The sequence below is a fragment of the Chiloscyllium punctatum genome, chromosome 38, assembly GCF_047496795.1.
Source record: "Chiloscyllium punctatum isolate Juve2018m chromosome 38, sChiPun1.3, whole genome shotgun sequence".
Classification (NCBI taxonomy): domain Eukaryota; kingdom Metazoa; phylum Chordata; class Chondrichthyes; order Orectolobiformes; family Hemiscylliidae; genus Chiloscyllium; species Chiloscyllium punctatum.
In genome coordinates, this window is record NC_092776.1 from 5,544,577 (window position 1) to 5,653,058 (window position 108,482).

Sequence of the window (108,482 nt, forward strand, 5' to 3'; positions counted from 1 at the left end):
AGTAATAAATACTTTCAGCACAACTTGGTGAAGTTTGACAGGGTGAGGTTCCAATTCATTACTGCAGTAATAAATACTTTCAGCACAACTTGGTGAAGTTTGACAGGGTGAGGTTCCAATTCATTACTGCAGTAATAAATACTTTCAGCACAACTTGGTGAAGTTTGACAGGGTGAGGTTCCAATTCATTACTGCAGTAATAAATACTTTCAGCACAACTTGGTGAAGAGTGACAGGGTGAGGGTCCCATTCATTACTGCAGTAATAAATATTTACATCACAACTTGGTGAAGTTTGACAGGGTGAGGTTCCAATTCATTACTGCAATAATCAATACTTTCAGCACAACTTGTGGAAGTGTGACAGTGTGAGGGTCCGATTCATTACTGCAGTAATAAATACTTTCAGCACAACTTGGTGAAGAGTGACAGGGTGAGGGTCCCATTCATTACTGCAGTAATAAATATTTACATCACAACTTGGTGAAGTTTGACAAGGTGAGGGTCCTATTCATTACTGCAGTCAAAAATACTTACACCGCAACTTGGTGAAGTTTGACAGGGTGATGGTCCCATTCATTACTGCAGTAATAAATACTTACAGAACAATTTGGTGAAGTGTGACAGGGTGAGGGTCCAATTCATTACTGCAATAATAAATACTTTCAGCACAACTTAATGTGGTTTGACAGGGTGGGCGTCCTATTCATTACTGCAGTAATAAATACTTACAGAACAACTTGTGGAAGTTTGACAGGGTGGGCGTCCTATTCATTACTGCAGTAATAAATACTTACAGAACAACTTGTGGAAGTTTGACAGGGTGGGCGTCCTATTCATTACTGCAGTAATAAATACTTACAGAACAACTTGGTGAAGTTTGACAGGGTGGGCGTCCTATTCAATACTGCAGTAATAAATGCTTACAGAACAACTTGGTGAAGTTTAACAGGGTGAGGGTCCAATTCATTACTGCAATAATAAATACTTGCAGCACAATTTGGTGAAGTGTGACAGGGTGAGGGTCCAATTCATTACTGCAATAATACATACTTTCAGCACAACTTGGTGAAGTTTCACAGCGTGTAGGTCCCATACATTACTGCTGTAATAAATAGTTACACCACAACTTGGTGACGTTTGACAGGATGGGGGTCCCATTCATTACTGCAGTAATAAATACTTACAGAACAACTTGGGGAAGTTTGACAGGGTGAGTGTCCCATTCATTACTGCAGTAATAAATACTTACATCACAACTTGGTGAAGTTTGACAAGGTGAGGGTCCAATTCATTACTGCAATAATACATACTTTCAGCACAACTTGGTGAAGTTTCACAGCGTGTAGGTCCCATACATTACTGCAGTAATAAATAATTACACCACAACTTGGTGAAAAGTTTGACAGGGTGTGTTTCCCATTCATTACAGCAGTAATAAATATTTACACCACAACTTGGTGAGGTTTCACAGGGTGTAAGTCCCATTCATTACTGCAGTAATAAATACTTGCAGCACAACTTGGTGAAGTTTGACAGGGTGAGGTTCCAATTCATTACTGCAATAATACATACTTTCAGCACAACTTGGTGAAGTTTCACAGCGTATAGGTCCCATACATTACTGCAGTAATAAATACTTACAGAACCACTTGGTGAAGTATGACAGGGTGAGGGTCCCATTCATTACTGCAGTAATAAATACTTACAGCACAACTTGTTGAAGTTGGACAGGGTGGGGGTCCCATTCATTACTGCAGTAATAAATACTTACAGCACAACTTGTTGAAGTTGGACAGGGTGGGGGTCCCATTCAATACTGCCGTAATAAATACTTACACCACAACTTGGTGATGTTTGACAGAGTGGGGGGTCCCATTCATTACTGCAGTAATAAATACTTACAGAACAACTTGGTGAAGTTTGACAGGGTGAGGGTCCCATTCATTACTGCAGTAATAAATACTGACAGCACAACTTGGTGATGTTTGACAGGGTGACTGTCCGAATCATTACTGCAGTAATATATATGTACAGATCATCTTGGTGAAGTTTGACAGGGTGGGGGTCCGATTCATTACTGCAGTTATAAATACTTTCAGCACAACTTGGTGAAGTTTGACAGGGTGGGGGTCCCAATTCATTACTGTTGTAATAAATACTTACACCACAACTTGGTGAAGTTTGACAGGGTGGGGTCTCCCATTCAATACTGCAGTAATAAATACTTACACCACAATTTGGTGAAGTTTGACAGGGTGGGGGTCCCATTCATTACTGCAGTAATAAATACTTACAGAACAACTTGGTGAAGTTTGACAGGGTGAGGGTCCCATTCATTACTGCAGTAATAAATACTTTCAGCATTACTTGGTGATGTTTGACAGGTGATGGCCCTATTCATTGCTGCAGTGATAAATACTTACAAAACAACTTGGGCAAGTTTGACAGGGTGGGCATCCCATTCATTACTGCAGTAATAAATACTTGCAGCACAACTTGGTGAAGTGTGACAGGGTGAGGGTCCAATTCATTACTGCAATAATAAATACTTTCAGCACAACTTGGTAAAGTTTCACAGCGTGTAGGTCCTATTCATTACTGCAGTAATAAATACTTACAGAACAACTTGTGGAAGTTTGACAGGGTGGGCGACCTATTCATTACTGCAGTAATAAATACTTACAGAACAACTTGGTGAAGTTTAACAAGGTGAGGGTCCAATTCATTACTGCAATAATAAATACTTTCAGCACAACTTGGTGAAGCTTGACAGGGTGAGGGTCCCATTCAATATTGCATTAATAAGTACTTACAGAACAACTTGATGAAGTTTGACAGGGTGAGGGTCCGATTCATTACTGCAATAATAAATATTTTCAGCAAAACTTAGTGAAGTTGGACAGGGTGGGGGTCCCATTCATTACTGCAGTAATAAATACTTACAGCACAACTTGTTGAAGTTGGACAGGGTGGGGGTCCCATTCATTACTGCAGTAATAAATACTTTCAGCACAACTTGTTGAAGTTGGACAGGGTGGGGGTCCCATTCATTACTGCAGTAATAAATACTTTCAGCACAACTTGGTGAAGTTGAACAAGGTGGGGCTCTCATTCATTACTGCAATAATAAATACTTACACCACAACTTGGTGAAGTTTGACAGGGTGGGGGTCTCATTCATTACTGCAGTAATGAATACTTACAGAACAACTTGGTGAAGTATGACAGGGTGAGGGTCCCATTCATTACTGCAGTAATAAATACTGACAGCACAACTTGGTGATGTTTGACAGGGTGACTGTCCGAATCATTACTGCAGTAATATATATGTACAGATCATCTTGGTGAGGTTTGACAGGGTGACTGTCCGAATCATTACTGCAGTTATAAATACTTTCAGCACAACTTGGTGATGTTTGACAGGGTGACTGTCCGAATCATTACTGCAGTAATATATACGTACAGATCATCTTGGTGAAGTTTGACAGGGTGGGGGTCCCAATTCATTACTGTTGTAATAAATACTTACACCACAACTTGGTGAAGTTTGACAGGGTGGGGTCTCCCATTCAATACTGCAGTAATAAATACTTACACCACAATTTGGTGAAGTTTGACAGGGTGGGGGTCCCATTCATTACTGCAGTAATAAATACTTACAGAACAACTTGGTGAAGTTTGACAGGGTGAGGGTCCCATTCATTACTGCAGCAATAAATACTGACAGCATTACTTGGTGATGTTTGACAGGTGATGGCCCTATTCATTGCTGCAGTGATAAATACTTACAAAACAACTTGGGCAAGTTTGACAGGGTGGGCATCCCATTCATTACTGCAGTAATAAATACTTGCAGCACAACTTGGTCAAGTGTGACAGGGTGATGGCCCTATTCATTACTGCAGTAATAAATACTTACACCACAACTTGGTGAAATTTGACAGGGTGGGGCTCGCATTCATTAATGCAGTAATAAATACTTACACCACAACTTGGTGAAGTTTGACAGGGTGGGGGTCCCATTCATTACTGCAGTAATAAATACTTACAGAACAACTTGGTGAAGTTTGACAGGGTGAGGGTCCCATTCATTACTGCAGCAATAAATACTGACAGCATTACTTGGTGATGTTTGACAGGTGATGGCCCTATTCATTGCTGCAGTGATAAATACTTACAAAACAACTTGGGCAAGTTTGACAGGGTGGGCATCCCATTCATTACTGCAGTAATAAATACTTGCAGCACAACTTGGTCAAGTGTGACAGGGTGATGGCCCTATTCATTACTGCAGTAATAAATATTTACACCACAACTTGGTGAAATTTGACAGGGTGGGGCTCGCATTCATTAATGCAGTAATAACTACTTACAGCACCACTTGGGGAGGTTTGGCAGGCTGAGGGTCCGATTCATTACTACAATAATAAATACTTACATCACAACTTGGTGGACGGCACGGTGGCACAGCAGTTAGCACTGCTGCCTCACAGCGCCCGAGACCTGGGTTCAATTCCCGCCTCAGGCGGCTGACTGTGTGGAGTTTGCACATTCTCCCCGTGTCTGCGTGGGTTTCCTCTGGGGGCTCTGGTTTCCTCCCACAGTCCAAAGATGTGCAGGTCAGGTGAATTGGCCATGCTAAATTGCCCGTAGTGTTAGGTAGGGATAAATGTATGGGTGGGTTACGCTTCGGCGGGTCGGTGTGGACTTGTTGGGCCGAAGGGCCTGTTTCCATACTGTAAAGTAATCTAATCTAATCTTAACTTGATGTTTGACAGGGTGATTGTCCCATACATTATTGCAGTAATAACTACTTTCAGCAAAACTTGGTGATGGTTGACAGGCTGAGTGTCCCATTCATTATTGCAGTAATAAATACTTACAGCACAACTTGGTGGTGTTTGCCAGGGGAGTGTCCCATTCATTACTGCAGTAATAAATACTTACACCACAACTTGGTGAATTTTTACAGGATGAGTGTCCCATTCATTACTGCAGAAATAAATACTTACAGAAACACTTGGTGAAATGTTTGACAGGGTGAGGGTGCCATTCATTACTGCAGTAATAAATACTTACAGCCCAACTTGGTGAAGTTTGACAGGGTGAGGGTCCCTTTCATTACTGCAGTAATAAATACTTTCAGCACAACTTGGTAAAGTGTGACAGGGTGATTGTCCCATTCATTACTGCAGTAATAAATACTTACAGAATAACTTGTTGAAGTTTGACAGGGTGAGGGTCCCATTCATTACTGCAGTAATAAATACTTACAGAACAACTTGGTAAAGTTTGACAGGGTGAGGGTCCCATTTATTACTGAAGTAATAAATATTTACAGCACAACTTGGTGATGTTTGACAGGGTGAGGGTCCTATTCATTATTGCAGTAATAAATACTTACACCGTTACTTGGTGAAAAGTTGGACGGTGAGTGTCCAATTCATTACTGCTGTAATAAATACTTACAGCACAAGTTGGTGTAGTGTGACAGGGTGAGGGTCCCATTCATTACTGCAATAATGAATACTTTCAGCGCAATGTAATGAAGTTTGACAGGGTGGGGGTCCCATTCATTACTGCAAAAATAAATACTTTCAGCACAACTTAGTGAAGTTTCACAGGGTGAGGGTCCCATTCATTACTGCAGTAATAAATACTTTCAGCACAACTTTGTGAAGTTTGACAGGGTGAGAGTCCCATTCATTACTGCAGTAATAAATACTTACAGCACAACTTAGTGAAGTTTGACAGGGTGAGTGTCCCATTCATTACTGCAGTAATAACTACTTTCAGCAAAACTAGGTAATGTTTGACAGGGTGAGTGTCCCATTCATTATTGCAGTAATAAATACTTACAGCAGAACGTGATGAAGTGTGGCAGGGTGAGGGACCCATTCATTACAGCAGTAATAAATACTTACACCACAACTTGGTGAATTTTTACTGGGTGAGTGTCCCATTAATTACTGCAGTAATAAATACTTACACCACTACTTGGTGAAGTGTGACAGGGTGAGGGTCCCATTCATTACTGCAGTAATGAATACTTTCTGCGCAACTTAATGAAGTTTAACTGGGTGAGGGTCCCATTCATTACTGCAGTAATAAATACTTACACCACAACTTAGTGAAGTTTGACAGGGTGGGGCTCCCATTCATTACTGCAGTAATAAATACTCACACCACAACTTGGTGAAGGTTGAAATGTGAGGATCCCATTCATTACTGCAGTAATAAATACTTTCAGCACAACTTGGTGAAGTTTGATAGGATGAGGACCCCTTTCATTACATCAGTAATAAATACTTTCAGCACAACTTCATGGAATTATACAGACCCTACAGTGTGGAAACAGGCCATTTGGCCCAAGAATTCCACACTGAAGAGCAACACATCCAAACCCATTCCCCTACTCTATTACTCTACATTTCACCTGACTAATGCACCTTGGTGATGTTTGATAGGGTGAAGGTCTCACTCATTATGCAGACTCAGTGGCACCTAATTCAGTAGGAAGCCAGAGGCACAGCATGGCAAGGTCAACACTTGACTGTTGAAGGTTTAAAAACATGTTTTGGGATGTCTACATATGGAAAGTAGTCACCTCATTGGATCTTCCTGCTCCCACCTGATGCTAGTTTTAGCTACAGGTGACAGAATCTTCAAGAAGAGTGCAACAAGGGGGATTAAAGGGACAACCTGGAGCCTTAGCTCACTCTGCATTTGCACCTTCTTCGACAACATCTCCAGAGAGCATCTTCAACTGGCAGCTGAGCCACACAGTATCTCCACCTCCTCATAGCGAGTATTATTAAACTGTCCAGATCCAGAAAATCATCTCAGTGCGACAACCCCAAGCACAGAACCAACCCTCGATGAGAGGGGAAACCCAAATCCATGAAGGCAGATCCTGAAACATCGCCAACCCTCAAAGACTGAGGAACAGGCTGGCCCAGCCTTAATGAGTAGGTATCCCAGTCCTTTCAGACAAGCAATTCAAATATAGCAGTAGGGAATTGTGGATAGGCGATAGCAAATCCTTGGAACTGCATGTCAGAAATAGATAGCTCATATAGATTTGATACTGTTTACTAAAGAGATTTATGATTATTTACTAATGAGTCCTGTGAAGCGATTCATAGAGTTGGTAGAATTTAATTAAAGCGCAATAGTAGGGTCTAATTATTATTGTTTCTCTGTGATAGGCTGTTCAATAAACTTGTGTCAGACATTCCCCTGACTCTTGTCCTCTTTGTCTATCTCACCACATAAAGCACTGGAGTTCAAAACTGGTCAAGGTTAATCAGTGTGCAATTATTCATTCTCTTACGTCCCAACAGGAGAAGATCCCATTCAGGATTAGAGTAATAAATACATTAAGCACAAATTAGAAAATAATATCAAAACTAAATAAATCTGCCCATCCATCTGCCCTTAAAAGCATAAGAGTTAAGAGCAAGTGAAGGCCATTCAGCCCCTTGAGCCAGCTCCACCATTTAATATCATCATGGCTGATTTCACCTTGGCCCCAACACCACTTTCTTGCCCACTTCCAATTTCCCTTCAACCCATTACTAATTAAAAATCTGACTATCTCTTTCTTAAGTTTTACTCAATGTCCCAGCATCCACCACACTCTGGGGGGGAGTGAATTCTGCTGATTCATGATGCTTTGAGAGAAGTAATTCCTCCTCATTTGTTTTAAATCTGCCACCCCTTGTTCTAAAACTATAGCCTCTCATTCCAGATTGCCTCACATGAGGAAATATCCTCTCTGCATCTACTTTGTCAATCCCCTTTAGCATCTTATATATCTCAATTAGATCTCCTCTCTCTTCTAAACTCCAGAGAGCATTGGCCTAAACTACTCAATCTCTTTTCATAAGACAAACCCCTCATTTTGGCATCAATCTAGTGAACCCTCTCTGAACAGCCACCGATCCAATTACATCCCTCTTTAAGTAAATGGAACAAAATTGTACACAAAATTGCAGTGAAGATTTACTTTGTACAACAACACTTTCCTAATGTTATATTCCAATGCTTTAGCAATAAATGCCAACAATCAATTTGCCTTCTTTTGTACTATCTACAATCTTTCCATTTTTTATTATAAAACAATGGCTGTCAATTCTCATTGAGCTTCACATGACTGACCATCTGAACACCAGAACTCCCAACAATGCTAATTGCCACCTTCACATATACTGCCCCTTCAGAGAAGAGTTGGAGAGTAAAAGGCTGCTTACCAATCTGTTTGAATTCCTTCCTGGAGGAATTCCTGGTGTAAGGACTTTTTTTTTCACATTATGTGTTGGCTTGGCCACCATTTATTATCCATCCCCATTACAGTCCTGTAACCGAATGTCTTGCTAGGCCATTTAAGGGGTAATTAAGAATCAATCGTATTGCTGTGGGTATGAAGTCACCTTTAGGCCAATCCAGGTAAGGATGGCAGCATTAAAAACCAAAGCAGGAGTGACCATTCAGCCCTTCGAGCCTGCTCCACCATTCAATATTATTATGGTTGACCATCCAACTCAGTCCCCTGTTCTTGTTCTCTCCACATTGTCTTTGTTCCCTTTAGCCTGAAGAACCATATCTCACTCCCATTTCCTTCCCTAAAAGATATCAGTGAAGCAGAGATGTGGTTTTACAACAATTCATGGTGGTAATAAGGTCACCATTATGCTAGCTTTTAGTTCCATTTTTTTTTAAAAATCACAATTCTGCAGAATTGGGGTTCAAACATTAGAATACTAATGCCTGGGTTTTGGATTACAAGGCCAGTAACATTATCGTTACACCACCATCAGATGCTTTTGTAGTCCAGAGACTAGGGCGTTACCACTAAGAATTCCATAAAATTCAATCTTTGTAAACACTACTCCCATGGGCCAAGTCCCAGAGCGGGATTTTTAGAACAGCAGCTGCTTCTGACCAGTCCACAAGGCAAAACAATACAATCTTTCTTCTTCAATGACTGGTTTACAATCTCAGCAATCAAAGGCATACAGGTTTATACACACACTTTATGTGAAAGGATATGTCACTGGTTACCCAATCATCTCAGGCACTGCTGTTTGTGGGACCTTACTATACACAAGTTGACTACCTTATTTTCTACGTTGCAATAGTGACCACACTCCAAAATTGCATCATGATCTGTAAAGTGACCTAAGGCTGTGAAAAGCCCTATATACAGTACATGCATTTTCTTTGAAAGACAGAACATTTGCCTCCCAGATAATGATTACAATATATTCATTTGCACTGAATTGAATACTGTCTATTTGCACTGTCCTCATCTAATATGCACAGTTAGCAGACAACAAAAATAGCCACAACTATTGACATTGATTTTTTTCTTAGAAATGACTATGAAAAAAAATCCTTGTTTCCTTTTTCTGAGCTGGGAGGAAGCATGTGGACTCACTTGACTAGCAATATGTTCTTCCACATCACTGAGGGGTGTTAACATCAATGGTTAACAATAATTATGCATGAAAGACACTAACAGGACTGTTGCTAAGTCATGCAACAATTTAACGGTCACTCCCACTCTACTCAACTAAAGCACTTTAGGGCATCTTAAGGATATGATTGATACTTGAGGAAATGAATGTCTTCCTTATTATTGATAATGCAACCTGTTTCAAGGGTTATGATCCCAGACCATATCACTGACAACTCTTATAATCCAACATCAAATCACCAAATTATATTCCAATTTTTCAGAAACTAGTGACAATTTATTTTACAATGTAGACAAAAGATGAGATCCTGGTGACTTAATGAGAGAACAAAGCTCCAAGATTCCATAGTCTTGAACAAACCACGAAGCTTTATTATACTAGTCCGAATAGTAATACAATCAATGTACGGTTTTCCAAACCCAGAACTATGACATGATAAACTTGAATAACATACTGTAATTGAACACTCTACAACACACATCAAATGGAATCATGACAAGTCCCACGGATTTCACAGCAACGAATACCAGCCCTGCCCCACCCCCATAACATCAATCACACGATGGTCATCAACCAACATTAAACTTCACAAGGGATTACAATTTTTCACTTTTAGCTGGTCTAGCCTTAAACCTCACTCTCTGATTGACTCCCGAAAGGATTGCTTCTTGATCATACTCCTCTCCCATCTGTGCTCATCTTGACTCTAAGCCTGTTGTAGAAACTGCCTTTCAATACCTATTTCAATGCACAACTCCAGCTTTTAGCAGACAGCTAGCTTTGCTAAGCTAGAATGTATTTGGGCTTTCCTTGAAGTCCAGTCTTACCGAGTTGTATGAAGAAAATACTGATTGTAGGCTTTTCAACTCCTAGTCTTACCTATACTGACCTACTAGTAGCACCAAGTATCCTGATTAAAATACCTAACTGCCTAATAACTCTCAAGATTTGGCCTGGGTTCTACCAGCACAAAGACTTCCTATTGCCCTTGAGACTTAACTGGATCCCCAACTATGCAGACTCTGTGTAGATGGGTTAACTTTTCAGCAAAGCAGCACAATATCTAATTATTCCAGAAAGATTATTTCCTTTTCTCATCTGATCTCCCTGCATCCTAACCACACATAGCTACTCAGTATCTGATCATGCCAAAGACACAGAATTCATGTAACTCTAGTTGCCTTCCCTGCAGAACAGTTAAAAATCAGCACTTACAGCATAGGAACATAGGGACATGGGGAGGCCATTCAGCCCCTCAAACCTTTTCCACTATTGCTGATCTGTAGCCTAGCTCCAAATACCTGCTTTTGGTTCCATTTTCCTCAATGCATTTGCATAACAAAAAAATTGTCAACCTCAGATTTAAAATACACAACTGATCCAGCATCCACTGCTGATGGTGAAAGAGAATTCCAAACCTCTACTATCCTTTGCGTGTAGAAAAGCTTCTTAACATCTCTCCACTTTGGTGACAAAAACAGGAAAGCAGATTATGATCTGAATGGTGGCAGTTTAGGAAAAGGTGAGGTGCAACAAGACCTGGGTGTCATGGTGGAATAGTCGCTGAAGGTTGGCATGCAGGTGCAGCAGGCAGTGAGGAACGCTAATGGCGTACTGGCCTTCATAGTGAGAGGATTGGAGTATAGGAGTAGAATTAGAGTTGTGCAGTGAAATAGGTATTGGAAGGCAGTTATACAGAGCCTTATTGAGGCCACATCTTGGGTGTTGTGCGCAGTTTTGGTCGAAGGAAGGACATTCTTTCTATTATGGGAGTCCAGCAAAGGTTCACCAGACTGATTCCTGGGATGGCAGGACAGACATATGAGGAAAGACTGCATCAACTAGGTTTGTACTCACTGGAATTCAGAAGAATGAAGGGGGGGGTGGGGAGGGGGGATCACATGAAAACAGTCTAAGAATAAGAGTAAGCTATTTAGGACTGAGATGAGCAAGAATTTCTTCACTCAGAGAGTTGTGAACCTGTGGAATTATCTACCACAGAAAGTTACAGGGGCCAGTTTGTTAGATATATTCCAGAGGGAGCTGGATGTGGCACTTGCAGCTAATAGGATCAAGGAGTATGTAGAGAAAGTGGGAATGGGATACTGAGATTGCATGCTCAGCCATGATCATATTGAATGGTGGGGCAGGCTCAAAGGGCTGAGTGACCTATTCCTGCACTTATTTCCTATGTTTCTATGTTTCACTTAAATGGTCCAATCCTAATTCTCAGGCTATTCCCCCAAATTCTAGAATTGAATTGAATTTATTGTCACGTGTACTGAGGCACAGTGAAAAGCTTTGTCTTGCCAGCAATACAGGTAGATCACAGTTAAATAGCATAGATAATAAATAATAGGTAAACAGCAGCAAAAGTCAAAACACAGGTACAGGCGAATGCTAAGAGTTTGTGAGTCCATTCAGTATTCTAACAACAGTAAAGTAGAAACTATTTTGAAACCGGCTGGTGCATGTGTTCAGGCTTCTGTACCTTCTCACCGATGGTAGACATTGTAGAAAAATATTGCCAGGGAGGAATGGATCTTTGAAAATGCTGGTGGCCTTTCCTTGGCAGCGGGCCTGGTAGATGGATTCTGTAGATGGGAGGTTGGCCTTTGTGATTGTCCGGACCGAGTTCACCATTCTCTGTAACCGTCTCTGATCTTGAATGGTACAGTTGCCATGCCAGGTAGTGATACATCCAGACAGAATGCTCTCGATGGCATACCTATAAAAGTTGGCAAGGGTATTCGCCGTGATGCCAAATTTCCTCAGCTGCCTGAGGAAGAAGCGACGTTGTTGGGCCTTTGTAACCAGTGCATCCACATGAAGAGTCCAAGAAAGCTTGTTGTGGATGACTAGGAACTTGACACTGTCCACTCGTTCCACCTTTGTGCTGTTAATGTGTAGGGGGGCATGAGTAACATCCCACCGAAAGTCAATAATGAGTTGCTTGGTTTTGCCGGCATTGAGAGCTAGGTTGTTCTCAGTGCATCATTTTTCCAGGTCTTCCACCTCCCATCTTCAACCAGTGGAATCTTCAACCAATGGAAATAGTTTATGAATCCTGTCTTTTCTTGTTAAAATCTTGAAACATTAAATCAGATCACCCCTTAACCTTCTAAATTCTGGACAGAACAATCCTATTTTATATAATCTCTCCTCATAAACCTTAAAGTCCAGATGTCATTCTTGTAAACCTGCATTGTACTCCCTCCAAGGCCAATATACAGACATATAATCTACTCTCTTTCTCCTTCTCATAAATAATGACATTAAGTTCCTGCCTGTAATCTAGTGAATGTCCAACTTCTAATTATCTAGGAGCTACAATGATCCCCATTTTATATTCTGGGGCAGTTGGGATCAACGCAAATATGTTTGAATGGAACATGCTGTACTGGGACAATTTAGTTTATTTTGCAAATTCTGTAATATTCACCGTCAAATATTTTGCAATTTTCTTTGACTAATTCTATCAACTAGGTATATTTTTAACTATAAAATGTCTACTCTAGATGTTGAAAAATAAAATTATAGTACAATGTGTATAAAAAAATTAAATGATGGGTCTCCTCTTGGTCCTCAGCTGTCAATCATTGTAATTCCTCCTAATGCACCAGAGTTTCCAACAAACTTAATTTTCTGTTGCAACAGACCAGAGTAATTTCATATCTGCTACATTGACTGGTATGCAAAGTCAATCAAAGAGCTCAGTCCCAAATCTTCACATTTTAAAACACATCCAGTGCACATTGCTTACTGTGAAAGTTGATTTTCTGCTTGTTTGGAAACTGATAGAATACTTGCCATGTGTTGCTGTTAGCTTAGCATTTTATTTAATGGATATTCCAGTATTGATTTGTTCTACTTTCAAGTAATTGGTCTTTTAAAACTTAATTCAGATGATCTGGGCATCACTAACGAGGCCAGCATTTATTGCCCATCCCTTGTTGCCCTTCAGACGGTGGTAGTCAGTGTCCTTCTTGAACTGCTGCAGTCTACATGCTGTTGGTAGAGCCTCAATAATGTTAAATTCTAGGACTTTGACCCAGCGACACTGAAGGAATGGCAATATATTTCCAAGTCAGGATGGTGAGTGGCTTGGAGGGAAACTTGCAGGGGGTGATGTTCTCATGTATCTGTTGCCGTTGTCCTTCCAGATGGAAGCGGCAATGGATTGGGTGATTCTTTTCAGAGAAAAAAAGAGGCTAAAGATTCACCTAACCCTAGTAGAGGTCTTTGAGAGCATGAATGGATTTCTTACACTAACATAAAATGTATTAGTATTGATCGAAATAAAAACCAAGAGAGATGTTAAAACACAGCTCCACCTCACCTATCACCTCTTTCACACCATAGTGGAAAATTAAAGTAACCCCCAATAAGTTTATGTAAGTGGTGCTTTAGAGTCATAGAGATGTCTAGCATGGAAACAGACCCTTTGGTCCAACCCATCCATGCCAACCAGATATCCCAACCCAATCTAATTCCACCTGCCAGCACCCGGCCCATATCCCTTCAAACTCTTCATATTCATATACCCATCTAGATGCCTTTTAAATGTTGCAATTGTACCAGCCTCCACCACTTCCTCTGGCAGCTCATTCCATACACATAGGTTACCCCGAAAGTCTCTTTTATATCTTTCCCTAAACCTATGCCCTCTAGTTCTGCACTCCTCCATTCCAGGGAAGAGACTTTGTCTATTTATCCTATCCATACCCCTCATGATTTTATAATCTCAGCCTTCAACGCTCCAGGGAAAACAGCCCCAGTCTATTTAACCTTTCCCTAGAACACAAATCCTCCAATCCTGGAAACATCCTTTCTGAACCCTTTCAAATTCACAACATCCTTCCAATCCAAGATGGAGGACAGGAAAAATTTCTGGCTGTAAAATCTGCTCCTTTATTGAGATGTTTTAGGTGTTGGAGGTGATTTCCTTGAATTCCAGGAACAGTAATTACTGTTTTATATACTGTTGCATTGTTTGTGAAGTTTGAAGAAAGTAAAGTCATAACAACATCACCTTTAAAAGGAAGAAGAACATACAAAGGCAGCACGTGGTGAGGTCCGTGCACGGGGAGAGAGAGAGAGATACCCACAATGCTAACTGACAGAGCTGTGAACCTGTACAGTTACTGCCTTTGCTGTTTGAATTCATGTATCGCTGGACATCGGAGTGCGTCTAGGAAAATTAACAAATAGTGAAATTCACAACTGATCTTGGAGGAACCTGTTTGCGAGAGGTCACAGCACAGAAACATATTTTTAAGTGTGGCCTTACAGTAAGTCTGCAGTAGTGAATAGAGTCGGTTCTTTCTTTATTATATGTTTTATTGAGATACCTCTCTTGATTAATCTTAAAAATATAAGACATAAGTAGTCAGTTAGCTTGGAGCAGTGTTTTGTAGAGGAATAAGACAGTGCTATTTTCTGGGACTGTACAGTGAAAGAAGTAAAAATGGCCTTTAGTAGAGTGATATGCTCTTCTTGTCGAATGTGGGAGTTTAGGGAGAGCTGATGTGTTACTGAGGATTATATCAGCAATAAACGCTGTTGGTTGTGAATCCTATCAGATTGAATGAATCTGTTGGAGAGATAATTAGAGGCAATGAGAAACTTACAAGAGCAAGGGGATGTGATGGATGGCAGTTATAGATAGGGGGAGAAGTTGCACATATAGTCACATAGATGGGTTAACATAGATAGAGAGGAGGGGGAGCGGCATCTTTGATAAGGGATAGCATTACAGCTACATTTTGGGAAAGTAAATCTTAGCAGGACTTATACACTTAATGGAAAGATCCGAGGGAGTGTTGCTGAACAAAGAGATATTTCAGGGCAGGTTCATAGCTCCTTGAAAGTGGAGTCGCAGGTAGATAGGATAGTGATGAAGGCATTTGGTATGCTTACCTTTATTGGTCAGAGCATGGAGTACAAGAGCTGGGAGGTCATGTTGTGGCTTTACAGGACATTGGTTGGGCCACTTTTGGAAAATTGAGTGTAATGGGTGATAGAATGAGGGATGCTGAACAATAAAGAAGGAGGCTGTGGGTTGGAACACAGTCTGCCGTCCCACGATCATGGTAATTTGCCAGCAGCAACAGGAAAGTCCTCCGGGCTGGAAACCAATTGCATCACTGAAGGTCCCCTTTCCATTGTTCCTGACATTTTATCAATAGTGCATAGAGATCTGGTCAACCCTAGTGACCTCCCTGCAGGCTGGATGGGGAATAGCGTAGCCCACTACAGACATCCCGTCATCCAGGGAAAGCCCCTACCCCCGCAGAATCCCCTGCATACTCACCAACAATCCAATCCAATTGCCCCCCTCCCCCACTTACTTGGCCTGTGCACAACTACCAATGTCCAACGTTGAGTCTTGCAGATAGGTAGAGTCCCAGAAATGGCCACCATTCCCAACAGGACAGCCAATGCTGATGAGTCATTGGTCTTCGGATTAATCGAGGAAGTGCAGTCCCTCCCACCTGATTTCTGTTCCTTATCTGACCCTATTACCTTCAATGAAGTCATGGTTAATCTATATCCTAACTCCATTAGTTCTATATCGCTTAATTGTCACGGTGAGCAAAAAATCTAAATATTTCAGATTTTTAAAATTCATTCACAGAATGAGGATGTTGCTGGCTAGACCAGCATTTATTACCCAGCCCTAATTGCTCAGATGGCCATCAAGAGTCAGCCACATTGCTGTGGGTCTGGAGTCACATGCAGGCCAAATCAAGTAAGGATTTCCTTCCCTAAAGGACATTAGTGAACCAGATGGGCTTTCCCCATCAATTAATTGAGAATAAGAGTTAGGATGTCATGTTAAAGTTGAATAGGAAATTGGTGAGGCCACTTTAGGAGTATTGTGTACAGTTCTAGTCACCCTGCTATAGGAAGGATATTATTAAATTGGAGAGGGTTCAGAAAAGATTGACCAGGATGTTGCCAGGTTTGGAGGGCTTAAGATACAAAAGTAGACTAGAGAGACCTGGACTTTTTCCATTGGAGTGTAGGAGATTGAGGGGTTAATCTTATTGAGGTTTATAAAATTGGGGTGGGTGCATGCATAGATAAAGTGAATAGCAATGGTATTTTCCTAAGATGGGGGGAGTTCAAAATTAGGAGGCATATTCTTAAGATGAGATGAGAAAGATTTACAAAGGACTTGAGGGGCAATGCTTTAAAACAGAGGGTGGTTTGTATGTGTAATGAACTGCCAGAGGAAGTGGTAGATGCAGGTGCAGTTACAACATTTAAAACCCATTTGGACAGGTATGTGAAGAGAAAAGGTTTAGCAAGATTTGGGCCACACACAGACAAATGGGACTAGTTTACTTTGGTCGTTTATGACTCTAATAATGGATTCATGGTCATCATTAAACTCTTAATTCCAAATTTTATTTGAATTCAAATTCAACCATCTGTCGTAAGCAAAATTCAAACCTGTGTCCCCAGTACATTGTCTCATCCTCTATATTTACAATTCAGTGATAAAACACCACAAGGCTGTTGCCTCCCTTGGCAAAATTTATCTAGCTAATAATTTGTTCATAAATTTGCCAATAAAAAGTGTTTCCCAAATTCTCTCCCGAATGGTTCAGCTCTATGTTAAGGTTGTGTTCTCTTGACCTTGGTACCCTGTGGAACATGCTTCCCTGTGTGTACCTTACCAATTCCATCCCGGATCCTAATATTTTACATGAGGCAAACCTTAACCTTCTACATTCTAAGAACTAGAAGCTTAATATATGTACTGTGCCCAGTAGTGGCATGTGCTAACTGAAGGACTTTGGATTTGGTTTTCGTGTGTGTATGGGCAGAGAAATAAAATTGGCAGTTCCAGCAAGGAAGCATCTTTTTGTCTTCCTACCGCAACATCATTCTGGTCTTGACTCTTTTGTTTTTTTTTGATAACTGTTTGAGAAGGGAACAGCTAATATGGTTACCATATACTGATTTATACCATTTTTCATCTATACACTATTAGTAATTTACATTGGGTGAAAGCATAAAGAGAAACTTGTAAATTTGTCTTTAAAAAAGTGTAAGATATTTAAAAAACTTGTGGACTTTAGAAATCCGGGGCAAAACTCAGTAAAGTGTTGCAGACCACAGCATACCACAGGCGAAACAGTTTGCATGATGTGTGGAGGCATTCATAATTACATCTGTTTCCTGTAGCAGCAGAACTCTCTCTATTCTATCCCCGCACAATACTCCCATCCTATTTTTACAGTAGATGAAGACAGCAATTCACAACACTGAGTTAGTCAGAGGGGATTTTTTCCCTGTAAATAGCCTATGGCCTTGCACAGAAAGCAAAAGCGACAGCCCTTGCCCATTTGAGAACTTAAGGATTGTAAAAGCCAGTCATCATGAAAGAAACAAGCCTTTTGATATTCTCATCACTGTTATTTCTCACTGGACCTGGTGAGTAGACCTAATGACATTTCATGAAATGTTACCTTGGTTTGACTCTCTTATTTTGCTTAAGAAAAAGTCTGACAAGAAAGTAGAGGTTTACAGTTCTGATTGTTGCATACCTGTGCCAGAATGAAAATAACTTTTATCACCTGGGTCATTTTTGAAGTGGAATTAATTTTGGGGTGCTATTACAAAGATGTGATGGGTTAAATGGCAATCCTTGACAATGTAAATCCCACAATTTCAGCTGGTGTAAATTATGGAGACTTATAATATGTGAAAGAGAATTGAGAATGGGAGTGTTTCCTTAACAGTTATATTAAAGCTAGTTTCCTTGCATGATTAGAAGAACCTTTTGTTGCAACTGGATGGAAACTCTGAGGAATATCAGATTCCAATAAACTGTTTTCCTGCAAAGTCTGTACAGATTTGTTTGGAACTTTGTATGTACTTGAAGACCACTTATAAGTAAAGTATATTTTTGAACAAAAAAATTAGATTAATCAGTATTCTCTGGACACATTAACAAAGTAAAATTTGCTGTCACCTAACCTGTCTGCAATGATTTTGCTCATTGTGGAAATGCTTAAACTCCCTCATGACTGTTGTCTCAAAAGGCATGATAATGTGACAGTTATGTTGCAAGCCTAGACAGCCTTGCAACATTCCTGGTGAGAGAGGATATCACAGCTGTGCTGAAGGAGGGCACTATAGAGGACTCGAACAATGAGGCAACATGGGCAGAGCTCGGAAATAGGAAGGGTGCAGTAACAAGGTTGGGGCTGTACCACTGACCTCCTGACAGCGAGCGTGAGAAAGACGTACAAATATGTAAACAGATTATGGAAAGATGTAGGAGCATCAAGCTGGTGGTAATAGGAGATTTTAATTTTCCCAACATTAACTGAGGTTCACATAGTGTTAGAGGTCTGGATAGATCAGAATTTGTAAGGAGCATCCAAGAGGGTTTTCTAAAGCGTATGTAATTAGTCCAAGTCATGAAGGAGCCATATTGGACCTGGTGTTGGGAAATGATACCGGCTAGGTGGTTGAAGCTTCAGTAGGGGATTACTTTGGGAATAGTGATCACAATTTCATAAATTTTAGAATACTCATGGACAAAGAGAAGAGTGGTCCTAAAGGAAGGGTGCTAAACTGGGGGGAGGCCTACTATACTAACATTGGGCAGGAGCTGGGGAATGTAGATTGGGAGCAGCTATTTGAAGGTAAATCCACATTTGATATGTCTGAGGATTTTAAAGATAGTGTGATTAGAGTACAGGAGAGACATATTCCTGTGAAAATGAGGGATAGAAATGGCAAGATTAAGGAACCATGGATGACAGGTGAAATTGTGAGACTAGCTGAGAGGAAAAAGGAAGTATACATAAGGTCTAGACAGCTGACGATGGACAAAGCTTTGGAAGAATATTGGGAATGTAGGACAAATCTGAAATGAGGAATTAAGAGGGCTAAGTGGAGTCATGAAATATTTTTAACAAACAGGATTAAGAAGAATCCCAAAGCCTTTTATTCATATATAAGGAACAAGAAGGTAACTAGAGAAAGACAGACGAGGAAAGATAAGCGGGGAGTCAGAGAAAATGGGTGAGACTGTTATTAGGTACTTTGCATCGGTATTCACCAAGGAGAGGGACATGATGGATATTGAGGTTAGGGATAGATGTTTGATTACTCTAGGTCAAGTCGGCTAAGGGGGGAGGAGGTGTTGGGTATTCTAAAAGGCATTAAAATAGACAAGTCCCCAGGTCTGGATGGGATCTACAGCCGAAAAATGTGTTGCTGGAAAAGCGCAGCAGGTCAGGCAGTATCAAAGGAGCAGGAGAATCGACGTTTCAGGCATAAGCCCTTCATGCTGGAGATCAGAGTTGAAAAATGTGTTGCTGGAAAAGTGCAGCAGGTCAGGCAGCATCAAAGGAACAGGAGAATCGACATTTCGGGCATAAGCCCTTGAAGGGGAAAATTGTTGTCCAGAGGGATCTGGTTGTTCAGGTCTACTGTACCCTGAAGGTGGCAATACAGGTCAATAGAGTGGTCAAGAAGGCATACGGCATGCTTTCCTTCATCAGACGGGGGAGTAGAATAGATTCCGTACAGTTCAGAAACAGGCCCTTCGGCCAACAAGTCTACACTACCCTCCGAAGAGTAACCCTCCCAGACCCATTCGCCTACTTTGTATTTATTTCTAACTAATGCACCTAACACTATGGGCAATTTAGCATGGCCAGTTCACCTGACCTGCACATCTTTAGGATTATGGGAGGAAACTGGAGCAAACCCAAGAATGTACAAACTCTACAGAGACAGTCACCTGAAGTGGGAATTGAATCCGGATCCCTGTGAGGCAGCAATGCTAACCACTGAGCCACCATGCCGCCCATCTTGATGGGTATTGAGTACAAGAGTTGACAGGTCATGTTACAGTTGTTTCAGACTTTGCTTTGGCCATATGTGGAATACTGTGTGCCATTCTGGTCACTACATTACCAAAAGGATGTGGATGCTTTGGAGACGGTACAGAGGAGGCTCATGAGGACGTTGCCTGGTATGGAGGGTGCTAGCTATGAAGAAAGGTTGAGTAGATTAAGATTAGTTTCATTAGAAAAATGAAGTTTGATGAGAGACCTGATTGAGGTCATGAGAGGTATAGACAGGTGGATAGCAAGAAGCTTTTTCCCAGAGTGGGGGATCTCAATTACGAGGAGTCACGAGTTCAAAGTGAGAGGGGAATAGTTTAAAAGAGATATGCGTGGAAAGTTCTTTATGCAGAGGATGGTGGGGGCCTGGAATTCGTTGCCAGTGGAGGTGGTAGAATCATGCATTATAGCATCATTTAAAATGTATCTAGACATATACACAAATGGGCAGGGAGCAGAAGGATACAGATATTTGGGAAATAGGTGACAGTTTTAGATAGAGGATCTGCATTGGTGCAGGCTCGGAGGGCTGAAGGACCCGTTCCTGTACTGTAAGGTTCTTTGTTATCAAACAAAGAATATTACAGTTCAGTACAGGCCCTTCAGCCCTTGATGTTGCACCGACCTGTGAAACCAGTCTGAAGCCTATCTATCCTACACTATTTCATGTAGGTCCATTTGTCTTTCCAATGACCATTTAAATGCCCTTAAAGCTGGTAAATCTCCTACTGTTGCAGGCAGTGTGTTCCACACCACTACTACACTCTCAGTAAAGTAACTATCTCTGACATCTGTCCTATATCTATCACCCCTCAATTTAAAGCTATGTCCCCTTGTGCTGGTCATCACCATCCAAGGAAAATGACTCTCACTGTCCACCCTTTCTAACCCTCTGATTATCTTACATGTCACAATTAAGTCACCTCTCAACCTTCTTCTCTCCAATGAAAACAGCCTCAAGTCCATCAGCCTTTCCTCATAAGAACTTCCTTCCATACAAGGCAACATTCTAGTAAGTCTCCTCTGAACCCTTTTCAAAGCTTTCACATCCTTCCTATGATGCAGTGCTTAGAACTGTGTGCAATATGCCCAGAGTTTTGTACAGCTGCAGCATGATCTCCTGGTTCTGAAACTTGATCCCTCTATTAAGAAAAGCTAATACACTGTATGACTTCTTAACAACTCTATCAACCTGGTTGGCAACTTTCAGGGAGCTTTCTACATGGACACCGAGATCTCTCTGCTCAACTACACGAACAAGAATCTTACCATTAGTCCAGTACTCTGCATTCATGTTACTCCTTCCAAGTGAATCACCTCACACTTTTCCACATTAAACTCCATTTGCCACCTCTTAGCCCAGCTCTGCAGCTTATCTATGTCCCTCTGTAACCTACAACATCCTTCGGTACTCTCCACAACTCTACCGACGTTAGTGTCATCTGCAAATTTTCTAAGCCATTCTTCCATGCCCTCATCCAGGTCATTTATAAAAATGACAAACAGCAATGGACCCAAAACAAATCCTTGCAATACCCCACTAGTAACAGAACTCCAGAATGAATACATCCCAACAACCACCACCCTTTCAGCTAGCCAATTTCTGATCCAAACTATTAAATCACCCTCAATTCCATGTCTTCGTATTTTGTACATTAGCCTACCGTGGTGAACCTTATCAATCACCTTACTGAAATCCATAAACACCACACCAACCACTTGACCCTCATCCACCTATTTAAGTCACCTTCTCAAAGAACTTAAAAAGGTTTGTGAGGCATGAACTACCATTCATGAAACCATGTTGATTATCCCTAACCAACTTATTCCTTTCAAGATGATGATTAATCCTATCTTTTATAACCTTTTCCAACACTTTACCCACAACTGAAGTAAGGCTCACTGGTCTATAATTACCAGGGTTGTCTCTACTCCCCTTCTTGGACAAGGGGACAACACTTGCTATCCTCCAGTCTTTTGGCACTATTCCTGTAGACAATGACAACATAAAGATCAAAGCCAAAGACTCAGCAATCTCTTCCCTGGCTTCCCAGAGAATCCTAGGATAAATCCCACCTGGCCCAGGGGACTTTTCTATTTTCATCCTTGCCAGAATTTCTAACACCTCCTCCTTGTGAACCTCAACTCCATTTCATCTGGTAGCCTGTATCTCAGTGTTCTTCTTGACAACATTGTCTTTTTCTAGTGAATACTGACAAAAAATATTGACTTAGCGCTTCACCCATTTTCTCTGACTCCACGCACAACTTCCCATTACTGTCCTTTATTGGCCTTAATCTTACTCAAGTCATTTTTCTATTCCTTATATACCTATAGAAATCCTGAGAGTTTTCCTTGATCCTATCCGCCAACAACTTCTCATGCCCCCTCCTGGCTCAATTTAGCTCTCTCTTTCAGTCTTTCCTGACTACCTTGTAAGTCTCAATTGGCCTAACTGAGCCTTCACATCTCATCCTAACATAAGCCTTGTTCTTTCTTTTGACAAGAGATTCAACTTCCTTAGTAAACCACGGTTTACAACTTCTTCCCTGCCTAACAGGTACATACTTATCAAGGACACACAGTAGCAGTTCCTTGAATAAGCTCCACATTTCAATTGTGCCCATGCCCTGCAGTTTCCTTCCCCATCCTGTGCATCCTAAATCTTGCCTAATCGCATTGTAATTGTGTTTCCCCCAGCTATAACTCTTGTCCTCCAGTGTATACCTATCCCTTTCCATTGCTAAAGTAAACAAAACTGAATTGTGGTCACTATCACCAAAGCGCTTACCTACCTCCAAATCTAACACCTGGCTGGGTTAATTACCCAGTACCAAACCTACTGTGGCTCACCCCTTGCTGACCTGTCTCTATACTGTGTTAGGAAACCATCCTGCAAACATTAGACAAAGTCTCTGTTCTTTTGTTCATTGTTCCCTCATAATCTTATGAGTGTGAATTCAAACCATACATTTGAATTCATTTAAAGGGAAAAATCTGTAAATAAAAATTTGGCTCAAATAACAGTCACCATAAAGATTTTCTAAAGATATAATGCCATCTACAAAAGGAAATCTTCTTTAGTGACACCCAAATTTTTCGACTAGACTCAAAATCGTTGTTGAGTCTTGCCTTCCAATGAAAATATCATTCTGATGACACATTCCTTTCAACAAAACAGTAAACAAGATGTATTTTATAACTAGTCAATCTCCTGTTGATGTAACTTGGGGAATTAAGATTGAGAAACATATTGGTGAACTGTCAAACTAGTTACAAATCTGCCTCACAAGATTCATCCATCAAGTTCAACCGAGATTTTTCAATAACAAGCAGCTCACTCTCAGACAAAAGATAATGCTGCAGATGCTGGAAGTCTGAAATAGAAACAAGAAGTGATGGAAAAACTCAGCAGGTCTGACAGCATCTATGGCGAGAGAAACAGAATTAACATTTTGAGTTTAATAAGGCTCTTCTTTGAAACACTTAATGTCAATGGCAGTTTTATGCCAAGGGAGCATGTTCAAAATCTAAACAAAAGCCTTCAATTGGGGTTAAATGTGAAAGATTAATCAGGCTAGTGTGTGCTGGTATAATTTAGTCCTTGTTTCAATGTAATGCATTGAACATAAATGTAATGTTTTGAAAAGAAAGTTTTTAATAAATAGTAGTTTTTAAATTGATTGCTCAATAACTGAGCTTTTACTGCAGTTTCAAAAGCACAGAGGCAGACTTGTTTGGACAAAATGAGCTTCTCTGTTTTACAGGTTATAGAGACCTGTTTTCTCTAGAATTCAGAAGGTTAAGAGATGATCTGAATGAACTCTTAAAGATATTATCAGTAAAATACAGGAAAGATAAAGATAAACAATTTCTGCTGCTTAGGGATTCTTGATCTAGGGACATAGTCTGAGAATTAGGGCCAGACTGTTCAGGAGAGATGTTGGGAAGCACTTCTGCACACAAGAGGTGGGAGAGGTTTGTAACTCTCTTTCCCAAATAGCAGCGGATGCTGGATCAGTTGTGTATGTTAACTCCAAAACAGATAATTTTGTGTTAAGCAGAGGCATTAAGGGATATGGACCAAAGACAGGTACTTGAAGTTAGGCCATAAATGAGCCATGATCTCATTGAATGGTGGACCAGGCTGGAGGGACTGAATGGCCTGATGTGTTTCTATGTTCCTAAAGATGCTGGGGAGGGGGGATGGCAGCAGTTTCACAAAACAGAGGTGCCTCAGTAACATCACTAACAGAGGGCCATCATTGCTGAGTGACAAATATGTATATTTAATATCCCACTTTAGGAAATCTTATCATACAGTGTCTCTATCCCTGACCCAGAAACTCCCAGTTCAGGTTTGATACCAGGTCTTTTTGCGATTGTCACGGCCTGATAGCAGGCAGTAAGACTGGGAGACTCTCCTGAACAGCCACTCTGCAGAAGTGTGAAGATTATGACCTAAACTAGTTGCATGATCAGACCAGCTTAGTTACAGAATAAATCCTATTCTCCACTTTGTTTAAAGAAGAGAGTCTTTAACTTGGCATTCTTATTTGAAGCCAGTACTCAATAATGGATTCCAGGCCAGTCAAAAGCTCTAGCAGTCAGTAAGTTGGGTTTGCTTCCCTAAGTGTAGATCAATCCATTGGAAGTCCATAGCACAACCTTTGGAAATGGAGACAGGAGAAGAGGCATTATAACTGTGAATAGAGGAATTTTTAAGGCTTTATATAAGACTTTTTAAGGCTTTATAATAATTTGCTGACAAAAATTAGAAAAGGTATAGCTGGGTTTTATTGGCAGGTACTATGCATATTTTTAATAGATACTTGCTATCAGAACTTTGTGGAAAATGTTCTGAGGAGAAATGATTGCCTAGAATCAAGTCAGGTAGAACTAAGAATCAACAATGATGCACTACAATGTTCAACGCATTCGTAACAAACTTCACTCTCTGCTTTTTTATTGGAGGTGTTAACCTGGCTATTATAATTGGGTTATTGTTTCTGAGTGAAATTTGATGTGCATGTATAAAGCCGCTGTGCTTCAGTAATTCATTCCAATCATTCTGCCCCTGTTGTTTGTAGAAAAGCAATTTTTAAAATACGGACTAATAAAATAAAAGGCATGCTAATAAAGTAAACAAATGGCCCTTCTGCCATTTTACAAGTCTCGTTTGACCCTACTGTTTAGGACTCTTTGCAATGCCACACTGATTTCAGATCAGTGGGGGAGGCATTTAAACACAAGGTCTGTGATTGTCAGTCAGTTGCTAGGATATATGCAAGAGTGGGTGAGGATAGTTTATGCTTTCAATCTTCCTTCCTTTGCAGCATTGTATCCGTTGGCCCCTCATCCAGATGGCTTTAGGTCTAGTGACAACTTACCATGCATGCAGTTAGACAATATTCATTTTTACAGTGAAATATGAGGGGATTCGTGTGTACCTTTTTGAATTAAATCCTGGATGGTTTTCAACGTAGAGGAACATACCCTATGTTTCAAAATTAGCTATTTCAATATGCTGTTAAATGATGTGAGAAATTATCTTTGAACATGTATTAATAACGTCCTGTGTCTGAAGATTTGTGTGTGTGTGTGGGGGGGTGCGGTGGGGGGGGGGTTGTAGGAAGGAACTGATTCACCCGATAATGTACTGGATTGTTAAATTCATGCTAGTTTTCAGTGCAGTTTAGAGAAATAGGACTCTTCCTAATAGAGTAGTTTCCGGTTTAGAAAATGAAGCAAATAAAAATTAATAGGTAATTTAGTGAGGTGGCACTGTGACTCAGTGGTTAGCACTGCTGCCTCACAACACCAGGGACCCTTGGGTGACAGTCTGTGTGGAGTTTGCACATACTTCCTGTGTCTGCATGGATTTCCTCCAGGTGCTCTGGTTTCCTCCCACAGTCCAAAGATGTGCAGGTTACGGTGGATTGGCCATGCTAAAATGCCCATAGTGTCCAGGGATATGCAGGCTAAGTGGGTTAGCCATGGGAAATACAGGGATAGGGTAGAGGAGTGGTTCTGAGTAAGATACTGTTCATAGGATCAGTGTGGACTTGATGGGCTGAATGTTTGTTTCCACATTGTAGGGGCTCTATGAAGTAAGGGGAAACCTAATTTCACTGATGTCAAATCAGTAAGCGAGGTGTTTAGGTTTAAGACAATGATCAGAGGAATCTTTTTTAGTAGCATTTTATTAGCCAATGAAAGCCCTATCAAAAAGCAGTGATGGAAGCAAAATCAATAATAGCCTCTAAAGGGGAAGTTTAAAAAGTAATTGAAAAATAAATTCAGAAACAGATGTATGAAAATAGTTTAAGGAGTTGGATCTTACATCTTCAATGGGCCAGTCTTCATGAAAACAATTACTCTCTCTCACACCTTGGTTGTTACTCCAATGCAGGTCTCATGTTAACCCCATGGGATGTAGGTTTGTACAGAAATGACAGCCAGCTAGTTTGGGCATTCACTGCTCGATCCATTGGATCACAGAAAAGCACATTCAGTCCTGCTGTCATGATGACAAAATACTTCATTATTCCAGCATTCCAGTTTCTCAGCTGCATTCCCTTTTATAAAAGCCTCTCTCCTGTTTTGTCCAGACTCATTTCCAATCAAAAACATGAGGATTTCTGAGAATTTCTTTGTGACTAAAATTAGGACAATCCGTGAAGCCCTTCGACTGTTTCCCTTACCTCCACTCATGGACAAAACTAAACTTTCTATAAAGGTCCCTACTGCTAAACTTGTAATTTTCTTTAGTTTCCTCTCTATCTTTCCTCATGCTATCTCTGAGCTCATTGTCCATGAGTCCCACGTTCAATTCCTTTGACTCTGTTCCCACTAAGCTGTTGACCATCCCAACGTCCCTTCCTGGTTCCCATGCTAGCCAATGTTGTTAATGGTTACCTTTCCTTAGGTTCTGTTCCCCTCTCCTTTCAATATTGCATCATTACCTCCTCCTAAAAAACCCAGCCCTCCATCCTCCATTCCATTTCCAACCTTCCATTCCTGCCCGAAACTAATGGAATGCTAGCCTTCATACCTAAAGGGCTGGAATATAGGGATGCAGACATTACGCTGCAGTAACACAAAACCCTGGTTCGACCCCACAGTGAGCAGATCTGAGCACAACACCTTAGGAAAGATATATTGGTCTTGAAGTGAATGCAACACAGGTTTACAAGGCTGATACCTGCACTTCAGGGGTTATGAGGAGAGATTAGACAAGTTAAGCATTTATTCTCCAGCATTTAGAAGGTTATGGGGTGACCTACTCGTGATCTTCAGGATATTAACAGAGATCAAAACTATTTCCTCTGATTGAAGATTCTAGAACTAGGCAACATAGTCTAAGAATTGAGGTGAGGCCATTCAGGAGAGATGGTAGAAAGCACTTCCTCACACAGGAATAGTAGAGGTTTGGAACTCTCTTCCTCAAATGGCCGTCGATGCTAATTAAATTGTCAAATTTAAATTTAAGATAGGCAGTTTTTAATGAAGTAAGGATATCAAGGGATATGGGCCCAAGGCATGAGAACTTCAGCCACAGATCATGAGAACTTCATTCTTATTGAATGGCAGAACAGGTTGGAGGAGCTGTCCAGACATTTCCTGTTCCTACGTTCCTAAATCTATTCCCCTTGTCCCTGAGCTCCATATTTGAATCCCCTTAAGGATACTTCTGTCCCCGCTGTTGCATTGAAACAGCTCTAATCAAAGTCACAAAGATGGGTAAATGGATATGACAAAGGTAAGCTATTCCTCATTGTCTTTTGACATGATGGATCACACCCTATTCCTCCAACAACTCCATTATTTCACAGCTTGATGACACTGCACTTACTGGCTCCATTTTATTCATCTATTTATAGCCATAGAGTCACTTGCTTTGGCTTCTCTTCCTGTTCCAGCACCAATGGCCTCATTCCATTTTCAATTCCCACTCAGCAGCACTACTTTCTGCAGATACACTGATGACACCTGTCTCTCTAAAATGATCCAATATCTCTAAATTGTCAGAACATCCAGAACAGGGTGAACCAGTGTTTGCTCCAATTAATTTTTGGGAAGACCAAAGCATTTGTTTCTATCACTCCATCACAAACAGTCTGTGCTTGTACAAGACTCATATTCAAGTTTGAGATGATCTCCTGAACACGTACCCACATGATCACTCAGCCTGCCTGTTTCCATCCAACTTCACCCCGTTTCACTCATCTCCTACTCCTCATCCACGTCCATGTTATTTTTGGACGTGACTCCTGGACAGCTTCCCACATTCTATGCTTCAAAGTTTAGCCACCCATGCCCTAATCTTCATTGGATCCTGCTGTGCTCGTGGTCCAAATTGGCTTCTGAATGTGCAGCTTCTCAATTTTAAAATTCCCACACTTGCTTCTGAATATCTTCATGGCCTCACCAGTCTCTATCTCTGTAATCTCCTCCAGACCAACCATCCTCTAAAACCATCTGCACTCCCCTACATCTGGCCCCATGAGCTACTGTGATCACCTGCCTATGGCTGTCATGCCTTCAGCAGCCTCGGCCCTAAGTTCAGCGACACACTCTATTTCTGCACCTCTCTTTCCTCTTTGAAGGTTAGTTTTGAAACAAACCTCTTTGAACAAACTTTTGACCGACCATTTTGGAGTCATGCAGTCATACAGCACAGAAACAGAGCCTTCTGTACAACTCGTCCATGCCAACTAGACATCCCAATTTGACTTCGTCCTATTTGCCAGCACTTGGCCCATCTCCCTCTAAATCCTTCCTATTCATATAACTATCCAGATGCCTTTTAAAAGTTGTAATTGTACCAGCCTCAACCACTTCCACTGACAGCTCATTCCATACATACACCATCCTCTGTGTGAAAAAGTTGCACCTAAGGTCCCTTTTAAATCTTTCCCCTCTCAGCTTAAACCTCTGCCATCTAGTTTTGGATTGCTCTACCCTGGGGAAAAGACCATATCCGTGACTCTTATGCTTTTATAAACCTCTATAAGGGTACCCCTCTGATGCTGCAAGGAAAACAGCCCCAGCCTATTCCGCCTCTCCCTATAACTCAAACCCTCCAACCCTGGTAACTACCTTGTAACTCATTTCCAAACCCTTTCAGGTTTATCCATGTCTTCCCTATAAGGAAGTCACAATATTTCCTTGCGGACTTGATTCTGTAAAATGTCTGAGGGTATTATCATGATTTTAAGGATACAATGTAAATGCCAGCTGGTGTTGGCGTGCAGTTGGCACATTTTCCATAATATCATGGAAATCACAAACCAATAAGGCAAACTTGTAAGTTAGTGTTCGGGATTTGAATCCCACCAAGACAGATGGCAAAACTAAATTAAAGCTGGAATTGAAAGCTATCCTTAGTAATCATGAAGTAGATTATCACAAATATCCCATCTGGGTTCACTTACATCGTTTATGGAAGTAAAACTGCCAACCTTACCCGATCTGGCCCTACGTGTGACACCAGACCCACAGCAATATGGTTAACCCTTAACTCCAGATGATGTATCAAGCTACTCAGCCCAACGGCAATTAGGGATCGGCAACAAATTCTGAGGATTCCCATAAAGAGCTGAATGGCCTTTTAATGAACTCTTCAACCATGTGACCCTGTGAGCTCCATACTTGTAACACATTTTAATTTCTCAATTGTTTTTAACTTTATTAATTGTCTATCTGCAGAGATAGTCATCATAGGCTTTCCATTGTGCAATAATTTGTTGGGTGTAAATCCCATCATCAGAGAAGAGGAAAAAAGAGAAATTGCTAGAGAAGCTCATCAGGTCTGACAGTATCTGTGGAGAGTCAACATTTTGGTTCCAATCTTCTTCAGAACATTGTCAGTTTTGTTCCTTACACTCATATCTGAGAATAGGTCAGTAGGAGGAATTAGATGATGGGAATTTTGTGTTGAGTGAGTCACACTTCATTCTCTGTTCAACAGCAAGACCACAACAAGACAAGATGATGGCAAGCAGAATTTGCTCATTTACTAATTGAGTTATTTTTAAAATGTGTTCTCAGCACTTCTGAAGGAATTGCTGAGAAATGTAATTAGCCTCTCAAGGATATTTCTCACTGTCATTGGACTACTTTGTGGTTTGAACATTACTGAATTAGTTTACAGTTCACTTTTCTACCTGATCATAGAGTCATAGAATCATGGAGTCATAGAGATGCATAGCACAGACACAGACCTTCCGGTCCAAGTCGTCCTTACCGACCAGATAGCCTAACTTAATCTAGTCCCATTTGACAGCACTTGGCCCGTATCCCTCCAAACCCTTCCTATTCATATACCCATCCAGATGCCTTTTAAATGCTATAATTGTACCAGCCTCCACCACCTCCTCTGGCAGCACATTCCATACATGCACCACCCTCTGTATAAAGAAGTTGCCCCTTTAGGTCCTTTTATAACTTTCCCCTCTCACCCTAAACCTATGCCCTCTAGTTCTGGAGTCCCCCACCCCAGGGAAAAGACTTTGTCTATTTATCCTATCTATACCCCTCATGATTTTATAAACTGCTGTAAGGTCACCCCTCAGCCCCCAACGCTCCAGGGAAAACAGCCCCAGCCTATTCAGCCTCTCTCTATATCTCATACCCTCCAACCCAGGCGACATTCTTGTAAATCTTTTTCTGAACCCTTTCAAGTTTCACAACATCTTTCTGATAGGAAGCAGACCAGAATTGCACGCAATATTCCAAAAGTGGCCTAACCAATGTCCTGTACAGCTGCAACATGACCTCCCAACTCCTGTACTCAATGTTCACAGGAAGATAGCTAAGAGATTTTACCTGCGTTTTTGTATCTTCAAAATAGATTGTTTATTTCCCCTTGTAGGAGAATCTAGGACCAGAGGGCATCATCTCAGAATAATCGTTTAACCACTGTTATGGGTATGTTCGCCAAGCCAGGAAGTTGATTTGCAGATGTTTTGACCCCTGTCTCGGTGACATCCTCAGGGCTTTGGCATCTCCTGTGAAGTGCTGCTGTATTGCATCTTCTACAATTTATTTGGTTCCATTCCTGCTGCTTCTGCTTGCCGCTTCTATACCGACCACTACAATAAACAACCGAAAGCAGGATCCAGTTGTTGTGGTCCACATTGGGATAAACAACATAGGCAAGGCTAGGAAGCAGGATCTGTTTGGGGATTATCAAGCACTAGGAATGATATTAAGGATCAGATCCTCAAAGGTTATAACCTGCCTGTGCCACGTGCAAATTGGCTTAGGGACAAGAAAATTAGGGAAGTAAACACGTGGCTCAGGGAGTGGTGTGGGAAAGAGGAGTTCAACTTCGTGGGGCATTGGCATCAGTTTTGGAAGAGGAGGATCTGTTCCAATGAAGCAGTCTTCAACTGAACCAATCTGGAACCAGTGTTCTCACAAAAAGGATAAACAGGACTTTAAACGAGTGAGGTAAAAACAATGACTGCAGATGCTGGAAACCAGATTCTGGATTAGTGGTGCTGGAAGAGCACAGCAATTCAGGCAGCATCCAAGTAGCTTCGAAATCGACGTTTCGGGCAAAAGCCCTTCATCCTGATGAAGGGCTTTTGCCCGAAACGTCGATTTCGAAGCTACTTGGATGCTGCCTTAACTCCTTTAAACTAGTGAGTTGAGGAGAAGGGCAGAAGAATTCCTGAAGAAGGGCTCATGCCCAAAACATCGATTCTCCTGTTCCTTGGATGCTGCCTGACCTGCTGCGCTTTTCCAGCAACACATTTAGCATCTCTGATCTCCAGCATCTGCAGTCCTCACTTTCTCCTAGTTGAGGGGAAGGGAAAGGGAAAATGACAGGAAGTATGATGGTAAATGAAAAGGTAAGCAGCAAGTTGGCATGTGTGCAGGAGGGTTTAAGTACAAGGCAGACTATGAAAGAATGAAAAAGGAAGGATAACATTAGAGATGTTGGAAATCATGAGAGTATGAAAACTAGCATAAAGGCACTTTACCTGAATGCTCGTAGCATTCGTAACAAAGTTGATGAGTTAACAGCACAAATCATTGAATGAAAATGATTTAGTAGCCATTACAGAGACATGGTTACAGGGTGGTCACTTTTGGGAGTTAAATACCCGGGGTATCAGACTACTTGGAAGGACAGACAGGAAGGTACGGGAGGTGGTGTAGCTGTGATATTCTTCAAGGATGACATCAGGGTGGTGCTGAGAGATGAAATAGGTTTGATTGAGAATAAGGTTGAATCCATTTGGGTGGAAGTTAGAAATTCAAAGAAGAAAAAGTCACTGATAGGCACAGTCCATAGGACACCAAATAATAACATCGCATTGGAGTGGGCAATAAACAAACAAATAACTAATGCCTGTGAAAATGGTATGGCAATTATCATGGGGGATTTTAATCTACATGTTGATTGGTCGAACCAGCTTCATCAGGGTAGCCTTGAGGAGGAGTTCGTTGAGTGAATCCATGATAGTTTTCTTGCACAGTGTGCAATCTCATAACTAATTCCTCAAGAACCAACGTTCCAGGTTATATATAATATGTGGATGTTGAAAATCTGAAACAAAAGCAGAAATTTCTTGAGAAACTCAACAAGTCTGGCAGTATCTGTGGAGAGAAAGAAGAGTTGGCGTTTTGAGTCCAGTGACCCTTCTCCAGGGCTTCAGAACCAGCTTTGAAGAAGTGTCACTGGACCCAAAACATTAACTCTGTTTCTCTCTCCACAGATACTGCCAGACCTGCTGAGTTTCTCCAGCAATTTCTGTTTGTGAACATTGCAAGTCTCGTGATTGAGGTTTCTGTGTGCTAAGACTGCTACACTTAAATAAAACGATTCTGCTAAAATATTCTGTATTCTATCAACATCAGCTGACAATCATTTTGCCAATGTTGCACAGCACTGGATTTAAAGTTGTTAAAACTACTTGGGACTGCAAAGGCTCAACAGATGTGTGTTTACTGAAGATGTTTTTATCCATGTTTCACACAGGGAGTTGTCGTTTGAAGTTAGATAGCATCACGGAGGCGAAAGGTGTGAGAGGACGGTCGGCCCTACTGCCCTGTGAACTGAGTGGCCTCAATGAAAACTTAATCCAGATTATCAACATTAGCTGGCATAGGTACCTGCCAAGGGAGCTGCTAGCTTATACTGATGGTGTTCAACTTAACTTGACAGCAACACAATATGTCAGACGGATCAGAATGAGCCCATTGTTCCAGGCCAACATGTCCTTGCTGATCAGCGATTTACAAAATGACGATAGTGCTTATTATCGATGTGAAATCATTTGGAGCTATAAAGGGATGGCAAAGAAGAGGAGCCTTCAGAAAGATATTTTTCTGGATATCGAGGAAGGTAAATAACAGAACGATATTGAACCAAAACAAGACAAAGCAGCTTCTGGTCAAGTGAGTAAGTGGACCCATATCCTGGGCGTGCACCTTCACAGAAAGGGACTGAGCCCCAAAACATGACTGTGCGTTTCCGTTGTTTGGTACGCTGATGGGCCAAATGTTTCAGCATTTTTTGTACTGCCCTTCACATTGTCAGAATGCTTGCTTTTTAATACAGCATCGTAATGCTGCTCCTGCTGTAGTTTTGTTACAGTTTTGACCGTTTGGAATGCTACTGTATTGTTCCCAGTTAGACAGCCACTGGTCTGCAAGAAGAGATAAGTGAACAAACACAGAGAACCAGAAATATTAGGAAATAAAACCCATAGAAACTGTGGATGATGTAAATCAGAAACAAAAACAGAAATTTTAGTTAAATCTCAGCGGGTCTGGCAGCATCTGTGGAGAGAAATCATTTCAGGTCCAGTGACCCTTCCTCAGAACTGTTGGTGGCTTGGAAACTCCTAGCTGAAACTAAAATCTCCTAGCTACCACAAGTTTTGAGGAAGGCTCACTGGACCCGAAAGGTTAACTCTGATTTCTCTCCACAGATGCTGCCAGACCTGGTAACATTTGGAAATATCTTTTTGTTCAATAGTTCAGGTCATGTTTCACTGAGTGAAAATAAATAGTGAAGGTGAAATTGCTCCAATTAATAATTATACAAAAACATACATGTACAAATAAAGAAATCCCATTCTTTTACTTATTAAAACTAATGGTAGGGTGAATGTTTTACCTCGAGACTGTGTCTCACACTCTGTAATGCAGCATTTCAACACTTCCATTACCCACCTAAACCATTCTTGTAACTTTCCTGATTAAGATGGTGAATTTTAGTATCAATGTGCACCAAATACCAGAGTGCCTTGTGACTTCACACTCCCGAGGTAATAGATTCGGACAAAACAAACTCATTTCACACTTAGAACCTTCACAAGCAGCATTTAGAGAAAACAGTTGCTGAATGCAAGGTTCAGAACTTTTCCGTCACAAATGAAAAAGAAAGCAATTTTGAGGAGTACCGAGTGAAACATGCATATAAATACCTCTTGATCTCAAAGGCTCACATGACTGCAAAATTTTGATTCCATTGTTACGTTCTCACTGTTCACCTCTGGCCATCCTGGTCCACATTCATTTCCAAGATGATATGTCACATTCCCAAGCAGATGGTCATTCAACTCCCTTACATGTTTCTTAACCATTGAACCACAATAGCTCTTTTTGGACTCTACGCATTCCATTCATAAATCTATGGGTAAGTTTGGAGAAAAAGCTATTGGTTCCAGCCGCAATATTTTTGTGCATGGTTGCGTCACTATTCAGTGGTGCTCACAGATTCAAAGGAGCCTTCAAAAGGGAGTTGGATAAATACTTGAGTGAGCGAGAAGGGTAAGGGGATAGGAAAGGAGAGGAGCAGTGGCTCTTAGGGCGGCACGGGGGCACGGTGGTTAGCACTGCTGCCTCACAGCGCCAGAGACCTGGGTTCAATTCCCACCTCAGGTGACTGACTGTGTGGAGTTTGCACATTCTCCCCGTGTCTGCGTGGGTTTCCTCCGGGTGCTCCGGTTTCCTCCCACAGTCCAAAGATGTGCAGGTTAGGTGAATTGGCCATGCTAAATTGCCCGTAGTGTAGGTAAGGGGTAGATATAAGGGTATGGGTGGGTTGCGCTTCGGCGGGGCGGTGTGGACTTGTTGGACCGAAGGGCCTGTTTCCACACTGTAAGTAATCTAATCTAATCTTACTGCATCAGCTGTCTGAGAAACATGGGAAGTCAGGGCAGAAGTAGGCCATTCAGCCCTTCAAGTCTATTCTGCGCTTCCAGATGATCATATCTGATTATCCAACTCAATATCCTCTTCCCACTTTCTCCCAATACTTTTGATGTTTTTAGACTGAAGAACCATATCTATCTCCTTCTTGAAATTGCTTTCATCAAAAGAATTGGCACTGTCTCTTGAGCTATCACACGTTGGAGCAGAAAATCATAAGTCTATGTCATGGATCATTGCAAGAGGAATTCACCTCAACTTTCAGTGAATGTCAAAAATTTACTGGCTCAACAATTAGCCCTTCCACTGTCTGCAATATAAAAAGGAACATCAGGCATGGTGTACAATGAGAGAATAAGTCAGTCTCCCACTGAAAATGTGACCAGAGTTAAAATAGTCTCAATGACCTGTGGACAGTACTTGATGAAGTTTAGATGGATGAGGGGGGATCTGATTGAAACTGAAAGGCCTGGTTAGAGTAGAGTAGAGTACATGTTTCCACTATTAGGAGAAATAGGACACCAGGCACAGCCTCAGAGTGAAGGGGCAACCCTTCAGAACTGAGATGATGAGGAATTTCTTCAGCCAGAGTGTGGTTAAACTGTCGAACTCATTGAGGCTAAGCCATTGAGTGTCTTTAAGACAGAGATAGATAGGTCCTTGATTGGTAAGGGGATCAAGGGTTCCAGGGAGAAGGCAGGAGAATGAGGTTGAGAAACATATCAGCTGTAATCAGACAGCAGGGCAAACTCAATGGGCAGAATGGTCTAATTCTGCTCCTACATCCTGTGGTCTCATGGGCCTCAGGTTGGTCATTCAAGAAGATAAGACCCATTGGCAGAGAAAGAGAGGAAGAATTAGAGGGGTTAGAGCAACCTATAGTGCCTTTCATGACCACAATACACCATCAATTATTTTACAGCTAACAAAGTACTTTTGAAATACAGTCACATTTGTAATGTGATATATGCCCCAGCTAATTTACGCACATCAAGGTCCCACAAACAAAAATACATTTATGACCGTAAATTCAGTGCTTCTTGATGAAAAATGTTTGAGTGATAAATATTGGCCAAGACAACCATGGGAAACTCAACTGACAGGATAGATGGGCTTGTAGCTTCATCTGAAAGATTGTACCACTAAATCACGGACCCCCCATCTCAGCACAAGACTGGATTGAGGTGCTCAGCTCTTTAACAGCTGTGAGTTGCCAGTTACAGATGCCAGGAACTGTAAAAGGTTACCTCACAGTAATAGGCCATTTGGTCTGCCATAATCTAATCCCACTGCCCCGTCCTTCTCTCATATCTTTGTAATTTTATCTCTTCAAATAACTGTCCAATTAACTTGGAAGGCCACAGTTGACCATCATCCTACACATTCTCTGGTTGGGTGTTTCCTCATGTCATCGTTGTTTATCTCACCAATCACTTTAATATAAAAATCCTCATGTTGAGTTTCCAGCAGCCGAATTTTTAAATTCATTCACGGGCTGTGGGGATTGCTAGCATTTATTGTCCATCCCGAGTTGCCGCTGAGAAGGTGGTGGTGAACGATTGCAAACATTTAGTGTTGGTTCACCCACAATGCCCTTAGAGAAGGAACTCCAGGATTATAACCCAGCGACAGTGAAATAACGGCGATATTTTTCCAAGTCAGGATGGTGAGTGGCTTGGAGAGGAACTTACAGGGACTAGTGTTCCCATGTATCTGCTGCTCTTGTCCTTCTAGATGGAAGTGGCTGTGGGTTTTGAAGATGCTGTCTCAGGATCTTTGGTGAATTTCTGCAGGGCATCTTGTAGATAGTACACACTGCTGCTACTGAGCATCGGTGGTGGAGGGAGGGGATGTTTGCAAGTCTGATGCCAATCTAACAGGTTGTTTGATTGCAGCTGAATGGTACCAAGCTTCTTGAGTGTTGTTGGAGCTGCACCCATTCAGGCAAGTGGGGAGTATTCCCTCACACTCCGGACTTGTGCCATGTCGATGGTGGACAGGCTTTGAGGAGTCAGGAGGTGAATTACTCACTGTAGTATTCCTAACTTCTGACCTGCTCTCGGAGCTACAATATTTACATAGCAAGTCCAGTTCAGTTTTTGGTCAAGGATCTTGATAGTGGTGGATTCAGCAATGCTATTGAGTGACAAGGAGCAATGGTTAGTTTCTCTCTTACTGGTGATTGTCATTACCAAAGTGGACCATTTCTCCCTTTCTTGTCCATTCCGACTGCTCTTAATCCTGAATATCTCCTGCTATTGCTGCATCTTAATGTCTTCTCCAAGGATTATGTCCCCTACTTCTCCAATCCATTCAGATCCCTGAGTCCACAATCCAGTTTCTCACTTCTTACAGAATATATAACCAGGATTATTGGTGTGTGTGTGTGTGTGCGCGCGTGCGCGTGTGTGTGCATTTGCATGTGCGTGTGTGCGTGTGTGTGTGCATGTGTGTGTGTGTGTGTGCGTGTGTTTGAGTTTCCAGCAGCCACAACACTGACAGAGTAGACAGACAGGAGGCCGGAAGAACACAGCAAGCCAGGCAGCATCAGGAGGTGGGGAAGTCGGCGTTTCAGGTGTAACCCTTCTTCAGGACTGGGGATGGGTGTAGGGTAGTTGCAGCTAAAGGGTGTGGCGAGGGCGGGGTGGCAAGGGCAGGGTGGTGAAGTGGGGACTGGTGAAGACAGGAAGAGGGTACGACCTGATTAGTCAATAGGAGGAATGACTCCAGTTGGTGGCTGGGAGGAGTGGAAGGGAGAGGCTGGGAAGGGTGTTGGTGGATGGAAAGGGAGATTATTTGAAATTGGAGAACTCAATGTTGAATCCTCTGGGCTGTGGCTGCCCAAGCGGAAGGTGAAGTGTTGCTCCTCCAATTTGCAGTTTGGTTTGTTGTGGCAATGAAAGAGGGCAAGGATGGTCATGTCAGAGAGGGAGTGGGAAGGGGAACTAAAATGGGTGGTGACTGGGAGGTCTGGTCGGCCCAGCTGTGATGCTCATTGAACCATTCCTGAAGTTTGCGTTCGATTTCCCTGATGTAGAGAAGACCACATTGGGATCACCTGATGCAGTAAACGAGGTTGGAAGAGAGGCAGGTGAATCTGTCTCACCTGGAAGGAGTGTTGAGGCCCTGGATGGATGTGAGGGGGTTGGTATACCAGCAGGTTTAGCATCTTTTCTGGTTGCAGGGGGAGGTACCTGGGGGCTTGGGGGTTGAGTGGGGGGAGAGTGGCACAAACCAAGGATTGCCAAAGGGAACGGTCCTTGCAGAAGGCAGAGAGGGGTGAGGAGGGTAAGATGTTCTTGGTGGTGGGATCCAGTTGGAGTTGGTGGAAGTGTTCAAGGATGATGCGTTGAATGTGGAGACTGGTGGGGTGGTAGGTGAGGACAAGGGGACTCTGTCTTTATTGCATTTGCCAGGGGTTTAGAGCAGTGGAATGGGGAATGGAGGTGGTGTGGTGGAGGGCTGTCTACATGACAGAGGGGGAAAAGAACATTATTCGAAAGAGGTGGACATCTGGGATGCTCACAAGTGGAATGTTTCCTCGTCTGAGCAAATGCTGCAGAGGCGGAGGAATTGGGAGAATGGGTTGGAGTTCTTGCAGGATGCTGGGTGGGAGGAGGTGTGGCCCAGATAGTTATGGGAGTCTGTAGATTTGTAGTAAATGCCTGTCTGGAGACTGTCGCCGGAGATGGAAACGGAGAGGTCAAGAAAGGGGAGGGAGGTGTCCGAGATGGACTAAGTGAATTTGAGGGCGGGGCGGTAGTTGTGGCTGTAGTCAATGAACTGCTCCAGTTCAACGTGGATGCAGGACACTGCATCAATGCATTCAACGATGTAATGGTGGAAGAGTTGGGCCACAGTGCCTATGTAGGTATTGAAAAGGGCTTAGCCAACAAAAAGGCAGGTGTAGCTGGGGCCCATCCAGTTGCCTGTGGCCACCCACCCCCCACCCCCCGGATCTGGAGGAAATTGGAAGAGTTAAAGGAAAAGTTGTTGAGGGTGAGGACCAGTTTGGTGAGGCAGAGGAGGGTATTGGAGGAGGAGGACTGGCTGGGTCTGTTGGAGAGGAAAAAGCGGAGGGCCTGGAGGCCATCTTTGTGGGGTATGGACGTGTATAAGGACTGCATGTCCATAGTGAAGGTAAAGCGCTGGGAGCTGGGGAACTGGAAGTTGCTGAAGAGGTGGACGGTGTGTTTGGTGTTGCAGATGTAGGTGGAAAGTGGCTGAACCTGGGGGGGAGGATGGAGTTGAGGTAGGATGGGTTGAGTTTGGTGAGCAGGAGCATGTCGAGACGATGGGTCGGCCGGAGTGGTTGGGCTTGTGGATCTTGGAGAGTAGATCGAACCGTGCAGTGTGGGGCTGGGGAACGATGAGTTTGGAGGCGGTGGCGGGGAGATCACCGGAGTCAATGAGGGCATAGACAGTGCGGGTGACTTTGACCTGATGGGTCACAATGGGGTCCTAGGAAAGGGGGAGGTAGGATATGGTCTCTAACCAAGTTTGTTCCACTGCAAAGTCTCTTCAAAGGATGCCCACTTTGAAGAAGTTCTCTGTTTCCCTCCTGGTGCTGCCTGGCTTGCTGTGTTCTTCCAGCCTCCTGCTTGTCTACTTTGGACTCCAGCATCTGCAGGTTTTATTTGTCAACAGCACTGACACAAGTTTGCTCCTAACTGACACTGATTCTCTGATTGTGTGCTGACAAAATGTTGAATGGAAGAAGCAATTTAAAATGCCATGTCAGAACTGCATTGTGTGCGTACTAAAGCTTCCCATTCAGAGTGTGAAATCTAAAGGACTCATTTGCAATGTGTGAATATATTCTACATGTCAAACCAAATTATTATGGCCCAATTTATATTGAAACCAATTTGTTATGAATCCAAGTGAACGTATATACTGTGGAAATGCTCGGTGCGTGCATAAGAAATAGGCATAATTTTCTACCACAAAATAATTGACAATATCTTTTACTAATTAGCTAATATCAGAGATTCCCACTTCAAAAGTACCTCATTGATATTTGCTTTGGAATATCTTGAGATCATGAAAGTTCTCTTTCAAGTCTGATAAGACTGTATTGACTGCGTAACTTGTTTGATGTCCTGTCTTTGGAAGTGGTTGTCGACTGTCGATAAATTACAGAAGCAAAGGTAGATACTAAACTTTTTCTCTTTAAGGAAGCAAGTAAATGATGTAGGTTACAGTCACGCAGCATGTTTCAGTCACTGAACTTCTCAAAGTGCTTCACAGGCAAAGACGTACTTTTGACATGGTGGTCTCTGTTAGAATGTAGGAACATACAACCAGCTCCCACAGACAGCAATATTTCCAGATAATCTGCTTTTGTTGTTGCGGACACTTGGTCAGGACACTTCAGGATCACTGTCTTCCTCCTCTTTGAAATAAAGCCATGGCATTTCTTGAATCAAATTGTGAGGATTGACATAGACTCAGTACATTAAAGAAAAGTCATGATTTGTACCTCATCCAAAATATGGTACACCTGACACTGCAGTATTCCATCAGTGCTGCATTCAACAGTTACCCCTGAGGTCTGTGGAATTTAAACCGACAACATTTCAACTCAGTGGCAAGGGAGCTACCCCCTGAGTAAAACATGCTCACGTCTCTCAGTCTGTAAGTTGGAACTTGACTGCAAAATGTGAGGTGTGTTTTTCAAAGGTCAGGGTTAACTAGCTGAAAATGGTTGGTCCAGAATTCACCAGCTCTGCTCCAGCTGTGTATAGAGTTCTGGGAACAACCTTATAGGAACGTTGTGAATGATATCGGAGAGAGGGTGCAGAAGTGATTCACTGGAATGATTCCAAGGATGAGAAACTTCGGTTGTGAGGGTAGATTGGAGAAGTTAGGACTGTTCTTCTCGGAGAGAAGAAGGTTGAGATGAGATTTGATTGTGGTTTTCTTGCACAGACTAAATAGGGTGAAGCTGTTCGCACTTGTAAAAGAGACAAGCATGAGGGGGTGTAGATTTAAAACGAAATGTAACAGATGCAAGGGTGATGTAAGAAAAGACATTTTCACTGGGTGAGTAGTCAAAGTCTGGAATACATTGCCTGGAAATGTGGTTGGGGTAGGTTCAACTGAGTTGTACAAGAGGGGTGTTGGGTTTTTTTTCACTCGTAATGTTGCGCAGGGATATTGGGAACAGGAAGAAGATTGGCACTAGAATAATAGCATTGGATTAGATAATAGAGCTGGTATGGGCACAATGGGCCAAATAGCCTCCTAACACACCATAACAATTCTGTGATATACCAGCAGGTTGCTGCTGGGTTCATTGCTCAGAAATCTAATGGTCCTTCAAAATTTCAGAACTATTCATTCTCAAGCTTTCACTGTGCATAGCGCTAAAACACACATTCCACTCCACACTTACACATGGCTTAGACAAAACAACTGGGAGAAAGTGAGGACTGCAGACGCTGGAGATCAGAGTCGAAAAATGTGGTGCTGGAAAAGCACAGCAGGTCAGGCAGCATCTAAGGAGCAGGAGAGTCGACGTTTCGGGCATAAGTCCTTCATCAGGATAAAACAAGTTAATCAAATTACCACTCTCTCAGAATCACAGAATTAGTATAATGCAGAAGGAGGCCATTTGGCCCATCAGGTTTCCATGAGCTCTCCAACTGAGCAACTCATGTGGGAAGAGAAAAATAAAATTGCACTTCATTATTAATAGAGCTTATTCTTTGCTGAACCAGAGTGATACTGGTAATTGATTTAGGCGCTAAAACAGCTGAAAAGATCTTCTTAATTAAAAGTGGTGGCTCCAGGTCATGAAAAACACATTAAATTAGAGTGACGTGACTGGGGACAGCCGATAGTCAAAGTAAGGCTCCACACAAACACAAGATTTTACTGACTCTCTAAACCTATGTGGTTAGTTCTGGTCTAATTAAATATCTCATGAATATAGAAGTGTTTGGATAATTCAGTCTCAGGCAATGGGTAACACAAGCATTTATTGCCCATCTTTAGATATTCAGATTCAGTAAAGTTATATTAGTAGGGTTAGGTTTAGGGTTAGGGTTAGGGTTAAGGTGAAGTGGTATGGCTAGGGTTAGGGTTAAGATTAGGGTTAGGATTAAGGTTAGGGTTAAGGTGAATTTGAAGAGTTAGCGTTAGAGTTAGAGTTAAGGTTAAAGTGAATTGGTAGGGTTAGGGTAAGCATTAGGGTAAGAGTTAGCGTTCGGGTTAGTGTTAGGGTCAAGCTTAGCATTAAGATTAGGGTGAAGGTGAATTAGTAGGCTATTCTCCAGGCTAGTTCAGAGTGTATGATTGGCATTGCTACAGGCTGGACTGGGTAAAGCTCTCAGTTTCACTGCTGAAAGGACATGGCACAGATTTATATGAATTATCCACCCTTAGTCATTATCATTATCAGTGTTGTCTTCTTTTATTTGCAGTTATTTTAAAACCAGATCTGAGTTCTCAGATTACCATAGTAGCTTCAAACTCAGTTTCGCTGAATTCCTCATAACCATGGCCACTACTATGTTCATTGTAACCAGTATCTCTGAGCATAAACATTTGGGAAAGGAGCTAGTTGTAAATTTATCTCTCCTACAGTATTGGACAAATCAGTGCAGTCTTTCAGTGAATATCCTGAAAATATTAAACCATACAATGGTCAGAAAGGTCCTAGTTAATTAACTATTATGATGTATTTTCATTCTGAGCTAAACAATTTTAGTGAGTTGAATTTTACAAGAACCTATCTTCAAGGCTCTTTAAATAAGCACCAAGTGCATCCTTTCTTACCTTGTTCATCCTTGGGATGTCAATGTCTCTCTGACCCATCCTCAATTGACAGTTAAGGGTCAACCACGTTACTGTGGGTGTGGAGTCACATGTAGGCCAGACCAGGTAAGGATGGCAGATTCCTTCCCTGAAGGACATTAGCGAACCAGATGGGTTTGTTTTTAATGACAATTGACGATGGTTACTGGTCAATTAGCTCTTAACCCCAGATTTGTATTCTTGCCCAGTCTGATGCCTTGCTCATCTGGACTTTGTGTTAGAACATTGCCGGCGTGTTGCCCATGAAGTTTGTATCATTTTAGACCTTACCCTGATGGGTGAGGCTGCAGTTTCCCAGAATTTTATTACTTGTTGATTAGGTATCACTTGCCAGGCTGATATTTATTTTTGCCCCTAATTGCACAGTGGAACCTAAGAGTCAATCAGGAGGTCGATAAAGGAATCCAGGGACATGGGAGGACAGTGGGTATTGAGCTTGATGATTAGCCATTATCAGATTGAATAGTGGAGCAGGTTCAAGGGTCAAATGGCCCACTTTGGTCCTATCTTTGATGTTACTATGTAACCACTTTGCTGTGGGTCTGAAGTCACGTGTAGGCAGCAGATCTCCTTCTTACTTCATCAGCTCTAGCTATGGTTCCACCTTTATCCTATCCAATTTCAGACTTGGTAGTCTCCCGCAGAAGAGTAATAATGCATCCAGGGCTATGCCAATCTGAAGACTTAAGGAAACAATCAAAAAATAGAGAAGAAATAGTAGCCAGCTATCAGACCCACTTCTCAACCGACAGTTCCATCAAAACCAACATACAAGAAAGCAAACAAAACATCCCAATAAACATTATATTTGCAGCTTTCATTTTCCAGATGTCAAATTTTATATCAAACAAATCGTAACAAAAGATTGTTCCAAAAAGGTTTCCAGAAAGGGAATTACTTCTGAATATTTCTACAACTTTGTATTCAGACAGTAAGGTTGGTAAAAGAAAATTATATCACACCTTTCACAACCCAGGACTCAAAAGTACTTTATGCAATATTTCTGAAGTGGCAGTTGCTGTTACACAGTGGGAAAAGCAGCAACCAATTTGTGTGCAGGAAGATCTCCAAAGCAATTATTAGTAATATAGATTGAGAGATAACAGTTTGCCAAGATACCAGGGAAAAACCCCTGCTCTTCTTTAGAGAACTGGGACCTTCTTAGCTCCACTGGAAAGGGCAGATGAGGTCTTGGTTTAACATCTCATCCAAAGGTCATCACGTTTGTAGTCGCAGCACCCTCTCAGTACTGCACTACAGCATCAGCCTGCAATTCATATTCATGTCTCTGCAGTAGAACTTAGATCCTCAAGCATTCTAACTCAGAGAGGGGAATGTTACCAACTGAACTAAGGCTGAATAATGAATTATTTCTGTGATGGTTTGTAATATATTGATGTTGTTGATGAACTCCAGTTCTATAGCAAAAATAAACAGTTCTTTGGTTTTCTCTTGCGTGAAGGTGGCTTTTTTAAAGGGTCAGAAACTCCTATTTTTTAAAAGTGTATCAAAACAGCATTTCTGAAACGTCACTGACAAGGTTAATGACAAGGTAAGCTAACTGGTGTGATACCCGCTGATGTGTTTACTAAGTTGAAATTTTATCACCTGCAGAAAGAGAGGCCAGAGACAGATAGCAACTTCAGGTCAGGAGACAGGATCTAAGCCAGCAGAAGGACTGTTTAATTTTGGCCATTTCCAAGGTGACAAGATCTGGGAAGAAGTCTTAAATTGTTTTAGCAGTATAAGAGGGCAGGGCTGGAAAAAGTTTTTCTTACATTTAGTGATGAAATTTCAGTGGGTCAGCCAGTGTCTGCACATTCTCAGGGAGAGACAATGAAAGAGAGATGGTTCATGTACAGAAATTTGCTGGAAAAAAACACATTTGCAACTTTGTCACTTGAGCAAAAAATCGAAGAATGGAGTTTGGAGTGGTGTGTCACTGGGGATGAGTATCTGTAAAGAATATTGCTGGGGAAAACAATTGAACTTTTCTTTTTGCTGCTTAAGATATGATTTTTCCAAATTGCTACACACTCAGTTCTGATATAACGCAATTGTTCTGTTCTCTTGCGATCTCGCATTATAGGAAAATAGCACAATAGCTGCACCATTTAAACTAATGAGGCAGGAATTGCATTATAGCCAATACAGGTAAGGAAAGTTCGCATTCTACAGATAACAGTCAAAATTCTTCAATCACGTTAAAGCCAATTTACAATAAAGAAACATGCATTATAGCAGTGCTGACTATATATAGTTTTGGTTTTATTGTTTCTTTTGTGTAACTAATTTGTATTGTTTTCTTAAAAGTACATTGACAACCTTTGATGAATATGTTTTGTGATTGACCACCACTATAGATAAATAAAGATTCTGATCTGTCAAGCCAGGTTTTACACTAGAATTTGACTTGTCCTGTATTGCCATCAGCTGGGAACACAACATCTCTACAAATAAATAATCCAATGTTAATAAATAGTGAACCTCAGAATCTATTCAGGTATCCTATATAGGGAAATCGTTTGATGTGTGCGTCTTTAGAGGAAGAGGTGAGATTAGCAACTGAACAAGACATCACGATCCATCCAAGATCCGTAAGCATTACCAGTGAGACTTGAAATCCATTTCCCAGTAACACTTTATAAGCTTTATCACGTTATTCTCAATCTTTTAATAGCAGCTGCAATGGTAAAATGAAACTTGATCAATTTTAGAAACCTTGAAATGATATTGAATTAAAATCTGTGAAGTGTGAAAGTGCCAGAGGAAATTTCCAATAGCACCTGAGGTGATTAATCAAATTTAAATTGCCGGCAGAATAAACTTCAGTCTTCGCAGTCCAAATCTTTATAAATATAGGTTAAGTAGTGTTAGGAAACTCAAAAGTGCTTTTCTAGGTCACAGGTTGTCTTCAAGCAAAGATTTGTTGAATTCGATTTGCCACAATGATCGTTTATTCTGGCTGGATACTGGCCTGAATGGGATAGAATCCCAAACCTCCGAATGGTTGAACTCATCACACCAAGGAGTGCCAGCTAATGGTTCACAGCAAAATAATCCATTGACCAGGTACCATGTTCTCACTCAGACATCAACCTACCTGACCACTCAGCTTTGGTCTCCCATGGCAACAGTTTGCCATTTTAAACTCAATGGGTCGGGGTCTTTGTGCAAACCAGCCATCATCAGTGGGACTCTGCAGGCAATACAAAGAGAATGCAGGGTTGGTGCAGACCAAATAATGGCCCTCATTATTCATCAAGGATGATGGGAAAGTGGGCTTCGAGAACACTGCTGGAGTATTGTGTGCAGTTCTGGAATCCACGTTCTTGCAGGGATGTGATGGCAGTGGAGAGGGCACAAAGGAGATTTCCCGGAATGTTGCCTGGGCTAGAGAGCTTTAGTTCTGAAGAGAGATTGGACAGACTGGAGTTGGTTTCCATGGAGCAGGGGAGACTGAAGGGGGAGGGGGACAAGACTGAGATGGATAAACTCATGAGAAGCACAGGGAGGAAGGAACATTTCCCCTTGCTGGAGCAACCAATGACCAGGTAGGGGGTGGAATAGATTTAAGAAACGGGGCAGGAGGTTTATAGGACATGTGTGGGAAAATCTTTTTCAGCCAGAGGGCAGTGAGTATCTGGAACTCCCTGCCTGTACGGGTGGGAGAGGCAGAAACCCTCATCACAGTTAAGAAGTATCTAGATGTGCACTCGTGATGCCAAGGTAAAAGGCAATGGGCCAAGTACTGGGAAATGGGATTTGTTTAGTTAGGTGGTCATTTTTGACTGGTGTAATAAGCTTCTCGAACTATATTACTATAACTTCACCTAGCTACAGAGAAGGATGTTTCTTGACTCTGTTGACAATGCACACACACACACTGAATAAGTAAGTGTCAAACTGGTGTATCATTGTTAATTTTGTGCTTAAGACCTAGAGTCAGACTTGACTGTACAATCTTCTGATTTACAGATAAGTGTGCTAGCAATTGTACCATAGCTGAGATTGGGATAGCACCACCCTAGCTCTCTGGTAGGTCTAAAAGATCCCACAATGCTGTTTCATCGAAAACCAAAGGGATACTCCACAGTAACCTGGTCAATATTCATCCCTCATTCTGTATAACCAAAAACAAAATCTGGTGATTATTAGATTGGTGTTTGTGGAATAAACAAAAATAGAAATTGCTGGAGAAATTCAGCAGGTCTGGCAGCATCTGTGGAGAGAGAAACAAAGTTAATGTTTCGAGCCCAGTGACCCTTCTTCAGAACTTCAAAACTTTAATTCTATTTTTCTCTCCATGGATGCTGAGTTTCTCCAGCAATTTCTGTTTTTTGTTTGTTTCGGATCTCCAGCATCTGCTGTTCCATGTTTTGTTGAATTAAGATATTGTTTGTGGGATCTTGCTGTGCACAGATTGGATGCCACATTTCCAGAGGTGACTTACTTGGCCTGCAGTGTGCTTTCAGATGTCTGAAGCATGCCAGAGATGCAAATATTTATTTTTCAACAATAGTCCCCTGGAGATTGGAAACTCAATGTGACCCATTGTCAGTCACAGGACCTGATTAATCATCCTGTGGCTCTTCTGTGTGTAAATTCTTGGCATCCTGTGTCCAATGTTCTCTCATTCTCTGTGTCTCCAGTTCCAGTTTCCAAGCCTGTGGTGATGAAAATACCCGAGCACCTTGTGGTTCTGTCTGGTGATCCTTTCCATCTGAGATGCAAGTCTGCCATCGGATCTCTCCCTATCGAATACTACTGGTACAAGCACAAACCGACAGACATCCGAATTGTTAGGAAGATACAAGAAGGGATGAATTATTCCATAGAGTCCAGTAAAATCAGGGACACTGGATTTTATCACTGTGCTGCCCTCAATACAGCCAATGGGAAAAAGCTGAAGGAAAGAAGTGACTTGATTGAGGTGGCTGTAGCAGGTAAGAGTCTGTGTATGTAACTATCACTATTCCTTCATGCATTCATGCAATGGTTACCAGTGTGATAATCTACATTCCAAATGGTGCATGCTATTCATTATTACTGAAGACCAATACAAGCTGGAGGAACAGCACCTCATTTTATGCTTAAGCACTCTACAGCTTTCAGATCTCAACATTGAGTTCAACAGCTTCACACCATGGACTCTGACCTCCATTCTGATTACATCCTTTCCCCAGTGTTCTGTTTACATGGGTTTGCTCAGTAGAGCTGACCTTTTTCCTCCTGAGCATATCTACCATTAACACCTAGTTTTCACCTGTATCTTTTCTTTATCACTAATAGTACTTCCTTTGTCATGTCCTCTGAGGCACCTTCTCCATTGTTTCCTGCTTCTTCTTTATACCATTGCAAAAATACCCATCACTTTTCCATTTTCTTTTTATTCTGAAAAAGAGTCATACTGAGCTCAAAACAGTAACACTCTCTCTCTCTCTTTCTTTCGACAGATGTTGCCACACTTGATGAGTTTCTCTCACATTCTTTATTTTTATGACAAGAAACAGACCAACTGCTCACCTCAAGAAAGCCAACCCTCACTTAGTCTGCAGGGACTCTCTCCCAGAATTGGAGAGTTGAGGATTTGGAGTCAGCGTCACACAGCATAGAAAAGGCCACTCAGCCCATTGAGTCTGTGCTGACCCACCTACACTAATTCATCTTTACTGCATTAGGCCTATTGTCTTGAATGTTATGATAGTTCAAGTGCTCATCTAAGTACTTTTTGAAGATTGTGAGGTTCCCCTTCTCAATTACACTCCCAGGCAGTGCCACCTCTGTCACTCTTTGATTGAAAATGCTTTTTCTTTAATACCTTCTAAACCTCCTGCTTTTCACCTTAATATTATGCTCCCCTGTTGTTGACCCTCCACTAAGGGAAACAGCTGCTTTCGGTCCACACTGTCTATGTCCCTCATAATCTTAAACACCGAAATTATATCCCCCTTCCGCCTTCACTGGTCCAAGGAAAACAGCCTGAGCCTATTCAACAAATGTAACCAAACACCTAACTCCCACTGAGCAACCTCCAGAGGCTTGCAGTCAGCATAGAGCTGCACTCATCTGCCAAGTTCCGCAGAAAAATTCAACACGTTTGGTGTTTACACTGGGCACAGGGAAGGAGGAAGATGGAAAACTGAAGTCACTGACATTAAGTCACAGCTCACATGTGAATAACGGAGAGTTTTAATAAACACCCAATGGGCATCACCAGTTCATTTTCCCACCAAGAGTTGTCAAACAGAGATGTCGTTATTCGTTGTGGGAATGGGAAATGATAAGAAAGTCCAGGAGAAAACTGGTTTTCTCCATCCAATGTGCTTCATCCATGTCATTTTATCTATCATTTTGGGATAGAATCCCTGAGGTACAGAAAGACACCATTCAGCCCATCAAGTCTGCACTTACCCTCCAAACAGCATCCCACCCAACCCCTCTAACCCTGCATTTCCCATGCCTAACCTGTCTAGCCTGCTTATACCCAGACTCTATGGGCCATCTAGCATGGCCAATCCACCCAACCTGCACACCTTTGGACTGTGGGAGGAAGCCAAAGCAAAACCTCACAGACACGGGGAAAACACGCAAACTGCACATAGTCACCCGAGGTTGGAATCGAATACAGGTCCCTGGCACTGTGAGGCAGCAATGCTAACCACTGAGCCATGACTTTCACTTTAGTTTCAAGATTGAAAACAAACCTATTTTACATTGTGTGTTTCAGACATGCTGACCATATGAGTGAATGAGCACTGATGGCAGATTCAGCACTTCTACCAGAATCTGAGGGTCTTTAGGTCTTTGCTGTCAGTTGATCAAATAGTCATTTTTTCCTTTTCTCAACAGAACGTCCTCCCAAGCCTGTCGTTATTGTGGAACCTCCAGCAAACACCATTGAAGATGGGCAGCCCGTCCACCTTTTTTGCAAAGTGCCTGGTGTTCTGAAGACCACTCAGTATCGCTGGAGGAAGGACAAGGTGCTCGTCCAACCCAGCAGGCAAAATGAAAGCTTTCAAAACCTTACACTCCACAGCTTAGCTCAGAACCAAAGTGTTACCTATGAATGTGGTGTCACCAACAATGTGAGAGGACGTTTATTTGAAACGTGGAGTGATGAGGTTAAGCTGACTCCTTCGGGTAAGCCTTCAAGGTTTTTTTTAAATCTTACTCTAAACATGAAGGTTTCTAGCCCTGTAGGTACCATTTCCTGACAGCTATACTGCCTGTCAATTGATGACAACTGGGTATATTATTTTAACCTGCAGAAGTCATAAGCTAAATACTTCCCACAAAGGAAGGAAAAAGAGAGTGTGGGTTATGTTACTTGGAAAATGCTGTTCCATTTGCCACAGGTCTGTAGACATTTATAAACAGGATAGATAGGTTCGCTTTCAAAACAAAGACAGAAGATTCAAACACAAACCTACCCCTCCAACTCTTCTGAAGCTCCAAGTTTCACCCGTGAGGGGTCACTTTGACCTTGACAAGTTTAAGCTGATGTCAAATGAGTGATGTCAGATCAGTCAATCAATTCACATCTTCCCATGATCAACATGGAAATGAAAGAGGCACAGCTGAATCAATATTGTCTCTTTTACACTGTCCACAAAGTTAAAATGACTTTATATTCACTTCATCTGAAATGAAAATTGATTGGTTTTATATTCCAGTGCAGTTTAGACTGCCTCTTTCACCAAGAGAGTGCTGCACTGTCGGAGGTTCAGTCTTTCAAATACAACATTGATCGTGGACCCTGTCTGTCCTTTTAGATGATCCCACATCACTGTTTCCAAAGGCAAGAGAATCCACCCAATGTCTCACACCAAGATTTCTGCCACGGCCAATGTCACTAAACGAAATATTTTGAGCTTTGGCCCATTGTTAGCTGCTGGAACCTACTGTGCACAAATTGGTCACCATAATTCCTGTATTACAAAGGTGACTTCACTTACAATAAGCTATGTTGAATGTCCTGCAGTGGTGAAAGGTCTCCAGACATACAGTGTGCTTACTTTCCAGATTTCTCTCTCTCCTTTCAACTTCAGCATCCAAGTTCACTTTATATTTCTGACCTAAAACAATAGGGTTAAATAAAATTAAATCTTCTGGAATATTTTAAGCATAGATTATTTTCAATGGTGATTATACCACATGAGTGCAATTTTAATCACAATTTCAGGGGAGCAGCTACCAAGGCAACAGGGCAACTGGTGAGATTATTACCCTGCCTAACACTGGAGATCTGTTGCTTGTAATGTCCATTCCTGTGGTCAAGGAGGTCCAAGTTCAGGTCCCACCTCAGATACTCGACAATGTGCCAAAATGAGGTCAAGCAGATTGCTAATCAATCAGTAAATCCCTCCACCACACTGAGGGAATATGATAAAAGTATGAGGAGCTTGGGTCCCGAGGATATCTCATATTGCAGAGAGGGGTTAGGATCAGATCACAGATCATCTCAATCTGCTGGACCATTCTGCCAAAGCCCTCAGTTTCTTGGACATTGGAGGGATGGTTCTCCATTTCACTGACAAGGTCATGAATAAATCAGTGAATTGTTGATGGAACACTGTCAGTTCTTTCCTTCCAATTTCCATTATCCCAATTCAAGTTCTTCAACTTTTAATTTGGTCAGATCAATAACTTACCTTCAAATCCACAGACCTTATCTTTAGCTAGCCATCTGTTCTGTAAAATATTTTCACACATCTTCTGGAGGCCCATCTCAACCACATTTATTGTAATTCCCCGGTCTCATACTTTAGTTACTGCCTCAAAGAAATATAATCAGTACCTCCAGACACAATCTGTTCTTCACAATGCCATGTTAGCTTTCTTTAGGAACATAGGGACAGGAACAGGCTATTCAACCTCTGAAGCCTATCCCAACAATCAATAAGAATTCCATTCTAATCATCTTACTCTGTGCTCAGTCACTCTGCCCATAATATATTCTGCTAATTGCCCCATAACAGATGTTAAACTGATGGCTCTATAATTTAATGGGTTTCACTCAATCCCCTTTAATGATAGAGATATTTTTGCTGTAAACTAAATCATCACAGCACTCAATGACTCCTAATACATTAACTGCTTTACAATGAGTATGTTTTAAACATTGACAGGGTTTTTTGACAAGGAATTCATTTCCCTTAGTGGATGTTTTCTTCACTCAATAACACTTCGTCATACTTCACAGACATTTAAAGGGCAAAAAGACCTAATGGTGTTACCATGCCAACTCATGCAAGTTAAATTTCTTTGTCTACTATTTTAATGGCGGTGTTATAAACTCTGGTAAAATGTGGTAGAAAAGATGAATGGATTGACAAACCTGTGAGTTAACATTCTGCATGAAATATTCATTTTGTTTGAGCAAACAGTCAAATTGGTTTAGTTAACTATTACCGTCTTGTCCCATTGCAGCAAAATGGATAAGAACAGGAGCCATTCTGTGGCTAAGAGGGTGAGATAGAGTTCGCACATCAGGTGGAAAACTCCAACCAATCTTTTGCTAAGAAGAGGCACATTCAAAACATTATGAACTTGATCAAAGGATCTTGCATTTAAATAGCACTCTCCTTATTCCCTGGGTACTTTGAAGTGCTTCCTAATCAATGGGTTGTTTTACAATGACTTGAAGTCATTGTTACTTTGTAAGTAAATGCAGTAGTCCATTTGTATGCAGGAAGACCCCAGTGACAGCAACCAAGCAATGCTTTTGTTGGTCATGAGAATGCCAATTCTTCTGAATATTGTCAAAGGACCTTTTACATCCACACAAACAGGCAGAGGGGTCTGCTCTCTCAGGTGGATGTTAAATGGTGGAGCAGCAATCTGGAGAAGAACAGGATGTCAAAGTCCAGGAAGCCAAGTGGTGAAGGAAACGATCTTGGAATCTGATGTTGAATCATTTACAAGTTTATATTCAGAGAGGCAGCTTGGTTACCAGGCACTCAACAGCTCCCCACCAACACACAAATTCTTCCAGTATTTTATGATCCTGGGTGCCAATTAATAACCACCTTCTGAATGCAATTAACACTTAATTAATACGGAATCCAAGCTCCTTTCCTTCTCTTTAAACAAGCTTAGAATTAGAATATCCTTCACTGCCACATGTACTCAAGTACAGAAGTACAGGTACATGGCGAAATGTTTACAATGTCACTTCCGATGGCGCCATCTTACAAAGTACCTCAGTACAAATCTTAGATGCAACAAAAGGAATAAAGAACAAACGTAGTTACATTACTTTATAGTGATTCATAGTTTAAGTTAGAAATATGACATAGTTAAAGGGATAGACATTACAGGCAGATAAACAAATCACAACAAACATTACATTGCAGTAGCTCAGCACAGGGGCTTCCATATGTGATCTGATCATTTGGGCCCAACCTCAGTCCAACAACCATCCCCGCTCCGCTCCAAGCCTCCAATCCACTCCACACTGGCCCTCAGCTACTCAAAGGTAATCTCCAGGACTCGCTTCCCCCGCGCTGGCCTCTGCTCCAGACTTTTAGACTCTACATGTTCCAATGAAACTTTGGCAGCAGCACTAAAGACTTCAATCTCTGTGTAATATTGAGTCCAGGAGTTGGGAGGTCATGTTGCAGCTGTACAGGACATTGGTTAGGCCACTGTTAGAATATTGTGTGCAATTCTGGTCTCCTTCCTATCGGAAAGATGTTGTGAAGCTTGAAAGGGTTCAGAAAAGATTTACAAGGATGTTGCCAGGGTTGGAGGACTTGAGCTACAGGGAGAGGCTGAACAGGCTGGGGCTGTTTTCCCTGGAGCGTTGGAGGCTGAGGGGTGACCTTATAGAGCTTACAAAATTATGAGGGGCACGGATAGGATAAATAGACAAAGTCTTTTCCCTGGGGTGGGGGAGTCCAGAACGAGGGGGCATAGGTTTAGGGTGAGAGGGGAAAGATATAAAAAAGACCTAAGGGGCAACTTTTTCACACAGAGGGTGGTACGTGTATGGAATGAGCTGCCAGAGAATGTGGTGGAGGCTGGTACAATTGCAACATTTAAGAGGCATTTGGATGGGTATATGAATAGGAAGGGTTTGGAGGGATATGGGCCGGGTGCTGGCAGGTGAGACTAGATTGGGTTGGGATATCTGGTCGACATGGACGGGTTGGAGTTGCTGTACAACTCTACGTACATCTCTATGACTCTCCTGGACCCGCGTGTGTACCTTTATAGACATGTTCCTTTTAATAAATTATTCAGATGGTTGATACTTTGAAGCTACACATTTAGTATTAGACATTACCTTTCTTTTCTGGATTTGTTTCAGATAGTAATGTCAATCTGTAAGTTTTACTTACTCATATTTTTTGTAGTGCACACATTATCCCAAAATGAACAATTATTGAGACTACATTCAATGGATATACTATCGTCAGTATTCCCATTGTATGGGATGTCACTAATCTACAAGGTAGAGTCTTATAAGCATTGCCTTCACAAGAGAAAATGTATCACAGCCAGGATACTTTATGAAACAATTTTAATGTTCTTAGCTTCCCAAGTTAAAGGACAGCAATTTCTATTCTTCACCATAAGAAATATTGTGAAACCATCTTGATTAAAATGTGCACCAGGAGCATTAGCATGTGAAGTGTTATTAAAGATTCTGGATTAGTGGTGCTGGAAGAGCACAGCAGTTCAGGCAGCATCCAAGTAGCTTCGAAATCAACGTTTCGGGCAAAAGCCCTTCATTCCTAATGAAGGGCTTTTGCCCTTCAACCATGTTATTAAAGATAACTACCTCTGTGCTCTTTGGATCAACTAAGGCTGGGAACTTAGTCAGATTTAATTCTCATCTTGTTTTCTTTGTCCTTAAAAGATTCCCTACTTTGAAGTGTTAGATCAAAATCTATAACTCTGACCCATCTCAACTATTGCCTGGCTGAGTCTGAGTGTACACCCATTTAGCTGACTGGTTAAGTTGAACAATTGCTCTGAATCTTCCTTAGATGGAAGGGCAGCTTTCTGAGATGACCCAGCACGGTTAACCAGGCTGTGAGTGATGGGTTGGTTAGTTCAGTTGACTGGTTTGCAATGTGATGTGCTGTTGACAGTATGTGTTCAATTCCCATGCCAGCTCCTTCTCAACCTTTAAAAAATACTTGAATGAGCCGAAGTGTCATAACGTTCAAGGTGCGGGAAAGAGGTCGGATGATCTTTGGCAGGATGGACCAAAATGTCTCTTCCGTATTCTATGATTCTCACCTCTCCACTTACCTGAGTTGTTGTAATCCTCAGGTTAAACCATCACCAATTTTCTCTGTCTGATAAGGGAGTAGACCTATGACCCAATACCCATATGTGGAGGTGCCAGTGTTCGACTTGGGTGGAATAAGTCAGAACTCACACGGCACCAGGTTATAGTCCAATAGGTTTGTTTGAAAAGTGGACTTCACCTGATCAAGGAGCAGCACTCTGAAAGCGTGTGCTTTCAAATAGACCTGTTGGACTATAACCTGGTATCGTGTGACTTCTAATTATGATCTGGTAAGACTATGGCGAATTATCTTACCAACATGCTCTGAGTAGAATTGCTGATTTAAAATTATTCCAGGCCAACTTTTCTTTATATCTAAATAAATACATTCAAAAGCTACACAAGTATGATTCCCAATTTTAAATGGTTTTCTAATGTATGTTAATAACACAATTCTCAAATTCCATGAAAAATCAGTGGGTATCTTGAGGATGCCAAAAGGCTTTCCACTATGATCCCAAATATACATTGCAATGTCTGATCTTAGTTGAACTCAGTCTATTTTCATCAAAGCAGATCTCACTGAAAAATACCATAAACTTGGTGGCCTTATTCGGTCCATAGATACCATCAGACATCGTGTGTAAGACTCAGGATGTGGGAGGAGAACCAGGCCACTCGGCCCATTGAACCTGCTCATTTACTCAGTTTCTATAGTTTTCCTTCTTCTTTGAGTGGATCCCAAAGCAATTCTCTCACAAAAGAATTGTCTGGCAGAAATGTGACTGTTACACCAACTGACCCACTCTCCCAGGAATACATGGTCACGAAAATTAATTCAGATTATCATCCAGCTCTTGCGGAAGTGGGAGAGTTCAGCTTAAAATCTGTATCACCCAGTGAGCTCCTCATAAGCCTGAATTGTCAACCACATTCGATCTACAAGAATATGTCCAACATTTGTCCATCTTTGCAGCAAAGCTAAACTTAAATGTTACATCAATATAATTTCTAACGATCTGACTTACATTTTGTCTTACTTAGTCGATTATCCTCAAGTGTGCTTGTAGCCACCAGAATTTCATAAAAATATCCAGACTAGTTCTGATTTGTCTGAATTTATTTCCACATCAAAGCTACAAACCTCTGCTTTGCCTTTGCTGTCTGTAAGAGACTCCTACTGTGAGCTTGTCCTTTGAACAGTTGTAAAGTCTTCTTCCAGTTTGTGAACACTTTGAGACTCAAGAGTCACTTCTGCACTGACTGTTACTACTTCACTGGATCCTCTTCTTTTCCACTCTTCTTTTCCCCATTGTGCTCTTTGGCCATCATCCCAAATATTTAACCAATTATTAATTCATCAACAGCTTTTGCTGCACATCATGACACCTATCTATCTGTTGGTCCTTTCTGCAACATATATTACCCATGTACTCAATCTGGTTGTTTAGATTTTGATATGTGGGTCATGATCACTCACATTATCGCTGGATCTACTGCAGAGTGTTTCCCATTCCACTTTTCATTAAGAGCATTCGAGGTACATGTTATGGCAACTGCTCTGCCCAAGACTGCAAGAAATTACAGAGGGTTGTGAACACAGCCCAGTCCATCACACAAACCAGCCTTCCATCCACTGACTCCATCTATATTTCCCACTGCCTCAGGAAAGCAACCAACATCACCAAAGACCCCTTCCACCCCAATTATATGTCCTTCCACCCTCTTCCATCTGGTAGAAGATACAAAACATGTACCAACAGACTCAAGAGCAGTTTCTTTCCCACTGTTATCAGACTGATGAACGGAGCACTCATATATTAAAGTTGATCTTTCTCTGTAGCTGTAACATTATACTCTGCATTCTGTTCTATTACCCTGATGTACTTAAGTAAGGTATGATTTGTCTGGTTGGCAGACAAAACAATACTTTTTCACTGTATCTTGGTACTTGTGACAATAATAAATCAGATCAAATCAAATCTATCAACTGCTCAGACACTGTGATTTTGTGATTAAATCCAATTAAGCACGAGAAATGAATGTTAACAGTTTGATTGCTATATTTGTTAAGATTTGGAGATGCCGGTGTTGGACTGGGGTGTACAAAGTTAAAAATCACACAACACCAGGTAATAGTCCTTGAAGGAATGGCACTCTGAAAGCTAGTGCTTCCAATTAAACCTGTTGGACTATAACCTGGTGCTGTATGATTTGATATTTGTTAAGTACAGTGTTACCATTTTTGTTTAGGGTTACCAACTGGGATTAAGTGTATCCCTGGAGGCTTCATCATTTGGTGAGATGCTATGCTTCAGCCATTAATTGGGACATACCCATCTTTCTGTCTAATCCTGTGCCGATGGGAATCAAACATTATTCTTCACTGCCTATCAAACAGCATCTTCTCGTCCAACTGCAATATCTGTACAACTTGGCAAAGAGAAATACAAAGTAAGATCTTCCCTTCCTGCAGACTCTCAATGAAACTTGGACAGTTAGCAATCTTATGATTCCCAAACTGTTTCCAATGAGACCTCTGTGTTCCATAAGCTTTGTCACATAATACAGTCTTGACTAAAAAACAAAAGCATACTACGTCAATGCTGAAAATCTGAAATGAAAACAGAAACTACAGGAAATCCGTGGCAGGTCAGGCAGCACCAGTGAAGAGGAATACAGACTTAACATCCCTGGTCAATTTATCAAAAATCTAAGACATAGGTATGGAATTAGGCCATTCGGCCCATTGAATCTGCTCCTCCATATGATTATGGTTGATATGTTTTGCAACCTCATACTCCTGCCTTCTCCCCATAACCCCGACCCTCTTACCAGTCAAGAACTTATCTATGTCTTAAATATATTCAATGACGGGGCCTCACAACTCTCTGCAGCAATGACTTCCGCAGATTCCCCACCCTCTATCTGAAAAAATTCCTCCTCATCTCAGTTCTAAAGCGTGGTCCGTTCATTCTGAGGCTGTGTCCTCGGCTCCTATTCTCTCTTACTAATGTCAACATTTCTCCAAGTTCACTGAATCCAGGTCTCTCGATATTCTATAAGTTTCAATCAGATTCCCCCTCTCATCCTTCTAAACTCCATCGCATACACACCCAGAGTCCTCGCCGATCCACAATGACAAGCTCTTTGTACCCAGGATCATCCTTGTCAATTTTGTCTGGATCCCCCTCCAACACCAACATTTCCTTCCTTAGATGTGACGCTCACAATATTCCAAATACAGTCTAACCAGAGCCTTATACAGCCTCAGCAGTACATCCCACCTCTTGTTTTCTAGCTGTCTTGAAATAAATATAACATTGCATTTTCCTTCTTAACTGCCAACTGAACCAACATGTTAGTCTTAAGAGAATCCTGAACTTGGACTCCCAAGTCCCTTTGTGCTTCACATTTCCAAAGCCTTTCCCAATTTAGAAAATAGTCTATGCCTCTAATCTTCCTGCAAAATTACTAAAACCTATTACCTTCCCACTTTGTATTCCATCTGCCACTTCTGTGCCCACTCTTCCAGCCTGTCCAAGTCCTTCTGTAGTATCCCTGCTTCCTCAACGCTACCTGTCCCTCCTTCTATCTTGGTGTCATCCATAAACATAGCGACAATGCCCTCTGTTCCTTCATCAAGGCCTTCTTCCCCACATGCAAAGCATTTAAATGTTCAAAATAATTGAACAATCAGCATATAAAATTGCCATAGTCCTGTCAGACGAGGTGGCTGATCGCTTCATTTGAGAGAGAGAGAGAGAGAAAAAGAAATCACAGGTATAGGTTTATACTGAGGGTCATCGTACCTCAAGCGAGAAGAGAAGTTTAGAAGGATATTCCTTCATGGTACCCCAGCCGGTGTGGGGACTGAACCCATACCATACCATACATATCATGCTGCATCACAAACCAGCCATCCACACTACCAATCCCCCCCTACTAATCACAAACTGGTCATCCACACTAACCAATCCCCCCACTAATCACAAACCGGTCATCCACACTAACCAAATCCCCCCCCTACTAATCACAAACCAGCCATCCACACTAACCAATCCCCCCCCCCTACTAATCACAAACCGGTCATCCACACTAACCAATTTCCCCTACTAATCACAAACCAGCCATCCACACTAACCAATCTCCCCACTAATCACAAACCAGCCATCCACACAAACCAAATCCCCCCCTACTAATCACAAACCAGCCATCCACACTAACCAATCTCCCCCCTAATAATCACAAACCAGCCATCCACTCTCACCAATCTCCCCTACTAATCACAAACCGGTCATCCACACTAACCAAATCCCCCCCTACTAATCACAAACCAGCCATCCACACTAACCAATCCCCCCCCTACTAATCACAAACCGGTCATCCACACTAACCAATTTCCCCTACTAATCACAAACCAGCCATCCACACTAACCAATCTCCCCACTAATCACAAACCAGCCATCCACACAAACCAATTCCCCCCCCTACTAATCACAAACCAGCCATCCACACTAACCAATTCCCCCCCCACTAATCACAAACCAGCCATTAACACTAACCAATCTCCCCTACTAATCACAAACCGGTCATCCACACTAACCAATCCCCCCCTACTAATCACAAACCAGCCATCCAGACTAACCAATCCCCCCCCACTAATCACAAACCAGCCATCCCCACTAACCAATCCCCCCCCCACTAATCACAAACCAGCCATCCACACTAACCAATCTTCCCTACTAATCACAAACCAGCCATCCACACTAACCAATCCCCCACCTACTAATCACAATCTGTATATCTGATAATGCAGCAGTTCATTAATATGTTCATGTAGAATATGTTCAGGTCTCACTGTGGCAAGGGAAACAGAATCTACAACCCCTGTGGCATTAGAGTGTGTTACCAACGGGCCAGTGTAACAGGATCAGGCCTCACACTTTGAGGATACTGGGTTGGCCATTTCGGACTGGGATGAGGAGAGGTTTCTTCACCCAGGGAGTGAAGAGCCTGGGGAATTCTCTGCCAGAGGACAAAATATTAGATGTTTTCAAGAAGGAGTTAGATCTAATTCTTATAGAGATCATAGGGTACAGAGAGAAAGCAGGAATAGGGGGTGGAGTTGGATGATCAGCTACAATCATATTGAGTGGTAGAGTAGGCCCGAAGGGCTGAATGGCCTACTCCAGCTTCTATTTTCTCCATTTCTATATAACACTTAAAAGATCCTCCACTTTAGAAATGGGACCAACTCTATATTTCTCATAGCCTCTGTTTTTAAATTTCAGTTCCTCCGATATCTGGACATTATTATTTTCACAAAGTCAGGCAGCACTCACACTTGACAGTTCTTACGGGCAAGTGATTGGCACTTTTATCTGATTTGTTTGTTTTATTTTCTGTACCCCCAGCAGGCAACACAAGTTTGGATCTACAGGCGTTAATCAGTAGCACAAGTGTTGTTGGCATCAGCCTCTTCATTTTGTTATTGACTGGGATTACAGTTCTACTCTTCAAAGGTAGGGTAACAGCACCACCTGTTGGTTCTGATGGCTCCTTGGTGTTTCTTTGCCATTCGAATGATAAATCAGAGAATGACTTTTTCGCTCTCTATAATTAATGACCTACGAACAAAAATGCTGAAATTTGCAGCTTCTGAGAATCTGATTTCTGAGCAGGTGCTTGCAGATAGTTGGTTGTGGTAACGAAAGCAAGTATTGGCCCATCGTTCCATATCCCAATCGCATAAGGGTTAGGAGTAACCAGAGACAGTTCTTAACAGTGATGGATGGATTGGATATTCTTGCTCACTTGTAGAAACTGGACTCCTCACTAAGAGATAGACAGCACAATGAGCCTTTGCAAATGTTGGAGCAAGATTGCTGTTCTGTGGCAACATTCCCATTGGTCAGTCAGAAAGCATGGGTTTGAATCATTTTTTAATTACAATTTTAGTTTAAAACTTGAGTTTTTTAAAAAAAGCTGATCTATGCCACAATATATGTGAATGTTTAATGTTGAAAAGGTATGCTAAGATTACCAGGTAGTGGGTCTCCACTACAAATGAGTTACAGAGAGACAGTGAGGTCTGCAGATGTGGGAGATCAGAGTTGAGAGCGTGTTGCTGGAAAAGCACAGCAGGTCAAGCAGCATCCGAGGAGCAGGAAAATCGACGTTTCAGGCAAAAGCCCTTCAATCCGACCTGAGACGTCACTTCTTCTGCTTCTTGGATGCTGCCTGATCTGCTGTGCTTTTCCAGCAACACACTCTCAACTGCCAATGAGCCACAATCTTATGTCGGTCGAGGGGTGACCTTAAAGAGGTGTATAAAATCATGAGGCACATAGATAAGGTGAACAGCCAGGGTCTTTTCCCTAGGATGGGCGAGTTCAAAACTAGGAGGCATATTTTTAAGGTGATAAATGAAAGATTTTAGGAAGGACCCGAGAGGTAACTTTTTTCACACGGGGGTGGCCCTGATGTGGAATGAGCTGCCAGAGGAAGTGGTAGATACACGCAGTTACAACATTAAGAAGGCTTTGGATAAGTGTGTGAATAGGAAAGGTTTGAAAGGATATAGGTTGAACACAGGCAGGTGTTTAGTTTGGGTAAATTGGTCGGCATGGACAAGTTGGGCTGATGGATCTGTTTCCATGCTGTATGACTCCCTGAGTTTAGATTAGAGTGGTGCTGGAAAAGCACAGCAGGTCAGGCAGCATCCGAGGAGCAGGAAAATCAATGTTTCGGGCAAAAGCCCTTCATCTGACTCAATGAATGCTGCCTCAGAGAATCCCAGAGAGTGAAGGCCAGAACTTTAACCATTTTTGAATTATTCATGTAATATGGCCATTGACTTAAGTCAGCATTTACTGACCATTCCTAACTGCCCTTGAGAAGGAGGTGGTGAGCTACCTTCTTGAACCGCTGCAATCCACGTGAAGAAAATGTGCTGTTGGGTGGGGAGGTTTTGACCCAATGACTTTGAAGGAACAGTGATATATTTCCAAGTCAGGATGGTGAGTAGCGTGGAGGGGAACCTGCAGGGGGCGGTGTTCCCTTGTATCTGCTGCCCTTGGCTTTCTAGATGGAAGTGGAAGTGGGTTCAGAAGGTGCTGCCTGAGGATCTTTGTGAATTTCTGTGTAATGCCGTCACGGGTCAGAGTTGGTGTGGGTTTGGGGGTGGGTATGGGGGTAGGTGTGGAGGTGGGTGAGGGGTGGGGAGTGCAGATGGGAGTGGAGGTGGTTGTGGGGATAGGGTGGGGTTGGGTGTGAGCTGGGTGTAGGGGTGGGAGTGTGGGTAGGGGTCTTGCTCAGTTGCCACAGCTGACTCCCTGGCTGATCAGGGATCCGGAGCTCCCTCTGGACAGGGGGTGCTGCTGAGACCTCCTCTCCCCTCCCCCCCCCCCCCCCCCCCCCCCCCCCCAAGGTGAGCAGGGGAAGCCAGGGTTCCAAATCATGCCAGGCTGGTCAGAGAATGCCTGAGCATCAGTGCAGTCTCAGTCACCTTCAGGAATATCTAATAACCTTCTCCACCCCACCAGGGTAGGTGACACCACCTTCTCTCTCTATCTCTGCTATTGTCCCCAGCCTCCATTAAAGACTCACACTCTCTCACTCTCACTATCGCCTACATCTTCTCTCACTGTCCGTCACCTGCCCTAACCCCTGACACCACTATAACCCTGCCTGCCCTCAGTGTTGCCCATTTACTCACTGGGGACACCTCCCCACCTGCACCAACAGTACCAGCTGTATCACACACTCCCACCTGCTTTAATACCCTCCTCTCTCTCTCAGCCCAGGAAGAAACAGTCCACAAAAGAGCAGTATGAGTTAAGACAGGGGAATGAGCTGCCAAATAAGTGCATTTATAATGCAACCACACAGATTGAGAATTAAAGCATTAATCCCTCTTGTGTTGGTCTTGTCAACATCCATGACCTGGGATATAGGTTATTTACTGAACTGCTGCTGATGTGTGTGTGAATTGCAATTTATTGTCCATTCATGATGTTTTTTCTTTGATACAGTGCAGAGAAGCAAGAAAGCAAACTCCAGAAACAAAAGCAGCAAGCTGTTGAGAAGCAACTCAAAGTAAGGAACTGGAATCAGAAATGTTAAACTTTTTTTTATTCACCTCTGGGATGTGGGTGTTGCTGGCTGGGCCCAGCATTTATCACCAGTCCCTAGTTGCCCCTTGAGAAGGTTGGGGAGAGCTGCCTTCTTGAACTCCTACAGTCCATGTGCTGTGGGTTGACCCACAATGCCTTTAGGGAGGGAATTCCAGGATTTTGTCTCCGTGACAGTGGAGGAACGGCGATACATTTCCAAGTCAGGGTGGTGAGTGACTGGGAGGGGAACCTTCAGGGGCTGGTGTTCCCATGTATCTGCTGCCCTTGTCCTTCCAGAAGGAAGTGGTCGTGGGTTTGTAAGGTGCTGACTGAGGATCTTTGGTGACTTTCTGCAGTGCAGCTTGTAGATAGTACACACTGCTGCGACTGAGTGTCGGTGGTGGAGGGAGTAGATGTTTGTGGATGTGGTGCCAGTTAAGGGGGCTGCTTTGTCCTGGATGGTGTCAAGCTTCTTGAGTGTTGTTGAAGCTGCACTTATCCAGGGATGTGGGGAACATTCCATCACACTCTTGTAGATGGTGGACAGGCTTTAGGGAGTCAGGAGGTGAGTTCCTCACCCTAATATTCTCTGACCTGCTCTTGTATCCACTGTATACATGTGGCAAGTCCAGTTGAGTTTCTGGTTAATCGTAACTCCTATTGTGCTGTAACCATTCTATGACTCTGTTCTTTGATGTGTTGCTTCTCATCATCCCACCTTCAATCCATATCATTTGAAATCATTAAAAATCTATGGGTCTCAATCATAGAGTCAATTATAGAACCCCAACAGTGTGGAAACAGGCCCTTCGGCTCAACAAGTCCACACCGACCCTCTGACAAGTTTCCCACCCACACCCATTTCCCCTGTATTTACCCCTACCTCATGCACCTAGCCTACGCCTATGGGTATTTAGCATGGCCAATCCACCCTGACCTGCACATCTATGGACTGTGGGAGGGAGGCCACGCAGACACAGAGACAATGTGCAAACTCCAAACAGTCACAGAGATGTACAGCACGGAAACAGACCCTTCGGCCCAACCAGTCCACACCAACCCTCCAAAGAGTAACCTACCCAGATGCACCTAACACTACGGGCAATTTAGCATGGCAAATTCACCTGACCTGCACATCTTTGTGACTGTGGGAGGAAACCAGAGCACCCAGAGGAAACCCACACAGACACGGGGAGAATGTGCAAACTCCACACAGACAGTTGCCCGAGGCTGGAATCAAACCTGGGCCATGGTGCTGTGAGTCTAACCACTGAGCCACTGTGCCAATTCCACCTGCCAGCACCCAGACCATATCCCTCCAAACCCATCCAGGTGCCTTTTAAATGTTGCAATTGTACCAGCCTCCACCACATCCTCTGGCAGCTCATTCCATACACGTACCACCCTCTATGTGAAAAGGTTGCCCCTTAGGTCTCTTTTATATCTTTCCCCTCTCACCCTAAACCTATGCTCTTTAGTTCTAGACTCCCCCACCCCAGGGAAAAGACTTTGTCTATTTATCCTATCCATGCCCCTCATGATTTTATAAACCTCTATAAGGTCTCTTTTCAGCCTCCGACGCTCCAGGGAAAACAGCCCCAGACTATTCAACCTCTCCCTATAGCTCGAACCCTCCAACCCTGGCACCATTCTTGTAAATCTTTTCTGAACCCTTTCAAGTTTCACAACATCTTTCCGATAGGAAGAGACCAGAATTGCACACAATATTCCAACAGTGGCCTAACCAATGTCCTGTACAGCCGCAACATGACCTCCCAACTCCTGTACTCAATACACTGACCAATAAAGGAAAGCATACCAAACGCCTTCTTCACGATCCTATCTACCTGCGACTCCACCAGTCACCTGAGGCTAGGATCAAACCCCGGCGCTGTGAGGTAGCAACGCTGACCACTCAGCCACCGTGCCACAGTCATGAATGTTCCAACTGATGTGTGGGCATTGGGCACTGCCTTTTGGGAAGATGGTTCTAAATTTGACAAGCTTTGTGTGAGAAAGTGATCACTGTAGCTTTAATAGTATAGTTGTTATAGTCAAAGTTATAAAAGATATCAGTAGTAGGGTATAGTTTATTACAGTTGTAGGTATTGCCTTGCCCTATTTGAATTCTATGAACTTTGCCTCTTAAGAAGATATGGTTGCTGTTGAATCCTCATCCTGAAACCAAGATCTGTTCGTATCATCGATTTGATGTCGCAGCTAGTAAATGGGTACAAGAGATTCAGATCAGGAACAACTGAGCAAGCCATGAATATTAAAGTCATTGGACATTCTTCCTTTAAGCCTGCAACATATGTTTCAAAAGGATGACATTGGGTTTATATTGAAGTGGTTAATTGGATATGGTGTGAAGATCCATCTTCATTCATGGGCCCTGGGGGTCAATATATTCCACAGCTCTCCCTGAATTTAAAGTCTAATTACATTCCCTCCTCTTATACATTATTATAGTGGGAGAACTTATCATTTTTATTAATGCTTTAATATTTTCTTATGAGATAAAGTCCTTGGACATTTTCATCTTGTCCCGATTGTATGTAATTTACATTTCAGATATTGCATTAAATCGAATAAGTGGTTGTTACCTTACATGGAATATTCAGCTGACACATAGTGCTGTTGTACTTTGATGTAATATTTCTACACTACATCAAACTCTCTGAGAGCATCAATGTTCAATGTTTAATTAAAACCTTGCCATTTCCATCTTTGCTTTCTCTTCCTTTTCTACATCAATAAACTTTTTATTCCAATAATTAAGGAACCAACATAAAATACCGAGAAGCAATGAAGACAACAAGAGCCTGAAGTCTGAAAATAAGAGTGTGCAACCGTACATTAAAAAAGCTGAGGACCTCAAAAGGGCAGCAGGTAATGAGGAATGAAGTGGGGCAGAATACTGATTGTAGGAGACAAGACTGCAATGCAGTGCGAGGATTCGGTGCTTCGATGTATGAGTAGGGGTGTGCTTGTGTGTGTGTGTGTGTGTGTGTGTGTGTGTTTGTGTGTATCTTCAATTGTGTGTCCGTGTGTGCTGTTGTGTGTGCGTTTGTGTGTGGCTTTATGTGTGTGTCTGTGTGTGTTGATGTGTATGTGTTGCTGTGTGTCTATGTGTGTGCCTATGTGTGTGTGTGTCTGTGTTTGTGGTTTGCAATATGAGTGTATATGAATATTGTGAGGGTGGGCGTGTGCATAGTGTATGTACAAATGTTCATGTGCAAGTGTGGGTGCGTAAGTGTGTTCAAGTGTGTGTACAAGTTTGTGTATGCACCTGTGGGTGTGTAAACATGTATGCGCATTTGCATGAGTGCATCTGTGTAGTGATGTGCATGTGAGAGTGCGTACCAGCCCGAGAGCTAGTGTAAGGGTGAGTGTGTGCTGTCTGTGTTTGGGTGCAATTACAATTGTAAAGTTGCATGTGATGCTCCCTCTAGTGGTGATAGATAGAGAATTTCAAAACTTTGACCCAGTGATATCTGTATCAGGATGATGAGCAACATTACAAGTAGATTTTGACAGTCTTATTTCTGCTTGAGTCTCTGGGTACCCATTGACTCCCAGCTCGGTTTATCTCCAGGTTGAGACATGATTCAGGTTTGGAGGCCCATTTTATTTTATTTTATTCTGCTTATTGTCATGTCTATTTTGTTACAAAACACAATGAAAAGTGTTGTGTGGTGTCGCCACTGTCTGGTATCATCTTAAAACACAGAAAAATAAACCAAAACGTAGAACACAAAGGCAGAACAGTAAAGAGATAATGTCTAACTTTACAGTTCTACTTGTTAAGTGCTCCATCATGGGCCAGAGACAAAAAAACATTAGGTGCTGGAATCCAAGGTAGACAGGCAGGAGGCTGGAAGAACACAGCAAACCAGGCAGCAGCAGGTAGAAAAGTCAACATTTCGGGTGTAAACCTTCCTTAGGATAGTCCTGAAGAAAGGTTACACCCAAAACGCTGACTTCTCCACCTGCTGATGTTGCCTGGCTTGCTGTGTTCTTCCAGCCTCCTGCCTGTCCACCCTGGGCCTTGGGCATGGTCACCAGGAACAGGCCCTTTGTGCCACACCATCACTGGAAAGAAAGTCGCCCACTCTTTGGTTCCATCTTGCCTCCCCTGATGCCCTCATTACTGAGTCCTCGCTGGATTTTGCCAATGCAGACACCACTGATGCTGCTGGGTACTGCACCAAAGCCAACCCCACCGCCACCGTAAGTCCGCCTTGATGCCACCAGCTCTCATGCTGGGCCCAAACTCACTACCACGACAGCTGCCACTGGACGCAGACGCTGCTGGGAACCCAAACTCACCTCCGCTGTACGCACTATGGGTCTGTTCTAGGATCACCTCGTCGATACAGAAGCCACTGGGCTCACTTCACATCTGTGCTGGGCCCACTCACTGCCCATTTCGAGTCTGTGCTGGGCGTACTCACTGCCTGCCTCGAGTCTGTGCTGGGCCCAATCACTGCCTGCCTCGGGTCTGTGCTGGGCCCACTCACTGCCCGCCTCGAGTCTGCACTGGGCCCACTCACCACCCGCCTCGAGTCTGCACTGGGCCCACTCACCACCCGCCTCGAGTCTGTGCTGGGCCCATTCACTGCCTGCCTCGAATCTGTGCTGGGCCCACTCACTGCTCGCCTCGAGTCTGCGCTGGGCCCACTCACTGCCCGCCTCGAGTCTGCACTGGGCCCACTCACCACCCGCCTCGAGTCTGCGCTGGGCCCACTCACCACCCGCTTCGAGTCTGTGCTGGGCCCACTCACTGCCCATCTCGACTCTATGCTGGGCCCACTCACCACCCGCCTCGAGTCTGCGCTGGGCCCACTCACTGCCTGCCTCGAGTCTGCACTGGGCCCACTCACCTCCCGCCTCGAGTCTGTGCTGGGCCCATTCACTGCCTGCCTCGAGTCTGTGCTGGGCCCACTCACTGCCCGCCTCGAGTCTGCACTGGGCCCACTCACCACCCGCCTCGAGTCTGCGCTGGGCCCACTCACTGCCTGCCTCGAGTCTGCACTGGGCCCACTCACCACCCGCCTCGAGTCTGTGCTGGGCCCATTCACTGCCCGCCTCGAGTCTGCGCTGGGCCCACTCACCGCCCGCCTCGAGTCTGCGCTGGGCCCACTCACCACCCGCCTCAAGTCTGCACTGGGCCCACTCACCACCCGCCTCAAGTCTGCACTGGGCCCACTCACCACCCGCCTCGAGTCTGCACTGGGCCCACTCACCACCCGCCTCGAGTCTGCACTGGGCCCACTCACCACCCGCCTCGAGTCTGCACTGGGCCCACTCACCACCCGCCTCGAGTCTGCGCTGGGCCCACTCACCACCCGCCTCGAGTCTGCGCTGGGCCCACTCACCACCCGCCTCGAGTCTGTGCTGGGCCCACTCACTGCCCGTCTTGAGTCTGTGCTGGGCCCACTCACTGCCCGTCTTGAGTCTGTGCTGGGTTTGACCGAGTTCTTCACAAAGAGGTAAGTAAATGAAAACAAAAGAAAAAGAAATGAGCAAAGAGAAAAAAAGAAAAGAAAGGAAACCGAATGCAGTGGAGGAGTCCCAGACTCAGGAGCCCGACTCCACTGTCATTTTACTGAGAGATTACCATTTGACTGTAGATCGGTGAGGCAGTCTGTAGGCCCCATGATAACTAGACAGTTGCATTCTGACTGGATTTTACTGTGTGAGATACGTTCGTTGCAGGTGTTGGAAACACACTGGCCTGAGAAATATTGTCTGCACTCCTCCTTAATGAGGTCACCTCTGTAAATCAGTGCTTCCAACAGAGATGTTCACTTGATGGGCACGGGGCTTTTGCAGAGCTGCAGCTAACAATGTTGTACAATTCAGGCAGTCTTTTACTTGAAAATGCTAATGAGCATGTTAAAAATAGCAAACAGAGTAAATTAAACCCCAGAGTGTTCATCATCAGCTTTCCCATCTTCTCAACCTGCAAACACTTGAAGGATCACCTCCAGGGCACTTGAGGGATGAATGAAATTGTTAACAATTGCAATGGAGCTGTCACGGGTGGCTGGTGTGTGGGTGTTTGAGGTATGGTGGATCATCACTGATACAATGTCTAACTGATGTCAAACTCATTCTTTTCAGTGCTCCGGGAAAAGATGGAGACAGCATCTTGGTAAGTGTTTATTGTACGGGGCTACCCAGGCAGAGCTCAATTCAGGTTTAACTGGTTTTCAGCTAAGTTCTAATCAACCTGCCCTGGGATACCATGACATACCTCTGGAGCAAATGGGATGTAAAGTCATGCTCCTGTCACAGAGGTGGGACACTGCACCACAATAGCCCCTTAACTGTAGCTTTATGACTATAAAAATGAGTCAAACAGCACACACACCACTCTTAATATTTGTGTTTCCTAATTTAAAATGGTTCTGAGCTTTTTATTTCTACTGTCTGTAAAATGCTGTCCTCATATAGCTAAGAATGCAGTTAAAGGATCTCCATTTCTTGTTTATTTTGCTTTTTAACTCCCCCATGCTCGAATACAGTTTCACAGGCAACTGTCACCCGCTCACCAAGGTATCACAGACCAGCCTGACCACACCCGAACCCTGGGTACTGTCAGGGTGACAGGCAGTTACAAAAACAGGCATGTGCTATAGCACTTTACTTCAGGTTATGTCCTTTCAAACTTTAATAGTCACTGTTGCAATGCTCAGAATTGATATCACGGAAAACTTGCTGCTTTCAATATACTGAGGTCTGACAAGCAATTTTACATGATTCTTGGTCTGTCCATCATCAGGTATCGGGACCATTAATCTGTCCAGTCATTGATCCTTGTACCTATTGATTTGGACACCTATTGATCCCTGTACCCATTAATCTCGACAGCGATTGATTCCAGGGTCCATTGATCCTTATATCCATTCATCCTTCTGACAAATGACTCAGTCAATACTACACCCATTTGGCTCTGAACATCAGGTAAACTCTCTACCTTTATCATTATTGCGTCAACAAGTGGCAAACAAGTCAGGTTTATTTGGACAATATAAGTGAGTACTGTTGGTCTCTTTATTAACTTTAAATTAAATCCATAAATTAAACTGAATACTAATCCACCTGCACGTGCTTAAACCATTATATTTATATTGCCATAGCCTTTGCCAACATCTTTCCATCACCAATTACTGCTAAATTGACAATTCCCCTCAGACAGGCTATCCTCATGGAAACTGTGGGTGAGAGGAGAGAACTTGCATTTATGTAGTGGCTTATCACATCCATAGAATATACCAACGCTTTGTCAATGAATGACAAAGAAATGTGTCAACTGCCACACAGGAAGATCCCCCATATTGAAAAGGGTTGAATAAGCAGGTGGGTTGGTTTTCGTTCACTAGAGTAGCAGGTTGGACAGACATTACAAATATTGCCAGGAAATATTCTATAACCACATGAACCATCAACAGCTCGAATGAGACAGCCGGTTCCTTCAGTATGACACTGCTGTATCTGCTACACTGCTGTGTCTGCTGCACTACTGTATGGATACACTACTGTATCTGCTGCACTACTGTATCTGCAGCACAGCTGTATCTGCTACACTCTGATACTTGCTGCACTGCTGGATCTGGTACACAATATCTGCTACACTGCTGTATCAGCTACACTGTTATATCTGCTACACAGCTATATCTGCTGTACCTGTTACACTGCTATACTTGCTGACCAGCTGTACACTGCTGTATCTGCTAAACTATTATATCTGCTAAATTGCTGTGCCTGCTACATTGCTGTATCTGTGACACTGCTATATCTGCTACACTGCCATATCTGTTACACTGTTATATCTGCTACATTGCGATACCTGTTACACTGCAGTATTTGCGACATTGCTGTATCTGCTACACTGCTATATCAGCTACATTGCTATGTCAGTACGTTTTGAGAAGATTTGTAGCTCAGGTTGATGTTTTGGATGTAGGTTGCTGAGCTGAATGGTTAATTTCCAGACATTTCATTACCTCAAGGGTAACATCTTCAGTGGACCTCTTGCGAAGCACTGCTGAAACTTCCTGCTTTCTATTTATATGTTTGGGTTTCTTTGGGTTGGTGATGTTATTTCCTTTGGTGATGTTATTTCCTGTGGTGAAGTCACTTCCTGTTCTTTTTCTCAGGGGGTGATAGATCTATGTCCACATTTCCATGTCTGCAACACTGTTATATCTGCTACATTGCTATATCTGCTACATTGTTATATCAGCTACACTGCTGTATCTGCTACACTGCTGTATCTGCTACACTGTTATATCTGCTACACTGCTTTATCTTCTACACTGCTGTATCAGCTACATTGCTATGTCTGCTACACTGCTGTATCTGCTACACTGCTGTATCTGCTACACTGCTGTATCTGCTACATTGCTGTATCTGCAACATTGCTATATCTGCTACACTGCTATATCTGTACACTTCTGTATCTGCGACACTATTATATCTGCTACATTGCTATATCTGCTTTACTGCTCTTTCGGCTACATTGCTATGTCTGCTACACTGCTATATCTGTACATTTCTGTATCAGCTAACTGCTATATCTACTAGACTGCTGTATCAGCTACATCGCTATATCTGCTACACTGCTGTATCTACTACACTGCTGTATCAGCTACATTGCTATATCTGCTACACTGCTGTATCAGCCACATTGCAAAATCTGCTACACTGCTATGTCTGTACACTGCTGTATCTGCTACACCGCTATATCTGCTACACAGCTGAATCTGGTACATTGCTATACTTGCTGCATGGTTGTACACTGCTGTATCACCTAAACTGTTACATCTGCTACATTGCTGTGCCTGCTACACTGCTGTATCTACAACACAGCTATATCTGCTACACTGCTATATCTGTACACTGCTGTATCTGCTGCACTGCTATATCTGCAACACTACTGAATCTGGTACACAGCTGTATCTGATACACTGCTATATCCGCTACATTGCTGTATGTGCTACACTGCTGTATCTGCTACAACGCTGCATCTGCAGCCCTGCAGTTTCTGCTACATTTCGATATCTGCTGCACTGCTGAATCTGGTATACTGCTGTATCTGTTACACTACTATATCTGTTACACTACTATATCTGCTACACTGCCATCTCTGCTACACTGCTATTCCTGCTACACTGCTATTCCGGCTACACTGCTATTCCGGCTACACTGCTATTCCTGCTACACTGCTATTCCGGCTACACTGCCATTCCGGCTACAATGCTATTCCAGCTACACTGCTGTATCGGCTAAACTGTTATATCTGCTGCATTGCTGTATCTGCTACACTGCTGTATCTGCAACACTGCTGTATCTGCAACACTGCTGTATCTGCTACACTGCTATACCTGCTACACTGCTGTACCTGCTACACTACTCTATCTGCTACACTGCTTTATCTGCTACACTACTGTATCTGTACACTGCTGTATTTGCTGCAATGCTGTATCTGCTACACTGCTGTATCTGCAACACTGCTGTATCTGCTACACAGCTGTATCTGCTACACTGCTATACCTGCTACACTGCTGTACCTGCTACACTACTCTATCTGCTACACTGCTATATCTGTACACTGCTGTATCTGCTGCAATGCTGTATCTGCTACACTGCTGTATCTGCTGCACTGCTGTATCTGCTACATTGCTATACCTGCTACACTGCTGTATCTTCTATACTGTATCTACTACACTGCTATATCTGCTACACTGCTTATCTGTACACTGCTGTATCTGCTGCAATGCTGTATCTGCTACACTGCTGTATCTGCAACACTGCTGTATCTGCTACACTACTGTATCTGCTACACTGCTATATCTGCTACACTACTGTATCTGTACACTGCTGTATCTGCTGCAATGCTGTATCTGCTAACTGCTATATATGCTACACTGCTGTATCTGCAACATTGCTATATCTGCTACACTACTGTATATGCTACACTGCTATATCTGCTACACTGCTGTATCTGCTGCAATGTTGTATCTGCTACACTGCCATATCTACAACATTGCTGTATCTGCTACACTGCTGTATCATCTACATTGCTATGTCTGCTACACTGCTATACCTGCTACACTGAAATACCTGCTGCACTGCTGCATCTGTGGCACTGCAATTTCTGCGACACTTTGATATCTGCTGCGCTGCTGAATCTACTACACTGCTGAATCTGGTACACTGCTATATCTGCTACACTGCTTATCTGTGCACTGCTGCATCTGCTGCAAAGCTGTATCTGCTACATTGCCGTATCTACAACACTGCTGTATCTGCTACACAGCTGTATCTGCTACACAGCTGTATCTGCTGCACTGCTATATCTGCTACACTGTTGTATCTGTGCACTGGTGTATCTACTACACTGCTGTATCTGTGCACTGATATATCTGCTACACTGCTGTATGTGCTACACTTATATCTGCTACATTGCTGTATCTGCTACACTGCTGTATCTGCTTCTCTGCTATACCTGCTAAACTGCTGCATCTGCAGCACTGCAGTTTCTGCTACACTTCGATATCTAGTAAATCTCCTCTGCACCCTTTCCAAAGCTTCCACATCCTTCTTATAATGTGGTGACCAGAACTGTACACAATACTCCAAGTGTGGCCACACCAGAGATTTGTATAGCTGAAGCATAACCTCCTGGTTCCGGAACTCAATCCCTCTATTAATAAAGGCCAAAACACTGTATGCCTTCTTAACAACCCTGTCAATCTGGGTGGCAACTTTCAGGGATCTGTGTACATGGACACCGAGATCTCTCTGCTCATCTGCACTCCCAAGAATCTTACCATTAGCCCAGTACTTTGCATTCCAATTACTCCGTCCAAAGTGTATCACCTCACACTTGTCCACATTAAACTCCATTTGCCACCTCTCAGCCCAGCTCTGCATCCTATCTATGTCTCTCTGCAACCTACTACATCTTTCGTCACTATCCACAACTCCACCGACCTTAGTGTCGTCCGCAAATTTACTAAGCCCTCATCCAGGTCATTTATAAAAATGACGAACAGCAGTGGACCCAACACTGACCCTTGTGGTACGCCGCTAGTAACTGGACACCAGGATGAACATGTTCCATCAACTACAACCCTCTGTTTTCTTTTAGCAAGCCAATTACTGATCCAAACTGCTATGTCTCCCACAATCCCATTCCTCCACATGTTGTATAATAGCCTACTGTGGGGAACCTTATCGAACACCTTGCTGAAATCCATATACACCACATCAACTGGTTTACTCTCATCTACCTGTTTGGTCACTTTGTCAAAAAAGTCAATAAGATTCGTTAGGCACGACCTACCCTTCACAAAACCGTGCTGACTGTCCCTGATCAGATTAATCTTTTCTAGATGGTTATAAATCCTATCTCTTATAACCTTTTCCAACACTTTACCAACAACTGAAGTGAGACTCACTGGTCTGTAATTACCAGGGTTCTCTCTACTACCCTTTTTGAACAAGGGACCCACATTTGCTATCCTCCAGTCCTCAGGCACTATTCCTGTATACTATGATGATTTGAAGATCAATGCCAAAGGCTCGGCAATCTCTTCCCTTGCTTCCCAGAGGATCCTAGGATAGATCCCGAGGATAGGCCCAGGAGACTTGTCTATTTTCACACTCTGCAATATTTCTAATACCTCTTCCTTGTGAACCTCGATCTCTCATAGTCTAGATGCAAGTATCTCTGTATCTTCCTCGCCAACATTTTCATTTTCTATAGTGAACACTGTCGAAAAATATTTATTTAGTGCTTCCCCTACCTCCTCTGACTCCACACACAACTTCCCACTATTATCCTTGATTGGCCCTAATTTAACTCTCGTCATTCTTTTATTCCTGACATACCTATGGAAAGCCTTAGGGTTTACCCTGATCCTATCCACCAACAACTTCTCATGTCTCCTCCTGGCTCTTCTGAGCTCTCTTTTTAGGTCTTTCTTGACTTCCTTGTAACCCTGAAGCACCCTAACTGAGTTTTCACATTTTGTCCTAACATAAGCCTTCTTCTTCTTGGCCAGGGATTCCACTTCCTTAGTAAACCATGGCTCACGCGTTCTATATCTTCCTCCCTGCCTGACAGGTACATACTTATCTAGGACACACAGGAGCTTTTCCTTGAATAAGCTCCACATTTTTAATGTGCTCATCCCCTGCAGTTTCCTTCCCCATTCTACGCTTCCTAAATCTTTCCTAATTGCATCGTAATTTCCCTTCCCCCAGCTGTAACTCTTGCTTGGTGGAGTGCCCCTATCCCTTTCCATCACTAAAGTAAACCTGACAGAATTGTGATCGCTGTCTCCAAAGTGCTCACCTACTTCCAAATCTAACACCTGGCCGGGCTCATTACTCAGTACCAAATCTAAAGTGGCTTTGCCCCTTGTAGGCCTGTCTACATACTGTGTCAGGAAGCCCTCCTGCACACACTGGACAAAAACTGACCCATCTATAGTACTCGTACTGTAGTGATCCCAGTCAATATTTGGATAGTTGAAGTCCCCCATGACAGCTACCCTGCCTCTCTCACTCTTATCGAGAATCATCTTTACTATCCTTTCCTCTACATCTCTGGGACTATTCGGAGGCCTATAGAAAACTCCCAGCATGGTGACTTGTCCTTTCCTGTTTCTAACCTCAGCCCATACTACCTCAGTTAACGAGTCCCCAAACATCCTTTCTACAACTGTAATATTGTCCCTGATCAACAATGCCACACCTCCCCCTCTTTTACCATCTTCTCTGTTCTTACTGAAACATCTGAATCCCGGAACCGGCAACAGCCATTCCTGTCCCTGCTCTATCCATGTCTCTGTAATGGCCACACCATCGAAGTCCCAGGTACCAACCCACGCTGCCAGTTCACCCACTTTATTTCAGATGCTCCTCGTGTTGAAGCACACCCACTTCAAACCAGGTTCTCGCTTGCCAGTGTCAGATACTTGATTTGGGAACTCCCTACTCTCATCCTCTTCTGTACCTGTCCTACAATTTTGGTTCCCATCCCCCTGCTGTATTAGTTTAAATCCACCTTAATAGCTTTAGCGAATTTCCCCCCAGGATATTGGTACCCCTCTGGTTTAGATGAAGACCATTCTTCTTGTAGAGGTCCCACCTACCCCAGAAAAAGCTCCAATTATCCAAAAACCCGAATCCCTCCGTCCTGCACCATCCCTGTAGTCACGTGTTCAACTCCTTTCTCTCCCTATTCCTCACCTCACTAGCACGTGGCACGGACAGCAAACCAGAGAAAACAACTCTGTTTGTCTTAGCTCTGGTACACTGCAATGTCTGCTACACTGCTGTATCTGCTACATTGCTGCACTGCTACATCTGCTGCACTGCTATATCTGCTACACTGCTATATCTGCTCAACTGCTGTACCTGCGGCATTGCAGTTTCTGCTACACTTCGATATCTGCTGCACTGCTGAATCTGGTGCACTGCTGAATCTGGTACACTGCTATATCAGCAACATTGCTATATCTGCAACACTGCTATATCTGCGACACTGCTATATCTGCGACACTGCTATATCTGCGACACTGCTACATCTGCGACACTGCTATATCTGCGACACTGCTATATCTGCGACACTGCTATATCTGCGACACTGCTACATCTGCGACACTGCTATATCTGCTGCACTGCTGAATCTGCTACACTGCTATATCTGGTACACTGCTGAATCTGTTGCACTGCTGAATCTGGTACACTGCTGTATGCAACACTGCTATATCAGCAACATTGCTTTATTTGCGACACTGCTATATCTGCTACACTGCTATATCTGCTGTATCTGCTGCACTGCTGTATCTGCTACACTGCTATATCTGTAACACTGCTGAATCTGCTACACTGCTGTATCTGCTACACTGCTGCATCTGTGTCACTGCAGTTTCTGCTATACTTTGATATCTGCTGCACTGCTGAATCTGGTACTCTGCTGAATCTGGTACACTGCTGTATGCTATACTGCTGTATCAGCAACATTGCTTTATCTGCAACACTACTATATCTGCTACACTGTTATACCTGCTGCACTGCTGTATCTGCTGCACTGCTATATCTGTAACACTACTGAATCTGCTACACCACTGTATCTGCTACACTGCTGCATCTGTGTCACTGCAGTTTCTGCTACACTTCGATATCTGCTGCACTGCTGAATCTGCTGCACTGCTGAATCTGCTACACTGCTATTTCTGCTACATTGCTGTATCTGCTAAGTTGCTGTATCTGCTAAATTGCTGCATCTGCTGCACTGCAGTTTTCTGCTCACTTCGATATCTGCTGCATTGCTGAATCTGCTACACTGCTGTCTCTGCTACACTGCTGTATCTGCTCCACTGGTTTACCTGCTAAACTGCTGTATATGCAGCACAGCAGTTTCTGCTACACTTCGATATCTGGTACACTGCTGAATCTGGTACACAGCTGTATCTGGTACACTGCTGTATATGGTACACTGCTGTATCTGCTACACTGCTGTACCTGCTACACTGCTGTATCCGCTGCACTGTTATATCTGCTGCACTTCTTTGTTTGTTACACTGCTGTATCTGCTACACTGTTATATCTGCTACATTGCTGTATCTGCTACACTGCTGATTCTGCTTCACTGCTATACCTGCTAAACTGCTGCATCTACGGCACTGCAGTTTCTGCTATACTTCGATATCTGGTACACTGCTTTATCTGCTATACTGCTACATTTGCGAAACTGCGGTTTCTGCTACACTTCGATATCTGCTGCACTGATGAATCTGGTACACTGCTTTATCTGCTTCACTGCTGTATCCGCTACACTGCTGTATCAGCTATGCTGCTGTATCTGCTAAATTGCTATATCTGCTACACTGCTAAATCTGTTCACTGGTATATCTGCTACACTGCTGTATCTGTGCACTGGTATATCTGCTATACTGCTGTATCTGCTATGCTGCTGTATCTGCTAAATTGCTATATCTGCTACACTGCTAAATCTGTTCACTGGTATATCTGCTACACTGCTGTATCTGTGCACTAGTATATCTGCTATACTGCAGTATCTGCTACGCTGCTATATCTGCTATGCTGCTGTATCTGCTACACTGTTGTATCTGCTACACTGTTGTATCTGCTACACTGCAGTATCTGCTATACTGCAGTATCTGCTACACTGCTATATCTGTTCACTGGTATATCTGCTACACTGCTGTATCTGTACACTGGTATATCTGCTATACTGCTGTATCTGCTATGCTGCTCTATCTGCTACGCTGCTGTATCTGCTACACTGCTGTATCTGCTACACTGCTATATCTGTTCACTGGTATATCTGCTACACTGCTGTACCCGCTACACTGCTATACCTGCTAAACTGCTATACCTGCTAAATTGCTGCATCTGTGGCACTGCAGTATCTGCTACGCTGCTATATCTGCTATGCTGCTGTATCTGCTACACTGTTGTATCTGCTACACTGTTGTATCTGCTACACTGCAGTATCTGCTACACTGCTATATCTGTTCACTGGTATATCTGCTACACTGCTGTATCTGTACACTGGTATATCTGCTATACTGCTGTATCTGCTATGGTGCTCTATCTGCTATGCTGCTATATCTGCTACACTGCTGTATCTGCTATACTGCTGTATCTGCTACACTACTGTATCTGTGCACTGGTATACCTGCTATACTGCTATATCTGCTACGCTTCTATATCTGCTACGCTGCTATATCTGCTACACTGCCATATCTGCTACACTGCTGTACCCGCTACACTGCTATACCTGCTAAACTGCTGCATCTGTGGCACTGCAGTTTCTGCTACACTTCGATATCTGCTACACTGCTGTATCTGCTACACTGCTGAATCTGGCACGCTGCTGTATCTACTACACTGCTATATCTGCTACACTGGTGTAACTGTTGCACTGCTGTATCTGCTACACTGCTGCATCTGCTACATTGTTATGTCTGCTACACTGCTGTATCTGTACACTGCTGTATCTGCGACACTACTGTATCTGCTACACTGCTGTATCTGGTACACTGCTATATCTGTTCACTGGTATATCTGCTACACTGCTGTATCTGCTACGCTGCTGTATCTGCTATACTGTTATATCTACTACACTGCTATATCTGGTACACTGCTATATCTGTTCACTGGTAGATCTGCTATACTGCTGTATCTGTGCACTGGTGTATCTACTATACTGCTGTATCTGCTACGCTTCTATATCTGCTACGCTGCTGTATCTGCTACGCTGCTGTATCTGTGCACTGGTATATTTGCTACACTGCTGTATCTGTGCACTGGTATATCTGCTATACTGCTCTATCTGCTACGCTGCTGTATCTGCTACGCTGCTGTATCTGTTCACTGGTATATCTGCTACACTGCTGTATCTGCTACGCTGCTATATCTGCTATGCTGCTGTATCTGCTACACTGCAGTATCTGCTACACTGCAGTATCTGCTACACTGCAGTATCTGCTACACTGCTATATCTGTTCACGGGTATATCTGATACACTGCTGTATCTGTGCACTGGTATATCTGCTATACTGCTGTGTCTGCTACGCTGCTATATCTGCTATGCTGCTATATCTGCTATGCTGCTGTATCTGCTACGCTGCTGTATCTGCTACACTGCTGTATCTGCTACACTGCTATATCTGTTCACTGGTATATCTGCTACACTGCTGTATCTGTGCACTGGTATATCTGCTACGCTGCTATATCTGCTACGCTGCTATATCTGCTACGCTTCTATATCTGCTACGCTGCTGTATCTGCTGCACTGCCGTACCTGCTACACTGCTGTACCCGCTATACTGCTATACCTGCTAAACTGCTATACCTGCTAAATTGCTGCATCTATGGCACTGCAGTTTCTGCTACACTTCGATATCTGCTGCACTGCTGAATCTGCTACACTGTTGTATCTGCTACATTGCTATGTCTGCTACACTGCTATATCTGTACACTGCTGTATCTGCGACACTACTGTATCTGCTACACTGCTATATCTGCTACAGTTGTGTATCAGCTACATTGCTATATCTGCAACACTTCTGTATCTGCAACACTGCTGTATCTGCTACACTGGTATATCTACTACACTGCTGTATTAGCTACATTGCTATATATGCTACACTGCTATATCTGCTGCACTGCTGTATCTGCTGCACTGCTGTATCTGCAGCACTGCAGTTTCTGCTATACTTCAATATCTGCTGCACTGCCAAATCTGGCACTCTGCTGTATCTGTTCACTGGTATATCTGCTATACTGCTGTATCTGCTACGCTGCTATATCTGCTATGCTGCTGTATCTGCTACACTGCTGTATCTACTACACTGCTATATCTGTTCACTGGTATATCTGCTACACTGGTGTATCTTTGCACTGGTATATCTGCTATACTGCTGTATCTGCTACACTGCTTTATCTGCTACACTACTGTATCTGCTGCACTGCTATATCTGCTACACTGCTGTATCAGCTACATTGCTATATCTGCTATACTGCTATATCTGCACACTGCTGTATCTGTTACACTGCTGCATCTTGGCACTGCAGTTTCTTGCTGCACAGCTGAACACTGCTGTTTCTGCTCATCTGTTATATCGGCTACATTGCTGTGCCTGCTACACTGCTTCTTCTGCTGCACTGCTATATCTATTACACCACTGTATCTGCTGCAATGCTATATGTGCTACTTTGCTGTATCTGCTACACCGCTGTAGGTGCTACTTTGCTACTTTGCTGTATCTGCCACACTGCAGTATCAGCTACACTGTTATATCTGCTACATTGCAAAACCTGCTGTATCTGTGCACTGCTGCATCTGTGGCACTGCAGTTTCTGCTCCACTTCGATATCTGCTGCACTGCTGTATCTGGTACACTGCTGTCTCTGCTACACTGCTGTATCTGCTACACTGCTGAATCTGGCACGCTGCTGTATCTACTACACTGCTATTTCTGCTACACTGCTATACCTGTTGTGTATCAGCTACATTGCTACATCTGCTGCACTCCTGTATCTGCTACACTGCTGTATCTGCTACATTGCTGTATCTGCTTCACCGCTAAACCTGCTAAACTGCTGTATCTGCAGTACTGCAGTTTCTGCTTCACTTCGATATCTGCTGCACTGCTGAATCTGGTACACTGCTGTATCTGCTACACTGCTACACTGCTGTATCTGCGACACTGCTATATCTGCTACACTGTTATATCTGCTACATTGCTGTATGCTACACTGCTGCATCTGCAGCACTGCAGTTTCTGCTACATTGCTAGATCTGCTACACTGCTGTAATAGCTACATTGCTATATCTGATACACTGCTTTACCTGTACACTGCTGTATCTGCGATGCTACTGTATCTGCAACACTGTTGTATCAGCTACATTGCTGTTTCTGCTACACTGCTATATCTGCTACACTGCTGTATCTGGTATTCTGCTGTATCTGCTACAGTGCTAAACCTGCTACACTGCTGTATTAGCAACACTGCTGTATCAGCTACACTGCTGTACCAGCTACACTGCTGTATCAGCTGGACTGCTGAATCTGGTACACTGCTGTATCAGCAACATTGCTATATTTGCGACACTGCTATATCTATACACTGCTGTATCTGTGACACTACTGTATCTGCTACACTGCTTTATCTGCTAGAGTGGTCTATCAGCTACATTGCTATATCTGGTACACTGCTATATCTGTATACTGCTGTATCTGCTACACTACTGTATCTGCTGCACTGCTATATCTGCTACACTGCTGCATCAGCTACATTGCTATATCTGTACACTGCTGTATCTGTTACACTGCTGTACTTGCTGCACGGCTGTACACTGCTGTCTCTACTAAACTGTTATATCTGGTACATTGCTGTGCCTGCTCCATTGCTGCATCTGCTGCACCACTGTATCTGCTACATCGCTGTATCTGCGACACTGCTGTATCTGCTACACTGCTGTATCTGCTACACTGTTATATCTGCTATATTGCTATACCTGCAACACTGCTATATCTGTATACTGCTGTATGTGCCACACTACTGTATCAGCTTCACTGCTATACCTGATAAACTACTGCATCTGCAGCACTGCAGTTTCTGCTACACTTCGATATCTGCTGCACTACTTTATCTGCTACACTGCTATATCTGCTACACTGCTGAATCTGGTACATTGCTGTATCTGCTACACTGCAGTATCAGCAACATTGCTATATCTGTTATATCTGTAAACTGCTGTATCTGCTGCACTGCTGTATCTGCTACACTGAAATATCAACTACATTGCTATATCTGCTACATTGCTATACCTGCTACACTGCTATATCTCTACACTGCTGTTTCTGCTTCACTGCTATACCTGTTAAACTGCTGCATCCACAGCACTGCAGTTTCTGCTACACTTCGATATCTGCTGCACTGCTGAATCTGGAACACTGCTGTATCTATTACACTGCTGTATCTGCTACACTGCTAAATCTGCTACACCGCTGTATCTGCTACACTGCTATACCTGTACACTGCTATATCTGCGGCACCGCAGTTTCTGCCACACTTCGCTATCTGCTGCACTGCTGAATCTGGTACACTGCTGTATCAGCAACATTGCTATCTCTGCTACACTGCTATATCTATACACTGCTGTATCTGCTGCACTGCTGTAACTGCTGCACTCCTATATCTGCTATACTGCTGTATCTGCAATACTACTGAATCTGGTATACAGATATTTCTGCTACACTGCTGTATCTGCTACACTGCTGTATCTGCTACACTGCTATATCTGCGACACTGCTATACCTGCTGAACTGCTGCATCTGCGGCACTGCAGTTTCTGCTATACTTTGATATCTGCTGCACTGCTGAATCTGGTACACTACTGTATCTGCTACAGTGCTAAACCTGCTACACTGCTGTTCTCTGCTACACTGCTGTATTAGTTACATTGCTAGATCTGATACACTGCTATATCTGTACACTGCTGTATCTGCAATGCTATTATACCTGCCACACTGCTGTATCTGCGACACTGCTGTATCTGCAACACTGCTATACCTGCTAAACTGCTGCATCTGCAGCACTGCAGTTTCTGCTACACTTTGATATCTGCTGCACTGCTGAATCTGGTAAACTGCTATAACTGCTACACTGCTATATCTGCTACACTAATGTATCTGCTACATCTGGTACACTGCTGTATCAGCTAGACTGTTGAATCTGGTACACTGCTGTATACTACACAGCTGTATCAGCAACATTGCTATATTTGCGACACTGCTATATCTATACAATGCTGTAGTTGTGACACTGCTGTATCTGCTACACTGCTGTATCTGCTAAACTGCTGCATCTGCAGCACTGCAGTTTCTACTACACTTTGATATCTGCTGCACTGCTGAATCTGCTACACTGCTATATCTGTTACACTGCTATATCTGTTACACTACTGTATCTGCAAAACTACTGTATCTGGTACACTGCTGTATGCTACACAGCTGTATCAGCAACATTGCTACATTTGCGACACTACTATATCTTTACACTGCTGTATCTGCAACACTGCTGTATCTGTGACACTGCTATACCTGCTAAACTGCTGCATCTGCAGCACTGCAGTTTCTGCTACACTTCGATATCTGCAGCACTGCTGAATCTGGTAAACTGCTATATCTGCTACACTACTGTATCTGCTACACTACTGTATCTGCTACACTACTGTATCAGCTAGACTGCTGAATTTGGTACACTGTATCTGTTACACTGCTGTTTCTGCTAAACTGATGTATCTGCTGCACTCCCGTATCTGCTGCACTGCTAAACCTGTCAAACTGCTGCATCTGCAGCACTGAAGTTTCTGCTACATTTCGATATCTGCTGCACTGCTATACCTGCTACACTACTGTATCTGCTACACTACTGTATCTGCTACTCTGCTAAATCTGGTACACTGCTGTATCAGCTAGACTGTTGAATCTGGTACACTGCTGTATGCTACACAGCTGTATCAGCAACATTGCTATATTTGCAACACTGCTGAATCTGGTACACTGCTTTATCTCTGACACTGCTTTATTTGCTGCAGTGGTATACCAGCTACATTGCTGTATCTGTTACACTGCTGTACTTGCTGCATGGCTGTACACTGATTTTTCTGCTAAACTGATGTATCTGCTGCACTGCTGTTTCTGCTAAACTGATGTATCTGCTGCACTCCCATATCTGCTGCACTCCCGTGTCTGCTGCACTGCTGTATCTGCTGCACTGCTATACCTGTTAAACTGCTGCATTTGCAGCACTGCGGTTGCTGCTACACTTCAATATCTGCTGCACTGCTGAATCTGATACACTGTTGTATGTGCTACACTGATGTATCTGCTACACTGCTATACCTGCGACACTACTGTATCTGCTACACTACTATATCTGCTACTCTGCTAAATCTGGTACACTGCTGTATCAGCTAGACTGTTGAATCTAGTACACTGCTGTATGCTACACAGCTGTATCAGCAACATTGCTATATTTGCGACACTGCTATATCTATACACTGCTGTATCTGCGACACTGCTATACCTGCTAAACTGCTGCATCTGCAGCACTGCAGTTTCTGCTACACTTCGATGTCTGCTGCACTGCTGAATCTGGTACACTGCTGTATCAGCAATATTGCCTATATCTATACACTGCTGTATCTGCTACACTGCTCTATCTGCTACACTGCTACATCTGCTACACCGCTGCATCTACTTCACTGCTATACCTGCTGAACTGCTGCATCTGCGGCACTGCAATTTCTGCTACACTTCGATATCTGGTACACTGCTGAATCTGGTACACTGCTGTATCAGCAACATTGCTATATCTGCTGCACTGCTGTATCAGCTAGACTGCTGAATCTGGTACACTGCTGTATGCTACACAGCTGTATCAGCAACATTGCTATATTTGCAACACTGCTTTATCTGCTGCAGTGGTGTATCAGCTACATTGCTGTATCTGTTACACTGCTGTACTTGCTGCATGGCTGTACACTGCTGTTTCTGCTAAACTGATGTATCTGCTGCACTCCTGTATCTGCTGCACTGCTATACCTGTTAAACTGCTGCATCTGCAGCACTGCAGTTACTGCTACACTTCGATATCTGGTACACTGCTGAATCTGGTACCCTGCTGAATCAGCAACATTGCTATATCTGCTGCACTGCTGTATCTGCTGCACTGCTGAATCTGGTGCACTGCTATATCTGCTGCACTGCTGTATCAGCTACATTGCTATATCTGCTACACTGCTATGTCTTTACACTGCTATATCTGCTGCACTGCAGAATCTAGTACATTGATGAATCTGGTACACTGCTGTATCTGCGACACTGCCGTATCTGCGACACTGCTATACCTGCTGAACTGCTGCATCTGCGGCACTGCAGTTTCTGCTGCCCTGTTGAATCTGGTACACTGCTGTATCAGCAACATTGCTATATCTGGTACACTTCTGAATCTGCAGCACTGCTGATTCTGCTATACTTCTGTATCTACTACACTGCTGCATCTGCGGCACTGCAGATTCTGCTACACTTCGATACCTGCTGCACCGCTGAATCTGCTGCACCGCTGAATCAGCCACATTGCTATATCTATACACTGCTGTATCTGTTACACTTCTGTAATTGCTGCATGGCTGTACACTGCTGTTTCTGCTAAACTGTCATATCTGCTACATTGCTGTGCTTGCTGCATCTGCTGCACTGCTGCACCTGCTACATCTGGTACACTGCTGTATCTGCTACACTGCTGCATCTGGTATACTGCTGAATCTGGTATACTGATGTATGTGCTACACTGCTATATCAGCAACATTGCTGTATCTGCTACACTGCTGTATCTGGTACACTGCTGTATCTGCTACACCGCTATATCTGCTACACCGCTGTATCTGGTGCACTGCTGAATCTGCAGCACTGCTGAATCTAGTACACACTTGTACGCTACACTGCTGTATCAGCAACATTGCTATATCTGCTGCACTGCTATATCTGCTGCATCTGCTATATCTGCTGCATCTGCTACCCTGCTGAATCTGCTACACTGCTGAACCTGCTGCACTGCTGTATCTGCTGCATTGCTGTATCTGCAACACTGCTATAGTAGCTGCACGGCTGTACACTGCTGTTTCTGCTAAACTGTTATATCTGCTACATTGCTGTGCCTGTAACTCTGCTGCATCTGCTACACTGCTGAATCTGCTACACCACTGTATCTGCTACACCGCTGTATTTGCTGCACCGCTGTATCTGCTACACCGCTATATCTGCTGCACTGCTGTATCTGCTATGCTACTGTATCTACTACACTGCTGTATCTGCTACACTGCTGTATCTGCTACACTACTGTATCTGCTACACTGCTGTATCTCCTACACTGCTGTACCTGCTGAACTGCTGCATCTGCGGCACTGCAGTTTCTGCTATACTTCGATACCTGCTGCACTGCTGAATCTGCTGCACCGCTGTGTCTGCTACACCGCTGTGTCTGCTGCACCGCTGTATCTGGTGTACTGCTGAATCTGCAGCACTGCTTAATCTGGTACACTACTGTACGCTAAACTGCTATATCAGCAACATTGCTATATCTGCTGCACTGCTATATCTGCTGCACTGCTATATCTGCTGCATCTGCTATATCTGCTACACTACTGTATCTGCTACACTGCTGTATCTTCTACACTACTATACCTGCTGAACTGCTGTATCTGCGGCACTGCAGTTTCTGCTACACTTCGATACCTGTTGCACCGCTGAATCAGCCACATTGCTATATCTATAGACTGCTGTATCTGTTACACTTTTGTAATTGCTGCATGGCTGTTTCTGCTAAACTGTCATATCTGCACCTGCTACAATGCTGCATCTGCTACATCTGGTACACTGCTGTATCTGCTACACCGCTGCATCTGGTATACTGCTGAATCTGGTACACTGCTGTATCTGCTACACTGCTGAATCTGCTACACCGCTGTATCTGCTGTACTGCTGCATCTGCTGTATCTGCTACACTGCTGTATCTCCTACATTGCTATACCTGCTGAACTGCTGCATCTGCAGCACTGCAGTTTCTGCTACACTTCAATACCTGCTGCATCGCTGAATCTGCTACACCGCTGAATCTGCTACACCGCTGAATCAGCTACATTGCTATATCTGTACACTGCTGTATCTGTTACACTGCTGAACTTACTGCATGGCTGTACTGCTAAACTGTTATATCTGCTACATTGCTGTGCTTGCTGCACCTGCTGCACTGCTGCATCTGCGACACTGCTGCATCTGCGACATCTTGTACACTGCTGCATCTGGTACACTGCTGCATCTGGTACACTGCTGAATCTGGTACACTGCTATATCTGCTGCACTGCTGTATCAGCTACATTGCTATATCTGCGACACTGCTGTATCTGCGACACTGCTGTATCTGCTTCACTGCTATACCTGCTGAACTGCTACATCTGCAGCACTGCAGTTTCTGCAGCACTGCTGAATCTTGTACACTGCTGTATTAGCAACATTGCTATATCTGGTACACTGCTGAATCTGGTACACTGCTGAATCTGCTACACTGCTGTATCTTTACACTGCTGCACTCCTGTATCTGCTACACCGCTGTATCTGCTTCACTGCTAAACCTGCTAAACTGCTGTATCTACACTTCGATATCTGCTGCACTGCTGAATCTGCTGCACTGCTGTATCTGCTGCATTGCTGCATCTGCGGCACTGCAAATTCTGCTACACTTTGATATCTGCTGCACTGCTGAATCTGCTGCACTGCTGAATCTGCTACACTGCTGTATCTGCTACACTGCTGCATCTGTGGCACTGCAGATTCTGCTACACTTTGATATCTAGTGCACTGCTGAATCTGCAGCACTGCTGAATCTGGTACACTGCTGTACGCTACACTGCTGTATCAGCAACATTGCTATATCTGCTACACTGCTATATCTACTGCATCTGCTATATCTGCTGCATCTGCTACCCTGCTGAATCTGCTACACTGCTGTATCTGCTACACTGCTGTATCTGCTACACTGCTGAATCTGCTGCACTGCTGTATATGCTGCACCGCTGTATCTGTACACTGCTGTATCTGCTGCACTGCAGTAGCTGCTATACTGCTGTATCTGTTACATTGCTATAGTTGATGCACGGCTGTACACTGCTGTTTCTGCTAAACTGTTATATCTGCTACATTGCTGTGCCTGCAACACTGCTGCATCTGCTACACTGCTGAATCTGCTGCACCGCTGTATCTGCTACACTGCTGTATCTCCTACACTGCTATACCTGCTGAACTGCTGCATCTGCGGCACTGCAGTTTCTGTTGCACTTCAATACCTGCTGCACTGCTGAATCTGCTACACTACTGAATCAGCTACATTGCTATATCTGTACACTGCTGTATCTGTTACACTGCTGAACTTGCTGCATGGCTGTACACTGCTGTTTCTGCTAAACTGTTATATCTAGTACATTGCTGTGCTTACTGCATCTGCTGCACCTGCTACATTTGGTACACTGCTGTATCTGCTACACTGCTGTATCAGCAACATTGCTATCTGCTACACTGCTATATCTGTACACTGCTGTATCTGCTTCACTGCTGCATCTGCAGCACTGCAGTTTCTGCTACACTTCGATATCTGCTACGCTGCTGCATCTGCTATACTGCTGCGTCTGGTATCCTGCTGTATCTGCTTCACTGCTATACCTGCTGAATTGCTGCATCTGTAGCACTGCAGTTTCTGCTGCACTGCTGTATCTGCTACACTGCTGAATCTGCTGCACTGCTGTACCTGCTGCACTACTGTATCTGTTACACTGCTATACTTGCTGCACGGCTGTACACAGCTGTATCAGCTAAACTGCTTTTTCTGCTACATTGCTGTGCCGGTACATTGCTGTATCTGCTACACTGCTGTATCAGCAACACTGCTGTGTCTACTACACTGTTATATCTGCTACATTACTGTATCTGCTGCACTGCTGTACTGCTATACCTGCTAAACTGCTGCATCTGCAGCACTGCTGAATCTGCTACACTGCTGTATCTGCTGCACTGCTGTACTTGCTGCACGGCTGTACACTGCTGTATCAGCTAAACTGCTTTAATTGCTATATTGCTGTGCCGGTATATTGCTGAATCTGCTATACTGCTGTATCTGCAACACTGCTGTATCAGCAACACTGCTGTGTTTGCTACACTGCTGTGTCTGCTATACTGTTATATCTGCTGCACTGCTATACCTGCTAAACTGCTGCATCTGCTGCATGGCTGTATCTGCTGCATGACTGTATCTGCTACATGGCTGTATCTGCTACACTGCTGTATATGTGACGCTGCTTTGTCTGCTACAGCGGTGTGTCTGCTCCACTCTTTTGTCTGCTCTACTGCTGTGTCTGCTACACTGCTGTGTCCACTGCACTGCTGTATCCACTGCGCTGCTGTATCCGCTGCACTGCTGTATCCGCTGCACTGCTGTATCCGCTGCACTGCTGTATCTGCTACATTGCTATATCAGTGGTAGAGTCATAAACTTCACTGTGGAGATTGGAGAGTTGCTAAACAAACATTTCTCATCGGTTTTCACTCAGGAAAAGGAGAATATTGTGGAAGAGAAGAATGAGGTATGAGATATTAGACTAGAAAGGATAGAGGTTAGTTACGAACAGGTGTTATCAATTCTAGAAGGAGTGAAAGTAGACATGTCCCCTGGGCCGCATCTTACATGAATCTACCGTGCCTGCCTCTACCACCTCTGCTGGCAATGCGTTCCAAACACCCACCACCCTCTGTGTGAAGTACTTGCCACGTATATCCCCCTTAAACTTTCCATCTCTCACCTTGAAAGCATGATCTCTTATTATTGTAACTAATTCAATGCAACTAAATGTGAGGTGATGCACTTTGGGAAGAGTAACAGGAAGGCAGAGCACTGGGTCAATGGAAATATTCTTCGCAGTATGGATGTGCAGAGGGATCTTGGTGTCAATATACACAGATCCCTGAACATTGCCACCCAGGTGGATAGTGCTGTTAAGAAGGCATACGGTGTGTTAGGTTTCATTGGTAGAGGGATCGAGTCCCGTAGTTGCAGTATTATGCTGCAACAATACAAAACGCTAGTGCGGCCTCACTTGGAATATTGTGTACAGTTCTGGTCGCCATATTTCAGGAAGGATGTGGAACATTGAAAAAGGTGCAGAGGAGATTTACCAGGATGTTGCCTGGTCTGGAGGGAAGGTCTTATGAGGAAAGACTGAGAGACTTTGGGTCTGTTCTCATTGGAAAGAAGACGGTTAAGAGGGGATTTGATAGAGACATACAAGATGATCAGAGGATTAGATAGGGTAGACAGTGAAAGTCTTTTTCCTAGGATGATGACGTGAGCTTATACGAGGGGGCATAACTACAAATTGAGGGGTGATAGATTTAAGACAGATGTCAGAGGCAGGTTCTTTACACAGAGAGTGGTCAGGGTGTGGAATGCCCTACCTGCTAATGTCGTCAACTCAGCCACATTAGGGAGATTTAAACAATCCTTGGACAAGCACATGGATGATTTTGGGATAGTGTAGGGGGACGAGCTGAGAATAATTCACAGGTCAGTGCAACATTGAGGGCCAAAAGGCCAGTTCTGCGCTGTTTTGTTCTATGTTCTATGTTCTAAAGTCTTACAGCACGGAAGCTGACCTTTCATGCAGGTTTCCTAAACTGAATTAGTCTCATTTGTCACTGTTTGCCCATACCCCTCTAAATCCTTCCTCTCCATGCATCTGTCCTGATGCCTGTTAAATGTTGTAATTGAACCAGCCTTCGCCACTTCCTCTGGTAACTGACTCGATATGTGCCCCACCCCTTTGCGTGAAAATGTTGCCCCTTAGGTCCCTTTTAAATCTTTCCCCTCTCACTTTAAACCTATGCTCTCTAGTTTTGGATTCCCTACCCTGTGTAATTCCCAGAGGTTTCAGAAGCAGAAACTGGGAATCGAAAGTAGAAACCAATGTTCTGGAAAAGGGTCATGCTAATTCTGTGTTTCTCTCCAGAGATGCTGCCAGACCCACTGAGTTTCTCCAGCAACTTCGGTTTTTCTCACTCCGATGTAAATCCTCGAATTCCTGGTTTTGTGAACTCCCAAAAAAAGTCATGGATTAGAGATAGGGAATTCATAAACAATGTAGGGAGGAGCTCCTTGATTTATCGATGTGTGACACATAGAACAAAGGACAAAACAACAGTACAGCACAGAAACAGGCCCTTCAGCCCTCCAAGTCTGACATGTTTTAAAACTAAAACTGTCATCACTTACAGGATTTATATCTCTCAATCCCCTTCCTATTCCTGTATTTGTCCGGGTGCTCATTGAAAGCTGCTAATGTGTCTGCTTCCACCAACTCCTCTAGCAGTACATTCCAGACACTCACCACCCTTGTGTGAAAAACTTCCCTCACACATCTCTTTTAAATTCCCTCCCTGTACCTCGAACCTGTGTCCCCTAGTAAATGGTCCTTCCTCACTGAGAAAAAGCCTCATACTTTCCACTCTATCCATACCATTCACAACCTTATAAACTTCTCAAACTCCTGCATTCCAGTGAAAACAAACCCAGTCTAACCAACCTTTCTTAACAGCTAAAATCCCCCATACCAGGCAACATCTTGGGTAAACCTTTTCTGTACCCTCTCCAAAGTATCCACATCCTTCTAGTAGTGTGGGTGATCAGAACTGCATGGTGTGGTGACTAGTGTTTGGCACAGTGGCTCAGTGGTTAGCACTGCTGCCTCACAGCACCAGGGACCTGGGTTTGATTCCACCCTTAAGTTACTGTCTGTGTGGAGTTTGCACACTCTCCCTGTGTCAGCGTGGGTTTCCTCTGGGAGCTCTGGTTTCCTCCCACAATCCAAAGGTGTGCAGGTCAGATGAATTGGCCATGCTAAAGTGCCCATAGTGTTCAGGGATGTGTGGGTTAATTGCATTAGTCAGGTAAATATAATAGGGGAATGGGTCTGGGTGGGTTACTCTTCAGAGGGTCAATGTGGACTTGTTGGGTTTAAGGGTCTGTTTCCACACTGTAGAGATTCTCTGATCCTATAAATAAAACTATGTGAAATATTCGAAGTGTGGCCTACCTAAATTTGTATAAGCTGCAGCACAACTTATCTATCCTTATACTCAACGCCCCTTCCAATGAAAGCAAGCATGCCATAAGCCCTTTTTACTGCCTTATCTACCAGTGATCTGTGGACCTGCACACCCAGATCCCTCTGCATATCAATACTCCTAAGGGTTCTGCCACTCACTGTATAATTTCCACCTGTACTCAACCTTCCAAAATGCATCACCTCACATTTATCTGGATTAAACTCCATCTGCCATTTTCTTGCCCAGGCCTCCAACTGATCTATATCCCACTGTATCCTCTGATAATCTTCCTCATTATCTGCAACTCCACCAACCTTTGTATTATCTGCAAACTTACTAATTAGACCAGCCACATTTTCCTCCAAATCATTTATGTAGACCATGAACAACAGAGGTCCTAGCACTGACCCCTGTGGAACACCACTAGTCACAACACTCCATTCTGAAAAGCATCCTTCCACCGTAACACTCTGTCTCCTATGACTAAGCCAATGACTAAATAGTCAACAGGTTTATTTGGAAATACTAGCTTTCGGAGCGCTGCTCCTTCATCAGGTGGTTTATCAACCCAAAGGAGCAGCGGTCCGAAGGCTAGTGCTTCCAAAGAAACCTGTTGGACTGTAACCTGGCGATGTGTGATTTTTAACTTTGTGTACCCCAGTTCAACACCAGCATCTCCAAATAATGACTAAATAGATTGCTGCATTTTGCTAATTTACATTCTGATGTAACACATAGAAAACAAAGAGATTTCTCACTCATTCCACATCTCCATTTGTCATTATATCTCCCCATTTGGTAACTGAACTCATTGTAAATATGAAACGTGGAGAAGAACAAAGATTTTGTGAGGGATGGAGGGGCATGAGGTGATGGAGATACAACATGGTGAGCATGTGTCATTTCACTCTCACACTTGTGTTTTTCAACAGAAAATGACTCTCACGTCCATTTCTGGGACTAATCAGATATTGGTCACTCAATGTTTGAGTCAGTGTCATTGACTCAACAGGGAGAAAGTGAGGACTGCAGGCGCTGGATATCAGAGTCAAAGAGTGCGGTGCTGGAAAAGCACAGCAGGTCAGGCAGCATCCAAGGAGCAGGAGAATCAATGTTTCCGGCATAAGCCCTTCATCAGGAATTCCTAATGAAGGGCTTTTGCCTGAAACGTTGATTCTCCTGCTCCTCGGATGCTGCCTGACTGGCTGTGCTTCTCCAGCACCACACTCTTCGACTCACCTTGACTAACCTTCAGGCGTTCCAGCCTGATCAATGCAGTAGTCTTGTCCAGCATCAAAGTAACTTTTGGATTAATATGGGTTCTGAATAATTCCAGTGCCATCCCCCTTGCTGGCACTAGGTGTCAGTAAAGCATTCTCACTGAGAGCAAAGTTCTGATGCAGATGCTTCTTTTCAGAAATTTCCAAATATCTCAGAAAGAAATGAACGTAATAGCAGATACCTGTTGCCACCATCCAGGTGGGCAGTTTGACTAAGGTGGTCTGTCAACTCAGTAAACCTTCCTGAGTGTGAGGAACCCCAACCCTAACCCTATAGCCTCTGCCTTCGCTCTGGGATTTGCTGTTGGCTCCAATGCAGATTGGGTCCAGTCATGGAGATGGGAGAGTGTTGGGCCCTGCCTTGGTTCTCTGTGGCTTCATTCCAGTTGCTGCAACAGCTGGTTAGAAATCTAGAACACATCTTGCAACTCCTCCCCATGGCACCTCTATTCCCTATCTAACCTCCATGTCCCCAATCCACTTCTATTCTCCACTCTACCTCAACTTCCCCTTTCCACTTCAATTCCCCAATGCTCTTCCATGCCCCACCTTCTACCATTCACACACTGTAGGCACAAAGGAGCCAATGAACTATATAATAACAGTGGAAGGTCCTAAAATACACTTTAAAAACACCTATTCAAAAATCATTTGAAAAAGCTGTTGCACCACCCTGTAAGTATAGCAGAGTTGAGACTGTGTTGCTGGAAAAGCACAGCAAGTCAGACAGCATCCGAGGAGCAGGAGAATCGACGTTTTGGGCCAGAGCCCTTCAGCAGGAAACTGCAGATGCTGGATATCAGAGTCAAAAAGTGTGGTGCTGGAGAAGCACAGCAGGTCAGGCAGATGAAGAGCTCCTGCTCCTCAGATGCTGCCTGATCTGCTGTGCTTTTCCAGCAACACACTCTCGACTCTGATCTCCAACATCTGCAGACCTCACTTTCTCCTATACGTGTACCAGTCTGGCTGAACTGTTATTACCATAGCAGAAGGTTTACAGAACTTAATCTTCTCCACATAGACATGCAAGAATTGAAAACAAAGTTGGACAATAGAATTATTTACTATATTATAAAGATGTCAGTCAAAGTAAACACTCCATTTGGCCTATGAAAACGAATCCCGAACTGAACCAATTCATTAATGAGTCATGACAGGGCTACCAGGAGAGGCTGATTTCTGGTCACCCATCTCTGTTAATACAGTTCACAGGTGGCCTCTTTATAAACCATGTTTTTTTTAGTTGCTGAGCAGCAATTAAAAGATATCAGAATTGGGCAGTACTTCATAACCAGGGAAAGTAGAAGGGCCAGGAAATAGTGCACATTGAGATCCAGCAGATGAAGGGAAGTGTTTGAATGGCATGTGACGTTATGGATGCCATTTTTTGTATGTAACATTACATGACTTCATGTGCATCATTTTGAGTTCTTCCTTAAGTCTTTGTCAGACTGCAAACTCCATTGTTAGGCCTCCAGTTGAAGTAATAAGCAGCAGAACCTTTGAGGATTGTATGGTCATGACTGTTGTAAACCATTCATCAATTTCCTTGCTATTGGTTTACTTACAAGGAAAGTTGTCTAGCAGAATGGGTCACGTCCCTATCTCTGAACTAGAAACCCCTGGTTCCACTCCAGGACTTGACGGCTGCAGCAGAGCATCGTAACGTGTCAAACAAATCTGTTATCAAACTGCAAATCCTTCCAATATTGTGACAATGGCAGGCAATAAGAGCAGGAGGGATTCCTGAGCACCAGTGTGAGGGACCATCTCTATCACACAAACATAGAGGGTAGGAGCAGGAGTAGGCCATTCGGCCCTTTGAGTCTGCTCTGCCCTTCAATAAGATCATGGCTGATTGTCCACCTCAGAACCCTACTCCTGCTTTCTCCCTTTGATCTTGTCGGCCCTATATTTAACTCCTTCTGGAAAATGTTTTAGCCTCAACCATTTTCTGTGCCAGTGAATTCCACAGGCTCACCTTTCTCTGGGTGAAGAAATATCTGCTCATCTCAAGACCTAAATGGCCTATCCCATATCCTTGAAGAATGACCTCTGGTTCTGGTCCTATTCAGAGCTCCAATCTACAACATGCAGGTAAATGTAAATGCTGCCACATTCCCCATGGCTTACTCTGGTTGTTCTGCATAGGAACCATCAATACAATGCTCTCCGGATGGACAAAAGCCAGAAATACACCAGCAACTTTGTACAACCGTATGTTATACCACAGCCCAGTCCATGCATCAAAGAATTGGGTAAGAAAGATCATTTCCTTATTATAAAGACTCTTGCAAATGGGTTTTAAAAAAATCAAAGATCTGCGAACGCTGGACATCAGAAACAAAAACAGAAATTGCCGGAAAAATTCAGGTCAGGCAGCATCTGTGGAGAGAAAGCAGAGTTAATGTTTTGGGTCCAATGACTCTTCTCCAGAATGCAGCAGTTCAGAATTGGCTGGTTCTGAGGAAAGGCCACTGGACCCAAAATGGTAACTTTGCTTTCTCTCCACAGATGCTGCCATACCTGCTGAGTTTGTCCAGCAATTTCTATTTTTGCCTCTTGCGAAGGGTCTTGGATGTGTAACTTCAGACTAGTTTACTTCTCTATCAAAGGAACAAAGTGAAAACTTGCTGCAGTTCTCCCTACAACTGAAATACACTGCAAAAACAGGAAGATTGGCTGAAATATTTCTATTGTTGGGACCTAAACTTTCCTAAAAAGAGAGAATTGATGCTTGGAGCAGCAATGAGACAGCTCACCTTTTACAGTAAGAGATTGAAAATTTATTCCCTACTGCTCAGAACTGGTAAGTCAAAACTGTGCAGTGTTCTAGTTCACACAAGTTTGAGAGATTCTGGTGAAGACCGAAGTGGGGAAGAGTAAATGGAAGTGAAGAGGCAGAAGAAGCAAGGATGGAAGAGGGGGGAGCAGAGAGAATGAGGAAGGTAAGGCAGAGTAAAGTAGACAGGTGATATGAGAGGAAGGAGGACAGGGACGAGACAAAGGTTGGGCTCGGGAAGAAAATGGAAGGTTGGGAAAATGGAAAACATGAATAGGGGAAAGGTGGGGGGGGGCTGTTGCAGAGGGAGAAGCCAATGAAGTTAAAGGGTTTCAGGGAGGGGTGAAGGTAATTCATCATCTATTTTTCCCCAGTGTGTATCAGCCAACCCATATTGAGCACATGGACCTGTGAAAGGCAAAAGGAATTCTGACAAAGTGTCTTTTCCTGACTGCTGCACAGCAACCCCTGCTGTAAGTGTGGCTATGGGAGTGGATAACTTCCTCACTCCTAGTCAAGGGCTAATAGATACTTGGGTAGTAAACTGGAACCATTTCTTCATAAAGGGAACAGGACAGCAGAGAAAACAAAAAGAATCCTTGGAAGATTCAGGGCCCATTTTCTGACTAAAGGAAGAATGGACATAGGTTTGTTGAGATCAACAGCACAGAAGAAGGCCCTTTAGCCCATTGAGTTTGCATTGGTCAAAAGCACCCACCTAACTATGCTGATCCTGTTTTCCAGCACTTGGCCCAAAGCCTTGCAAATACACATCACAGCACTTCTTCAATGTGATAAGGATTTCTGCCTGTCCCACCCTGACAGGCAGGGAATTCCAGATTCCCATCAGCATCTGGGTGGAAAGGTTTTCTCTCACATCTCCTCTAAACTCCTGACCCTTACCTTAAATCACTGCCCCCCCATGTATGGGAATAGTGGGACCCATGAGTATAAAAACACAGAACAGAGCAACAGTAAACCACTCGACCCTTTGATCCTAACCCACCATTCGTTAGATTATAGCTGATCTGTATCTCAGTTCTCCAACCTGCCTTTGTTCCCTTAATACTTCAGCTGAACAAAAATCTTATGAATTTCAGTTCTTCCATTTTTAAATGACCCCTTCAACCACAAGAACCTTTTTAAGGAGAGAATTCCAGATTCACTGCAGTGTTTCCTGATATCTCTGAATGGGGAATGCATATCGAATGTTCATGCTATCACGTTTTGTTCTTTGCTGCACTTTTTTAAACTGAAAGTATAACTCCATAACTCCATGTCCCATTCAAACCTGCCAGCACAGGGACAGAGTTCTAGTAATGTTAATTGTGGATTTCATCATTGACTTGGACACCTAGTTCCTAATGAAATATATCCACCTGAGAAGTTAGATGAAGATTTGGTTTAACATCTCTCTTTAAGGATGACAGTCCAGGAGTTATTTACAAGTGTACTGGAATATCAGAGACCACGTGATACCTTTGAGACTTGAACCCATGACCTTCCAAAGCTGAGATGAGAGCACAGCCATTGGGTCAAGACCTTGTGTTTGAGTTACACCACTGGAGGAAGTGGTTACGATCGATCCTATTGACCTCAAACACCTCAATTAGATCATCTCATAATCTTCTACACTGAAGAGAATACAAACCCAGATATACATCATGTTCTCATTATTTGACCCTTTTAAATTTGCTGACAATTCAGGTGAATCTGTGCCGCACCTTTTCCAAGGCCAATATGTTCTTCCTGAGATGTGAGGTGCAGAAGTGAATGCATCATCCCACCCAGACCTTCCTGTAGCTCTAAGTGAGGACTGCAGATGCTGGAGATCAGAGCTGAAAATGTGTTGCTGGAAAAGCACAGCAGGTCAGGCAGCATCCAAGGAGCAGGAGAATCGACGTTTCGGGCATGAGCCCTTCTTCAGGTTAGGTTATTCAGGTTATTCCTGAAGAAGGGCTCATGCCCGAAACGTCGATTCTCCTGTTCCTTGGATGCTGCCTGACCTGCTGTGCTTTTCCAGCAACACATTTTCAGTTTCCTGTAGCTGTGACATAAAGTCCCTGTGACCACTAACATCCTAGTGTCAAGGATCAATCTGTTTAGCGATAGAATCATAGAATCCCTACAATGCAGAAAGAGGCCATTCAGCCCATTGAGTCTGCATGGGTTTCCCTGAAAAGAATCTCACCCAGACCTCATTTTATTCCTGTAACCCTGCATTTTCCATGACTAACCCATCTAGTCTGCACATCCCAGACACTATGGGCAATTTCCCATGATCAATCCACCTAACCTATACAACTTTGGACCGTGGGAGGAAACCGGAGCACCCGGAGGAAACTCACAGGGAGGATGTGCAAATTCCACACAGTCACCCAAGGCTGGAATTGATCTCAGAGCTCTGGCACTGTGAGCCATCAGGTCACCCTATGTTACCTGCACCTCTGTAGCTGATGGGACCTGAACCCAGGACTTCTGGTCTAAAGGTAGTGATACTACCACTGCTGCACAAGAGTGCCTAATGTCCATGTGAGATGATAGGCATGCAGTAAAGTGACCTAACAACTAACCTCCTTTACATCACAGTTCACCAACATTAAAAACCATCAATCCAACAGCTTTTTAAATTACTTTTTTGAATTTGCTAACGCCATGTCATGTGGTCTGATGCTCATATTCATTTTTATACAGATAATGTGTCTTTGGATTCAACATATGCAGTTCCTGCTTCTCTCCGCTTAAATATTCCCAGCATTCCAGTCGAAACAGACCCAGATGAAATCTATGATGTGAGTGCATGTTTACTATTCACTAATAACGTACCAATGAATTGGAAAGCATTGGATTTAATACATACTGGCTGTTTGAACACAGGGCATAAGTAGTTGGTTCACTCAGAAGCCACTCCTTCTTCATCATATTTCACTATTTATTTAGTCCATGGAGAATATTTCAGTTGGTTTTGTGTTGTAAGAGTGACAGAGAGCTAATTTAGTTCTGATTAAGCCGATCTGAGGTAAGAACTGAGCACTTGTTGCTCGATACAGGTTTTTTTTAGATTTAGATTTGATTGTCACATGTATTCAAGTACAGAAGCACAGGAGTACAGTGAAAATTGTATAATGTCACCATACACAATGCCATCTCAGGTTCAAAGGTGCCTACGTACAAAAAACTTAGGTCCAAATCGTAAAATAAACAAAGTTTAAAAAGCTTCATTGAGTAATTAGAAAAGCAACTTTGAAAAACAAACATCACAAAAATCATCAGTATGTGATTTTGAAATGGGTTATTTTGACATGAAGTTTGGGTTAAGTTTTCCCCATTGATTTCTAGAGGGTGTAATGTAGGACTTAATCACCTCATGTTTGATGTTTGATTAATCCTCAGCTTTAAGAATTTTCAATTCATTCTCAACTCCAAAGGCCAACACCAGTAATTAATGATTTAGGATTTAAATTCTTCTGAGCAGCATATTGAAATTAAGATTTTGAAAATGAATATGACAAGCAATATGCTCAATAAAACTTATTCAAATTAAATGATATGGAACTAAATTAAATTGATAGGCCTTGAATTTAGAATGAGATATATTTTAATTATTTTAGCATTTGGTTTTTGGAATGAGTGTCCTGAACTTTGATTTTCTCTGATCAAGTATTGACAGTTTAGTCACGATGAATTTACTCTTCAGCAGTTGTTGTCTCCAACAACTTAATGACTTCTGGCTTAGAATTCTCAATGTTCCATTTACATCATGATGTGGAGGTGCCAGTGTTGGACTGGAGTGGACAAAGTTAAAAATAATCACATAATGCCAGGTTATAGTCCAACAGGTTTATTTGGAAGTACAAGCTTTTTGAGCGCTGCTCCTTCGTCAGAAAGCTAGTTACTCACAATGTAACCTGTAGCAACAGAGAGTCATGGAGTTGGAAACAGACCGTTTGGTCACACAGTCCATGCTGACCATAATCCCAAACTAAACCAGTCCCACCTGCCTGTTCCTGGCCCATATCCTTCCGAATCTTGCTGATTCATACATTTATCCAAACGTCTTGTAATCATACCCACATCCACCACTTCCTCTGGAAGTTCATTCCACATATGAACCACCTGTGTGTAAAAAAAAGTTAACGTAATAAACTCCACCTTTTTAACTACCAACTGGTATTCCCCTACCCCACAAAACTGAGCAGGATCTGTAAATGCCTGTACTGAAGAGGATAGTGGTCACAAGCCTACCCCATGGTGAACTGCAGTCTCCATTCAGATGCACAAATAACATGCTAGGGAATGGTATGAATTTGATTTGAGCATGCAACTGACACTTTATACTTGTGTTTACAATTTTGCAATGGATGCGGGGGAAACCATCATATCACTTTGGTAGGAGTAACAAGAAGATGGATTACTGGGCTAATGGTAGACTACTTGGTAGTGTGGATGAGCAGAGGGATCTTGGTGTCCATGTACACAGATCTTTGAAAGTTGCCACCCAGGTAAATAGTGCGGTGAAGAAGGCAAATGGCGTACTGGCTTTTATTGGTAAAGGAATTAAGTTCCGGAGTCCTGAGGTCATGTTGCAGTTGTATAAGACTCTGGTGCTGCCGCATCTGGAGTGTTGTGTGCAGTTTTGGTCACCATACTATAGGAAGGATGTGGAGGCATTGGAACGAGTGCAGAGGAGGTTTACCAGGATGTTGCCTGGCATGGTAGGAAGATCGTATGAGGAAAGGCTGAGGCACTTGGGGCTTTTCTCATTGGAGAAAAGAAGGTTTAGGGGAGATTTGTTAGAGGTGTACAAGATGATTAGGGGTTTAGATAGGGTTGACAGTGAGAACCTTTTTCCGCTAATGAAGTCAGCTGTTACTAGGGGACACAGCTTTAAATTAAGGGGTGGTAGGTATAGGACAGATGTTAGGGGTAGATTTTTTACTCAGCGGGTTGTGAGTTCATGGAATGCCCTGCCAGTAGCAGTGGTGGACTCTCCCTCTTTATGGTCATTTAAGCGGGCATTGGACAAGCATATGGAGGTTATTGGGCTAGTGTAGGTTAGGTAGGCTTCGGTCGGAGCAACATCGAGGGCCGAAGGGCCTGTACTGCGCTGTATTTTCTATGTTCTATGTTCTATGATACAGCACAGACAGGCCATTTGGCCTATCATACTTATGCAGCTTATGAAAGAACAATCCAAATCAGTGCCACTCACCTGCTCTTTCGGTATACTGCAGCAAATTATTCCATTTGTTATTATCCAATTCCTTTTGAAAGTTATTGTTAAATTAGCATCCATGACAAATTTCAGGGAGTGTGTTCAAAGTCATGGGAACTTTTGTTTGAATTCACTTTCCGGATGTGGGAGTCAATGGCTGGGCCCAGGAGTTGTTGCACATCTCTAGTTGCCCTTTGAGATGAGCTGCCTTCTTGAATTACTGCAGTCCATGTACTGTAGGTAGATCCACAATGCCCTTAGGGAGGGAATTCAAGATTTTTGAACCAGCCACAGTGAAGGAACAGCGATATATTTCTCAGTCAGATTTATGAGTGCCTTGGAAGGGGTAGTGTTCCCTTCTAGATGAAAGTGGTTGTGGTTGTGGCAGGTTGAAGAAGCCTTGGTTTATTTCTGTAGTGTATCTTGTAGATAGTACACACTGCTACTACTGAGCGTTGGTGGTGGAGAAAGTAGATACTTGTGGATGTAGTGCCAATCAAGTGGCTGCTTTGTCCTGGATTAAATTAGATTACTTACAGTGTGGAAACGTGCCCTTCGGCCCAACAAGCCCACACCGACCCTCCGAAGAGCAACCCACCCAGACCCATTCCCCTACATTTACCCCTTCACCTAACACTACAGGCAATTTAGCATGGCCAATTCACCTATCGTGCACAGTTTTGGATAGTGGGAGGAAACCGGAGCACCCAGAGGAAACCCATGCAGACACAGAGAGAATGTGCAGACAATTGCCTGAGGTGGGAATTGAACCTGGGTCTCTAGCACTGTGAGGCAGCAGTACTATCCACTGTGCCACCATGCCGCCCAAGCTTCCCAAATGTTGGTGTTGCACCCATCCAGGCAAGTGGGGAGTATTGCCTCACATGCCAGAGTTGTAGGCTTTCACCTTAGAATGATTCCCTATTCTTTGCCAAGTCACCATCTATTGCCCATCCTTAAAAGCCAAGGAGAAGGTTGCAATGTGCTGCCTTCTTCACTTTCTGCAGCCTATATTGTGGAAGATCATCTTTAAGAAGGGCATTCCAGGAGTTTGAACCAGTTAGAGTGAAAAAATAGCAGTATATTTCCAAGTTAGTGGCTTGGAAGGACCTTGCAGATGGTTGGTGTCTCATACATTTGATACCCATGCCCTACATAGAACAGAGAACATTACAGTGCAGTACAGGCCCTTCAGCCCTCGATGTTGCGCTGACCTGTGAAACCAATCTGAAGCCCAGCTATCCTACACTATTCCATTTTTGTCCATATGTTGGAGGTCATGGACATAGACATTGTACCAAAAGAATATTGAAAAGCTTCTGCATGGCCTATCCCCTCCTCTAGCTTATCTCTCCACACTGCAGGCTCACTGCCTTTATTCCTGATGAAGGGCTTTTGCCCGAAACGTCGATTTTGAAGCTACTTGGATGCTGCCTGAACTGCTGTGCTCTTCCAGCACCACTAATCCAGAATCTGGTTTCCAGCATCTGCAGTCATTGTTTTTACCTATAAGAGATAGACATCAGGGAGAAATGCCCTTGATTATAGATATAAGGTCTGTGTCTCTGGATGAGCTGAGCTTTAAGAATGCAGATCTCCGAACACCCTGCAATGCTGCTCTGGCACTTCTTGAATCATTGCCTGCGGAATTGTCATATCATAGAATTGAAAAAATAATGTTCATGGTTTGGCAGGTTCCACCACGAAGAATGTGATTCCAGAGAGTTCCTCCCAGGAAAGTCCAGCAAGCTCGAGTTTAGGAGAAGCCAAGGAAACAATTACAGGGTGATCGATAGCATAAGTGTCATCTTATCAACTTCAAAGAATATAACGAGGAATCAACATCTTTAGATTTGAACAAACTGGAAAAGAACAAGAAGAGAATGCTATCATTTCGTTATATGAATCCTGTATTTTAATGTCTTTGCTTATGAGAGAGTTTCAATTTCAATAGTTACATATCTTCCATTTGTTTATCGTAAGGCTAAACTTTGGAACCGAAGTCCTCAGCAGTTAGACAGCCTCCAGCCATGTTCCTTCTGCATGTGGAGCTAGAACTGAATACTTAGGGAGAAAAAGGCTGGGAGATATTCATTATTCTTTCTTTGTTTTAAGCAATTTTCTTTGTTTAATTGCTTAAAAGGTAATTAGAAGTGCACTAACTTTGTTACCATATCCCAGAAAAGCTTATTTCATGAAGAAAGCAAAGTGCATTGTTTAATTCTTAATGGACTAAGTTGAGTAAAATCTGATTTTAATTCTTTAGTTGAGCTACCATGGATGTGGAATAATTGCTTTTAGTTAATAGGATTCCATGACTCAACAAGAGGCACAGTGATCTGATGCTTAAATATTGTCTGATTTTGCTTCTTCTATTACACACATACAAACAACAAACAGGACTGGATCTTAGCTTTTTCAATTCTTTCCTGGGATTGGAGACCAATGAACACCAACCACATTGCTGTGGGTATGGAGTCACATGTAGGCCAGAGCAGATAAAGTTGGCAAATTTCCTTCCCTAAAGGACATTAGGGAACCAGGTGGGATTTTACAATAATTGATGACAGATGCTATTGTGGTTCTTAAACTTTCCACCAATAGGAACAATTTCTAACTCTATTAATACTACTCCGGACTTTGAATATCCATTAATTATGTTCTCAATCTTCTCCAAGGGGAGTTATACTAGATTCTCCAATCTGTTATCACAACGAACGCTCCTCATCCTGGAATCATTCTTGTAAATATTTTCTGTATCCCATCTTACCAAAATGAATAATTTTACATTTCTCAGCATTACATTCATCTGCCTATTCCACTAGCCTTCTATTGAGGCAAACTACCGTCCTAACAGTTTATAGTACTCAGTCACAGACTTTCATAGAAGCTATACAGTGTGGAAACAGGCCATTTGGCCCAACAAGTCCACACCAACCCTCTGAAGAGCATCCCCACACCCATTCCCCTATTCTATTACTCTACATCTCTCTTACACATCCCTGAACACAGTAATTTAGCATGGCTAATTCACCTGACCTGCACATTGTTGAACATTGGGAGGAAACCAGAACGCCTGGAGGAAAGCCCGCAGTAACAGGGAGAAAGTGCAAACTCCAGTCACCCAAGGCTGGAAATGAAGCAGTGCTAAACACTGAGCCACTGTGCCCTCCTAAAGTGTTTGAGTGTTATATATAAATCCTGTAATGTGCTCTGTTTACCCAAGTCAACATTAATATATATCAAGAAATGCATGGATCCTTAGACTAAACTCTGAAGATTCACATTTTACTCTTGTCTGAAAAAAAGGTTTCTCGTCACCCAGCCAACCTTGCATACATGGTGTGATTGTCCTTTTAATCCATGGCTGAAAGGTAGCATTTTATCAAATACTTTCTGGAACTCAATCTACATCACACCAACCACATGACCCTCATCAACCCTCCCTGTTACCTCATCAATGAGAGTTAAACAAAAATTGCCTTGAACACATCCATGCTGGCTTTCCATAATTAATCCACAATTGTCAAAAATGACTGTTAGTCTGAGACAAAATTATCATTTCGAAAGCCTCCCCCCCCCCCCCCCACTCAGGTAAAACTGACCTTGGCAATGCCAGGTTTATCCTTATCCTTTTTTTAAATAAACGTCTAAGATTTACAACTATTCACACTTTTGATACTACCCTAGGCTTTGAGAAGGATTAGAAAATTAAAGCCAGCACCTGTGCAATTTTCACTCTTACATCCCTCAGATATTGGAATGTAGTCCTTCCCATGGAGAAAGCGAGGACTGCAGATGCTGGAGATCAGAGCTGAAAAATGTGTTGCTGGAAAGCGCTGGTCAGGCAGCATCTAAGGAACAGGAGAATCGATGTTTTGGGCATAAACCTGAAGAAGGGCTTATGCCCGAAACGTCGATTCGCCTGCTCCTTGGATGCTGCCTGACCTGCTGCGCTTTTCCAGCAACACATTTTTCAGCTGTAGTCCTGCCTATCCCTGTCTTATCTTTAATTACAGCCCAGCTTATGCTCTACTGCAACATGTATTAGCCCACCAAGTATCATGATGACCTGTCCTTTCACAATGACTTTGGCGAAGTCTTCATCCTTGATAAATACAGAAAGTAATTATTTCATACCTTGGTCATGCCCTTTGACTCCGCAATATCCTGTACATCTCTTTTTACTACTATTTTACCAATAAGCAGAGAGAATAATTTTGAATTCTTTCGATATTAGCCACATGCTCACATTCACTTCTTGCCTCTCTTATTTCCTTTCTCACCACTTCTATGAAGTTTTACACTCAGCTGCTTCTCAATCCAACATACGTTATATCAATGCTTTTCTTTTCGACTTGACTCTCTATCTCTTTGTCAACTGGAGAGCTTCGGTTCCAACTATCCTCATTTTTAAGAGCAGCTCATCTAGCAAACTTTCCCCAGACCAATACAGTTGGAACAAAATAGCTAAGCATTTCCCACTTGCTCACAACCTTGCAATCTCTCAAAGTAGGCAAAAACATATACGCTGCAATTGCTGATACAAGAACCAAACTACATGCGTCTGTTTTCAATGCAGGCTCTTTCAGGGGAGGAGTCCTCCTAATAAATTTATTGTAATCAAGGTAACGATTAAAACCGCAGCCAATAGCTGTAGTTGCTACATTGTCAGGCCCATGATCCTCCAGTCTGTTTATAAGACAGCTCTGTGGAATTAGACCCATGCGTCACAATGATGATTTCAGGGCTATTCCATGAAAATCGAGGTAAGGCTGTGACAATCGGTGGAAGCAGAAACAGGGAATGAAGTGTGTTCATATGCTGATTCTTTCCTTTCGAGATAAGGGCCTCTCCTCCCTGACATTACTTTAAGGTCCCATCAGGTTTCTGAGCAGAGGCTTCTCAGTCCTGATTCTTACTGGCACGATTTCAGAATATGAAGCCAAATTCACATTTCGTTAGCCCATTGTTAGCTCAAAAGTACAGTATGAAGCTGATTATGAAATGCATACGAGCAATTTCATGAGCATTCAGTCCAGTCAAGGTTCACTCACCTAATACCAGATATACAGGGACTGTTATGAAGAGAGGGGGTAGGTTGGCCCTGTACTCAATGGAATTTAGAAAAATGAGAGGCAACCTTATTGAACAAATAAGATTCTTAGGAGTCTTGACAAGGTAAGTGTAGAAAGGTTATTTCCCCTTACCCGGATCAGAGGGTATAATCTCAGAATAAGGGTCACACATTTAAGACAGAGATGAGGAGGAATTTCTTCTCTCAGAGGGGAAAGAATCTGTGGAATTCTTTACCACAGACAGCTGTTGAGGTTGAGTCATTAAGTATATTCAAGGCTGTGATAAACATGTTTTAATCAGTAAGGGAATCAAGGGTTATGAGGAAAAGGCAGAAAGTGCCATTGAGGATTGTTAGATCAGCCATGATATCATTGACTAGAGGAGCAGACTTGATGGGCTGAATGACCTATTTCTACTACTCAAAATGCACTCTTGAAAACGTTAGTTGATGTCAATACACTGTTGGAGGTGCAATCTTTGGACTGAGAGCTACATAAGTACAAGAATGTTCTTCTCAAAGGCAAAAGGGAAACTTCTCTTTTCAATTATTACCACTTTGCTGCCTGATAAGATCAGTTGGTGTCAGTCTATGTCTTAATGAGTATACATTTATTTATTATATATTAATAGGAATGTGTTAATTAAATATTTCCTAGAATAAACCAATTTCCTATTAACACATTTGATACTAGTTGCTATGTTGTTTTATATTACAGTACTTATTTGGACTTGTTTTTCAAATTACATTTCCTTACACAACAACAAATAATAAAGTGACTATTCATTTCCTGCTTTCTGTATTAGAGTTTTCATCCAGTTTGTAACACGTACAAAAGACAACTTATTTTCTCAAATAACTGGGTTCTAACTCCAGAGATGAAAGGGTTTACAAAGCTGTTGGAATATCACAGCAAAAACAATTATAAACTACATAACACAAAAGGGGGGAAAAGAGAAGAATTACACCATGGATTCTAAGCTTATTCAAATAAATGCTTGAATTACTTGCAGATTAGACTGTAACGATTTTCTTTGGACAATGGGAATATGCAGTTCATTTGCTTCAATAACTGAGAAAATTATCTTCTTCTACACCACCCTCTAAATATGACTTTTTTAGATGGACAGGGGAGAAA

General features: G+C 43.0%; 1 protein-coding gene across 2 annotated transcripts; it reads left to right on the top strand.

The window, feature by feature from the left end:
* Nucleotides 1-17,743: 17,743 nt before the first annotated feature.
* On the top strand, nt 17,744-105,843 carry LOC140463300 (uncharacterized). Of its 2 annotated transcripts, none has more exons than XM_072557068.1 (11): nt 17,744-17,926; nt 33,353-33,718; nt 48,006-48,299; nt 50,206-50,496; nt 61,015-61,122; nt 63,634-63,697; nt 66,497-66,606; nt 69,844-69,874; nt 96,422-96,528; nt 99,747-99,844; nt 103,962-105,843. In XM_072557068.1, exons 1-11 carry the CDS (start codon nt 17,872-17,874, stop codon nt 103,980-103,982), a joined length of 1,545 nt encoding a protein of 514 aa, XP_072413169.1. In that variant the 5' UTR covers nt 17,744-17,871; the 3' UTR covers nt 103,983-105,843. The 2 variants fall into 2 exon arrangements, with proteins under 2 accessions (XP_072413169.1, XP_072413170.1); XM_072557069.1 differs by having other exon boundaries at nt 61,018-61,122.
* The last annotated feature ends 2,639 nt before the right edge of the window (nt 105,844-108,482 follow it).

Excerpts from the sequence above, each read along its gene's own strand:
- LOC140463300 (XM_072557068.1), top strand. The coding sequence starts at position 17,872 with ATGAAAGAAACAAGCCTTTTGATATTCTCATCACTGTTATTTCTCACT. Across the intron at positions 33,719-48,005 it reads TTTTCTGGATATCGAGGAAG|TTCCAGTTTCCAAGCCTGTG; the intron begins GTAAATAACAGA and ends CTGTGTCTCCAG. Across the intron at positions 69,875-96,421 it reads AAGATGGAGACAGCATCTTG|GAACCATCAATACAATGCTC; the intron begins GTAAGTGTTTAT and ends TGTTCTGCATAG.